The 144,179-nt window shown below is 40.8% G+C and overlaps 9 protein-coding genes across 10 annotated transcripts; all 9 read left to right on the plus strand.

Annotated features, from left to right (window-relative positions):
* The first annotated feature begins 11,311 nt into the window (after positions 1-11,311).
* Positions 11,312-12,362, plus strand: LOC119744689 (collagen alpha-1(X) chain-like). The gene has a single exon (XM_038220756.1). The coding sequence runs from the start codon at positions 11,312-11,314 to the stop codon at positions 12,137-12,139; it is 828 nt and encodes a 275-aa protein (XP_038076684.1). The 3' UTR covers positions 12,140-12,362.
* A 5,269-nt stretch (positions 12,363-17,631) lies between these two features.
* LOC119744648 (collagen alpha-1(X) chain-like) lies at positions 17,632-22,966 on the plus strand (the record flags this gene model as incomplete). Its single annotated transcript, XM_038220705.1, has 2 exons — positions 17,632-17,689; positions 22,148-22,966. A coding segment is annotated over exon 2 (819 nt), but the record flags the coding sequence as incomplete, so codon positions are not given.
* Positions 22,967-30,420: 7,454 nt separating this feature from the next.
* LOC119745548 (collagen alpha-1(X) chain-like) lies at positions 30,421-31,248 on the plus strand. Its single transcript, XM_038221942.1, has one exon. The coding sequence runs from the start codon at positions 30,421-30,423 to the stop codon at positions 31,246-31,248; it is 828 nt and encodes a 275-aa protein (XP_038077870.1).
* An 11,864-nt stretch (positions 31,249-43,112) lies between these two features.
* LOC119744735 (collagen alpha-1(X) chain-like) lies at positions 43,113-44,031 on the plus strand. Its single transcript, XM_038220820.1, has one exon. It carries the CDS (start codon positions 43,113-43,115, stop codon positions 43,956-43,958), a length of 846 nt encoding a protein of 281 aa, XP_038076748.1. The 3' UTR covers positions 43,959-44,031.
* A 20,281-nt stretch (positions 44,032-64,312) lies between these two features.
* Positions 64,313-69,348, plus strand: LOC119745086 (collagen alpha-2(I) chain-like). Its single transcript, XM_038221309.1, has 4 exons — positions 64,313-64,379; positions 67,995-68,329; positions 68,564-68,754; positions 69,278-69,348. The coding sequence occupies exons 2-4, from the start codon at positions 67,995-67,997 to the stop codon at positions 69,346-69,348; spliced, it is 597 nt and encodes a 198-aa protein (XP_038077237.1). The 5' UTR covers positions 64,313-64,379.
* A 9,308-nt stretch (positions 69,349-78,656) lies between these two features.
* LOC119746178 (collagen alpha-1(X) chain-like) lies at positions 78,657-80,234 on the plus strand. The gene is made up of 2 exons (XM_038222985.1): positions 78,657-78,704; positions 79,407-80,234. Exon 2 carries the CDS (start codon positions 79,407-79,409, stop codon positions 80,232-80,234), a length of 828 nt encoding a protein of 275 aa, XP_038078913.1. The 5' UTR covers positions 78,657-78,704.
* Positions 80,235-87,679: 7,445 nt separating this feature from the next.
* Positions 87,680-92,154, plus strand: LOC119744386 (collagen alpha-1(VIII) chain-like). Of its 2 annotated transcripts, XM_038220294.1 has the most exons (3): positions 87,680-87,745; positions 90,926-90,993; positions 91,327-92,154. In XM_038220294.1, exon 3 carries the CDS (start codon positions 91,327-91,329, stop codon positions 92,152-92,154), a length of 828 nt encoding a protein of 275 aa, XP_038076222.1. In that variant the 5' UTR covers positions 87,680-87,745; positions 90,926-90,993. The 2 variants fall into 2 exon arrangements, with proteins under 2 accessions (XP_038076222.1, XP_038076223.1); XM_038220295.1 differs by lacking the exon at positions 90,926-90,993 and having other exon boundaries at positions 87,704-87,745.
* Positions 92,155-103,522: 11,368 nt separating this feature from the next.
* LOC119745358 (complement C1q subcomponent subunit B-like) lies at positions 103,523-104,299 on the plus strand (the record flags this gene model as incomplete). Its single annotated transcript, XM_038221664.1, has 1 exon — positions 103,523-104,299. A coding segment is annotated over one exon (777 nt), but the record flags the coding sequence as incomplete, so codon positions are not given.
* Positions 104,300-134,225: 29,926 nt separating this feature from the next.
* On the plus strand, positions 134,226-134,897 carry LOC119718842 (complement C1q tumor necrosis factor-related protein 2-like; the record flags this gene model as incomplete). The annotated part of the gene is made up of 1 exon (XM_038188262.1): positions 134,226-134,897. A coding segment is annotated over one exon (672 nt), but the record flags the coding sequence as incomplete, so codon positions are not given.
* Positions 134,898-144,179: the final 9,282 nt, after the last annotated feature.

The raw sequence follows: 144,179 nt of genomic DNA on the forward strand, positions 1-144,179 counted from the left end.
GGCCGTTTGTGTGCATAATCGTTTGTTTTACACAGCGCCCCCATCGACAGATGGTACCAGCCCCCCCCCCCCCGCCGCCCCCCCCCCCCCCCCCCCCCCCCCTCACGCTTTTCGATTTTACGGGGGCCAAGCGTCCGGAGAAAAAACCTGTCTACATTTCACCACGGATGTGCAAGTGCTCTTTCAACAAAAATTAACCCCCCCCCCCCAATTAAAAAGACCGTGCTACGCCCCTGGAGATGGTTAGAATGAGAGAGAGAGCATTGGTGATAAAGGCTCAATAGGGGGAAAGCTGTACGATTTCCTCACACGCTCATCTTACAAATGCCGGGTAGGTTAGGGCCAATTTATATTTTCTTCTCACGAGTTTAGAAAAGTAGATTCCAAAACGCCCACCGTACACCAATTATGCGGATGACGTTTGGGAGAAAAAAAATGGCGCCCATGCAGGATTGTAAAGGGTGCACACCGGTAAATAGGCCTAAACCCATCCGCCAAGTGAATGAGAGAAAGCTATACCCTCAAAAGTTTCTTTATTAGAGAGTTCTGAGAGCCATAAAATTGGGGATTTGAAGAGATAAGGCAATGGACCCTCTGGCCCAGACTTGGGGATTCCAATTCTGAATATTTTCGATGCGATTGGGCTCCAAAGTGGCGCTATTGTGTCATGGTGTGGAGGGATCGTTTTTCAAGATGGCTACTGTTCCACTTTGGGAAAAAATAGGGGTCGCCTTCTTTGGGTGAGGATATCTCGAAAAGTCAATGGTCAACCCACAAAAAAAGGAAAATAAAATAACAGATGACATGTTAATGACCTTTTTTCTGTACAACTATATACCTGTGAGAGTTCTGAGTATTTTTACAAGAATTTTAAAGTATGGGCATTTAACACTGGTGTCTATGGAATTTTAATACAGGGCTGCACCCCAAGACCTGTTGTAAATCGACTCCTAAGGACATAAGTGATAACTACACGTACTTCCCGATTTTTTTTATTTTTATTTTTTTTTTTTAGCAATACTTCTAACTGTAGATCTCAAACACATGGTGTTTGAAATTTTAATTGTTTACTTGTAGTATTTCTTGAGTTGTTGCCCCCCAAACGAGTTAATTCTGTATTTCAAAATTAGAATTTCATCCAGTGATTTGTCATGATGACTGGGTACTATTATGAGATTTTATATTATGGGGATATTGTCACACTATAAAAAAGTAAATACATGTCTGACCGAAACAATTATAGTATCTTAACGCGAAAAATACGAACCGAATGAAAACAGAAAGTCAACGTCCAAGAAATATGACACACTCGTTTTTTTAGGGCCAGGCATTAACCCTAGCCTACCAGGCCCAGATGTTTTATTAAGTTGTAAGTTCGGCCAGTAATCGGTCTTGATGTATTTCTCATAAGGAGATTCTATTTCGCGAGCAACCGTCAAACAAAAAATGAAGTTTCTTTCGAGAAGGGTCGCGCTAATTAAACCTATAGTGTTAAGTTTCCATCAATAGAGGGCGCCTTATAAATAGTGGTCTCCACAAAGCGAGCGACTGCCAAGCCCCCATTGGCAAATAATATCTTCAATTGCGTGTTTTCTTGCGGTGTGTGCCCGCGCCCCTCCCCCCAGCCGGTAATGTGGCCCCTCCACCTCCAAAAACCCGGAGCTATCAATGGTGCTGCTCCTTAGACACTCCGGTTAATACTGATTCCCGATAAATTTCTCTCATCCAAACTTCATTGAAGAAAATAAAGGCTTGTTTCCGCTGTCATATGACAATCAGACTCCTGTGAAAACTTATAACACCTTTACCCTAGTATTAGTTGAAATGTCTTACTTTGGTAAACGTATTTACCAGATTGAATTCAATGTACAAGTGACCTAGATTGCACACTTGTTATGCGGGTGATGAAGATACCCTGAAACATTTTTATATTTTCGCTAAACTCAACCGGGTGCGAAAACGCTTGCCCGTGTTTAAATGCATCTGAAAGAAAGTTTTGCATTTTTGAATGACGAGGGTGAAAAATTGGACTAAAATTTAAATGAAGACTTTGCTGCTTAAGACCTTATATAATTATGTCTTCTACAAACATTAATGTGATTAAATCACTGGCACCCTCTTTTTGGTTGAACTCTCTCGCGTGAGCGGTCACTCTACTAATTATCACCACCTATACACGCAACATACTATATCAATGAGTCTGTATTTCACGCTAAATTCACGCTACCCCGGAAAAAGAGACACCCCGGCGGAGACACGCCCAATGCAGTATCATTTATTAATCATCGGAAGGATTTGTTTTCTTTCTGAATAAACCCAAACAACCAAAGAAATGAGTTTGAATTTTACCAATGACTCTTAAATGTCATTATTGTTTTGTCTTTCTTGTGTGCCAAATTATTTTCATTGGATTTTTAACGTGTTAAAAGTTTGGTCTTAGAGTTTAATTCTGATGAAACGATTGTTTACGATTTAATGCCTTTTTTCGGTGTTAATGTGACACTATCAGAGCATTGTTAAACGTAGTTATAATTCTATTGCAAATGATTATTTTATTGAACAAAAAGTGTTTTTTTTTATTTTCAAGTGCATTTACATTTCATAATATCTCTTTGTTTAAAAGCTTAACTAATTTAGTAATGTCATGTGATAAGATATAGAATATAAATTCTAAAAAAACAAGGTCTTGAAAACGCTAGTTTTTGATAATGTGGGACATACATGCCCCTTGTAATACACTCTGGAAGAATGAAATCGAATTCTCCAGCAAGTGAATTAAACTGTATTGCTGTATAGTTATTTTGCTGTTTTGTCGTCTTGAATTTAGGGTTCGTGTTCAAGGCCCGGTACAGATGTGTGTCGAGGGGGTTAGGGGTTGAAAATGGGAGGGCGCAACAGCGCCGGCGGAACGGGTTTGAAACTGGGGGGAGGCATCACCAAAAAGGGGCACTTGCAAACCCGTGCTCAAATGTCGACACGTTTTTTTCACCGGACACTTGGACTCCATAAAATCAAATAGTGGGGGGCTGGTACCATCTTCCATCATAGGGGGTGCTCTTAAAAACCAATGATTATATGCTTAATATACATTATGTGCCCTTTTTCAGGCCGTATTGTATGGGTTTTGGGACTTGATTTTCATATTCCTTGTTTATATCAAAAATATCTATACCATTATTGGGATATGGTTATTTCTAAGAAATAGTAAGATACTTTAAGGACATTTTTGTTGTATCCTGAGGGGGCACTCTACTGTTCGAGGGGGCACATTTATGGCCGCAAAAGGGGCACTTGGGAAATCTGCCCCCCCCCCCCAAGCCCCCCCCCCCCCCGTTCCGCCGCCCCTGGGGCGCAACAAAACCGATACCAATAGTTATTTATCTTTCAATAATTGAACAAGACCAGTAAATATTACTAAGACGATGGTGTAGTCCACTCGTTTCATTTCCCCCGCGGTTTTTGGAAATATAATAATTAATAATTAGGGAGGCTAATCATCCTTACTTGCAGCTGGGATGCTGAATGGCGAAGGACGCGGCTACAACGTGGTCGGGCCGCTGGCACGTAAAGGCGCCTATGGCTGCTGGCCACATCGACCCATATATGACCACGTAGCACAGCCTGAGATCGAAAGTGTTTGATTTTGCCGGAGGGAGGAAAACCGGAGGGCCCGGAGAAAAAACCTTTTTGTACAGGAGAGGAGCAACGCACAACTCTACTCACATGTGATCCGCGGCCAGGATTCGAACCGTGGTCACCTTGGTGAGAGGCGAGCGCTTTATGCACAAGCCACCCACGCCACCCAAAATGCTAGTATAATGTAGTCAGGAAAAATAATGAAGGAAAAATGAAACGCACCCCCACGCCTTTTGATTATGTAACGGCCAGCTTGCCGGGTATCAGGCCTTTTCACCTGCACCCCTCCCCTTCCCCTCCCCACTCATAGCCTAACACAACGGAAGCACATCGACAATTTGGTTCTGTATCCGCCGTTGAGGGGCAGGGTGTTCAGGTTGGGTTGGGTCTGAAGGTTGTAAGACATTATTTAGGTGGTTGCGTCTCGCAGATTGATGGGGGATGGGTGAGATGGGGGGGGGGGGGGGGGTGGCAAAGCCTTGGCGAGAGAGGCTGGATTGGGTGAAAGTTGAACATACGTCAGCTTACGGGCATGTATGTTAGGGGCAGGGTCTGTGCCAAGTGCAGTGGTGAGGTCTGAGTACCCGATTTCATTTGGTAGATGGATAATTTGGTAGATGGATCAGCGAACATGATTGGCTAGAAGTCACCAATAAAAGTGACGTCAACCTACAATGTACCGAATTCTACAATACCTTGCATATAGCTATAAATACGCATTTCCCTCTCCGAGTAACTAAGGTACATTCTTCTGAGAAGCCCTGGATAACTCCCGAAATTTAACTTCTTATCCGCAGCCGTCAAAAGCGTACTATAATAAACAGACTGATGAATGGATACGGCTCCGAGATGCAGTCATCGTAACTATCAAAAAGGCAAGAACGGAATATTACTCAAAGCGGATTCAGAGGCTCAAGAAAAACAATCCGTCATCCTGGTATCGTGAAATCCGCGTGCTCTCTGACACCAATAAAGACCACTCGCCCATCACTATCCCAGGGGTAAATCATGCAATCAATGAACACTTCGTATCTATTGCGGGTGATTTAGAACCACTAAACCTTGCAAAACTCCCGGCCTACCTCCCTTCTTCAACACCATGTCCTGAGGTTGATCCTTGGGATGTACAGAGGCACTGGGGAAAATCAAACGCACGACAGCTGGAGGTCCAGAAGACATTTCCGCGAGGATTGTGAGAACATTCTCTTATGAACTTGCGACACCCGTAACACATATTATTAATTCATCTTTCAAACAATGCATTGTGCCCGATCAATGGAAACGAGCTATCGTTATCCCGGTACCCAAAACAAATCCCCCTACACTGGATAAACTCCGCCCAATCTCTCTCACAGACCATTTCGCGAAGGTGACTAGAGGCCTCATAGCCAAATGGATATTCAGTGATATCCAGCCCAAGCTGGACCCAAACCAATTTGGGAATCGAAAATTCCTGTCAACTACCCACTGCTTAATTAACATTTTACACCAAGTCTACGCTAACGCTGAAATTCCAAAAGCTTCGTCTGCAATTGTTGTGACAGACTTTACAAAAGCATTCGACGGTATTGACCACACTATAGCAATTGTTAAGTTATTGGACCTCGGTGTTCGTCCGTCGCTCATCCCATGGGTCGCAGACTTCCTCACATCACGTCAACAAAGAGTACGGTACAAAACCTCCGAGTCTGATTGGTCCACTCTTCACTCTGGTATACCGCAGGGCACACGTCTAGGGCCAATCATCTTTCTGGCAATGATCAACGATATGTCCCCACCGAATGTTATAAACGCCTACACATATGTCGCCGACATGACTCTTGTCGAATGCCGAACTCAAAACCAATTGTCGGGCATGCAGTCAGCTGTCTCCTCTTTGGTACAGTGGTCGAAGGATAACAAAATGAAACTAAACCCAAAGAAATGTACCTAAACCCCCCAGCACCACCTTCGCTCATGCTGCATGATCATCAATTAGAAACAGTGCCATCAATTAAACTTCTTGGCATACTTATTCAGAGCAATTTGAAATGGGACGCACATATTACCGACCTCATTAAACGTGCAGGTAGAAAACTTTACATGCTCCGTCTGCTTAAAGGCCACTGTTTGCCTGTCCAGGATCTACTTATTATCTACAACAGCTACATCAGACTGCTTCTTGAATATGGAGCACCAGTATGGGATGGGGGATTAACCACTGCCCAGTCTGACCACATCGAAAGCATCCAAAAAAGAGCTCTACGAATAATCATCGGACGCGGTGGTTATAACAGTTATTCCGAGATGCTATGTGAGCTCGGGATTTCCCCCTTGAAACAAAGAAGAGAATCTCTATGTACATCATTCATCGAAAGAACATTGAAACAAACTGAACAATTTAAGGATTTATCCCTTCTCGTCCAAAAATGTAACGTACACTAAGAAATTCGAATAAAGTCCCACAACGTAAGTGTAAAATAAATAGAATGCAAAATAGTGCCATTCCTCATCTGGTACATCTGTATAACTCTAATCCCAAATAATATGAATTGATTTCTACCTGCAAGCTTTTATGGTATTTTACAAGTTTTAACGTTATTTTAATACTAACTTTCATTTAAATAAGATAATTTGACTGCCAGACATCTTGCACAATTTTTAAACTCATACCCCACTGGCTCATTTTTATAATTCTAATCCTAAATGAAACTATAATTTTATTACCTGCAACCTTTTTGAATGTCTTTTATAAGTTTTAACGCAATTTGAATGCCCCCTTTTTAAAGTAAGATAAATTGATTGCAACACAGTCTGTAACAATAATATGTATTTCTCTATATAGACAAGTTTCTTTAGTCAGATCTGTATGCACAATGTTGAAACTTTTTCTAATATTAGTATTTAATGTCATATTTTGTTTTTTTTGTAACTCGGTAAGGCCTTTAACTTGTTTAAAAATGTATTTTTTTTTTAATGTAAATAACGTGCAATTCAGCTGTGGCTGCTATTCGTGATTTGTTAATAAAACATGTTGAATTGAATTGAATTTAGTAAAAAAAATGGTCTGTGCATTAAACAGGCGGCCAGCTCCTCATGCCAGACGGCGTAGTACGGACGTCTTGTCCTCTTTGCCCCTGGTTGTAGCTGTCCCAACACCCCCGCGTGAATTTCAAATATCCGATGACAGATTTATTTCAGTTAAAATAGTATTGCTGTGCGTTCCCATCGTGGTCAAACTCATGGTCCCGGCCGGATGATGAGAAACGATACGTCACTTCAAACTCAGTGGCGTAACCCGGAAAGCTAGGGAGGGCGTGCCTCACTACTCAGCCTGCCTGGGATTCGGGGGAGGCGCTTAACTCTTTGAAAGCTTCCTCCAGAAAATGAGGAGTCTTAATTAAGGTCCCTTTAATGGACCCCGCCAATGTGTAATACTTTGCGGCGTAACATATCTCAAAAATACTAGGTTTAAAAACGACAAAACCTAGATAGGTATAAGAATAAGTACTGTTATGGAATTGTGGGCAGTATTGTTCCGCTAGATATCAGGCACACTCAGGGGCACACTTTTATTTTGGACTTTCGGTAGAATAAGGGCCACCGTCTTTTCAAATTCTCTCAGTAGGTATTCTTATAGGCCGGCCTATTTTAGCGGGGAAAACTGTTGGTTGTCATAAGTAGAAAATTGATGAGTGAATTATTAAAAAGAGTGGCACTCGATAGGTAATACCCAACGAAAAACAAATGTCACTACACGACTGTTTATGTTGTAAAAATAGATTTACTCTTCCTCTTCCTTTCGACGAAACTATTAATAGAAAGGGGAACAGCAGCACTCTAGCATTAAATAAGCACCCCTTTCTCCACCTCAGTATATTGGTTAGGGATCCGCCATTGGCTGCCCAGCATGGCAAGGAGAGGGAGGGATGGTGGGGGGCAGGGGTTCAATATGGGGATTCGTGCTTGGCTTGGAGATCAGGCTATTGAAGGTTAGTGTTTTCTAAGAAAGAAGTTTGTTGCAAATGGTAGGATCCTAGCAGTTGGGGTGAGTTTGGTGGATTAGGTTTGATTAGGCGAGGGTAAAGATCGGGATTGGCCTATTATGTGTTTGGCTTTTGGTATAGGTTTGGCTCAATAAGCGGAGGTTGGAGGGCCTCAATTAGGGGGAGGGGGTCTGCAGGTGCAAGGTCGATTGCATGCCAAGAAGTTGCCGAGCCGAGCGCACGTTTGATTAGTGGATGGGGATAGATGAATGGTTGTAATTAAGTTGTCTTTTGGGAACGGCTGGGTTCTGCAAAATAAGTACACTTCACCGTAAGGGGGCGGAAACTGTACATGGACTGGATATTATGCACACAATAAATTAAAGTTCTTATTACCTTTTCTTTTCAAGCTAAATTATTTCGCCTTCGTCTTTCAATCAAAAATGTAGACTGCATAACCTGACTACAACATACTAGCCACCAAATGCGTGGCTCCATTAAATAACACGAAGCGCAAAACAAACACTGATTGAATCACGTATGGGCGATGTACTCCATTATTCTATCCACCAATCGGAGTTAGTCAACCAACAAGTCGGTGACCACCAGTGAGTGGTCTGTGATTGACAGGTGCCAATCACATTCCACGTGTTTGACTGTGTCACCGACATCCATACAATCATTCCACCAATTAGATGCGGCTGTTTGAGTGTCGGTGATACAAGCTTCGGGTGTAACGTGTGGCAATGTAACAGTAACATCTCATCAATATGAAGCGAGTCAGTGATGTGTGATTGACAGCGCGCTGGGGGCCAATCACAAACCGGGCTTTCAAGTTCCTCAGTCACTGCTCGGGAAATCGACGTCAATATTTAAGTCACAAGCTGCCGGCTCACTCCTCACAACGACCGCAGCTCATGTTCACGTTCAGACGACAACCCAAGAGAACTGTTTGCAAGATCGAACAAGAATTGCACGGTGAGTGTTTGAAACAATCTTTACGATAATTCTGATAGTTTTTGGATTGATTTTTTTTGTATATATGATATTGACACAATTTGCTTATAGCCAAAATGGCGAGATATAAATATTTCAGACCTTGATGATCCCGTTTCCATACGGTAATTCGATAACTTATCAATGGGTGCTTGAATAATCACCAGGTATTATGTTGTATAGACTATAGGTGAATTAGCTCTTAGTCTGAACGGTTGATGCGGATTCAACCCAACTTGTTGTGAGGCCAAATGTTCAGGCAATAAAAGCTTAGAACAAAAATCTGTTGTTTTTTTAAATTTGTTCTTAATAAGGAATTCATGTCGGACAATATTTTTGCTATTACTTCCACGGTGCACTCTCGACGCACAGTAATTGCCCAAATACTGAAAAGTAAAAAAAAAACTCTATAGGTTCATGGAAGTTTTATAGTTTTAATTGCCATTCAGGTTCGCCAGTTTTTCCAGTAAAACCTGGCTGTATAGGTTTTTCAAGAGTGTATTACATCAAGTTCCCTATTTTTAGTGAAGTTCAAGCACTAATGCAGTTTTTTAGATGATCAATTGAAACTTTTTGTCTTTAACGAAAGAAATCTTGCGAAAGCTCGACACTTGACCCATAATATCAGTATATGACCATTCACCACCTTTATTATCTTGCTATTTTTCCCTGTTTGTTGAATTAAACATATAATCCCGATGCGATGCGGTCAACTTTTTTTCCCGGCAATCACTCTAACTAATTCAGGATAAAAGGTTATGCGGAAGTTGGCCACGGAAGAACGTATAAAGAAAATTGGGACATCTCTAACATCCTGTCCTATGTTGTGTTATTGAAAACTGAGAACACTATACACGTATAGGCCTGAGCGTTACTTTTTAGCATTGCGTGATAAAAGTGTCACTGATCAGAATAGACTAGAGGGCGCACATACGAACGGACCGGATCATGATCAAACTTTATTCAAGTTCAAATTGCTTTACCTAGCTGGATTCATTTCTAGGAATTATGTAAATAGTTGATTTTTGTACAAATTATTCGGGCGTCAGTTCTGCTGTCCAACTTCGACGTTTGAAGCAACAGCTTTAAGAATAATTCACTTTGCATTTAGGGTTCCACTGATTCTGTTGAATATCTTTTTGAAAAAGCAATATTGTTAGTGTTTAGGGTGTGCAATAATAGTACTGATTTCGTAAACCCCAAAGATTTTCCGAGACACAGTCATGGTTGACAAACAAATGGTGGCTGATGCTAATAGCCAAACCGGTGCGCTTATTTCCCACCATCGGGGAAATAATTCTTTTTTGCAACGTTTGAAGCACCAGCTTTCAGATGAATTCAGCCATGTTTGCATGCAGTTTCCACAGAGAATGTCACGTAGATTCTGTAAAATATCTTTTTGAAAAAGCAACATTTTCAGTGTTTAAGGTTTGCAATAATAGTATTTTTTTTAACCTTGAAGATTTTCCAAGACACATTCATGGTTGGCAAACAGATGGACGCTGATGCTAATAGCCAAACAGGTGCGCTGATTTCCCACCACCGGGGAAACAATTCTTTTTGTAACGAATGTAGCTTAACTGCGGTGGTCCACGTGTAATATTTCCGCCACTATACTTCACTGGTTTGATATTGGTTTCTCATATCAATGCAGAAAATAACTCAATAACTCATTTAAAAAAAAATGGTATTATTTTCCGCCAGCAATCTGCTCACGTGTTGACGATTTCTTTCCTGATAAAATTCAAGAACATTACATCGAGTTGAGTTGTTCTCATTTTACATTTTCTCTCAATTAAGCTTGACAATATCATAGTATTTTGTGGCAGACTGTGTTTGTGTATGTACCGTTAACGTTTTGGTCACCACTATAAACAGAAAACGTCATTCAATTCAAAACAAAGATGCGAAAGTGATATTTAAAGAAGTGAGGGATCCCCTCCCCTACAACCAGCCGTATCGTATTGTCGAAAAGAAATTTGATTGATTTTCAGGTTTTTTTTTTTTCATCAAGGCCTATATGTTTTATTTTCAAATGGTGATTTAAAAAAAATAACTGTTCAATATAAAAATCTGTCTTTCTTCGTAAGAGGCCGATTTTGGGCGAGTGCTAAAAAGTTCATTCTTTCTGTCACTTGATAGACACTTAACAATACATGGTTAAGTTCTGATATGCACGTTTTATGATTCCTTCCATGACATTTGAAAAAAAATATGGTACATTCCTTTATTCAACTTTTCCAAACATCATGTCATTTTATACCTTGTTTTGACACTGCCACATTATCTTCAAAGAGAGTTTATTGCCGGGGGCGAAGTTTGTGCCGGGATCAGGGTGAGGTTGGTAGGGCTCTCTCAATCGAAACTTGCCCTTTTTTTAGAAATGTTCGGTCACTGCCGGGGGAGGGCGCCTCCTCCACACCCCTGGATTCGCCACTGATCTTGCTAAACTGCTGGATTTTATTCTACTTTTGTAAACGTATGCATGAATGTGAATTCCCGAGCAGGACTGAAAACAAAAGCACAACAGATTTAAAAAGAACCCATCTTTTCATTTACATGTTATCCCCTTGCCCCCGGATAGGCCACTGCCATATCACGCCGACACATTCTCTGAATAATGATTCCTCCAAATTATGTCTCGTATACAAATTTTTCAGTTTATGTAGTGATTTTGTTTGTAATTTTAGGCCCTGATTTTTTTTTTTTTACAGATGAATATCTGCGTGGCCACCATTCTGTCAATCGCCCTCCTTCTGGGGAATTCTGTCAAGCTCCGAGCTTCTGTTATTGGGCCGGTTCCCTCGGACGGTGATGGTCCTGCGTCTCAGGTGTGTCAGCAGTGCTGCCAGGGACCTGCTGCAATACCCGGCATACCAGGTCTGCCTGGGCCAGTAGGACCGATGGGGCCGTACGGTCAGCCGGGGTCAAAGGGCGATGCAGGTCAGCAAGGTGAAATTGGCCCTATTGGACCTATGGGTGAGCGAGGAGCACCTGGGAACACTGGGTCTAAAGGTGATAATGGTATTGGTCTGCCCGGCAAGATAGGTCCGAGAGGGCTACCTGGTTTGGTTGGAGGAACTGGGAAAACTGGTGTCAAAGGTCAGAAGGGTGAACCAGGGGAGACACCAGACGACTCCAACCAGCGGGTGGCATTCACCGTGGTGAGGACGAGCCACTCGGATACCTCTACGAGTAACGACTACCGTTTGCCCTTCCAGCAGGCCGAGACCATTCTGCCGGGTACCAGCTTCGATCTCGAGACCGGCACGTTCACCTGTAGTGTGCCGGGCACCTACGTATTTACGTTCTCTGTTCTTAAGTATACCAACAGTGGCTACCTAAACATCCATCTTGTTAAAAACAACCACAAGGTGATTACTACCTATGGTACAACAAATCAACAAGGTCAGTTGTCTGGTAGCGCGGTAATGGTCCTGCAGCGAGGAGACACGGTGTATCTTACCATGCACGGTAGGGCGCAGGGTACTTCGAACTATCACTACACCTCATTCAGTGGCTTCCTCCTTTTCTCCGAATAAATGTATAATTAAATAAATAGAATCAAATCACAACGCATAAATATACAGGAGCAGTGCTGCATTTTTTTGGTTTCGCTTTCCATTTTGCCACAACAGTATAAACCAATGAATTAAAAGAAAAATATTCAATGTCATGATAATAAGAAAGATACTTGATTCTTAATACAAAGCATTTTACTTTCAAGTATCAAAACGCTTTACAAGACATCAAAACTGCGTAAAAAAAAACAGTCATAATTAAAAAGAAGTTAAATATATGACTTTTGAAAAAGAAAGTTTTAGCTGTGATTAAAAAAACCCTTCAAATTCATTATTTTTTGCTGAAAAAATGCGGAAGTCTGCACGGTCACTATATGCCTTGCCAGGCTTTGGACGAACATTAGGAAGGTTAAACTGAACCCCATCACAGCTTTTAGTACGAATGTTAAACAGGTGAACTGATAGTTACTCTGTGGAGTACCGTAGCGCTGCCTCACCATGGCGGATAAGTTGGAAAAGTACCGAAGAATCTTGAATTCATTCCACACCGTAACCGAGAGCCAACGTAGTTCCTGAAGTATGGGCGTACGACCCTTCCTTCTGCATATATGTTGTTATTTCTTAAACTGGTAATCGTATGAAAAAAAAAACCATAAACCGTTACAATAGTCTGTCTGGAAAGTAACAAATGCATGTATTAAACAAATAATGCTGTTGTTTTTTTTCATTTACATTTCGCATTCCGTATACAGCCAGAGATTAAATAAAGTCTGGTGATATCATTTATTTATCCTCGGAAACTTTTTTTCTTGAAAAAAACCAAGAGTTTCAAATTGCGCCACAGAGAACCAAGAACTTTAAACTTTTGTTAAACACTTTATTTTGTATCCCATGTTATACATGTAATGTGTAATTGAGTTTATGTTTCATGTTAAAAGTTGAGTTTGAGAGCTTTCACTTTGATGAAATTGTTTACGATTTAATGTAATTTCAGTTGATAATGTGATGCTAAATCAGTAGATTACACAATTATGATTCTGTAGTACATATTTGATTGTACGAAAATTTCCAAGTATACATTTGAGGATGTGCTCTGTTAAGCAGCTAAACCAATTTAAGCACATTAATTAATCATATAACATGTAATCAGTATCGAATATAAATACTCGAAAACTGTATTTTGAACATGACTTTAATTGAACATTTAACTTTTAACAATGTGGAAAACCTTGTCCCACTCGTAATCCATTCCATCGAATTCCTCTCAAGAAAGTAAAATTACAGAGAAATATTGTCGTTGAAATGAACGAGCAAATCACAGTCTGACTTTTACGAACAAAATAATTTCTTATTAAGTACTTACATCTGTGATTACAGATAACAATTTTAATCCCTTTGATACTACAAATTATTGCAAACAGAATCAGTTAATTACCTGTATTTTTTCCATTTTTGTTTGTTTTGACTTCTAGATTTTGGGATCGTGTTAATGAAAGGCCGGGTTAACATTGGATGAGGATGGATGGGGTGGATGATGAATGATTAGTGGTGTCGAGGGGGTTAGGGATTGAAGATGAGAGGCGGGGAGCAAAATATGATGCCGATTGTTACTTCCTCAAGAACAATGAATTGCACTAAGACGATGGTGTAGTCTACTTATCCCATTTACCCCACGGATTTTTAAAATGCTAAAACATGTAGACAGAACAAAATGAAAAATGCTGGATGTCAGGCCCATGCATCTTTTTTTCTCCGGACACTGGGCCGCCAAAAGGCAGACATTATTATTGTTACCAGTAAAACAGGATCTTCAGCAATTTTTAAATATCCGTGGTCACCTTGGTTAGAGGCGAGCGCTTTACGCACAAGCCACCAAAAATGCTAGTATAATGTAGTCAGGAAAAATAATGAAGGAAAAATGAAACGCATCCCCACGCTTTTCGATTCTGTAACGGCCAGCTTGAAGGGTATCAGGCCCTTTTACCTGCCCCTCCCCTAACCCACTCATAGCCTAACATAACTGGAAACACATCGACAATTTGGGTCTGTATCCGCCGTTGAGGGGCAAGGTGTTTAGGCCGTTTGGGTCTGAAGGTTGTAAAACATTAATTAGGTGGTTGCGTCCTGCAGATTGATGGTAGATGGGTGAGATGGGGGGGGGGTGGCAAAGCCTTGGTGAGAGAGACTGGATAGGGTGAAAGTTGAACCCACGTCAGCTTACGGGCAGGTATGTTAGGGGCAGGGTGGTTGCCAAGTGCAGCAGTGAAGTCTGTGTACCCGATTTAGTAAAAATGGTATGCGCATTAAACACGCGGCCAGCTCCTAAGGCTAGACGGCGTAGTACGGACGTCCTGTCCTCTTTGCCACTGGTTATAGCTGTCCCAACACCCCCCCCCCCCGTGAATTTCAAATATCCAATGGCAGATTTAGTTCAATAAAAATATTATTGCTATACGTTCCCATCTTGGTCAAACTCATGGTCCCGGCCGGATGTTGAGATACGATACGTCACTTCAAACTCAGTGGCGTAACCCGGAGAGCTAGAGAGGGCGTGCCTCACCACTCAGCCTGCCTGGGATTCAGGGGAGGCGCTTAACTCTTTGAATACTTCCTCCAGAAAATGAGGAGTCTAAATTAAGGTCCGTTTAATGAACCACGCCAATGTGTAAAACTTTGCAGCGTAATATCTCTCGAAAATACTTTAAAAACGACACACCCTAGATAGGTAAAAGAACAGGTACTCTCTGGAATTGTGGGAAGTATTGTTCCGCTGGAAATCAGGGGCACACTTAGTGATTATTTTGGACTTTCGGTAGAATATGGGCCACCGTCTTTTCAAATTTTCTCAGTAGGTATTGTTATAGGCCGGCCTATTTTAGCGGGGAAAACTGTTAGTTGTCATCAGCAGAAAATTGATGAGTTAATGACTAAAAACAGTGGCACTCGATTGGTTACCAAACGAAAAACAAATTTTATGACCCGACTGTTAATGCTGTATGTCACTCTCAAATCTAACTAATAGTATTTGGTGACCCCGGACTATATCTCACACCAAAATAATCAAAACTTTGGAACTTCAGTTTACCAGAAACTTATTTACAATTTATTTACAAACGAACTTGATGTCGAGAATAAAGTCTTACAGTACTTCTTCACCCTATCTTGGGTTTTGACAATTCTTTAAATAGTATCCAATGGCTTTTGTACAATGATTTGTTTCCGTTAATTTCTTGATAAACACAATACAATAATTACCAATCAAACTCACTGACCAATATGTCTTCTTCCACTTCTTTTAGATTTGAATTACAATTTTGTATATTAATTCCCCAAACAGTTCTTATTTACTAAGGTGTTCAATGGAACTCCTTTGAGTTACTTGTAACTCGCCGTTCAGCGACCCGACGGTTGATCTGGTGCTCACTGCTACTGCTATGCTCAATGGTCCTCTGTCAGTGAAAATCCCTCAGATCATGCAAAGCGGGTCAAGCAAAAGTCTGGTCGAAGGGGTCGGCCATCTATAACAGGAAATATTATCCAAAACCCATGCAATATTTTGTGGTTTTCATAAGTCTCTTAAAACCTTTATGATTCCTTTAAACACAACATGTCTCCACTCAATAATAAACTCATCTTTAAACCATACTCATTCTTCATCATAATTCTTGGTTTGCTTTTAACACCGAATTTCCACAAGTTCATTTGTAGTTCACAATCAATCATTTCAATTGGCTTACGCATGTTTCCATTTTATCAACATCTAATATTTCCTTGTCACTAAATTCAACAATTTGTCCCCAGTTAAATTCGACTTAAACTTTGGATCTCTCTGAACTCTTAATTCTTTATAAACATATTTTAATTATGTAACACTTACGGTTATTGTTGGTTGCATAAACTTGAGCGGAGAGTCTGCGCCCATAGGTTGAATGTTGCTACAGTACACCGACAATTCTGACCTGACGATTGGGTAGATGATGGATTTTGGCACTGAATTTTGCCAAACTGGACGAAGGGTTCGATCCTAACTGAAATTTTAGGAATCGACCACGGGCCTGTCTCATACCAGGCCGTACCCCTAGGTCGTAAGCTGTCGGTCGGTTCACTCTCACACTGTCAAGCTCACTCTATCATAGCTCAAACAACACTAACTGATCATCCTTAACTCAATCACACGGACCACCATACAGACAAGTACCTAATCAGGACAATAACAAAGGATGGACGAACACGACAATTACCATGGCCGGTTTTAACGTAACATTACATAACACGAGCACTGCATTTCGCGAATGCGGGTCAGCACCGTATAAATTATAGTATTGTTCAACACCCTTTCGTGCGCGGGACTTGGGAGAGTGCTGATTGGCTACAAGTTATATACATATGTACATGCGTAGAGGCGCGTAGCAGGATTGATCGTGACACTGTAAAAATAGATTTAATGTTCCTCTCCCTTTCGACGAAACTATTAATAGAAAGGGGAACAACAGCACTCTAGCATTTAATAAGCACCCCTTTCTCCGCCTCAGCATATTGGTTCGGGATCCGCCGTTGGCTGCCCAGGGTGGTTAGGAGGGGGAAGGGATGGTGGGTGCAGCAGTTCAATATGGGGATTCGTGCTTGGCTTGGAGATCAGGGTATTGAAGGCTGGTGTTTCCTAAGGAAAGAAGTTTGTTGCATATGGTTTGATCAAAGCAGTTGGGTAAGTTTGGGATTAGGTTTGATTAGGCGAGGGTCAAGATCGGAGTTGGCATAATTATGTGTTTGGTTTTAGGTATAGGTTGGGCTCAATGAGCGGAGGTGGGAGGGCCTCAATTAGCGAGGAGGGGGTTCTGCAGGTGCAAGGTCGATTGCATGCCGAGAAGTTGGCCGGGCCGACAAGTTTGACAAGTGGATGGGGATAGATGAATGGTTATAATTAAGTTGCCTTTGGGAACGGCTGCAATCTGCAAAATATGTATACTTCATCGTAATAGGGCGGCAACTGTACATGCACCTGATAAATTACTACGCTTTCGTTTTTCCATCAAAAAAGTAGACTGCATAACTTGACTACAAAATACTAGCCACCAAATGCGTGGCTCCATTAAATAACACGATGCGCAAAACAAACACTGATTGAATCACGTATGACCGGTGTACGTCATTATTCTATCCACCAATCATAGTTAGTCACCCAACAAGTTGGTGACCACAAGTGAGTGGTCTGTGATTGACAGGTGCCAATCACAATCCACGCGTTTGAATGTGTCACTGACATCCCTACGCGCATTCCACTAATCAGATGCGGCTTTATCAGTGTCGGTGATACAAGCTTCACATGTGACGATGCAATATTAACATCAATTCCGTCTGATTAATATGAAGCGAGTCAGTGATGTGTGATTGGCAGCGCGCAGGGGCCAATCACAAACCGGGCTTGCAAGTTCCTCAGTCACTGTTCGGGAAATCGACGTCAATATTTAAGTCACAAGCTGCCGGCTCACTCCTCACAACGACCGCAGCTCATGTTCACGTCCAGACAACAACCCGAGAGAACTGTTTGCAAGATCGAACAAGAATTGCACGGTGAGTGTTGGAAACAATCTTTAAGATAATTCTGCTAACTTTGGGATTGATCTTTTGTGATATATGACATTGACACAAATTTGCTTATAGCCAAAACGGCGAGATATAAATATTTCCGACCATGATGATACCGTTTCCTTACGTTAACTCGATAACTTATCGATAGGTGCTTTAATAATCATCAGATATTATAATGTATACAATATAGCTGAACAAGCTCTTAGTCTAAACAGTTGATGCAGATTCATACCAACATTTTGTGAGGCCAAAGTTTCAGACAAATAAATGTTTAGAGCAAATAATCAGGGTTTTCATTTTATTTGTTCTGAAAAAGGAATTCCTGTATGATAATATTATCGCTGCTACTTCCATGGTGCACTCTCAACAAACAATTGTCCAAAATTCTGACTGATTTCTCTAGCTCTTGAAAATTCACTTGAATTGTTGTCACTACCGATAGCACACTATAAATCTATGCAAGTTGTATAGTTTTTATTGCCATTCAGGTTCGACAGATTTCTAGTTATACCTGGCTGAAGGTTTTCAAGAGCGTATTACATGAAATTGCATATTGTTCACGCACTTACACAATATTTCAGATGATAAATTAAAACTAGTTTGGTTAAAAGAAAGAAATATTGCGAGAGCTCGACACTTGACCCATAATATCGGTTTGACCATTCACCCCCTTTATTTTCTTGCCAGTTTTCCCTGTTAATTGTATCAAACATACAATCCCGATGCGATGCGCTCACCTTTTTTTCGGCAATCACTCTAACTAATTCAGGATTAAAGGTTATGCGGAAGTTGGCCACGGAAGAACGTATAAAGGAAATCGGGACATCTCAAACATCCTGTCCAAGGTTGTGTTATTTAAAATTGGGATAATCTCATTACCCTCTGTGCTTTGTTTTTAAACTGTGTCATTCCACTAGTTCACAGTGCGCCATTCCGGTTTGATCACTATACACGTATAGGCCTGAGCGTTACTTTTAAGCATTGCGTGATAAAAGTGTCACTGGTCAGAATAAACTAGAGGGGGCACATACGAACGGACCGGACCATGATCACACTTTATTCAAGTTCAAATTGCTTTATGTAGCTGGATTCATTTCTAGGAATCATGTTCATAGTTGATGTTTTTACAAATCATTCGCTTTGCTTTGCTGTCCGACTTCAACGTTTAAAGCACCAGCTTTCAGATGAATTGAGCTATGTTTGCATGCAGGGTTCCACTGAGAATGTCACGTAGACTCTGTTAAATATCTTTTTGAAAAAAGCAATATTTTCAGTGTTTAAGGTTTCCCATTATGGAACAGATTTTCTTAAACCTTAAAGATTTTCCTAGACACATTCGTGGTTGACAAACAGATGGTGGCTGATGCTAATAGCCAAACAGGTGCGCTGATTTCCCACCATCGGGGAAATAATTCTTCTTGTAAAGACTGTAGCTTAACTGCGGTGGTCCACCTGTAATATATTATCGCCACTCTACTTCACTGGTATGATATCGGTTCCCTAATTTATTCGGAAAATAACTCAATTACTCATTTTCATAAATTGGTATTTTTTCCGCCAGCAATCTGCACACGTGTTGAGGATTTCTTCCTGGTAAAATTCAAGAATTTTACATCAAAGTGAGTGGTTTATATTTTACATTTTCTCGCAATTAAGCATCAGAATAGCATAGTTATTTTGTGGAAAACTGTGTTTGTTGATGCATTTAAATCATTTTGGTCAACATTAACACGTCATTCGATTAAAAATAAAGGTGCTAGAGTGATATTTAAAGAAGTTAGGGATCCCCCTCCACTACGCCCACCGTCGAACTGGGACAATTTGGCCAATCTTTACTTAGAAATCCTGTTTGAACTTTAGCATAAAGAGTATGTAAGTAGTAGTAGGCATCCGTCCGTCAATACTGACGATGGACTGCGCCCGGGGGTTGTCGTTTTTTTGCAGCGGCGGCTGTCGCTGAGTAGTCCAATTCTTGCATGAAAGTCTTTGGCGCAGTTAGCGCAGACGAAGGGAGAGGAGCCTGACACAGGGGTGGGGGTGCTGCTAGCAATTTCCTCCTCAGCCTCTTCTCCTGCAGCAAGGAGGTGTGCCTCTCCTCATCGCGGTGGACCCCTGCGGCAATTGTCTGCCTCCATGCACTGCGATCCTGGGCAGCTTCCTCCCAACTGTTTGGGTCTATGCAAGTCTGCCTCATGTTGCGTTTACACACGTCCTTGAAGCGTAGGCTCGGACGACCAATTGGCCTGGAGCCTGTCGAAAGCTCGCCATACAGGATGGCCCTTGGAAGACGACTGGAGCCCATCCTGTGGACGTGACCGAGCCATCTGAGGCGGTGCTGGCTCAACATGGCGAACATGCTGGTGGAGTGGGCACGTTCCAGGACTTCTGTGTTGGGGACTTTCTCCTGCCATGTGATGCGGCATCCTGCCATGTGATGCGGCGTAGGCAGCGAAGGTGGAGCTGTTCAGCCGGTTTTTTTTGTCTGGTGTAGGTGGTCCAGGCCTCACTGCTGTATAGCAGAGTGCTGGTGACGCATGCTTGGTAGACCTGGGGTTTTGTGCACACAGTTAGGTTCTTGTTAGACCACACTCTCTTTGCCAGCCTGGCCATAACTGCGGCGGCCCTGGCAAGACGTGTGCTCAGTTCTGCGTCAAGTGACAGGTTGTTGGAGACTGTTGATCCGAGGTACGTGAACGTGCTCACACAGTCTAGAGTCTAGAGTCTTGTTGTCTATAGAGATGGACGGTGAGGTTTCGACTTCATTGCCCATGACATGTGTCTTCTTATTGCTGATGTTGAGAGCGAACTCCTTGCGAACCAACTGCTGGAGCCCTGTCTCTGTGTGTGATGCTTGAGCTGCATCATCTGCAAGTACCATTTCTCTCAGTAGTACACTTGTCAATTTGGTCTTGGCCCTCAGGCGGGCAAGGTTGAAGAGTTTGCCATCAGCTCTTGAGTGTAGGTAGACGCCTTCAGGGGATGAGCGCAATGTAAGTTTTACTACATCACGAGAAAGAAGAAAATTCCGAAGAGGGTCGGTGTGAGATCACATCCTTGTTTCACTCCCCTGCAGATTGGGAAGGTCTCTGAAGTTTCTCCATCACAACAGACTGAGCCCTGACTCAGGGGAGAGCAGAGGTTTGGGGCGTAAACGCTCAACAGATTGGCTGGTCCACTGCTGGTGGATATACGGATGACAAGGATGCGTTCGGAGCCTCCCGTCGGTGTTACAGTTGTGGCAATCAGGGTGTTTTTCACTGCAAAGACAACGCCGTATTATCGGGTCTCTTCTGCGCACTTGCCAGAATAAAGTGTATTTTGTTCTCGTTTAGGAAACCACAGTCAGCAAGCCGTGTCTCTTATATTGCTAAATAAATTGTTAACTTCTGATATGCACGTTTCATGTTTCCTTCTTCTGACATTTTATATTTTCTTGGTACGTTCCTTTATACAATTTTATCAAAACCTTATGTAATTTTATACTTTGTTTTAACAGTGCCACATAATATCTTCAAGGGCGGATCCAGAGAGTTTATTGCCGGGGCGAAGTTACCTTAATACCTAAATTACCTACTCCTTTACGCGTAAAGTGAAGATACACTTAAATATTTTGATCGTTCGTCAAATTCAACTGGGTTTGAAAATGCTTGCGCGTTTATATTCGCATTTGAATGAACGTGTTCGAATATTGAACGGGCAAGTTGTGCAATTGGACGGGAAAAAAGCAATTGGTATGAAGAATTTGCTGTTTTAAAAACTCACATTATGCTTAAAAAAACTCTTCAATCGCTTGATAGTTCCTAAAAATGCATACATTTGGGGGAGGATTGAATTTTAATTTTAATGAATGTGTTGAAATAAATTAAATGGTGATTTCAGGCAGCATTTAGTTACCTCAGAAATTTCACATAGCCACATTAAAACATGTTGTTTTTCCGGAGGTATTCGGCCAGGACTGGTCAAATAATAATTTGTCCATTATTTACAAGTGTGTAATTGTTCCTGTTTTCGAATGATGATTCATAAAAATGAAAAAAAAAACCTCACAATATAATTCAAACCAATAATAACATAAGTTCATTCCTTACTCAAGTATAAACGTAACCGGTTTTCTTTGTTCATTTTTTTTCAGCCTAGACTGAACTCCTTGTGATCTCTTCTCGGACCTGATCTTGAAGATTTCAAGAGCAAACCATCGAGGTCGGTGTGATGATGTTTAATTGATTCTATCATGACCGTGAAAAGGGCGTGCCGTCACATAAGAAAAATAATGTAATTCGGTCTCCTTACCAAACTTTTATCGGCGGGCAAAACAATAATACCAACAAGTGTGGATTGACCGTAGTTGCCATGGCAACAGATTTTAAAAAGAACCCACCTTTTTATTTACATGTTATCCCCTTGCTCTTGGATAGGCCACTGACGACACATTCTCTGAAGATGAAGATCTGCGTGGCCACCATTCTGTCAATCGCCCTCCTTCTGGGTAACTCTGTCAAGCTCCGAGCTTTCGTTACTGGGCCGGTTCCCTCGGATGGCGATGGTCCTGCGTCTCAGGTGTGTCAGCAGTGCTGCCAGGGACCTGCTGCAATACCCGGCATACCAGGTCTGCCTGGGCCAGTAGGACCGATGGGGCCGTACGGTCAGCCGGGGTCAAAGGGCGATGCAGGTCAGCAAGGTGAGATTGGCCCTATTGGACCTATGGGTGAGCAGGGAGCACCTGGGAACACTGGGTCTAAAGGTAACGATGGGATTGGTCTGCCCGGAAAGATAGGTCCGAGAGGGCTACCTGGTTTTGTTGGAGGAACTGGGGAAACTGGTGTCAAAGGTCAGAAGGGTGAGCCAGGGGAGACACCAGCCGACTCCAACCAGCGGGTAGCATTCACCGTGGTGAGGACGAGCCACTCGGATACCTCTACGAGTCACGACACCCGTTTGCCCTTCCAGCAGGCCGAGACCCTTCTGCCGGGTACCAGCTTTGATCTCGAGACCGGTTCGTTCACCTGTAGTGTGCCGGGCACCTACGTATTTACGTTTTCTGTTCTTAAGTATAGCAACAGCGGTAGCCTTACCATCCATCTTGTTAAAAACGACTACACGGTGATCAGTACCCATGGTACATCAAATCAACTTGGTCAGTTGTCTGGAAGCGCGGTGCTGGTTCTGCAACGAGGAGACACGGTGTATGTTTCCATGTATGGTAGGGCGCAAAGTGGTTCCATCTCTCACTACACCTCATTCAGTGGCTTCCTCCTTTACCCGGAGTCAATCAATTAATTAATAAATAATCACCATGCATAAATATACAGGAGCTGTGTTCCCCCCCCCCTCTCAACCAAATGTTTTTTTATTTTTTATTTTGTCGAAACAATGACAAATTATTTAACAGAAATACTGTTCAGTGTAATAATAATAAACAAAAGGTCTGCTATTGGTACCATTAACAGGCATAATAAGAATTATTAATTTTAAATATATGTTTAGCGTTGATATATCAAAACAGTTTACAAAACATCAACACTCCTTTTTTTAAAAATCATTAAAAATAAGATAAACATAAAACTCTCATTTTTAGAAAGAAATATTTTAAGCTGTTATTGAAAAAAATCCAAATTCATAACTATTTCTCAATTAAGCTGGAAGTCTGTTCCCCAGATGTATACATGGTAAAAGCACAATCCCTGTGTCTTGGTAGGCTTTGGACCAACTTTAGGGTGGCTGAACTTAACCCCGTCGCAGCTTTTAGTGCGAATGTTAAACTCATGAACTGATCTCAACTCGACGGATAAGTCTGAAAACTAACAAAAGATCTTGAATTCAACCCTTACCGTATTTTTAACTGGGAGCCAATGTAGTTCCTGAAGTATAAATGCATGTCTGCTTAACAATCTATCCTTCTTGGGATAACCAGTCGGACAGCAGCATTCTAGATATGTTGTCATTTCTTAAGCTGGTAATCATATGAACCAATACATAAGAAGTATAAATCTGTTCCTATAATCTAATCGGGAATTTAGATGCATGGTTGAATAAATTATGTACTTATTTACATTTGCACTGCACAGTTCCGTATAGGCAATACATTTACAAGTTTGAGTGCTCGTTATAATTAGCTTTTCGTAGAAAGGTTTGAGAAATATTAAACAAGTATGCATTAAAATTGTTGACAAAAATTATATTTGTATCCACTGTGGCATGAAATATTGTTAATAGAGTTTTAATAACAATGTGAACAAATAAAATATTTAAGAAAATATGTTATTTGTTCACTTTGTATGTGAACATGCATAATAAGTAATGACGATTGAAAAACGTACATCTTTCTGCACCGGTTGGGTTATTCTTAGGTGGGTGGAGACTCGCCCCGAGTCATTATTTAGATCTCGGAACGATTTTGTTTATTGCTAGAAAATGTATTAATTTGAATTTCACCGCAGAAGCGAATGTATTGTATATAAATGAGTGACGTTACGTACCTTTTTCATATTACAAACCACGGCCTATATCAAAGTGTAGCCCTTTTTAATATAAAATGCTTTGTTTCTGAAAAACTGTATACATCCACTTTTTTTTAAATTAGAGTTTAGTTTAAGCTCGAACAAGCTTTGTGTTTGAGCTGTTTTGTGGTTATATTAATAGTTTTTGGAGTGGTTCATAATTAGATGTCACTTTGTAGAGAAATTTGGCTGTTTCCGACTCTGTTTTTTAGTGCACCCAATTTTCACAATCAGAATACGCAATTATTAAAGTAATGTTATGAATGTATTGTATTTTTTAAAAAGGTTTTACAGATGTTTGGAAAGTTTAAAAAGAGTACCGTTGTGTTTATGGGTCCTTTCAAACCAGTAAATAATGGAACGAACTCACCGAGTTTTCACACGAACTTGTGGCATGGGCGCCGCCATTTTAATACACACTGTAACTCATGGAACGTGTAGTTGGTGTTTCTCATCATAAATGCATGGACATACGACAAGTACGCGACAAAAATTCATTTAGTTTTAATTTTTTGCAATGTGCACAAAATAACAGTTTCATAAATAGCTCAAATTTGCATTGTACTGAAGCATTTTTGCTGTATTTTTTGAAAGACCTCTTTGATAATTTGATCTAAAACAGGAACCGGTCTACCAGCAGCAGTGTAGCCAGACTTCCCACCATTGGGGATTGGTGGAGGTACAAGATGTTATTCCAGTGGGAGGGAAGGAAAATTCTGTTATACCTTATAACCGCATGGTCATTTATGGGAATTAATTATTTCCGAGGGGGGGGGGGGACTGCGGGACATAATGTTCTACTGGCGCGTGTAAGCCCAAGCCCCCTACACCACCCCACCCCACCTGGCTACGCCGCTGTCTACCAGCAGGCCAGTTTGATACATCTTTTAAGCAAATTAAAATCGATTTACTCATCCTCTTCCTCTTGATGGAAATATTAATGAAAAGAAGAACAACAGCACCCCCCCCCCCGATCTCGAAGCCGCCTTACCGTAAATTTGGGGTATAGGGGATCCACCGTAGGCTGCCCGGGGTGGTCAGGAGGGATGCACAGGCGTAGGCAGCGGTGGGGGGGGGATTTACTCCCCCCCCCCAATATGCTGTAAATAGTGCCCTTTTCCATTCAAATGCCCTTATTTCACCACCGCTTACCACCCAATAATCTGTAAATAGTGCCTTCTTTGTTCAATGCCCTTTTAAAAAAAAAGTGGCGCCCTTTTCGCGCGATATACCGTTTCGGATGCCTCTTTTTTTTTCAATTGCACGCCTGTATCGCCCTGAAAAGCACCATTTTATTGTCGGTTATAATGTTCATAATTGTCGGTAGTAAACAGCACCCCCATGGACAGATGGTACCAGCCTACCCCCCCCCCCCCCCCCCCCCCCCCCGCTTTTTGATTTTACGGAGGCCAAATTTCCGGTAAAAAAATGTGTCTACATTTCACCACGGATGTTCGAAAATTCTTAACACCCCCAATAAATATGACCGTGCTACGCCACTGGGATGATGGGGGCGGGCCCGGGGTTCCTAGGGGGATTCGTGCTACGGCTATTGAAGGTTGGGGGTTTGTTGAGGAAAGAAGTCAGTTGTATACGGTTGGATCCAAACAGTTTGGTGAGTTTGGGATTGGGTGTTGGCTGGGCAAGGGTCGAGATTGGGGTTGGCATATTGCTGTGTTTGGTTTTGGTATACAGGTTGTGTTCAATAAGCAGCGGGGGGGGGGGAGGAGTCTGCAGGTGCAAGGTCGAATGCATGCCGAGAAGTTGGACGGGCCGAGCGCACGTTTGACTAGTTGATGGGGATAGATGAATGGTTATAATTAAGTTGCCTTTGGGAACGGCTAGGATGCACAATATAAGTATACTTTCACACACACACACCCACACACACACTATATTTACATTCTTAGTGCGTTTTTCTATCTAAATTCATTTCACCTTCGTTTTTCTATTACATATGTAAACTGCATGACCTTGACTACACATTACTTGCCAACAAATGCGTGGCTCCATTAAATAACACGAAGCGCAAAACAAACACTGATTGAATCAAGTATGGCCGGTGTACGTCATTATTCTATCCACCAATCAGAGTTAGTCACCCAACAAGTCGGTGACCACAAGTGAGTGGTCTGTGATTGACAAGTGCTAATCACTGTCCACGTGTTTGAGTGCGTCACCGACATCCCTACGCTCATTCCACCAATCAGGTGCGTCTATATCAGTGTCGGTGATACAAGTTTCTGGATTTAACGCCTGGCAATGTAACATTAACATAGTTTCCGTCTCATTAATATGAAGCGAGTCGGTGATATGTGATTGACAGCGCGCAGGGGCCAATCACAAACTGGGCTTGCAAGTTCCTCAGTCACTGCTTGGCAAATCGACGTCAATATTTAAGCCACAAGCTGCCGGCTCACTCCTCACAACGACCGCAGCTCATGTCCACGTTCAGACTACAACCCGAGAGAACTTTTTGCAAGATCGAACAAGAGTTGCACGGTGAGTGTTTGAAACAGTCTTTTACGATAATTCTGCATATTTTGGGATTGATCTTTTTTGATATATGATATTGACTTAAACTTGCTTATAGCCAAAATGACGAGATATAAATATTTCAGACCATGAAGATCCCGTTTCCATACCGTTACTCGATAACTTATCGATAGGTGCTTGAAAAATCACCAGTTATTATGTAGTATAGACTATAGGTGAATTAGCCCTTAGTCTGAACAGTTGATGCGGATTCAATCCGACTTGTTGTGAGGCCAAATGTTCAGGCAATATAAGCTAAGAACAAAAATCTGGGTTTTTTTAATTTGTTCTTAATAAGGAATTCATGTCGGACAATATTTCTGCTATTACTTCCACGGTGCACTCTCGACGCACAGTAATTGCCCAAATACTGAAAAATGAAAAAGAACTCTATAAGTTCAAGGAAGTTTTATAGTTTTTATTGCCATTCAGGTTCGCCAGTTTTCCAGTAAAACCTGGCTGTATAAGTTTTTCAAGAGTGCATTACATCAAGTTTCCTATTTCAGTGAAGTTCAAGCACTTACGCAATTTTTGGATAATAAATTAAAACCTTTTTGTCTTTCACGAAAGAAATCTTGCGAAAGCTCGACACTTGACCCATAATATCAGTATATGACCATTCACCCCCTGTATTATCGTGCTATTTGTCCCTGTTTATTGTATTAAACATATAATCCCGATGCGATGCGCTCACCTTTTTTCCGGCAATCACTCCAACTAATTCAGGATAAAAAGTTGTGCGGAAGTTGGCAACGGAAGAACGTATAAAGGAATTCAGGACATCTCTAACATCCTGTCCTATGTTGTGTTATTGAAAATTGGGATTATCTCAATACCTTTCAATCTGTGTCATTTTCACTAGTTCACAGTGCGCCATTCCGGTTTGATCACTATATAGGCCTTAGCATTACTTTCAAGCATTTAACGATCAAAGTGTCACTGGTCAGAATAGACTAGAGGGCGCACATACGAACGGACCGGATCATGATCACACAATTTTTTTAAGTTCAAATTGCTTTATTTATCTGGATTTATTTCTAGGAATCATGTAAAAAGTTGATTTTTGTACAAAATTGGGTCCGTCTGTTCTGCTGTTCGACTTCAACGTTTCAAGCACCAGCTTTCAGATGAATTCAGCAATGTTTGCATGCAGGGCTCCACTGAGAATGTCACGTAGATTATGTTAAATATCTTTTTGAAAAAGCACTATTTTCAATGTTTAAGGTTTGCAATAATAGTACAGATTTTCTTAAACACTAAAGATTTTCCAAGACACAGTCATGGTTTACAAACAGATGGTGGCTGATGCTAATAGCAAAACAGGTGCGCTGATTTCCCACCACCGGGGAAATAATTATTTTTGTAACAACTGTAACTTAACTGCGGTGGTCCGCGTGTAATATTTCCGCCACTTACTTCACTGGTATCAGATCTGTTTCCCATATCAATGCCGAAAATAACTCAATAACTCATATTTAAAAGCCAGCAATCTGCTCACGTGTTGATGATTTCTTTCGTGATAAAATTCAAGAACATTACATCAAGTGAGTAGTTCTTATTGTACACTTTCTCTCAATTTAGCGTTACAATAGCATAGTATTTTGGCGGAATAATGTGTTTGTTTATGCACCAATAACGTTTTGGTCACCACTATAAACAGAAAACGTCATTCGATTCAAAACAAAGAGGCGAAAGTGATATTTAAAGAAGTGAGGGATCCCCCTCCCCTACAACCACCGTCAAACCGTAACAAATGGCCAATCGTTGCTTATAAATCCTATTTTGAAGCATAAAGATTATTAAAAGACCATCATTAATGTAGGATTTCCGGCTGAATACGTTGAATTCAAATTTAATTGTGTGCTTTTCAATAAAAACATTTTTGCTAATTCCTAAATCACTCAAAGTCGTTCTCAGACATGCAATTTTGTATATGAATCCTGTCAATTTAGATTTTGCATCTTTCTTTTTAGAAAGGCAGATTACTCGTCATATCGTCACCAGGTTCTCCGGAAAACAAATAGTTTTATTTTTGTGTATGCCTACATACAATTTACAAACTAAAAAAAAAATCAAAAAAAAATCAGAGAACTATAAGAAATAAAAGAAAGATACAGATAAAAAGATTGAAGACTGCATTAACAGTCAATCGTATTGGCAAAAAGAAATTGGATTGACTTTCAGTATTTTTTTCCATTATCTTTTTATTTCCACATGGTGATTGCAAAAATTAACTGGTCAATATAAAAACATTTTTTTTTTCGTGAGAGGCCGATTTTTGGGCGAGCGCTAAAAAGTTCATTCTTTCTGTCACTTAATACACACTACATACACAACAATACATTGTTACTGATATGCACGTTTCATGATTCCTTCCCTGACATTTAAAAAAAAAACGTTTTAAAACAGCAGGTCATTTTATAACTTGTTTTAACACTGCCACATAATTTCTTCAAGGGCGGATCCAGAGAGTTTATTGCCGGGCGAAGTTTGTGCTGGGAGAATGGGTGTGGAAGGGCTCCCTCAATTGAAATTTGGCTTTTAAGATACATTTTCGGTCACTGCCGGGGGAGGGCGCCCCCTCCGCACCCCTGGATTTGCCACTGATCTTGCTAAACTGCCGGATTTTCTTAAACATGTTCTACTTTGGTAAACGTATGCATGAATGTGAATTCCCGGGCAGGACTGAAATCAAAAGCACAATAAATCCAATGCAAATACCTAAATTGAATACTTTTTTTACGCGTGAAGTGAAGATACCCTTAGGCTACATATTTTGATCGTTTGCTAAATTCAACTGGGTTTGAAAATGCTTGCGTGTTTATATTCGAATTTGAAAGAAAGTGTTCGAATATTGAACGGGCAAGTTGTGAAATTGGACGGCACAAAAAGCTATTGGAATGAAGAATTTGCTTTTTTAAAAACTCACATTATGCTTTCAAAAACTCTTCAATGGCTTGATAGTGACTGAAAAAAATGCATTTGGGGGAGGAAGGAATTTTAATAATTTTAATGAATGTGTGTGAATAAATTGAACGGTGATTTCAGGCAGAATTTAGTTTCCGAGAAATTTCACATAGCCACATTAAAACATGTTGTTTTTCTGGAGGTGTTCGGCCAGGAAAATCTGGTCAAATAATAATTTGTCTATTATTTACAAGTGTGTAATTGTTCCTGTTTTCGAATGATGATTTATAAAAATGAAAAAAAAACCCTACATTAGTTCATTCCTTACTCAAGTATAAACGTTACCGGTTTTCTTTGTTCATTTTTTTTCAGCTTACACTGAACCTCTTGTGATCTCTTCTTGGACCTGATCTTTAAGTCTTCAAGAGCAAACCATCGAGGTCGGTGTGATGATGTTTAATTGATTCTATCATGACCGGGGAAAGGGCGTGCCGTCCCCATAAAAAAAAATAATGTAATTCGGTCTCCTTTCAAAACTTTTATCTGCGGGCAAAACAATGATACTAAGAAGTGTGGATTGCCTGTAGTTACCATGGCAACAGATTTAAAAATAGCCCACCTTTTTATTACATGTTATCCCCTTGCTCTCGGATAGGCCACTGCCGACACATTCTCTGAATAATGATTCCTCCAAATTATGTCTCGTATACAAATTCTTCAGTTTATGTAGTGATTTTGTTTGTAATTTTAGGCCCTGTATTGTTTTCCTTTCAGATGAAGATCTGCGTGGCCACCATTCTGTCAATCGCCCTCCTTCTGGGTAACTCTGTCAAGCTCCGAGCTTCCGTTACTGGGCCGGTTCCCTCGGACGGCGATGGTCCTGCGTCTCAGGTGTGTCAGCAGTGCTGCCAGGGACCTGCTGCACTACCCGGCATACCAGGTCTGCCTGGGCCAGTAGGACCGATGGGGCCGTACAGTCAGCCGGGGTCAAAGGGCGATGCAGGTCAGCAAGGTGAGATTGGCCCTATTGGACCTATGGGTGAGCGGGGAGCACCTGGGAACACTGGGTCTAAAGGTGATGATGGGATTGGTCTGCCCGGCAAGATAGGTCCGAGAGGGCTACCTGGTTTTGTTGGAGGAACTGGGGAAACTGGTGTCAAAGGTCAGAAGGGTGAGCCAGGGGTGACACCAGACGACTCCAACCAGCGGGTGGCATTCACCGTGGTGAGGACGAGCCCCTCGGATACCTCTACGAGTCACGACACCCGTTTGCCCTTCCAGCAGGCCGAGACCCTTCTGCCGGGTACCAGCTTCGACCTCGAGACCGGCACTTTCACCTGTAGTGTGCCGGGCACCTACGTATTTACGTTCTCTGCTCTGAAGTATAGCAACAGCGGTTACCTTTACATCCATCTTGTTAAAAACGACTACAAGGTGATTACTACATTTGGTGAACAAAACCAACGTGGTCAGTTGTCTGGTAGCGCGGTGATGGTCCTGCAGCGAGGAGACTCGGTGTATGTTACCATGTCCGGTAGGGTGACTGGTACTTCGACCTATCACTACACCTCATTCAGTGGCTTCCTCCTTTTCTCCGAATAAATGTATCATTAAATAAATAAAATCAAATCACAACGCATAAATATACAGGAATAGTGCTGCATTTTTTTGGTTTCGCTTTCCATTTTGCCCAAACAGTATAAACCAATGAATTAAAAGAAAAGTGTTCAATGTCATGATAATAAGAAAGATAATTGATTCCTAATACAAAGCATTTTACATTCAAGTATCAAAATGCTTTACAAGACATCAAAACTGCATAAAAACAGTTAATTAAAAAGAAGTTAAATATATGACTTTTGAAAAAGAAGGTTTTAGCTGCGATTAAAAAAAACCTTCAAATTCATTATTTTTTGCTCAAATAACGCGGAAGTCTGCACGGTCACTGTATGCCTTGCCAGGCTTTGGACAAACTTTAGGAAGGTTAAACTGAACCCCATCACAGCTTTTAGAGCGAATGTTAAACGCATGAACTAATATTTACTCTGTGAAGTACCGTAGCGCTGCCACACCATGGCGGATACGTTTGAAAAGTACCGAAGAATCTTGAATTCATTCCGCACAGTAACCAAGAGCCAACGTAGTTCCTGAAGTATGGGCGTACGACCCTTCCTTCTGCATATATATGTTGTTATTTCTTAAACTGGTCATCGTATGAAAAAAACATAAACCGTTACAATAGTCTGTCTGGGAAGTAACAAATGCATGTATTAAAATATATTGTTGTTGTTAAAATATATTGGTTTTTTTTTCATTCATTTGCATTTCGCATACCGTATACAGCCAGAGATAAAATGAAGTCTGGTGATATCATTTATTTATCCTCGGAAACTTTTTTTCTTAACAAAAACCAAGAGTTTCAAATTGCGCCACAGTGAACCAAGAAATCTAAACTTTTGTTAAACACTTTATTTATATCCCATGTTATACATGTGTAATTGAGTTTTTGTTTCATGTTAAAAGTTGTGTTTGAGAGCTTTTACTTTGATGAAATTGTTGACTATTTAATGTAATTTGAGTTGATAATGTGACACTATATCAGCAGATTACGCAATTATGATTCTATAGTATATATTTGATTCTAAGAAACATTTATTTTCCAAGTATACATTTGAGGATGTGCTCTGTTTAACAGCATAACTATTTTTAGCACAGAAATGAATCATATAACATGTAATCAGTATCGAATATAAATACTCGAAAACTGTATTTTAACAATGTGGGAAATCTTGTCCCTTTCGTAATACATTCCATCGAATTCCTCTAAGGAAAGTAAAATTACAGAGAAATTTTGACCGTTTACTGAAGACAGTCAATAAAATCGTTGAAATGAACGAGCAAATCCCAGTCTGACTCTTATGAACAAAATAATTTCTTATTAAGTACTTAAATCTGTGATTATAGTTAACATTTCTTATCCCTTTAATATTACAAATTATTGCAAACAGAGTCAGTTAATTACCTTTATTTTTGTCCATTTTTGTTTGTTTTGACTTCTAGATTTGGGGATCGGTGTTAATAAAAGGCCGGGTTAACATTGGTTGAGGATGGATGGGGTGAAGGATGAATGATTAGTGGTGTCGAGGGGGTTAGGGATTGAAGATGAGGGGCGGGGAGCAAAATATGATGCTGATTGTTACTTACATTTCAATAATTCATCAAGAACAATGAATGGCACTAAGACGATGGTGTAGTCTACTTATCCCATTTACCCACGGATTCTTAAAATGCTAAAAAAATGTAGACATTACAAAATGAGCAAGGAAAAATGCTGGATGTCAGGCCCATGAATCTTTGCCCCTTCCCATTCCCACAACACAACCGGAAGCCCACCGACAGTGTTGTTCTGCATCCGCCTGTGAAGGGCAGGGTGTTCAGGTTGGCTTGGGTTTGAAGGGAATAGAGATAAAGTGGTTGCGTTTCGCAGATTAATGAGAGATGGGTGAGAATGAGAGGGAGAGCATTGGTGAGAGAGGCTGAATAGGGTGAAAGCTGTACGATTTCCTCACACGCTCATCTTACAAACGCCGGGTATGTTAGGGCCAGGGCCATCGCCACGTGCATGGGGGAGATGGGTGTGTGCAGGGGGGGGGGGGATCCAGGAGTTTCGCAGGGGGAAGGGTTCATCGGCAAAACAAATCTGACATGCAGACAGGTTTTTTTCTCCGGAGACTTGACCGCCAAAAGGTGGACATTATAATTATTACCAGTAAAACATGTTCTTCCGCATTTTTTAAATATCCGTTGGCAGATTTATTTCAGTAAAATTAGCTTTGCTGTGCGTTCCCATCGTAATTAACCATGACCCCGGATGCGAATTTTCTTTTCCTAAACTACACCCACATACATGGTTGTTTAGCGCCCTCTACGATACAATTATGATACGTACGCAGGTATATAATTATAATTCCCCCATATTTTGGCGAGCAGTGCGATAGCTCAGTCGATAGGGTTGTGATTTTGCATTGCGAGGTTGCAGGTTCGATTCACCGTTGTTTTGTCCCCGATTTGTTTTTCTTATCTAACCTAACGCTTCAGAGGATATTTTGTTAAAGGGAAATAAAGTCCGAATTTCATTACGTTCGAATTCATTGCTTTTTTTTCTAATTTATATTTCTTCTCACTATTTAGAAAAGTAATTTCCAAAACGCCATAGCGTACACCCATTATGCGAATGACGTTTGGGAGAAAAACAAAATCGCGCCCATGCAGGATGGTAAAGGGTGCACACCGGTAAATAGGCCTAAGCCCATCCGCCGAGTGCATGAAAGAAAGTTAAACCCCTAAAATATTCTATATTAGAGAGTTTTGAGAGCCATACAATTGGGGATTTGAAGAGATAAGGCAATAAACCCTCTGGCCCGGACTTGGAGCATTTTGGATGCAATTGGGTTCGAAAATGGCGCTATTGTGTCATGTAGTGGAGGGATCGTTTTTGAAGATGGCTACTGTTCCACTTTGGGAAAAAATAGGGGTTCCCTTCTTTGGGTGAGAATATTTCGAAAAATCAATGGTCAACCCACAAAAAAAAAGGAAAATAAAATAAAAGATGACATGTTGATTATCTGTTTTTTTTTTTTTTTTGTGTGCAGCTATACCCGTGAGAGTTCTGAGTATTTTTACAAGAATTTTGAAGTATGGGCATTTAACACTGGTGTCTATGGGAATTTCAATACAGGGCTGCACCCCAATACCTGTAAATCGACTCCCAAAGACATAAGTGATAACTACACGTACATCCCGATTTTTGTTAGTAATACTCATGATTGTAGATCTCCAACGCATGGTGTTGAAAATCTAATTGAATACATGTAGTATTTCTAGAGTTGTTGCCCCCCCCAAAACGAGTTAATTCTGTATTTAAAAATTGAAATTTCGTCCTGTGATTTGTCATGACTGCGTTACATTATGAGATTTAATGTCATGGGGATACTGTCAAACAATGAAAACAATAACACATGTATAACCGAAATCAATACAAACCGAGTGAAATCAGAAAGTCAACGTCCAAGAAATATGACACATTCGTTTTTGTTTTTTTTTGTTTTTTTTTTTTTGGGGGGGGGGAGGGGAGGCGGGCAATAACCCGAGCTTACCAGGCCCAGATGTTTCAAGCTGTAAGTTCGGCCAGTAATCTGTCTAGATGTATTAAGCTTAAGGAGATTCTTTTCCGAGAGAAACCGTCAAACAACTATGAAAGTTTATTTCGAGAAAAAAAAAATAGTGTTAAGTTTCCATCGATAGAGGGGGCGCCTCATAAATAGTTGTCTCCACAAAGCAAGCAACTGCCAAGCCCCCATTGGCAAAAACCATAAGCGTAAAAACATTATCTTCAATTGTGTGTTTTCTGGTAGTGTGCCCCCCAGCTGGTAATGTGGCCCTTCCCCCCTCCCTCATGTCCGGAGCTGGCAATGGTGCTGCTCATCGGACACTCAGGTTAATACTGATTCCCGATAAATTTCTCTCATCCAAACTTCATTTAAGAAAAAACAGGCTTGTTTCCGCTGTCATATGAAAATCAGACCTCTGTGAAAACTGATAAGTTCACCTTCACCCTAGTATTGGTTGAAAATGTCTTACTTTGGTAAACGCATTTTCCAAATTGAATTCAATGTACAAGTAACCAAGATTGCACACTTGTAACGCGGGTAATGAGGATACCCTGAAACATTTTTATATTTTCGCTAAACTCAACCGGGTGCGAAAACGCTTGCCCGTGTTTAAGTGCATTTGAAAGAAAGTTTTGCAATTTTGAATGAGCGAGGGTGAGAAATTGGACTAAAATTTGAATGAAGACTTTGCTGCTTTAGACATTACAAAATTATGTCTTCTACAAACATTAATGTGATTGACTTACTAGCACCCTATTATTGGTTGAACTACCTCGCATGAGTGGTCACTCTACTAATTATCACCAGCTAGACACACACAATACTATATCAATAAGTCTGTATTTCATAGGGTCCTCAATTCACGCAACCACGGATAAGAGACACGTACCCGGCGGCGACACGCCCGATGCAGTATCATTTATTAATCCTCGGAAGGATTTGTTTTCTTTCTTAAAAAAAAAACAAAACAAACAAAGAAATGATAAGATACAGAATATAAATTCTAAGAAAACAAGGTCTTGAAAACACTAGTTTTTGGTGAAAAGAACATGAAAAGGAAGAGTGAAATCGAATTCTACGGAAAGTATAATTGCAAAGACATTTTGGATATTTACCAAAATAAATTAAAGAAATCGTTTGTCGTCGAAATGATCGAGCACATACCAATCTGGCTCTTGTGAACAAATGTATTATTAAGTACTTAAATCAGTGATTATTATTAACAATTGTAGTCAATTTGATATTGAAAATATTTGCACCAATTCAGTGAATTACTTTGTATTTCTGTAAACTGTTATTTTGCTGTTTTGTCGTCTTGGATTTTGGGTTCGTATTCAAGGCCCGATACAGATGTGTGTCGAGGGGGTTAGGGGTTGGAATGTGAAGGGGCAACAAAAAATTGAACAAGAGCAGCAGTACTCGTACTCGGTACTCGTACTCAAGTACTAAGCGAGTACTTTTTAGAGTACTCGTACTCGAATGTCAAAGTACTCATACTCGATACGAGGGTACTTGTACTCGAGCAACAAAGTACTCGTTTTCGCACATGTTGAAATTGTACTTGATCATCAAAGTACTCGTACTTGAATAACAACACTCGATAAAATAAAGTACTCGTACTCGAATAGCAGTACTCCATAAACAAAAATGGCAAAGCACATACGTTACCACGGCATTATTTTATCGATACTTTGAGTTTCAAAATGATCGATTGCGGAGAAATCGAAATGTTCTCTACTCTACGCACGTCAATCCGTACAAACACAATTAACAGCTAGCCGTGACTTGGTCTTTATATAGGTCTGACAGGGCCTGGGCCAATTACCCACAATGACCCATTTGCCCTATGTGGGCACAATGGCCGATGGTTGTACACACTGTACGCCAAGGTGTTCCTCAAGATTGGCGTACGATTAACTTGGGTGATTGGAGCAAAGCCGTTTTCTGAACCCCGGTTTCGGTCCTTTAATACGGGTCAAGCCCCATTGCCATTGTGCATGAATGGAAAAAGAAGTCGAAGCCGAGGTTTGAAAAACGGCACCTAGTTTGGTAACGGCAGCAGGTCAACAACGGCCTAGCCTTAAACAGAGGTTCATGAATGGGAAGCAGACTAAATGCGTACTGAGACACCTGCAAAGAAAACCACGCGAATCTGCCGGGGGGTTTGCATGCACGTTGCATGTACTTTTGTACGTGTACGCTTACGCTTGCCTGTGTGGCACTTCAGTCATTTTTTTGGTACCCAATGTGTATGTTGTTCGTGCAAAGAACCCCAAAATACATGTGTCACGTCGTGTGTTTCCTCTGTTGTGAAGTTCGTGTTCAAGGCCTGGTACAGATGTGTGTCGAGAGGGTTAGGTGTTGAAAATGGGAGGGGCAACAAAACTGATACCAATAGTTATTTATCTTTCAATAATTGAACAAAAGCAGTAAATATTACTAAGACGGTGGTGTAGTCCACTCGTTTCATTTCCCCAACGGATTCTTGACATATAGGCTAATGATTAATAATTTACTTGCAGCTGGGATGCTGAATTGCGAAGAACGCGGCCACAACGTGGTCGGGCCGCTGGCACGTAAAGGTGCCTATGGCTGCCGGCCACATCGACCCATATATGACCACGGAGCACAGCTTGAGATCGAAAGTGTTTGATTTTGCCGGAGGGAAGAAAACCGGAGGGCAGAGAGAAAACCCCCATTGCACAGGAGAGAACCAACGCACAACTCTACTCACATGTGATCCGCGGCCAGGATTCGAACCGTGGTCACCTTGGTTAGAGGCGAGCGCTTTACGCACAAGCCACCACGCCACCCAAAATGCTAGTATAAAGTAGTCAGGAAAAATAATGAAGGAAACATGAAACGCATCCCCACGCTTTTCGATTCTGTAACGGCCAGCTTGCCGGGTATCAGGCCCTTTTACCTGCCCCTTCCCATCCACTCACCGCCTAACATAACTGGAAGCACATGGACAATTTGGTTCTGTATCCACCGTGAAGGGGCAGGGTGTTTAGGCCGTTTGGGTCTGAAGGTTGTAAGACATTAATTAGGTGGTTGCGTCCCACAGATTGATGGGAGAGGGGTGAGATACGGGGGTGGGGTGGCAAAGCCTTGGTGAGAGAGGCTGGATAGGGAGAAAGTTGAACCGACGTCAGCTTACGGGCAGGTATGTTAGGGGCAGGGTCGTTGAAAAGTGTAGCGGTGAGGTCTGAGTACCCGATTTAGTAAAAATGGTCTGCGCATTAAACACGCGGCCAGCTCCTAATGCCGGACGGCGTGGTACGTATCCGAGTATATCCGATGGCAGATTTATTTCAGTTACAATGTTGGTGCTGCACGTTCCCATCGTGGTGAAAATCATGGTCCCTGCCGGATGTTGAGATGGATACGATGCGTCTCTTCAAACTCAGTGGCGTAACCCGGAAAGCTAGAGAGGGCGTGCCTCACCACTCAGCCTGTCTGGGATTCGGGGGAGGCGTTTAACTCTTTGAATGCTTCATCCAGAAAATGAGGAGTCTTAATTAAAGTCCCTTTAATGAACCACGCCAATGAGTAATACTTCACGGCGAAATATCTCTCGGAATACTAGGTTTGAAAACGACACACCCTGGATAGGTATAAGAATAGGTACTGTTTGGAATTGTGGGCAGTATTGTTCCGCTAGAAATCAGGCACACTCAGGGGCACAGTGATTATTTTGGACTTTCGGTAGAATATGGGCCACCGTCTTTTCAAATTGTCTCAGTAGGTATTCTTATAGGCCGGCCTAGTGTAGAGGGAAAAAGTGTTGGTTGTCATAAGCAGAAAGTTGATGAGTGAATTACTAAAAACGGTGGCACTCGATAGGATTTACTCTTCCTCTTCCTGTCGACGAAACTATTAATAGAAAGGGGAACAACAGCACTCTAGTATTAAATAAGCATAGCACTCCCCTTCTCCACCTCAGCATATTGGTTCGGGATCCGCCGTTGGCTGCCCAGGGTAGTTAGGAGGGGAATGGGATGTTGGGGGCAGGGGTATAATATGGATATTCGTGCTTGGCTGCGAGATCAGGCAATTGAAGGCTAGTGTTTCCTAAGGAAAGAAGTTTGTTGCACATGGTAGGATCCAAACAGTTGGGGTAAGTTTGGGATTAGGTTTGATTAGGCGAGGGTCAAGATAGGGGTTGGCCTAATTATTTGTTTGGTTTTTGGTATAGGTTGGGCTCAATAAGCGGAGGTGGGAGGGCCTCAATTAGCGAGGAGTTGGCCTGGCCAAGCGCACGTTTGATTAGTGGAGTGGGATAGATGAATGGTTATAATTAAAGTTACCTGCTGGGTTCTGCAAATTAAGTATACTTCACCGTAAGAGTGCGGCAACTGTACCTGTACAGGATATTATGAACACAATATATTGAAGTTCTCATTACTTTTTCTTCTCAAGCTAAATTATTACGCCTTCGTTTTTCTATCAAAAAGATAGACTGCATACCCTGACTACAAAATACTAGCCACCAAATGCGTGGCTGCATTAAATAACACGAAGCGCAAAACTAACACTGATTGAATCACGTATGGCCGATGTACGTCATTATTCTATCCACCAATCAGAGTAAGTCACCCAACAAGTCGGTGACCACAAGTGAGTGGTCTGTGATTGACAGGTGCCAATCACAATCCACGTGTGAATAGGTCACCGACGTCCATACAATCGTTCCACCAATTAGATGCGTCCATTTGAGTGTTGGTGATACAAGCTTCGGGTTTAACGTGTGGCAATGTAACAGTAACATCATTTCCCTCTCATCAATATGAAGCGAGTCAGTGATGTGTGATTGACAGCGAGCAGGGGCCAATCGCAAACCGGGCATGCAAGTTCCTCAGTCACTGCTCGGGAAATCGACGTCAATATTTAAGTCACAAGCTGCCGGCTCACTCCTCACAACGACCGCAGCTCATGTCCACGTTCAGACGACAACCCGAGAGAACTGTTTGCAAGATCGAACAAGAATTGCACGGTGAGTGTTTAAAACAATCTTTGACGATAATTCTGCAAATTTTGGGATTGACCTTTGGTGATATGTGACATTGACACAAATTTGCTCATAGGCAAAACGGCGAGATATAAATATTTCCGACCATGATGATCCCGTTTCCACACGGTGACTCGATAACTTATCGATATTGGTGCTTGTGAATCATAACCAGGTATTATGTTGTATAGACTATAGCTGAATTAGCTCTTAGTCTGAACAGTTGATGCGGATTCAAGCCAACATTTTGCGAGGCCAAATTTTCAGGCAATAAAAGCTATAGAACAAAAATAGTTTTTTTTTTTCTATTTTGTTCGGAATAAGGAATTCCTGTCCGACAATACTTCCGCTACTACTTACATGGTGCACTCTCGACGCACAGTAATTCCCCAAATACTGAATTTTGAAAAACAACACTATGAATTCATGGAAGTTTGATAGTTTTTATTGTAATTCAGATTCGCCAGTTTTCCAGTCAAACCTGGAGTGTATTACATCAAGTTCCTGTTTGTTATTGAAGTTCACGCACTTACACAATATTATTCAGATGAAAAATTTAAACCTGTTTGTGTTCAAAGAAAGAAATCTTGTGGAAGCTCGGCACTTTACCCATAATATCAGTATGATCAATCACCTCCTTTATTTTCTCGCTAGTTTCCCTGTTTATTGTATTAACCATATAATCCCGATGCGATGCGCTCACCTTTTTTCCGGCAATCACTCTAACTAATTCAGGATAGAAGGTTATGCGGAAGTTGGCCACGGAAGAACGTATAAAGGAAATCGGGACATCTCAAACATCCTGTCCTATGTTGTGTTATTTAAAATTGGGATAATCTCAATACCTTTTGGACTTTGTTTTTAAACTGTGTCATTTCACTAGATCACAGTGCGCCATTCCGGTTTGATCACTCTATAGGCCTGAAACGTTCATACTTTCAAGCATTGCACGATAAAAGTGTCACTGGTTAGAAGAGACTAGAGGGCGCAAATACGAACGGACTGGATTATGATCACACACACACAGTTTTATTCAAGTTCAAATTGCTTTATCTAGCCGGATTCATTTCTGGTAATTATGTTGAGGGTTGATGTTTGTACCAATTATTCGTGCCGTCTGCTCTGCTGTCCGACTTCTTGAGGAGTGCCGTGGCTTCGTGGTTAAGGGCATAGAATTCGTGGTCTGCGGGTAATTCTGCGGGTTGGTTGTGGGTTCGAGTCCAGCTAGGGGTTATGGTGCGTGTGTCCTTTGACAAGGCACTTTGTCACTCATTGCTTCTCTCTACCCTGGAGTAAATGGGTACCTGTGAGGGCAGAGATGGTTATGTGATTGATTTAGCTTGCTTGCGCCCAACAGGCGTCATCGAGCTGTATACTCCCTGGGGAGCTGAGATGGTATTTGGAATGTTTAATTGGCCCAATGATCGGGGAAATAATAATACTGTTAGCGCCGTGATTTAGTTTACTAAAAGGGGCGTTCTTAAATGCCGATTATTATTATTACTTCAACGTTTAAAGCACCAACTTTCCGATGAATTCAGCAATGTTTGCATGTAGGATTCCACTCAGCATTCTGTTAAATATCTTTTTTTCAAAAAGCAATATGTTCAGTGTTTTAGGTTGTGCAATTGGTACAAATTTTTATTTTCTTGAACCCAAAAATTTTCCTAGACACATTCATGGTTGACAAACAAAATGGTGGCTGATGCTAATAGCCAAACCGGTGCGCTGGTGTCCCACCATCGGGGAAGTAATTCTTTTTGTAACGACTGTAACTTAACTGCGGTGGTCCACCTGTAATATTCCCACTACTATACTGGTATGAGGTCGTTTTCCCCTATTTATGCAGAAAATAACTCAATAACTCATTTTTATCAATTGGTATTATTTTCCGCCAGTATTCTGTTTATGTGTTGAAGATTTCTTCCTTGAAACATGTGTTCATTCCTTTATACAAAATTATTAAAAATCAAGTCATTTTATACTTTATAATTATCAGACAGTACCTTCAAGGGCGGATCCAGAGAGTTACTGCCGGGGATGCAGGTTGTGCGGGGAAAGCGTGTGTGTGTAAGGGCTCTCTCAAGTAAAATTTGGCCTTATTTCATAACATTAAGGTCACTGCCTCCACACCCCTGGATCCGCCACTGATCTTGCTAAACTGCCGAATTTTAGTGAACATGTGCTACTTTTGTAAACGTATGCATGAATGTAAATTCCCGAGCAGGACTCAAATCAAAAGCACAATAAATCCAATGCAAAAATTACGTAAATTGCTTACTTTTTACGCGTATAGCGAAGATACCATTAAATATTTTGATCATTCGCTAAATTCAACTGGATTTGAAAAAGTTGCTAATAGAAAGAAAGTGTTCAAATATTGAATAAGCAAGGTGTGAAATTGGACGGGAGGAAAAGCTATTGTAATGAATTATTTGCTGTTTTAAAAACTCACATAATTGTGCTTTCAAAATCATTTTACTGACTTACTAGTGCCTAAAAAATACACACCATTTTTGGTAACATGAATTTGAATAAAGGTTTTACTGATTGCGTTTCAATAAATGCTGATTTCATGGAGCATTCAGTTTCCCAAGAATCTTCACAAAGCGACATTAAAACAGGTTGCTTTTTTTTCTGGACGTATTCGGCCAGAAAAATACCAATCAAACAATCATTTTGACCGTTATTAATTAGTGAATAATTGTCCCCGTTTTCGAATGATGATTTATCAAAATGAAAAAAAAACCTCACAATTGCATTAAATCGATGATAAAATTATTTAATTTCTTAATCAAGTATAAATGTTACAGGTTTTCTTCTTGTTTTTGTTTCAGCCCACACCGAATTCCTTCTCATCTCTTTTTGGACCTGCTCTTCAAGTTTTCAAGAGCGAACCATTGAGGTCAGTGAGGTGATGTCTAATTGATTCTATCATGACTGTGACAAGGGCGGGCCGTCCCCACAAAAAAATAAAACCTGATGTAATTCAGTCTCTTTTCCTGACTTATATCGGCGAGCAAAAGTAATAACCAGCCCAATTATGTGGATTGTCCATCATTGCCATGGCAACCCATTTGAAAAGAATCCACCTTTTCCTTATGAAAATGAAACTGCCATATCACTCCGAACACATTCTCTGAATAACGATTCTTCAGAAATATTATGAAGACATGCATGTCCCTAAGACAAATTCTTCAGTTTATGTTACATCATTATTTATTTAGTCATTAATTCTTTTGTTTTCAGTTTTATGTATCGGTCTTATGTTGTTTTCTTTACAGATGAAGATCTGCGTTGCCATCATTCTGTCAATAGCCCTCCTTCTAGGTAACTCTGTCAAGCTCCGAGCTTCCGTTACTGGGCCGGTTCCCTCGGACGGTGATGGTCCTGCGTCTCAGGTGTGTCAGCAGTGCTGCCAGGGACCTGCTGCCATACCCGGCATACCTGGTCTGCCCGGACCGTTAGGACAGATGGGGCCGTACGGTCAGCCGGGGTCAAAGGGCGGCAAGGGTGAGCCTGGACACAAAGGTGAGATTGGACAGATTGGACCTATGGGTGATCAGGGATCACCTGGGAACACTGGGTCTAAAGGTGATGATGGGATTGGTCTGCCTGGCAAGATAGGTCCGAGAGGGCTACCTGGTTTTGTTGGAGGAACTGGGGAACCTGGTGTCAAAGGTCAGAAGGGTGAGACAGGGGGGACACCAGACGACTCCAACCAGCGGGTGGCATTCACTGTGGTGAGGACGAGCAGCTCGGATACCTCTACGAGTCACGACACCCGTTTGCCCTTCCAGCAGGCCGAGACCCTTCTGCCGGGTACCAGTTTCGATCTCGAGACCGGTACGTTCACCTGTAGTGTGCCAGGCACCTACGTATTTACGTTTTCTGTTCTTAAATATAGCAACAGCAATAGCCTTTTTATCTATCTGGTTAAAAACAACCACAGGGTGATTACCACCCTTGGTCAATCAAATCAACGAGGTCAGTTGTCTGGAAGCGCGGTGCTGGTTCTGCAGCGTGGAGATACGGTGTATCTCACCATGTACGGTAGGGCGTACAGTGAATCCACAAGCCACTACACCTCATTCAGCGGCGTCCTCCTTTACCCGGAGTCAATGAATTAATTAATAAAAAATCACCTCGCATAAATATACAGGAGCAGTGCTGCCCCCCCAAAAAAACTTCGCTTTCCATTTTGCCGAAACAATAACCAACGAATTAACAAAAATAATGCTCAATGACATAATACAAACAATAAATGACGACAAAATGTTCCCTATTGGTACCATCAGCAGCTATGATAAAAATGAGTAATGTTTAATACATCTTTAGCATTAAAATATCAAAACGGTTAAGAAGACATCAAAACTACTAAAAAAAATCATTAAAAATCAGATAAATTAATACTTGTTTTTGGAAGGAAATATTTTAAGCTGTGATTGAAAAATTCCAAATTCATCAATATTTCTCATTTCGGCGGAAAGTCTGTTCCACAGATGCATACATGGTAAAAACACAGTCCCCGTATGCCTTGCCAGGCTTTGGACACATTTTAGGGTGGTCGAACTTAACCCCGTCACAGTTTTTCTCAAAATAAAATTAAATCACAACTCATAAATATACAGGAGCAGTTCTGCTCTTGTTTGTTTCGCTTTCCATTTTGCCAAAACAGTAACCAATGAATTAAAAGAAAAAATGTCAATGTTATGACAGTTAGAAAGATAATTGGTTCTAAATGCAAAGCATTTTACATGAAAGTATCAAAACGCTCTACAAGACATCAAAACTGCATAAAAAAAACAGTTAATTAAAAAGATGTTAAATATATGACTTTTGAGGTTTTAGCTGCGATTAAAAAAACACCTTTCAAATTCATTATTTTTTGCTCACATAACGTGGAAGTATGCACGGTCACCGTATGCCTTGCCAGGCTTTGGACGAACTTTAGGAAGGTTGAACTGAACCCTTTTACAGCTTTTAGTGCCAATGTTAAACGCATGAACTTATATTTACTCTGTGAGGTACAGTAGCGCTGCCTCACTATGGCGGATAAGTTTGAAAAGTACCGAAGAATCTTGAATTCATTCCGCGCCGTAACCGAGAGCCAACGTAGTTCCTGAAGTATGGGCGTACGACCCTTCCTTCTGCATATATGTTGTTATTTCTTAAACTGGTAATCGTGTGGAAAAAAAACATAAACTGTTACAATAGTCGGTCTGGGAAGTAACAAAAGCATGTATTAAAATATATTGTTGTTGTTAATATATATATATTTTTTTGCATTTGCATTTCGCATACCGTATACAGCCAGAGATTAAATAAAGGCTGGTGATATCATTTATTTATCCTCGGAAACTTTTCTTCTTGAAAAAAACCAAGAGTTTTAAATTGCGCCACAGTGAACCAAGAACTCTAAACTTTTGTTAAACACTTTATTTTGTATCCCATGTTATACATGTGTAATTGAATTTTTGTTTCATGTTAAAAGTTGAGTTTTAGAGCTTTCACTTTGATGAAATTGTTTACGATTTAATGTTATTTCAGTTGATAATGTGATGCTATATCAGTAGATTACACAATTATGATTCTATAGTATATATTTGATTGTACGAAAACAAAATCCAAGTATACATTTGGGGATGTGCTCTGTTAAGCAGCTAAACCAATTTAAGCACAGAAATTAATCGTATAACATGTAATCAGTATCGAATATAAATACTCGAAAACTGTATTTTGAACATTACTTTAATTGAACATTTAGCTTTTAACAATGTGGGAAACCTTGTCCCAATCCTAATACATTCCATCGAATTCCTCTCAAGAAAGTAAAATTACATAGAAATATTGTCGTTGAAATGAACGAGCAAATCACAGTCTGACTTTTACGAACAAAATAATTTCTTATTAAGTACTTAAATCTGTGATTATAGATAACAATTTTAATCCCTTTGATATTACAAATTATTGCAAACAGAGTCAGTTAATTACCTGTTTTTTTGTCCATTTTTGTTTGTTTTGACTTCTAGATTTGGGGATCGGTGTTAATGAAAGGCCGGGTTAACATTGAATGAGGATGGATGGGGTGGAGGATGAATGATTAGTGGTGTCGAGGCGGCTAGGGATTGAAGATGAGGGGCGGCAGCAAAATATGATGCCTATTACTACTTATCTTTCAATAATTCATCAAGAACAATGAATTGCACTAAGACGATTGTGTAGTCTACTTATCCCATTAACCCCACGGATTCTCAAAATGCTAAAACATGTAGACAGAACAAAATGAGAAATAAAAAATGCTGGATGTCAGGCCCAAGTGTCCGGAGAAAAAAAAACCTGTCTACATTTCACCACGGGTGTGCAAGTGCCCTTTTCAAAAAAAGATGGGTGAGAATGAGAGAGAGCAGTGAGAGAGGCTGAGTAGGGTGATAGCTGTTCGATTTCCTCACTCGCTCATCTTACAAACGCCGGGTATGTTAGGGCCAGGGTCATCGCCATGTGTATGGGGAGGGGGGGGGGGTTGGATGTGTGCAGGGGCGGAATTTTTCGGAGGGGTTCATCGGCAAACAAAACTGAAGGCAAATAAGGTCCGTATGTCATTACGTTCGAATTCATTTCTGTTTTTTTCTAATTTATATTTTCTTCTCACGTTTTTAGAAAAGTAAATTCCAAAACGCCATATCGTACACCCATTATGCGGATGACGTTTGGAAGAAAAAAGTCCCGCCCATGCAGGATGGTAAAGGGTGCACACCGGTATATAGGTTTAAACCCATCCGCCAAGTGTATGAAAGAAAGTTAAAAACTCAAAATGTCAATAATGATTGACTTACTAGCACCCTATTATTGGTTAAACTCTCTCGCGTGAGCGGTCACTCTACTAATTATCACCAGCTAGACACGCACTATAATATTAATGAGTCTACATTTCATAGTGTCCTAAATTCACGCTACCCCAGATAAGAGACACCCCGGCGGAGATACGTCCAATGCAGTATCATTTATTAATCCTCGGAAGGATTTGTTTTCTTTCTAAAAAACAAACAAACAAACAAACAAACAAACAAACAAACAAACAAACAAACAAAGACATGAGTTTGAATTGCACCATAGTGGACCAATGACTCTTAAATGTCATTATTGTTTTTTTTTTCTTTCATGTGTGCCAAATTATTTTCATTGGATTTGAACATGTTAAAAGTTTGGTCTTAGAATTTAATTCTGATGAATTGTTAAAATGCAGTGATAATTCTATTGCAAACGATTATTTTATTGTACAAAAGGTGTTGTTTATTTTCAAGTGCGTTTACAGTTCGTAATATCTGTTTGTTTAATAGCTTAACTAATTTAGTAATATCATGTGATAATATATAGAATATAAATTCTAAAAAATAATGTTTTGAAAACACTAGTTTTTGATAAGGTGGAACATACATGCTCCTTGTGATACACTCTGGAAGAATGAAATCGAATTCTCTGGAAAAATAGAATTGCAAAGACATTTTGAAGATGTACTAAAACAAGTTAAAGAAATTGGTTGTCGTCGAAATGAACGAGCAAATACCAATTTGGCTCTTGTGAACAAAATCTTATTGCGAACTCAAATACGTGATTAGTATTTACAGTTCTAGTCAATTTAATATTAAAATATATTTGCAACGATTCAGTGAATTAATTTGTATTTCTGTAGAGTTATGTTGCTGCTTTGTCGTCTTGAATTTGGGGTTCGTGTTTAAGGCCCGGTACAGATGTGTGTCGAGGGGGTTAGGGGTTGAAAATGGGAGGGGGCAACAAAACTGATACCAATAGTTATTTATCTTTCAATAATTGAACAAGAACAGTAAATGTTACTAAGACGATGGTGTAGTCCACTCGTTTTATTTCCCCCACGGAGTCTTGAAGTATAACAATAAATAATTTGGGAGGCTAATCATCCTTAGTTGCAGCTGGGATGCTGAATTGCGAAGGGTGCGGCTACAACGTGGTCGGGCCGCTGGCACGTAAAGGCGCCTATGGCTGCCGGCCACATCGACCCATATTATCACCACAGAGCACAGACTGAGATCGAAAGTGTTTGATTTTGCCGGAGGGAGGAAAACCGGAGGGCACGGAGAAAAACCCTCGTGGCACAGGAGAGAACCAACACACAACTCTACTCACACGTGATCCGCGGCCAGGATTCGAACTGCGGTCACCTTGGTGAGAGGCGAGCATTTTACACAAAAGCCACCCAGGCCACCCAAAATGCTAGTATAATGTAGTCAGGAAAAATAATGAAGGATAAATTACAGGCATCCCCACGGCTTTCGTTTCTGTAACGGCCAGCTTGCCGGGTATCAGGCCCTTTTACTTGCCCCCTTCCCCTCCACTCACCGCCTAACATAACGAAGCCAGCACATGGACAATTTGGTTCTGTATCCGCCATGAAGGGGCAGGGTGTTTAGGCCGTTTGGGTCTGAAGGTTGTAAAACATTAATTAGGTGGTTGCGTCCGCAGATTGATGGTAGATGGGTGAGATTGGGGTGGGGTGGCAATGCCTTGGTGAGAGAGGCTGGATAGGTTGAAAGTTGAACCCACGTCAGCTTACGGGCAGGTATGTTAGGGGCAGGGTCGTTGCCAAGTGCAGCGGTGAGGTCTGAGTACCCGATTTAGTAAAACTGTTCTGCGCATTAAACACGCGGCCAGCTCCTAAGGCCAGACGGCGTAGTACGGACGTCCTGTCCTCTTTGCCCCTGGTTATAGCTGTCCCAACACCCCCCGAGATTTGTTAATTTATTTCAGTAAAAATATTATTGCTGTACGTTGCCATCGTGGTCAAACTCATGGTTCCGGCCGGATGTTGAGATACAATACGTCACTTCAAACTCAATGTCGTACTGACCCGGAAAGCTAGGGAGGGCGTGCCTCACCACTCAGCCTGCCTGGGATTCGGGGGAGGCGTTTAACTCTTTGAATGCTTCCTCCAGAAAATGAGGAGTCTTAATTAAGGTCCCTTTAATGAACCACGCCAATGAGTAATATTTCACGGCGTAATATCACTCGAAATACTAGGTTTGAAAACGACACACCCTGGATAGGTATACGAATAGGTACTGTTTGGAATTGTTGGCAGTATTGTTCCGCAAGAAATCAGGCACACTCAGGGGCACACTTGGTGATTATTTTGGACTTTCGGTAGAATATGGGCCACCGTCTTTTCAAATTTTCACAGTAGGTATTCTTATAGGCCGGGCTACTTTAGGGGGGAAATGAACTGTTAGTTGGCATCAGCAGAAAATTGATGAGTGAATTACTAAAAAGAGTGCCACTCGATAGGTTACCCAACGAAAAACAAATGTCACAACACGACTGTTAATGTTGTAAAAATAAATTTACTCTTCCTCTTCCTGTCGACGAAATTATTGATAGAACGGGGAACAACATCACTTTAGCATTAAATAAGCACCCTCTTCTCCGCCTCAGCATATTGGATCGGGATCCGTCTTTGGCTGCCCAGGGTGGTAAGGAAGGGGAAGGGATTGGTGGGGGCAGGGGTTCCATATGGGGATTCATGCTTGGCTTGGAGATCAGGCTATTACAAGCTAGCTTTTCTTAAGGAAAGAAGCTTGTTGCACATGGTAGGATCCAAACAGTTGGGGTAAGTTTGGGATTAGGTTAGATCAGGCGAGGGTCAAGATTGGGGTTGGCCTAATGATGTGTTTGGTTTTAGTATAGGTTGGGCTCAATAAGCGGAGGTGGGGGGCCTCAATTAGCGGGGAGGGGGTTCTGCATGTTCCAGGTGGATTGCATGCTGAGAAGTTGGCATGGCCGAGCGCACGTTTGACTAGTGGATGGGGATAGATGAAGGGTGCATACCTGCAAATAAACTCCCATAGACACTAGTGCTAAATGCCCGTACTTCAAAATTCTTTTAAAAATACTCAAAACTCTCACAGGTAATCAAGCTGCACAGAAAAATGATGACCAATGTGTCATCTTTCATTTTCTTTTCAATTTATGGTGGGTTGACCATTGACTTTTCGAGATATTTTGACGCAAAGAAGACGACCCCTATTTTCCCCAAAGCGGAAAAGTAGCCATCTTGAAAAACGATCCCTCCACAACATGGCAAAATAGCGCCACTTTCGAGCCCAATAGCATCCAAAATGCTCAGAATTGGAAGCCCCAAGTCCGGGCCAGAGGTTCACTACCATATCTCTTCAATTCCCCAATTTTACGGCGCTCAGAACTCTCTAATATAGAATATTTTGAGGGTATAACTTTTATTCATGAGCTTGGCGGATCGATTTACCGGTGTGTACCCTGAACGGTTATAATTTAGTTGCCTTTTGGAATGGCTGGGCTCTGCAAAATAAATATATTTCACCGTAAGAGGGCGGCAACTGTACATGGACCGGATATTATGAACACAATATATTCAAGTTCTTATTAATCTTTCTTTTCTAGCTAAATTATTACGCCTTCGTTTTTCTATCAAAAATGTAGACTGCATAACCTGACTACAAAATACTAGCCACCAAATGCGTGGCTCCATTAAATAATACAAAGCGCACAACAAACACTGATTGAATCATATATGGCCGGTGTACGTCATAATTCTATCCAGCAATCAGAGTTAGTTACCCAGCAAGTCGGTGACCACAAGTGAGTGGTCTGTGATTGACAGGTGCCAATCACAATCCACGCGTTTGAATGTGTCACTGACATCCATACGATCATTCCACCAATTAGATGCGTCTATTTGAGTTTCGGTAATACAAGTTTCGGGTTTAACGTGTGGCAATGTAACATTAACATCATTTCCGTCTCATTAATAAGAAGCGAGTCGGTGATATGTGATTGACAGCGCGCAGGGGCCAATCACAAACCGGGCATGCAAGTTCCTCAGTCACTGCTCGGGAAATCGACGTCAGTATTTAAGTCACAAGCTGCCGGCTCACTCCTCACAACGACCGCAGATTATGTCCACGTTCAGACGACAACCCGAAAGAATTGCTTGCGAGATCGAACAAGAATTGCACGGTGAGTGTTTGAAACAGTCTTTTGCCCTTGATATTAAGCTAAACTTTGGGATTGATCTTTTGCGATATGCATGTATGATATTGACACAAAGTTGCTTATAGCCAAAACAGCGTGCTGTCAATATTTCAGACACTGGTATTTGCATTCTCATACAGTAACTCGATTACTTGGTGGTTGAATAATAACCAGCTTATTATGTTGTATACAATATAGCTGAATTAACTCTTAGTCTCAACAGCTGATGCAGATTTGGACCAACATTTTGTGAGGCCAAATTTTCAGGTAATAAATGCTAAGAGCAAATGAGGCCAAAAAAAGTCTCCGGTTTCTGGTCTGCGCCGGCGCCACCGTACGCGTAGTCATGCACGTCGGCAACAAGTTATTTTTTTCAGTCCAAGATTGGATTTGAATCCTGCTGCTTCTCAATTTAAACGTGTTTTTAGATGGGGTTACAATCGAGTGTGAGCTTTCTGTGGCCTCACTGCGCTTCCATATATTTTGCACTGATTTTTGTCGGGCAGCAGCTCCATTTACAGATTTTGCAATTTTGTAATTGTGTGTCTGGAAGCCAGACTAAGGGTGCGATGGTCGTGTATCTATAACCTTTGAATGTTTAGAACCACAATATGTAACGGAGCAGACTTATGACCAGCCTGGCAGCTCATGCACGATGTTGATGTCGCTGTATGGTGTGACGTCACCGTTTTTTCATATTTTTGTCTTGATTATCCAAATCCCCCCCCCCCAAAAAAAAAAACATGTTCGTATCGATCGATATATTAAGTGGGTGCAAAATTATCAAGCCTTGTGGCCTTCCTGAGGTCTACTCAAGCTCAACTCTGAAGGATATATTTTAAGAGAGTTTCAAGGGATCGATTCTTCATCTGCAACATCAGCCGCATCAGCCGACATTTTGAAGATAAAAACAGTTGGGGCAAAAAAAACAAAAAACAACGAAACCGCGTCCCCGCACCACTTTCGGGGCAAGCTCCATACCAGATTTGTTTGGGGGCCTAATCAGGTTTTTTTTATTTGTTCAGATTTAGGAATTCCTGTCTGACAATATTTCCGCTTCTACTTCCATGGTGCACTCTCAACGCACAATAGTTATTGTCAAATATACTGACTGATTTCTCTCGTTTTTTGAAAACTTACTTGAATTGTTGTCGCTACAGGTAGCACACTCTAAATTCATGGACGTTTTGTAGTTTTTTTTATTGTTCGCCAGTCAGGTTCGCCAATTTTCTAGTCAAATCTAGTGTAGGTTTGTCAAAAGTGTATTACATCAAGTTCCCTAATGTTATGGAAAATCACGCACTTACACAATAATTCCGATGATAAATTACTCTCTTTTTTGTTGAGAAAAAAATCTTGCGAAAGCTGACACTTGACCCATAATATCAGTATGATCAATCACCCCCTGTATTTTCTTGCTAGTTTTTCCTGTTTATTGTATCAAACATAAAATCCCCTGCGATTCGATCACAATTTCCGGCAATAACTGTAACCCATTCAGGATAAAAGGTTATGCGGAAGTTGGCCACGGAAGAACTTATAAAGGAAATCGGGACATCTCAAACATCCTGTCCTATGCTGTGTTATTTAAAATTGGGATAATCTCAATACCTTTTGCACTTTGTTTTGAAACTGTGTCATTTCGCTAGTTGATAGTGCGCCATTCCTGTTTGATCATTATATATCCGCTCCGTTTACAAGTACCCCCCTCACTGGCAAAGAAGGAACAGTTGGGGGTGACCGACCGACGCCATCTTGCCTGACTGCAATTTTGCCACGACGCGCTGCCGTACCACTGCGTGTACACAGAACAAATCCCCTGGTGTACGTGCGTCACACACAAGGGACGGTGCACATCAACCAGCTAAATGTCCCGCCCACTGGACGTCGTTGCTAAGTAAAAGGGCGCCCTCTTTGTTGGCACACGGAGCCCATAGGCCTAAGCGTTACTTTAAGTATAAGCCGATAAAACTGTCACTGGTCAGAACAGACTAGAGGGCGTACATACGGATCATGATCACACACTTTATTCAAGTTCAAATTGCTTTGTCTAGCTGGATTCATTCATAGGAATCATGTAAAGAGTTGATGTTCGTACAAATTATTCGGGCCGTCTGCTCTGCTGTCCGACTTCAACGTTTGAAGCACCAGCTTTCAGTGAATTCAGTCATGTTTGCATGCAGGGTTCCACTCAGCATGCAACTGAGATCCTTCTAAATGTATTTTTTGAAAAGCAATATTTTCATTGTTTTTGGTTGTGAAATTGGTACAGATTTTTTAAAACCCTTAAGACTTTCAGAGACACAGTCATGGTTGACAAACAAATGGTGGCTGATGCTAATAGCAAAACCGGTGCGCTGATTTCCCACCATCGGGGAAATAATTCTTTTTGTAACGACTGTAATTTAACCGCGGTGGTCCACCTGTAATAATTCCGCCACTATACTTCACTGGAATGAGATCGGTTTCCCATATCAATGCAGAAAATAACTCAATAACTCATTTTTATAAATTGGTATTATTTTCCGCTAGCAATCTGCTCACCTGTTGATGATTTCTTTCTTGATAAAATTCAAGAACATTACATCAAGTGAGTAATTCTTGTTTTACATTTTCTCTCAATTTAGCGTTACAATAGCATGGTATTTTGGCGGAAGACTATGTTTGTTTATGCACCGATAACGTTTTGGTCACCATTATAAACAGAAAACGTCATTCGATTCAAAACAAAGGTGCGACAGTGATATTAAAAGAAGTGAGGGATCCCCCTCCCCTACAACCACCGTCAAACCGTGACAAATGGCCAATCGTTGCTTAGAAATCCTGTTTGAAGCATAAATATTATTTAAAGACTATCATTAATGTAGGATTTCCGGCTGAATTCGTTCAATTCAAATTTAATTGTGTGCTTTTAAATAATAACAGTTTTGCTAATTCCTAAATCACTCAAAGTCGTTCTCAGACATGCAGTTTTGTATATGAAGCCTGTCAATTTAGATTTTGCATCTTTTTATTTAGAAAAGCAAATTACTCGTCATATCGTCACCTGGTTCTCCGGAAAAAAAATAGTTTAATTTTTGTGTATGCCTACGTACAATTTACAAACTTACAAAAAATAAAAATCAGAGAACGAGAAGAAATAAAAGAGAGATACAGATACCAAAGATTGAAGACTGACCGTCAATTGTATTGGCAAAACCTGAAGAAATTGGATTGATTTTCAGTATTTGTTTTTCCATTATCTTTTTATTTCCACATGGTGATTATAAAAATTAACAGGTCAATATAAAAAAAAAAAATCTGTTTTTTTTTTCGTAAGAGGCCGATTTTTGGGCGAGGACTTAATATACACTTAACAATAATTGTTAAGTTCTGATATGCACGTTTCATGATTCCTTCCCTGACATTAAAAAAAAATGAACATTCCTTTATTCAACTTTTCAAAACCTCATGTCATTTTATGCCTTGTTTTAACACTGCCACAATATCTTCAAGGGCGGATCCAGAGAGTTTATTGCCGGGGACGAAGTTTGTGCCGGTAGAAAGGGCACCCCTAGAGCCACCGCTGATCTGGCTAAACTGCCAAATGTTATTAAACATGTATGACTTTTATGAACGTAAGCATGAAATTGAATTCCCGAACTGGACTGAAATCCAAAGCACAATAAATTCAATGCAAATACATCAATTGCCTACTTTGTATGCGTATAGTGGAGATACCCTTAAATAATTTGATCGTACGCTAAATTCAACTGGGTTTGAGAATGCTAACGCGTTTGTATGCGAATTTGAAAGAAAGTGTTCACACATTGAATGAGCAAGGTGTGAAATTAGACGGGAAAAACATATTTAAATGAAGAATATGCTGTTTTAAAAACTCAGATAATTATGCTTTCAAAATGATTCAATGACTTACTAGTGCCTCAAATATACACAGTTTTTTTTTGTATAATGAATTTGAATAAATAGTATAATGAATTTGAATAAAGGCTTTCACGAAAGCGTTTGAATCAATTTAATGTTGATTTCAGGGAGCATTCAGGTTCCAGAGAAAAATGTCACAAAGCGTCATTAACACATGTTGCTTTGTCTGGGCGTATTCGGTCACGAAAATGCAAATTATATTTGACCATTGTTTTTATTTGTGAATAACTGTTCCTGGTTTCGCATGATTATTGATCAAAGTGAAAAAAAAAACCTCAAATTGTATTAAAATCAATGATTAAAGTATTTTGTTGCTTTACTCAAGCATAAACGTTACCAGTTTTCTTTGTTTATTATTTTTTCAGCCTACCGTGAACTCCTTGTGATCTCTTCTTGGACCTGATCTTCAAGACTTCAAGACCGAACCATCGAGGTCGGTGTGATGATGTTTAATTGATTCTATCATGACCTTGGAAAGGGCGTGCCGTCACATAAGAAAAATAATGTAATTCGGTCTCCTTTCCAAACTTTTTTTCGGCGGGCAAAACAATAATACTAACAAGTGTGGATTGCCCGTAGTTGCCATGGCAACATATTTAAAAAGAACCCACCTTTTTATTTACATGTTATCCCCTTGCTCTCGGATAGGCCACTGCCGACACATTCTCTGAATAATGATTCCCCCACATTATATCTCGTATACAAATTCTTTATTTTATGTAGTGATTTTGTTTGTTATTTTAGGCCCTGTATTGTTTTTCTTTCAGATGAAGATCTGCGTGGCCACCATTCTGTCAATCGCCCTCCTTCTTGGTAACTCTGTCAAGCTCCGAGCTTCCGTTACTGGGCCGGTTCCCTCGGATGGCGAAGGTCCTGCGTCTCAGGTGAGTCAGCAGTGCTGCCAGGGACCTGCTGCAAATACCCGGCATACCAGGTCTGCCTGGGCCAGAAGGACCGATGGGGCCGTACGGTCAGCCGGGGTCAAAGGGCGATGCAGGTCAGCAAAGTGAGATTGGCCCTATTGGACCTATGGGTGAGCGAGGAGCACCTGGGAACACTGGGTCTAAAGGTGATGATGGGATTGGTCTGCCCGGAAAGATAGGTCCGAGAGGGCTACCTGGTTCTGTTGGAGGAACTGGAGAAACTGGTGTCAAAGGTCAGAAGGGTGAGCCAGGGGAGACACCAGACGACTCCAACCAGCGGGTGGCATTCACCGTGGTGAGGACGAGCCACTCGGATACCTCTACGAGTCACGACACCCGTTTGCCATTCCAGCAGGCCGAGACCCTTCTGCCGGGTACCAGCTTCGATCTCGAGACCGGTACGTTCACCTGTAGTGTGCTAGGCACCTACGTATTTACGTTCACTGTTCTTAAGTATAGCACCAGCGGTTACCTTAACATCCATCTTGTTAAAAATAACTACAAGGTGATCACTACCTATGATCACTCAAATCAACAAGGACAGTTGTCTGGTAGCGCGGTAATGGTCCTGCAGCGAGGAGACTCGGTGTATCTTACCATGTACGGTAGGGTGCAGGGTTCTTCGACCCAACACTACACGTCATTCAGTGGCTTCCTTTTTTCCGAATAAATAAATAATTAAATAAATATAACGAAATCACAACGCATAAATATACAGGAGCAGTGCTACACTACGCTTTCCATTTTGCCAACACAGTAACCAATGAATTAAAAGAAAAATGTTCAATATCATGATAATAAGAAAGATAATTTATTCTTAATACAAAGCATTTTACATTCAAGTATCAAAACTACGTAAAAACAGTTAATTTAAAAGAAGTTAAATATATGACTTTTGAAAAAGAAGGTTTTAGATGCGATTGAAAAACACTTCATATGCATTATTTTTCGCTCAAATAACGTGGAAGTCTGCACGGTCACTATATTCCTTGACAGGCTTTGGACAAACTTTAGGAAGGTTGAACTGAACCCCATCACAGCTTTTAGTGCGAATGTTAAACGCATGAACTGATATTTACTCTGTGAAGTACCGTAACGCTGCCTCACCATGGCGGATAAGTTTGAAAAGTACCGACAAATCTTGAATTCATTCCGCACCGTAAACAAGAGCCAACGTAGTTCCTGAAGTATGGGCATACGACCCTTCCTTCTCCATATATGTTGTCATTTCTTAAACTGGTAATCGTATGAAAAAACATAAACCGTTACAATAGTCTGTCTGGGAAGTAACAAATGCATTTTTTTTTTCGTTTGCATTTCGCATACCGTATACAGCCAGAGATTAAATGAAGCCTGGTGATATCATTTATTTATCCTCGGAAACTGTTTCTCTTGAAAAAACCAACAGTTTCAAATTGAGCCACAGTAAACCAAGAACTGTCAACTTTTGAGTTTTGTTTCATGTTAAAAGTCAAAATTTAGAGATTTCACTATGATGAAATTGTTTACGATTTAATGCAATTTGAGTTGATAATGTGACACTATATCAGCAGATTACGCAATTATGATTCTGTAGTATATATTTGATTCTAAGAAACATTTTTTTCCAAGTATACATTTGAGGATGTGCTCTGTTTAACAGCTTAGCTAATTTAAGCACAGAAATTAATCATATAACATGTAATCAGTATCGAATATAGATACTCAAAAACTATATTTTGAACATTACTTTAATTGAACATGTAGCTCTTAACAATGTGGAAAACCTTGTCCCACTCGTAATACATTCCATCGAATTCCTCTCAGGAAAGTAAAATTACAGATAAATGTTGACCGTTTACTGAAGACAGTCAATAAAATCGTTTGTCGTTTGTTTCTTATTAAGTACTTAAATCTGTGATTATAGTGAACAATTCTGATCTCTTTTATATTACAAATTATTGCAAACAAAGTCAGTTAATTACCTGTATTTTTGTCCAGTTTTTTTGTTTTGACTTCTAGATTTGGGGATCGTGTGAATGAAAGGCCGGATTAACATCGGTTGAGGACGGATGGGGTGGAGGATGAATGATTAGTGGTGTCGAGGGGGGTTAGGGATTGAAGATGAGGGGCGGGGAGCAAAATATGATGCCGATTGTTACTTACTATCTTTCAATAATTCATCAAGAACAATGAATGGCACAAAGACGATGGTGTAGTCTAATTATCAAATTTACCCCACGGATTCTTAAAATGCTAAAACATGAAGACAGAACAACATGAGCAACCAACAATGCTGGATGTCAGGCCCATGAATCTTTGCCCCCCTCCCTCCTCCCCCAACACAAACGGAAGTCCACCGACAGTGTTGTTCTGCATCCGCCTGTGAAGGGCAGGGTGTTCAGGTTGGCTTGGGTTTGAAGGGTGATAGAGATAAGGTGGTTGCGTTTCGCAGATTAATGGGAGATGGGTGAGAATGAGATGGAGAGCATTGGTGAGAGAGGCTGAATAGGGTGAAAGCTGTACGATTTCCTCATACGCTCATCTTACAAACGCCGGGTATGCTAGGACCAGGGTCATCGCCACGTGCATGGGGGAGGTGGGTGTGTGCAGGGGCGGATCCAGGAATTTTCCCAGGGGAAGGGGTTCATCGCCAAAACAAATCTGACATACAGACAGGTTTTTTTCTCCGGAACACTTGACCGCCAAAAGGCGGACATTATTATTATTACCAGTAAAACATGTTCTTCCGCAATTTTTAAATATCCGTTTGCAGATTTATTTCAGTAAAAACAGCTTTGCTGTACGTTCCCATCGGGGTAAACCATGGCCCCGGATGCAAATTTTCTTTTCCTAAACTACACAGACATACATGGTTGTTTAGCGCCCTCTACGATACTTTTATGATACGTACGCAGGTATATAATTATATTTCCCACCACATTTTGGCGAGCGGTGCGATAGCTTAGTCGATAGGGTTGTGATTTTGCATTGCGAGGTTGCAGGTTTGATTCACCGTTGTTTTGTCCCCGATTTTTTTTTTCTAACCTTAGCCTTCAGAGGATATTTTGTTAAATGAAAATAAAGTCCGAATTTCATCACGTTCGAATTCATTTCTTTTTTTCTAATTTATATTTTCTTCTCACGTTTTTAGAAAAGTAAACTCCAAAACGTCATAGCGTACACCTATTATGCGAATGACGTTTGGGAGAAAAACAATATCGCGCCCATGCAGGATGGTGAAGGGTGCACACCGGTAAATAGGCCTAAACCCATCTGCCGAGTGCATGAAAGAAAGTTAAACCCTCAAAATATTCTATAGTAGAGAGTTCTGAGAGCCATACAATTGGGGATTTGAAGAGATAATGCAATGAACCCTCTGGCCCGGACTTGGGGCTTCCAATTCTGAGCATCTTGGATGCAATTAGGCTAGAAAGTGGCGCTATTGTGTCATGTTGTGGAGGGATCGTTTTTGAAGATGGCTACTGTTCCACTTTTGGAAAAAAATAGGGGTCGCCTTCTTTGGGTGAGAATATCTCGAAAGGTCAATGGTCAACCCACAAAAAAAATGAAAATAAAATAAAAGATGACATGTTGATTACCTTATTTTCTGTGCAGCTATACCTGTGAGAGTTCTGAGTATTTTTACAAGAATTTTGAAGTGTGGGCATTTAGCACTGGTGTCTATGGGAATTTTAATACAGGGCTGCACCCCAAGACCTGTAAATCGACTCCCAAAGACATAAGTGATAACTACACGTACTTCCCGGTTTTTTTTGTTAGTAATACTCATGACTGTAGATCTCCAACGCATGGTGTGTGACATTTTAATTGAATACATGAAGTATTTCTTGAGTTGTTGCCCCCAAAACGAGTTAATACTATATTTCAAAATTAGAATTTCGTCCAGTGATTCGTCATGAGGACTGCGTAACATTATGATATTTAATTTTATGGGGAAACTGTCAAACAATGAAATAATAATACATGTTTGACCGAAACAAATATAGTATCTTAAACGCGAAAAATACAAACCGAATGAAAACAGAAAGTCAACGTCCAAGAAATATTACACATGCAATAACCCGAGCCTACCAGGCCCAGATGTTTTAAGTTGTAAGTTCGGCCAGTAATCGGTCTTGATGTATTACTCATGGGGAGATTCTATTTCGCGAGAAACCGTCAAACAACTAATGAAAGTTTATTTCGAGAAAGGGCGCGCTAAATAAAACTAGTGTTAAGTTTTCATCAATAGAGGGGGCGCCTCATAAATAGTGGTCTCCACAAGGCGAGAAACTGCCAAGCCTCCATTGGCAAAAACCATAAGCGTAAAAACATTATCTCCTATTGTGTGTTTTCTGGTGGTGTGCCCCCCAGCTGGTAATGTGGCCACTCCCCCTCCCCCATGCCCGGAGCTGGCAATGGTGCTTCTCCTCAGACACTTAGGTTAATACTGATTCCCGATAAATTTCTCTCATCCAAACTCCATTTAAGAAAAAAAAGCTTGTTTCCGCTGTCATATGAAATCAGACTCCTTTGAAAACTTATAACACCTTTACCCTAGTATTAGTTGAAATGTCTTACTTTGGTAAACGTATTTACGGAATTGAATTCAATGTACAAGTTACCTAGATTGCACACTTGTTATGCGGGTAATGAAGATACCCTGAAACATTTTTATATTTTCGCTAAATTCAACCGGGTGCGAAAACGCTTGCCCGTGTTCAAGTGCATTTGGAAGAAAGTTTTGCATTTTTGAATGAGCGAGGGTGAGAAATTATTTGAACAATAATATGAATGAAGACTTTGCTGCTTTAAAACTCACATAAGTATGTCTTCTACAAACATTTTTGTGATTGACTTACTAGCACCCTGTTATTGGTTAAACTCTCTCGCGTGAGCGGTCACTCTACTAATTATCACCAGCTAGACACGCACTATAATATTAATGAGTCTGTATTTCATAGGGTCCTAAATTCACGCTGCTCCGGATAAGAGACACCCCGGCGGAGACACGCCCAATGCAGTATAATTTATTAATCCTCGAAAGGATTTGTTTTCTATCTAAACAAACAAAAACAAAGAAATGAGTTTGAATTGCACCATAGTGGACTATTGACTCTTAAATGTCATTATTGTTTTTGTTTTGTTCTTGTGTGCCAAATTATTATTATTGGATTTTTAACGTGTTAAAAATTTGGTCTTAGAGTTTAATTCTGATGAAATAAATGTTTACGCATTGATGAAATTTTAATTGTTAATGTGACACTATCAGAGCATTGATAAAATGCAGTTATAATTCTATTGCAAATGATTATTTTATTGTAAAAAATTTTGTCTATTTTCAAGTGCATTTACATTTCATAATATCTCTTTGTTTAACTGCTTAACTAATTTAGTAATATCATGTGACAAGATATAGAATATCAATTCTGAAAATAATGTTTTGAAAACTCTAGTTTTTGATAATGCGCGACATACATGCCCCTTGTAATACACTCTGGAGGTATGAAATCGAATTCTCCGGAAAGTAGAATTGCAAAGACATTTTGTATATTTACTAAAAAATATTAAAGAAATCGTTTGTCGTCGAAATTAGTGATTATTATTAACAATTCTAATCAATTTGATATTAAAAATATTTGCACCAATTCAGTGAATTACTTTGTATTCTGTATAGTTATTTTGTTGTTTTGTCGTCTTGAATTTCGGGTTTGTGTTCAAGGCACGGTACAGATGTGTATCGAGGGGGTTAGGGGCTGAAAATGGGAGGGGGCAACAAAACTGATACCAATAGTTATTCATCTTTCAATAATTGAACAAGAGCAGTAAATATTACTAAGACGATGGTGTAGTCCACTCGTTTCATTTCCCTCACGGATTCTTGAAATATAATAATTAATAATTTGGGGGCTAATCATCCTTACTCGCAGCTGGGATGCTGAATTGCGAAGGACGCGGCTACAACGTGGTCGGGGCGCTGGCACGTAAAGGCGCCTATGGATGCCGACCACATCGACCCATATATGACCACGGAGCACAGCCTGAGATCGAAAGTGTTTGATTTTTCCGAAGGGAGGAAAACCGGAGGCCACGGAGAAAAACCCTCGTGGTACAGGAGAGAGCCAACGCACAACTCTACTCACACGTGATCCGTGGCCAGGATTCGAACCGTTGTCACCTTGGTGAGAGGCGAGCACTTTACGTACAAGCCACCCACGCCACCCAAAAATGTTAGTATAATGTAGTCAAAAAAAAAAAATGAAGGAAAAATGAAATGCATCCCCACGCCTTTCGATTCTGTAACGGGCAGCTTGCCGGGTATCAGGCCCTTTTACCAGCCCCTTCCCCTCCACTCACCGCCTAACATAACTGGAAGCACATGGACAATTTGGTTCTGTATCCGTCGTGAAGGGGCAGGGTGTTTAGGCCGTTTGGGTCTGAAGGTTGTAAAACATTAATTAGGTGGTTGCGTCCGCAGATTGATGGTAGATGGGTGAGATGGGGGGGGGGGGTGGGGGGGTGGGGGGGTGGCAAGGCCTTGGTGAGAGAGGCTGGATAGAGTGAAAGTTGAACCCACGTCAGCTTACGGGCAGGTACGTTAGGCGCAGGGTCGTTGCCAAGTGTAGCGGTGAGGTCTAAGTGCCCGATTTAGTAAAAAAAAAAAAATCGTCTGCGCATTAAACAGGCGGCCAGCTCCTCATGCCAGACGGCGTAGTACGGACGTCCTGTCCTCTTTGCCCCTGGTTATAGCTGTCCCAGCACCCCCCCCCCCCCCGTGATTTTCAAATATCCTATGGCAGATTTAATTCAGTAAAAATATTATTGCTGTACGTTCCCGTCGTCGTCAAAATCATGGTCCCGGCCGGATGATGAGAAACGATACGTCACTTCAAACTCAGTGGCGTAACCCGGAAAGCTAGGGAGGGCGTGCCTCACCACTCAGCCTTCCTGGGATTCGGGAGAGTCTCAATTAAGGTCCCTTTAATGAACCACGTCAATGTGTAATACTTCGCAGCGTAATATCTCTCGAAAGTACTTGGTTTAAAAACGACACACCCTAGATAGGTATAAGAATAGGTACTGTTTGGAATTGTGGGCAGTATTGTTCCGCTAGAAATCAGGCACACTCAGGGGCACACTTAGTGATTATTTTGGACTTTCGGTAGAATATTGTCCACAGTCTTTTCAAATTCTCTCAGTAGGTATTATTATAGGCCGGCCTATTTTAGCGGGGAAAACTGTTGGTTGTCATAAGCAGAAAATTGATGAGTGAATTTCTAAAAACAGTGGCGCTCGATAGGTAATACCTAACGAAAAACAAAAGTCACTACACGACTGTTTATGCTGTAAAAATAGATTTACTCTTCCTCTTCCTGTCGACGAAACTATTAATAGAAAGGGGAACAACAGCACTCTAGCATTACATATGAGCCTATGAGAAAATCGTACAGCTTTCACCCTTCTCCGCCTCAGCATATTGGTTAGGGATCCACCGTTGGCTGCCCAGGGTGGTTAGGAGGGGGAAATGATGGTGGGGGCAGGGGCTCATTATGGGGATTCGAGCTTGACTTTGAGATCAGGTTATTGAAGGCCTGCGTTTCCTAAGAAAAGAAGTTTGTGGCACATGGTAGGATCCAAACAGTTGGGGTAAGTTTGGGATAAGGTTTGATCAGGCGAGGGTCAAGATCAGAATTGGCATAATTGTGTGATTGGTTTTAGGTATAGGTTGGGCTCAATAAGCGGAGATGGGAGTGCCTCAATAAGCGGGGAGGGGGTTCTGCAGGCGCAAGTCGATTGTATGTCGAGAACTTGGCCGGGCCGAGCGCGCGTTTGACTAGTGGATGGGGATAGACATGGTTATAATTAAATTGCCTTTCGGAACGGCTGGGTTCTGCAAAATAAGTATATTTCATCGTAAGAGGGCGGCAACTGTACATGGACCTGATATTATGCACACAATATATTGAAGTTCTTATTACTTTTTCTTTTCAAGCTTAATTATTACGCCTTCGTTTTTCTATCAAAAATGTAGACTGCATAACCTGACTACAAAATACTAGCCACCAAATGCGTGGCTCCATTAAATAACACGAAGCGCAAAACAAACACTGATTGAATCACGTATGGCCAGTGTACGTCATTATTCCATCCACCAATCATAGTTAGTCACCCAACAAGTCGGTGACCACAAGTGAGTGGTCTGTGATTGACATGTGCCAAATGATTAAATCACGTATGGCCAGTGTACGTCATTATTCCATCCACCAATCATAGTTAGTCACCCAACAAGTCGGTGACCACAAGTGAGTGGTCTGTGATTGACAGGTGCCAATCACAATTCACGTGTTTGAATGTGTCACCGACATTCCACCATCATTCCACCAATTAGATGCGGCTATTTCAGTGTCGGTAATACAAGTTTCTGGATTTAATACGTGGCAATGTAACATTGACATCATTTTTTTCTCATCAATATGAAGCGAGTCGGTGATATATAATTGACAGCGCACAAGGGGCCAATCACAAACCGGGCTCGCAAGTTCCTCAGTCACTGCTCGGGAAATCGACGTCAATATTTAAGTCACAAGCTGCTGGCTCACTCCACACAACGACCGCAGCTCATGTTCACGTTCAGACGACAACCCGAGAGAACTGTTTGCAAGATCGAACAAGAATTGCACGGTGAGTGTTTCAAACAGTCTTTTACGATAATTCTGTTAACTTTGGGATAGATCTTTTGTGATATATGATATTGACACAATGTGCTTATAGCCAAAACAGTGCGCTGTAAATATTTCCGACCATGATGATCCCATTCCCTTACTTATTTAGTTATTAGTTATTCGATAACTTATCATGCGATATTGGTGCTTGAATCATACCCAGGTATTATGATGCATAGACTACAGCTGGATTAGCTCTAGTCTGAAAAGTTGATGCGGATTCAGACCAAAATGCTGTGACGCCAAAATCAGGCAGTAATATAGCTAAGAGCAAATACATGTATATAGTCACGACTTTTTTTTTATTTGTTCGGGATTTCTGTCTGACAATATTTCAGCTCCTACTTCCATAGTGAACTCTCGACGCATTTTAATTGCCCTAAATACTGAATAGTGAAAAAAAACATTATGAATTCATGGAAGTTTTATAGTTTTTATTGCCATTCAGATTCGCCGGTTTTCTAGTCAAACCTGGCTGTAGCTTTTTCAGGAGTGTATTACATCAAGTTCCTTATTGTCATTGAAGTTCATGCACTTTCACAATTGTGTCAGATGATAAATTTAAACCTTTTCGTGTTTAACGAAAGAAATCTTGCAAAAGCTCGACCGCCCATAATATCAGTATGATCAATCACCTCCTTTATTTTTCTCGCTAGTTTTCCCTGTTTATTGTCAAACCTAAAATCCCAATGCGGTGGGCTCACCTTTTTCCCCCGGAAATCACTCTAGCTAATAGGATAAAAGGTTCTGCGGAAGTTGGCACGGAAAAACGTTTAAAGGAAATCGTGACATCTGACACATCCTGTCCTATGTTGTGTTATTGAAAATTCGGATAATCTCAATACCTTTTGCGTAATGTGTTTTTTTAAACTGTGTCTTTAAACCATTTCTGTTTATGGGTGCAGGCCAGCAAATCAGTCCGAAATTTCCTTCGCCGGCAAAATCACGAACTGCATGCCTTCAAATTCTTCAGAATTAGAGCATTTTGAAGGCCGTGAACTTGATTTTTTTTTAACAAGGTTTGAAGCCGTGCAGAGGACTGCGAGCTCGTATTTCTGTGAAATGTGGATAATGATTCGGCCCTAATGGCTCTATTTTGCAATGGAGCGTAGGCGTCCATTTTCAAAATGGCGATGGGCTTCAGGACTGCTTTTAGGGGTGATCATCTTTGATCACCTAGATGATTGAACCCCAGAAAATTAGACAGAAAATTAAAGATCATGAAATAATCTTTAATTTGATGAAATAATCTTTAATTTGATGTGTGTTTTACCTGAATTCCTGAATGGGGGGACATAAAACTTGTATTGGGGTCTATTGAAATGCATTACTGGTCTGCAACGATAGGTCTAAGCGTTACTTTCAAGCGTTGCAGGATAAAAGTGTCAATTGTCAGAATAGACTTTAGGGTGCAACGAAAAAATTGGATCATGATCACACACATGTTATTCATGTTTAAATTGCCCCTCGGACAAGCGAACAACACAAAAACAGGAGAAACAAAGGGATTAAACGAAAATGAAGAAAGAGGTGCGAATATCATATTGTTGTTACTTTAATTGGTTGGGGTGCAAATGTCCCTGGACACCCTCAAAAAATTATCAATCGGGAAAATGATATGGGGGAATGTGATTTGTCCTCCTCTACCCAAAAAAAATCCTGGCGATGCTCATGGCTGGATACATTTGTAGAATCATGTTAAGAGTTGAGGTTTGCACAAATTTTTCGAGCGTCAATTTAGATCTTGCATCTTCCCTTTAAAAAAGAAGCAGATTTCTTGTCCTAATTTTACCCGGTTCTTCATATTGGTTAATGACGAAACACGCACGAGATTTTTTCTTTCATGTTTACGTACTACATACAATCAGTTTCGTAAAACAAACCACCAAAAATAAGAGAACTAAAATAACTAAAAAAGAGATATGCATGCAAACTATAGAAAAAGATTGAAGACTGCATTAACCGTTTATCGTGTTAGCGATAACAAAATAAATTTGATTGATTTTGAGTATCCTTTTAACTATCTTTTTGTTTACACAGAGTGATTACAACAATTAACAAACTGGTTAATATAGTCTAAATATGAAAAAAAAGTATTTTTTGTTTTTGCACAATAGACCTCATTTTGGGCGAGTGCTCAAAATGTCATTCTTTCTATAATCTAGCCACCTAACAATGTTCCTGTCATGTTCCCTTCCCTGACAATTAAAACAAAAGTGTGTAAATTTCTTCATGAAATTGTATCAAAAGTCATGTCATTTTATCATTTGTTTTGACACTGCTAAATAATATTTTCAAGGGCGGATCAAGAGAGTTTATTGCCGGGCGAAGTTTGTGCCGGGGGAATAGGTGAGGGTGGAAGGGCTCTCTCAATCGAAATTTGCCTTTTTTGATAAATATTCGGTCACTGCCGGGGGAGGGCACCCCCTCCGCACCCCTAGAGCCACCACTGATCTGGCTAAACTGCCGAATTGTATTAAACATGTATGACTTTTGTGAACGTAAGCATGAAGTTGGATTCCCGAGCTGGACTGAAATCCAAAGCAAAATAAATTCAATGCAAATACGTCAATTGCCTACTTTTTATGCGTATAGTGGAGATACCCTTAAATAATTTGTTCTTTCACTAAATTCAACTGGGTTGGAGAAGGCTTACGCGTTTGTATGCGAATTTGAAAGAAAGTGTTTACACATTGAATGAGCAAGGTGTGAAATTGGACGGGAAAAACATATATAAATGAAGAATATGCTGTTTTAAAAACTCACATAATTATACTTTCAAAAATGATTCAATGACTTACTAGTGCCTCAAAAATACACAGGTTTTTTTGTATAATGAATTTGAATAAATTGTATAATGAATTTGAATAAAGGCTTTCATGAAAGCGTTTGAATCAATTTAATGTTGATTTCAGGGAGTATTCAGGTTCCTGAGAAAATTATCACAAAGCGTCATTAACACATATTGCCTTTTCTGGGCGTATTCGGTCACGAAAATGAAAATTATCTTTGACCATTGTTTTTATTTGTGAATAATTGTTCCTGGTTTCGAATGATTATTGATCAAAGTTTAAAAAAAAACCCTCAAAATTGTATTAAAATCAATGATTAAAGTATTTCTTTCTTTACTCAAGCATAAAGGTTTCCAATTTGCTTTGTTCATTATTTTTCAGCCTAGTGTGAACTCCTTTTGATCTCTTCTTGGACCTGATCTTCAAGACTTCAAGACCGAACGATCGAGGTCGGTGTGATGATGTTTAATTGATTCTATAATGATCGTGGAAAGGGCGCGCCGTCCCCATTAAAAACTGATTTAATTCGGACTCCTTTCCAAACTTTTTTTGGCGGGCAAAACAATAATACTAACAAGTGTGGATTGCCCGTAGTTGTCATGGCAACAGATTTAAAAAGAACCCATCTTTTTATTTACATGTTATCCCCTTGCTCTCGGATAGGCCACTGCCGACATATTCTCTGAATAATGATTCCTCCAAATTATGCCTCGTATACAAATTCTTCATTTTATGTAGTGATTTTGTTTGTAATTTTAGAACCTGTATTGTTTTCCTTTCAGATGAAGATCTGCGTGGCCACCATTCTGTCAATCGCCCTCCTTCTGGGTAACTCTGTCAAGCTCCGAGCTTCCGTTACTGGGCCGGTTCCCTCGGACGGTGATGGTCCTGCGTCTCAGGTGTGTCAGCAGTGCTGCCAGGGACCTGCTGCAATACCCGGCATACCAGGTCTTCCTGGACCAGGAGGACCGATGGGGCCGTACGGTCAGCCGGGGTCAAAGGGCGATGCAGGTCAGCAAGGTGAGATTGGCCCTATTGGACCTATAGGTGAGCAGGGAGCACCTGGGAACACTGGGTCTAAAGGTAATGGTGGGATTGGTCTGCCCGGCAAGATAGGTCCGAGAGGGCTACCTGGTTTTGTTGGAGGAACTGGGGAAACTGGTGTCAAAGGTCAGAAGGGTGAGCCAGGGGAGACACCAGACGATTCAAACCAGCGGGTAGCATTCAACGTGGTGAGGACGAGCGACTCGGATGAATCTACGAGTCACGACACCCGTTTGCCCTTCCAGCAGACCGAGACGCTTCTGCCAGGTACAAGTTTTGATCTCGAAACCGGTACGTTCACCTGTAGTGTGCCGGGCATCTACGTATTTACTTTTTCTGTTCTTAAGCATAGTAACAGCGGTCACCTTGTCATCCATCTTGTTAAAAACAACCACAAGGTGATTACCACCTATGGTGAATCAAATCAACGAGGTCAGTTGTCTGGTAGCGCGGTGCTGGTCCTGCAGCGAGGAGACACGGTGTATCTTACCGTGTACGGTAAGGCGCGTAGTTCTTCGACCTATCACTGGACCTCATTCAGTGGCTTCCTCCTTTTTCTCCGAATAAATAAATAATTAAATAAATATAATTAAACACAACGCATAAATATACAGGAGTAGTGCTGCATTGTTTTGGTTTCGCTTTCCATTTTGCCAAAACAGTAACCGATGAATTAAAAGAAAAATGTTCAATTTCATGATATTAAGAAAGATAATTGATTCTTAATACAAAGCATTTTACATCCAAGTATCAAAACTGCGTTAAAACAGTAAATTAAAAAGAAGTAAAATATATGACTTTTTAAAAAGAAGGTTTTAGATGCGATTGAAAAAAACCTTCAAATTTATTATTTTTTGCTTAAATAACGTGGAAGCCTGCACGGTCACTATATGCCTTGCCAGGCTTTGGACGAACTTTAGGAAGGTTAAACTGAACCCCATCACAGCTTTTAGTGGGAATGTTAAATGCATGAACTGATATTTACTCTGTGAAGCACCGTAACGCTGCCTCACCATGGCAGATAACTTTGAAAAGTACCAAGGAATCTTGAATTCATTCCGCACCGTAACCGAGAGCCAACGTAGTTCCTGAAGTATGGGCGTACGACCCTTCCTTCTGCATATATGTTGTTATTTCTTAAACTGGTAATCGTATGAAAAAAAAAAACATAAACCGTTACAATAGTCTGTCTGGGAAGTAACAAATGCATGTATTACACAAATATTTTATTTTTTTTCCATTTGCATTTCGCATACCGTATACAGCCAGAGATTAAATGAAGTCTGGTGATATCCTTTATTTATCCTCGGTAACTTTTTTCTTGAAAAAAACAAGAGTTTCAAATTGCGCCACAGTGAACCAAGAACTCTCAACTTTTGTTTGTATCCCATGTTATACATGAATAATTGAGTTTTTGTTTCATGTGAAAAGTTGAGTTTTAGAGCTTTCACTATGATGAAATTGTTTACGAATTAATGTAATTTGAGTTGATAATGTGACACTATATCAGCAGATTACGCAATTATTATTCTATAGTATATATTTGATTCTAAGAAACATTTCTTTCCAAGTATACATTTGAGGATGTGCTCTGTTTAACAGCTTAATTAATTTAAGCAGAGAAATTAATCATATAACATGTAATCAGTATCGAATATAAAATTATACTCAAAAACTGTAATTTGAACATTACTTTAATTGAACATTTAGCTTTTAACAATGTGGAAAACCTTGTCCCACTCGTAATACATTCCATCGAATTCCTCTCAAGAAAGTACAATTACAGATACTTTTTGTCGTTTAAATAAACGAGCAAATCGTAGTCTGACTTTTGTGTAAAAAATAATGTCTGATTAGGTACTTACATCTGTGATTATAGTTAAAATTTCTTATCCCTTTGGTGTTACAAATTATTGCAAACAAAGTCAGTTAATTACCTGTATTTTTGTCCTTTTTTGTTTGTTTTGAGTTCTAGATTTGGGTATCGTGTTAATGAAAGGCCGAGTTTACATTGGTTGAGGATGGATGGGGTGGAGGATGAATAATTAGTGGTGTCGAGGGGGTTCGGGATTGAAGATGAGGGGTGGGGAGCAAAATATGATGCCTATTGTTACTTATCTTTCAATAATTCATCAAGAACAATGAATGGCACTATGACGATGGTGTAGTCTCATTATCCCATTTACCCCACGGATTCTTAAAATGCTAAAACATGTAGACAGAACAAAATGAGAAATGAAAAATGCTGGATGTCAGGCCCATGTATCATTCGTTTTCACGCAAATCATGCCATAAAATCGGGGATTTGAAGAAATAAGGTAATGAACCCTCTGGCCCGGACTTGGGGCTTCCAATTCTGAGCATTTTGGATGCAATTGTGCTCGAAAGTGGCCCTATTGTGTCATGTTGTGGAGGGATCGTTTTTGAAAATGGCTACTGTTCCACTTTGGGGGAAAAACGGGGTCGCCTTCTTTGGGTGAGAATATCTCGAAAATACAATAAACAACCCACAAAAAAAATGAAAATACAATAAAAGATGACATGTTGATTACCTTTTTTTTCTGTGCAGCTATACCCGTGAGAGTTCTGAGTATTTTTACCAGAATTTTGAAGCATTGACATTTAACACTGATGTCTATGGGAATTTTAATACAGGGCTGCACCCCAAGACCTGTAAATCGACTCCCAAAGACATAACTGATAACTAGACGCACTTCCCAATTACTTTTTTTTAGTAAAACTCATGACTGTAGATCTCCAACGCACGGTGTTTGAAATTTAATTGAATACATGTAGTATTTCTTGAGTTGTTGTCCCCAAAACGAGTTAATTCTGTATTTCAAAATTAGAATTTCGTCCTGTGATTTGTCATGATGACTGCGTAACATTATGAGATTTAAAATTATGGGGGAACTGTCAAACAATGAAACAATAATACATGTTTGACCGAAACAAAAAGAGTATCTTAAACGCGAAAAAATACAAACCGAATGAAAACAGAAAATCAACGTCCAGGAAATATGACACACTCGTTTGTTGGGGTCCAGGCAATAACCCGAGCCTACCAGGCCCAGATATTTTAAGTTGTAAGTTCGGCCAGTAATCGGTCTTGAGGTATTACTCATAAGGAGATTCTATTTCGCGAGAAACCGTCAAACAACTAATGAAAGTTTATTTCGAGAAAGGGCGCGCTAAATAAAGCTTGTGTTAAGTTTCCATCAATAGAGGGGGCGCCTCATTAAAAGGGGTCTCCACAAAGCGAGCAGCTGCCAAGCCCCCTTTGGCAAAACCATAGGCGTAAAAACATTATCTGCAATTGTGTGTTTTCTTGTGGTGTCCCCCCCCCCCCCAGCTGGTAATGTGACCCCTCCCCCTCCCCCATGTCCGGAGCTGGCCATGGTGCTGCTCCTCAGACACTCAGGTAAATACTGATTCCCGATAAATTTCTCTCATCCAAACTTCATTTCAGAAAAAAAGGCTTGTTTCCGCTGTCATATGAAAATCAGACTCCTGTGAAAACTTATAACACCTTTTCCCTAGTATTGGTTGAAAATGTCTTACTTTGGTAAACGTATTGTTACACACTTGTTATGCGGGTAATGAAGATACCCTGAAACATTTTTTTTTTAAATAATTTTCGCTAAACCCAACCGGGTGCGAAAATGCTGGCCCGTATTTAAGTGCATTTGAAAGAAAGTTTTGCAATTTTGAATGAGCAAGGGTGAGAAGTTGGACTAAAATTTGAGTGAAGATGCTGCTTGAAAACTCACATAATTATGTCTTCTACAAACATTAATGTGATTGACTTACTAGCACCCTATTATTGGTTAAACTCTCTCGCGTGAGCGGTCACTTTACTAATTATCACCAGCTAGACATGCACTATAATATTAATGAGTCTGTATTTCATAGGGTCCTAAATTCACGCTACCCCGGATAAGAGACACCCCGGCGGAGACACGCCCAATGCAGTATCATTTATTAATCCTCGGAATGATTTGTTTTCTTCCTAAAAAAACAAACAAAGAAATGAGTTTGAATTGCACCATAGTGGACCAATGACTCTTAAATGTCATTATTGTTTTTTTTCTATGTGATGTTCCAAATTATTTTTATTGGATTTTTAACGTGTTAAAAGTTTGGTCTTAGAGTTTAATTCTTATGAAATGATTGTTTACGATTTAATGCAATTTTAGTTGTTAATGTGACACTATCAGAGCATTGTTAAAACGTAGTTATAATTCTATTGCAAATGACTGTTTTATTGAACAAAAGGTGTTGTTTATTTTCAAGTGCATTTACATTTCATAATATCTCTTTGTTTAATAGCTTAACTAATTTAGTAAAATCATGTGATTTGATATAGAATATAAATTCTAAAAAACAAGATTTTGAAAACACTAGTTTTGGATAATATGGAACCTTCATGCCCCTTGTAATACACTCTTGATGAATGAAATCGAATTTTCTGGAAAGTAGAATTGCAGAGACAATTTGAATATTTACTTATTTTTTTTTTTTTTTAAATCGTTTGTCGTCGAAATGAACGAGCAAATACCAATCTGGCTCTTGCGAACAAATGTCTTATTAAGTACTTAAATCAGTGATTATTATTAACAATTCTAGTCAATTTGATATTAAAAATATTTGCACCAATTCATTGAATTACTTGGTATTCCTGTATAGTTATTTTGCTGTTTTGTCGTCTTGAATTTAGGGTTCGTGTTCAAGGCCCGGTACAGATGTGTGTGTCGAGGGGGCTAGGGATTGAAAATGGGAGGGGACAACAAAACTGATACCAATAGTTATTTAACTTTTAATAATTTAACAAGAGCAGTAAATATTACTAAGACGATGGCGTGGTCCCCTCGTTTCATTTCCCCACGGATTCTTGAAATATAATAATTAATCATTTGGGAGGCTAATCATCCTTACTCGCAGCTGGGATGCTGAATTGGGAAGGACGCGGCTGCAACGTGGTCGGGCCGCTGGCACGTGAAGGCGCCTATGGCTGCCGACCACATCGACCCATATATGACCACGGAGCACAGCCTGAGATCGAAAGTATTTGATTTTGCCGGATTGAGGAAAACCGGAGTGCCCGGAGAAAAATCCTCGTGGCACAGGAGAGAACCAACGCACAACTCTACTCACACGTGATCCGCGGCCAGGATTCAAACCGTGGTCACCTTGGTGAGAGGCGAGCGCTTTACGCACAAGCCACCCACGCCACCCAAAATGCTAGTATAATGTAGTCAGGAAAAATAATGAAGGAAAAATGAAAGGCATCCCCCGCCTATCGATTCTGTAACGGCCAGCTTGCCGGGTATCAGGCCCTTTTACCTGTCCCCCTTCCCCTCCACTCACCGCCTAACATAACCGGAAGCACATGGACAATTTGGTTCTGTATCCGCCGTGAAGGGTCTCGGTGTTTAGGACGTTTGGGTCTGAAGGTTGTAAAACATTAATTAGGTGGTTGCGTCTCGCAGATTGATGGGAGATGGGTGAGATGGGGGGGGGGGTGGGGCTGGCAAAATCTTGGTGAGAGAGGCTGGATAGGGTGAAAGTTGAACCCACGTCAGCTTACGGGCAGGTATGTTAGGGGCAGGGTCGTTGCCAAGTGCCGCGGTGAGGTCTGAGTACCTGATTTAGTAAAAATGGTCTGCGCATTAAACACGCGGCCAGCTCCTCAGGCCAGACGGCATAGTACGGACGTCTTGTCCTCTTTGCCACTAGTTATAGCTGTCCCAACAACCCCCTGTGATTTTCAAATATCCGATGGCAGATTTATTTCAGTAAAAATGTTATTGTTTTATGTTCCCATCGTATTCAAAATCATGGTCCCGGCCGGATATTGAGATACGATACGTCACTTCAAACTCAGTGGCGTAACCCGGAAAGCTAGGGAGGGCGTGCCTCACCACTCAGCCTGCCTGGGCTTCGGGAGAGGCGCTTAACTCTTTGAATGCTTCCTCCAGAAAGTGAGGAGTCTAAATTTAGGTCCTTTTAATGAACCACGCCAATGAGTAATACTTCGCAGCATAATATTTCTGGAAATACTAGGTTTGAAACGACACACACTGGACAGGTATAAGCATAGGTACTGTTTGGAATTGTGGGCAGTATTGTTCCGCTAGAAATCAGGCACACTCAGGGGCACACTAAGTGATTATTTTGGACTTTCGGTAGAATATGGGCCACTGTCTTTTAAAATTTTCTCAGTAGGTATTCTTATAGGCCGGCCTATTTTAGCGGGGAAAATTGATAGTTGTCATCAACAGAAAATTGATGAGTGAATTACTAAAAACAGTGGCACTCGATAGGTTACCCAACGAAAAACAAATGTCGAGACACGACTGTTAATGTTGTAAAAATAGATTTACTCTTCCTCTTCCTGTCGACGAAACTATTAATAGAAAGGGGAACAACAACACTCAAGCATTAAATATGCACCCCCTTCTCTGCCTCATCATATTGGTTCGGGATCCGCCGTTGGCTGCCCAGGGTGATTAGGAGGGGGAAGGGATGGTGGGGGCAGGGGTTCAATATGGGGAATCGTGTTTGGCTTGGAGATCAGGCTAATGAAGGCTAGTGTTTCCTAAGGAAAGAAGTGTGTTGCACATGGTAGGATCCAAACAGGTGGGGTAAGTTTGGGATTAGGTTGATTAGGCAAGGGTCAAGATCGGGGTTGGGCTAATTATTTGTTTGGGTTTTGGGATAGGTTGGGCTCAAGAAGCGAAGGTGGGAGGGCCTCAATTAATGGGGGGGGGGGGTGAGGGGGTCTGTAGGTGCAAGATCGATTGCAAGCCGAGAAGTTGCCGAGCCGAGCTCACGTTCGACTAGTGGATGGGGATAGATGAATGGTTATAATTAAGTTGCCTTTGGGAATGGCTGGGTTCTGCAAAATAGGTAAACTTCAGCATAGAGGGTGGCAACTGTATATGGACCTGATATTATGCACACAATATATTGAAGTTCTTATTACTTTTTCTTCTCAAGCTGAACTATTACGCCTTCGTTTTTCTAAAAAAAATGTAGACTGCATAACCTGACTACATTACACGAAGCGCAAAACAAACACTGATTGAATCACGTATGGCCGGTGTCCGTCATTATTCTATCCACCAATCAGAGTTAGTCACCCAACAAGTCGGTGACCACAAGTGAGTGGTCTGTGATTGACAGGTGCCAATCACAATCCACGTGTTTGAATGTGTCACCGACATCCATACAACCATTCCACAAATTAGATGCGTCTATTTGAGTGTCGGTGATACAAGCCTCGGCTTTAACGTGTGGCTATATGACATGAACATCATTTCCGTCTGATTAATATGGAGCGAGTCGGCGATATGTGATTGACAGCGCGCATGGGGCCAATCGCAAACCGGGCTTGCAAGTTCCTCAGTCACTGCTCAGGAAATCGACCTCAATATTTAAGTCACAAGCTGCCGGCTCACTCCTCACAACGACCACAGCTCACGTTCAGGTTGAGACGACAACGCGAGAGAACTGTTTGCAAGATCGAACAAGAGTCGCACGGTGAGTGTTAAAAACAATCTTTTCCGATTTATGTTCTGCTAAACTTTGGGATTGATATTTTGTGATGTATAATATTGACACAAATTTGCTTATGGCCAAATCAACGAGATATAAATATTTCTGACTTTGATGATGACTCGATAAATTTTCGATATTGTTGCTTGAATTATATAGGTATTATATATTATATATAGGTATTATGTTGTATGTACTGTAGCTGAATTAGCTCTTAGTCTGAAAAGTTAATGCTGATTCAGACCAATATTTTGTGATGCCAAATTTTCAGGTAATAAAAGCTCAGAGCAAATATTCTTTTTTTTATATGTTCGGAATAAGGAATTCCTGTCTGACAATATTTCTGCTACTACTGATATGGTGCACTTTCGACGCACAATAATTGCCCAAATACCGAATAGTGAAAAACAACACTATAAATTCATGGAAGTGTTATAGTTTTATTGTCATTCAGATTCGCCAGTTTTCCAGTCAAACCTGGCTCTAGGTTTTTCAAGAGTGTATTACATCAAGTTCCTTATTGTTATTGAAGTTCACGCACATACACAATTATTCAGATGAAAATGATTAACCTCTTGTGTTCAAAGAAAGAAATCTTGCGGAAGCTCGACACTTGACCCATAATATCAGTATGAGCAATCACCCGCGTTGTTTTCTTGCTAGTTTTTCTTGTTTATTGTATCGGACATAAAATCCTGATGCGATGCGATCACAATTTCCGGCAATCACTGTAACCAATTCAGGATAAAAGGTTATGCCGAAGTTGGCCACGGAAGAACGTATAAAGGAAATCGGGACATCTCAAACATCCTGTCCTATGCTCTGTTACTGAAAATTGGGATAATCTCAATACCTTTTGCACTTTGTTTTTAAACTGTGTCATTCACTAGCTCATAGTGCGTCGTTCCGGTTTGATCACTGTATTGACCTGAATGTCTATACTTTCAAGCATTGCACGATAAAAGTGTCACTGGCTAGAATAGACTAGAGGGCGCAAATACAAAAGGACCGGATCATTATTACACACAGTTTTATTCAAGTTCAAATTGCTTTATCTGGCTGGATTCAATTCTAGAAATCCTGTATAGAGTTGATGTTTGTACACATTATTTGGGCCGCCTGCTGAGCTGCATGACTTCCAAGTTTGAAGCATCAGCTTTCATGGGCGTCGCGCAAGGGCCATGGCGAGGGCGGGGCAAGGGTGGGGGTCGCTTGCTGCCCCCTTCCCCGGACAAGCAAACCGAAAAGGAGAAAAACGGGGGGGGGGGGATAAAAAGAGGCGTGAAATCATACTGTTGTTCAGTGGCGTAGCCAGGAATTTTTCAGTGTGTGTGTGTGTGGGGGGGGGGGGGGGGCGCTGGAACATTTCATGGGGGGGGGCGTCATGTAGATCAATGATAATTTGTTTAGAAACCCAAAATCTCAGTGGGGGGGGGGGCGACTGGGGGGCGGCAAGGTTTTATGGGGGCTACCCCGTCACTACGCCACTGCGTAGTGTTGTTAATTTAATGTGAGTGGGGGCATAAAAAAAAGATCATTCGGGAAAGTGCTGCAAAATATTAAAGGAATTTTGGGGGAAAATGTGCTTTGGTCACTGCCGGAGGGGAGGGCGCCCCTCCGCACCCCTGGATCCGCCACTGATCTTGCTACACTGCCCGATTTTATTGAAAATGTGTAACATTTTGTAGTTGAATTCCCGAGCGGGGCTGAAATCCAAAGCACAATAAATTCAATGCAAAGTAACGTCAATTGCCTACTTTTTTTACACGTATATTGAAGATACCCTTAAATATTTTGACTCGTTCGCTTAATTAAACTGACTTTGAAAATGCTTGCCCGTTTTATGCGTATTTGAAAGAAAGTGTTCAAATATTGAATGAGCAAAGATGTGCAATTGGACGGAAAAGAGCTAATCGAATGAAGAATTTGCTATTTTAAAACTCACATAATTCTGCTTCCAAAAACATTTCAATGACTTACTAGTACCTCAGATAAAATGAGTTCATTTTTCATTTGTAAAACGAATTTGAATAAAGGTTTTAATGAAAGCGTTTGAATACATTGAATGCTAATTTCAGGCAGCATTTACTTTCCCGGGAAATTTCATATAGCCACATTAAAACATGTTGCTATTTCTGGATGCATTCGACCAGGAAAATGCCCGTCCAGTAATAATGTGTCCACTATTAATTAGTATCATTTTTCCTGTTTTCGAAAGATGGTTTATCAATGTGAAAGAAGTCTTTTTTTCGCAGTAGGCCTTATTTTGGCCGAGTGCTCAAAACTTCATTCATTCTATCATTTAGCCACTTAACACTAAAAGGGCCAGGGCCGAAATCCGCCCCCCCCCCTCAACTTTTTCAGCGATAGCCTTTAAATTCTTTTTTATTTTCGCGACCCGATCTGTTGTGACTTTTTAGCCTTGAGCCTTGCGCATCTTTTGATACGCGCGGGGAGAAAAAATAATGTTCTCATATACGTAGTGTACACAGAGCAGAATTACCATTCGTGCATATGAATAATTAATTAGCCATAATTCCAAAGCCCTTTGACCTTTAATCATAAAATGTCTTGGGTATGTGCATGATAGGTTGATCTATTAATGAACTGTCACTCAATGGCTGATATCTTAGGAGGGGCTGATTTTGCCCCCCCCCTCCCCGGCTAAGAGATGGTCAAAATAACCCGGCCCTTTTAGGGTTAGCATCGTTAAGGTCTGATATGCATGGTTGTTTTTGTACATTCCTTTATCGAAAGTCATGTCATGTTATACTTTGTTTCTTTTCTTACTTAAGTGTAAACATTACCTGATTTTTTTTTCAGCCTACACTGAACTTCTTGTGATCTCTTCTTGGACCTGATCTTCAAGTCTTCAAGAGCGAACCATCGAGGTCGGTGTGGTGATGTTTAATTGATTCTATCATGACCGTGGATAGGGCGGCCGTCCCCCCCCCCACACACACACACACCGATGTTTGTTTTACATACGCTATGTGGACATTCCTTTGTTTTCGTGTAGTTAAGAAAACTCGGTACAAAAAATAACTTTACTTAAACTGTGAAAACTCTTTCAACCCAAATTGTTTTTTTTTTTATGATTCCCTATAGTGTTTCGCTTCATTCTGCTACAGATAAACCTAACCCCAAAATGCCTCTAGACCTGTTTTCCAGAAAGGGCAAAACGTTATGTGGACACGGCTTAGTCCACATAACGTCAACACAACATGCATTATGTCGACATCTTTTGTTCACAAGTCAACATAGTGAATGTAAGACAAACTCACACACAAACAAACACAAAAACCTGATGTAATTTGGCCTCCTTTCCTAACCTTTATCGACGGGCAAAAAAAATATCAAGCACAATAATGTCGATTGTCCGTAGTTGCCATGGCACCCGATTTCAAAAGAACCCACCTTTTGTTAATATTACGCAGAACATATTCTCTGAATAATGATTCTTCAAAAATATTATGAAGACATACATGTCACTTAGACAAATTCTTCAGTTTATGTAACATCATTATTTATTTATATTTATTGATTTTGTTTGCAGTTATATATATATACGCCCTATTTTGTTTTCTTCACAGATGAAGATCTGCGTGGCCACCATTCTGTCAATCGCCCTCCTTCTGGATAACTATGTCAAGCTCCGAGCTTCCGTTACTGGGCCGGTTCCCTCGGATGGCGATGGTCCTGCGTCTCAGGTGTGTCAGCAGTGCTGCCAGGGACCTGCTGCCATTCCCGGCATACCAGGTCTGCCTGGACCAGTAGGATCGATGGGGCCGTACGGTCAGCCGGGGTCAAAGGGCGATGCAGGTCAGCAAGGTGAGATTGGCCCTATTGGACCTATGGGTGAGCGGGGAGCACCTGGGAACACTGGGTCGAAGGGTGACGATGGGATTGGTCTGCCTGGCAAGATAGGTCCCAGAGGTATACCGGGTTTTGTGGGAAGAATCGGTGAAATTGGTGTCAAAGGTCAGAAGGGTGAGCCGGGGGAGACACCAGACGACTCCAACCAGCGGGTAGCATTCACGGTGACAAGGACGAGCAGCTCGGATACCTCTTCGAGTCAAGACACCCGTTTGCCCTTCCAGCAGACCGAGACGCTTCTGCCGGGTACCAGCTTCGATCTCGAGACCGGCACGTTCACATGTAGTGTGCCGGGTACCTACGTATTTACGTTTTCCGTTCTTAAGTATAGCAACGGCGGTAGCCTTTACATCCATCTTGTTAAAAACAACTCCAAGGTGATTAGTACCTATGGTACATCAAATCAACGTGGTCAGTTGTCTGGTAGCGCGGTGCTGGTCCTGCAGCGAGGAGACACGGTGTATGTTACCATGTACGGTAAGGCGCAAGGTGATCCCACCTATCACTACACCTCATTCAGTGGCTTCCTCCTTTTCTCCGAATAAATAAATAATTATATAAATAAAATTCAATCACAATGCATAAATATACAGGAGCATTGCTGCATTGTATTTATTTCGCTTTCCATTTTGCCAAAACAGTAACCAATGAATTAAAAGAAAAATTGTCAATGTTATGATAATAAGAAAGATAATTGGTTCTCAATACATAGCATTTTACATTAAAGTAACAAAACGCTTTACAAGACATCAAAACTGCACAAAAAAAAAACATTTAATTGAACAGAAGTTAAATATTTGACTTTTGAAAAAGAAGGTTTTAGCTGCGATTAAATAAAACCTTCATATTCATTATTTTTTGCTCAAATAACGTGTAAGTCTGCACGGTCACCGTATGCCTTGCCAGGCTTTGGTGAACTTTAGGAAGGTTAAACTGAACCCCACCACAGCTTTTAGTGCGGATGTTAAACGCATGAACTGATATTTACTCTGTGAAGTACCGTAGCGCTGCCTCACCATTGCGGATAAGTTTGAAAAGTACCGAAGAATCTTGAATTCAACCCGCACCGTAACCGAGAGCCAACGTAGTTCCTGAAGTATGGGCGTACGACCCTTCCTTCTGCATATATGGTGTTATTTTTTAAACTGGTCATCGTATGAACAAAAACAAACAGTTACAATAGTCTGTCTGGGAAGTAACAAATGCATGTATTAAAACAATAAGGTTGTTGTTTTTTCTTTTGCATTTCCCATAACCTATACAGCCAGAGATTAAATGAAGTCTGGTGATATCATTTATTTATCCTCGGAAACTTTTTTTATTGAAAAAACAAGAGTTTCAAATTGCGCCACAGTGAACCAAGAACTTTCAACTTTTGTTAAACACTTTATTTTGTATCCCATGTTATACATGTATAACTGAGTTTTGTTTCATGTTAAAAGTTGAGTTTTAGAGCTTTCATAAACTATGATGAAATTGTTTACGATTTAATGTAATTTGAGTTGATAATGTGACACTATATCAGCAGATTACGCAATTATGATTCTATGAATATATTTGATTTAGAGAAACGTGTTTTTTTTCTTCGAGTATACATTTGATTCTAAGAAACATTTTTTTCCAAGTATGCATTTGAGGATGCGCTCTGTTTCACAGCTTAATTAATTTAAGCACAGAAATTAATCATACAACATGTAATCAGTATCGAATATAAATACTCAAAAACTGTATTTTGAACATTACTTTAATTGAACATTTAGATTTTAACAATGTGGAAAACCTTGTCCCACTCGTAATACATTCCATCGAATTCCTCTCAAGAAAGTAAAATTACAGAGAAATATTGTCGTTGAAATGAACGAGCAAATCATAGTCTGACTTTTACGAATAAAATAATTTCTTATATAGTACTTAAATCTGTGATTATAGATTTTAATCCCTTTGATATTACAAATTATTGCAAACAGAGTCAGTTAATTACCTGTATTTCTTGTCCATTTTTGTTTGTTTTGACTTCTAGATGTGGGGATCGTGTTAATGAAAGATTGGTTGAGGATGGATGGGGTGGAGGATGAATGATTAGTGGTGTCGAGGGGGTTAGGGATTGAAGATGAGGGGCGGGGAGCAAAATATGATGCCGACTTTTACTTCATCGAAAAACAATGAATGGCACTAAGACGATGGTGTAGTCTACTTATCTCATTTACCCCACGGATTCTTAAAATGATAAAACATGTAGACAGAAAAAAATGAGAAATGAAAAATGCTGGATGTCAGGCCCATGTATCTTCGCCCCCCCCCCCCTCCCTCCTCCCAAACACAACCAGAAGCTCACCGACAGTGTTGTTCTGCATCCGCCTGTGAAGGGCAGGGTGTTCAGGTTGGCTTGGGTTTAAAAGGTGATAGAGATAAGGTGGTTGCGTTTCGCAGATTAATGGGAGATGGGTGAGAATGAGATGGAGAACATTGGTGAGAAAGGCTGAATAGGGTGAAAGCTGTACGATTTCCTCACACGCTCATCTTCAAACGCCGGGTATGTTAGGGCCAGCGTCATCGCCACGTGCATATGGGGGGGGGGATGGATGTGTGCAGGGTCGGAATTTTCGCAAAGTGGTTCATCGGCAAAACAAATCTGAAGGGAAATAGTACAAAAATCCGAATTTCATTACGTCCGAATTCATCTATATTTTTTCTCACGTTTTTAGAAAAGTAAATTCCAAAACGCTTACCCGTACACCAATTATGCGGATGACGTTTGGGAGAAAAAAAAAATCGCGCCCATGCAGGATGGTAAAGGGTGCACACCGGTAAATAGGCCTAAACCCATCTGCCGAGTGCATGAAAGAAAGTTAAACCCTCAAAATATTCTACATTAGAGTGTTCTGAGAGCCATAAAATTGGGGATTTTAAGAGATAACGCAATGAACCCTCTGGCCCGGACTTGAGGCTTTCAATTCTGAGCATTTTGGATGCAATTGGGCTCGAAAGTGGCGCTATTGTGTCATGTTGTGGAGGGATCGTTTTTGAAGATGGCTATTGTTCCACTTTGGAAAAAAACAGGGGTCGCCTTCTTTGGTTGAGAATATATCGAAAAGTCAATGGTCAACCCACAAAAAAATGAAAATAAAATAAAAGATGACATGTTGATTACCTTTTTTTTCTGTGCAGCTATACCCGTGAGAGTTCTGAGCATTTTTACAAGAATTTTGAAGTATGGGCATTTAGCACTGGTGTCTATGGGAATTTTAATACAGGGCTGCACCCCAAGACCTGTAAATCGACTCCCAAAGACATTAGTGATAACTACACTTCCTGATTGTTTTTACTAATACTCTTGACTGTAGATCTCCAACGCGTTTGTTTGAAACTTTCATTGAATACATGTAGTATTTCTTGAGTTGTTGCCCCCAAAATGAGTTAATTATGTATTTCAAAATTAGAATTTCGTCCAGTGATTTGTCATGATGACTGCGTAACATTATGAGATTTAATATTATTGGGAAACTGTCAAACAATGAAATAATCATACATGTTTGACCGAAACAAATATAGTATCTTAAACGCGAAAAATACAAACCGAATGAAAACAGAAAGTCAACGTCCAAGAAATATGACACACTCGTTTTTTGGGGGCCGGGCAATAACCCGAGCCTATACCAGGCCCAGATGTGTTAAGTTGTAAGTTCGGCCAGTAATCGGTCTTGATGTATTACTCATGAGGAGATTCTATTTCCCGAGAAACCGTCAAACAACTAATGAAAGTTTATTTCGATAAAGGGCGCGCTAAATAAAACTAGTGTTAAGTTTCCATCAATAGAGGGGGCGCCTCGTAAATAGTGGTCTCCACAAAGAGAGCAACTGCCAAGCCCCCATTGGCAAAAACCATAAACGTAAAAACACTATCTGCAATTGTGTGTTTTCTTGTGGTGTCCACCCCCCCCCAGCTTGTAATGTGGCCCCTCCCTCCCCCCTCCCACATGTCCGGAGCTGGCCATGGTGCTGCTCCTCAGACACTCAGGTTAATACTGATTCCCGATAAATTTCTCTCATCCAAACTTCATTGAAGAACAAAAAAGGCTTGTTTCCGGTGTCATATGAAAATCAGACTCCTGTGAAAACTTATAACACCTTCACCCTAGTATTGGTTCCGAATGTCTAACTTTGGTAAAGTAACGTATTTACCAAATTGAATTCAATGTACAAGTTAGGCCTACCTAGATTGCACACTTGTTATGCGGGTAATGAAGATACCCTGAAACATTTTTATATTTTCGCTCAACTCAACCGGGTGCGAAAACGCTTGCCCGTGTTTCAGTGCATTTGCAAAAAAAGGTTTTGTAGTTTTGAATGAGCGAGGGTGAAAAATTTGACTAAAATTTGAATGAAGACTTTGCTGCTTTAAAACTCACATAATTATGTCTTCTACAAACATTACTACATGTGATTGACTTACTAGCACCCTATTATCGGTTAAACTCTCTCGTATGAGCGGTCACTCTACTAATTATCACCAGCTAGACACGCACTATAATATTAATGAGTCTGTATTTCATAGGGTCCTAAATTCACGCTACCCCGGATAAGAGACATCCCGGCGGAGACACGCCCAATGCAGTATCATTTATTAATCCTCGGAAGGATTTCTTTTCTTTCTAAAAAAACAAACAAAGAAATGAGTTTGAATTGCACCATAGTGGACCAATGACATCTTAAATGTCATTATTGTTTTTGTTTTGTTCTTGTGTGCCAAATTATTTTCATTGGATTTTTAACGTGTTAAAAGTTTGGTCTTAGAGTTTAATTCCGATGAAATGATTGTTTACGATTTAATGAAATTTTAATTGTTAATGTGACACTATCACAGCATTGTTAAAATGCAGTTTTAATTCTATTGCAAATGATTATTTTATTGTACAAAACGTGTTGTTTATTTTCAAGTGCATTTACATTTCATAATATCATAATATCTAAAACTCTACTTTTTGATAATATGGGACTCTTCATGCCCCTTGTAATACACTCTGGACGAATGAAATCAAATTCTCCGGAAAGTAGAATTGAAAAGACATTTTGAATATTTACTTAAAAAAAAGGTAAAAAAAATCGTTTGTCGTCGAAATGAACGAGCAAATACCAATCTGATTCTTGTGAACAAATGTTTTATTAAATACTTATATCAGGGATTATTATTAACAATTCTAGTCAATTTGATATTGAAAATATTTGCACTAATTCAGTGAATTACTTTGTATTTCTGTATAGTTATTTTGTTGTTTTGTCGTCTTGAATTTGGGGTTCGTGTTCAAGGCCCGGTACAGATGTGTGTCGAGGGGGTAAGGGGTTGCAAATGGGAGGGGGCAACAAAACTGATATCAATAATTGAACAAGAGCAGTAAATATTACTAAGACGATGGTGTAGTCCACTCGTTTCATTCCCCCCATGGATTCTTGAAATATAATAATTAATAATTTGGGAGGCTAATCATCCTTACTCGCAGCTGGGATGCTGAATTGCAAAAGACGCGGCTACAATGTGGTCGGGCCGCTGGCACGTAAAGGCGCCTATGGCTGCCTACCACATCGACCCATATATGACCACGGAGCACAGACTGAGATCGAAAGTGTTTGATTTTGCCGGAGGGAGGAAAACCGGAGGGCACGGAGAAAAACCCTCGTGGCACAGGAGAGAACCAACGCACAACTCTACTCACACGTGATCCGCGGCCAGGATTCGAACTGCGGTCACCTTGGTGAGAGGCGAGCATTTTACGGAAAAGCCACCCAGGCCACCAAAATGCTAGTATAATGTAGTCAGGAAAAATAATGAAGGAAAAATGAAAGGCTTTCGCTTTCGTTTCTGTAACGGCCCGCTTGCCGGGTATCAGGCCCTTTTACCTGCCCCCTTCCCCTCCACTCCCCACCTAACATAACTGGAAGCACATGAACAATTTGGTTCTGTATCCGCCGTGATGGGGCAGGGTGTTTAGGCCGTTTGGGTCCGAAGGTTGTAACGCATTAATTAGGTGGTTGCGTCCGCAGATTGATGGTAGATGGCTGAGATGGGGGGTTGGGGTTGGCAAAGCCTTGGTGAGAGAGGCTGGATAGGGTAAAAGTTGAACCCACGTCAGCTTATGGGCAGGTATGTTAGGGGCAGGGTCGTTGCCAAGTGCAGCAGTGAGGTCTGAGTACCCGATTTAGTAAACATGGTATGCGCATTGAACAGGCGGCCAATTCCTGAGGCTAGACGGCGTACTACGAAAGTCCTTTCCTCTTTGCCACTGGGTATAGCTGTCCCAACACTCCCCTCCCCCCGTGATTTTCAAATATCCGATGGCAGATTTATTTCAGTAAAAATATTATTACTGTACGTTCCCATCGTCGTCAAAATCATGGTCCCGGCCGGATGATGAGAAACGATAAGTCACTTCAAACTCAGTGGCGTAACCCGGAAAGCCAGGGAGGGCGTGCCTCACCACTCAGCCTGCCTGGGATTCGGGTGAGGCGCTTAACTCTTTGAATGCTTCCTCCAGAAAATGAGGAGTCTTAATTAATTCCCTTTAATAAACCACGCCAATGTGTAATACTTCGCGGCGTATCTCGAGAAAATACTAGGTTTAAAAACGACACACCAAAGAAAGGTATAAGAATAGGTACTGTTTGGAATTGTGGGCAGTATTGTTCCGCTAGAAATCAGGCACACTCAGGGGCACACTTAGTGATAATTTTGGACTTTCGGTAGAATATGGGCCACCGTCTTCTCAAATTTTCTTAGTAGGTATTCTTATAGGCCGGTCTATTTTAGTGGTGAACTGTTAGTTGTCATCAGCAGAAAATTGATGTGTGAATAACTAAAAACAGTGGCACTCGATAGGTTACCCAACGAAAAACAAATTTCACTACACGACTGTTAATGCTGTAAAAAATAGATGTACTCTTCCTCTTCCTGTCGACGAAAGTATTAATAGAAAGGGGGAACAACAGCACTCTAGCATTAAATAAGCACCCCTTTCAATGCCTCAGCATATTGGTTCGGGATCCGTCGTTGGCTTCCCAGGGTGGTTAGTAGTGGGAAGGGATGATGGGGGCAGGGGTTCAATATGGAGATTCGTGCTTGTCTTGGAGATCAGGGTATTGAAGGCTAGTGTTTCCTAAGGAAAGAAGTCTGTTGCACATGGTTGAATCAAAGCAGTTGGGTTAATTTGGGATTAGGTTTGATTAGGCGAGGGTCAAGGTCAGAGTTGTGTGTTTAGTTTTAGGTATAGGTTGGGCTCAATAAGCAGAGGTGGAAGGGCCTCAATTAACGAGGAGGGGGTTCTGCAGTTGCAAGGTCGATTGCATGCCGAGAAGTTGGCCGGGCCGACAAGTTTGACAAGAGGATGGGGATAGATGAATGGTTATAATTAAGTTGCCTTTGGGAACGGCTGCAATCTGCAAAATAAGTATACTTCATAGTAAGAGGGCGGCAACTATACATGCACCTAATAAATTACTACGCTTTCGTTGTTCCATCAAAAAAAGTAGATTGCATAACCTGACTACAAAATACCAGCCACCAAATGCGTGGCTCCATTAAATAACACGAAGCGCAAAACAAACACTGATTGAAACACGTATGGCCGATGTACGTCATTATTCTATCCACCAATCAGAGTTAGTCAGCCAACAAGTCGGTGACCACAAGTGGTGGTCTGTGATTGACGGGTGCCAATCACATTCCACATGTTTGAAGGTGTCACCGACATCCATATAGTCATTCCACCAATCAGATGCGTCTATTTGAGTGTCGGTGATACAAACTTCGGGTTTAACGTGTGGCAATGTAACATTAACAGTATTTCCCTCTCATCAATATGAAGCGGTCAGTGATGTGTGATTGACAGCGCGCAGGGGCCAATCACAAACCGTGTATGCAAGTTCCTCAATCACTGCTCAGGAAATCGACGTCAATATTTAAGTCACAAGCTGCCGGCTCACTCCTCACAACGACCGCAACTCACGTTCACGTTCAGACAACAACCCGAGAGAACTGTTTGCAAGATCGAACAAGAATTGCACGGTGAGTGTTTAAAACAGTCTTTACGATAATTCTGCTGACTTCTGGATTGTTTTTTATATATATATGATATTGACACAAATGTGCTCAGTATATCCAGAACAGTACGCTGCAAATATTTCCGAAAATGATGATTCCATTCCCATTCTGTTATTCGATAACTTATCATGCGATATTGGTGCTTGAATCATAACCAGGTATTATGATGCATAGACTACAGCTGAATTAACTCTAGTCTGAACAGTTGATGCGGAATCAGACCAACATTTTGTGAGGCCAAATCAGGCAATAATAATAACTAAAAGCAAATAGTCACGAGTTTTGTATTTGTTCGGAATAAGGGATTCCTGTCTGACAATATTTCAGCTCCTACTTACATAGTGAACTCTCGACGCATTTTAATTGCCCTAAATACTGAATAGTGAAAAACAACACTATAAATTCCTGGAAGTTTTATAGTTTTTATTGCCATTCAGATTGGCCGGTTTTCCAGTCAAACATGGCTGTAGCTTTTTAAAGAGTGTATTACATCAAGTTCCATATTGTTATTGAAGTTCATGCACTTGCACAATTTTGTCAGACGATACATTTAAACTTTTTCGTGTTCAAAGAAAGAAATCTTGCGAAAACTCGACACTTGAACCATAATATCAGTATGACCATTCACCCCTTTATTTTCTCGCTAGTTTTCCCTGTTTACTGTTTCAAACATATAATCCCGATGCAATGCGCTCACCTTTTTTTCCCCCGGCAATCACTCTAACTAGTTCAGGATAAAAGGTTATGCGGAAGTTGGCAACGGAAGAACGTATCAAGGAAATCGGGACATTTCAAACATCCTGTCCTTTTTTGTGTTATTGCAAAATGGGATAATCTCAATACCTTTTGCAAAATGTGTTTTTAAAGTGTGTCATTTCGCTTGTTCACAGTACGCCATTCCGGTTTGATTACTACATGGGTGCAGGCCAGCAAATTAGTCCGAAATTGCCTATGCCGGCCATATAACGATTTGCATGTCCTCAAATTCTTCATTTTCAAAGCATTTTGAAGGCCGTGAACTTGATGATTTGTAAAAAAAAGTTTAAAGCCGTGCAGAGGACTGCCAGCTCTTAATTCTGTAAAATGTGGATGATGATTCGGCCCTAAAATGCCTCTATTTTGCAGTGGAGCGTAGGCGTCCATTTTCAAAATGGCGATTGGCTTCAGGCCTGCTTTTAGGGATGATCTTCTTTGATCACCTAGATGATTGAACCCAGGAAATTGAACAGAAAATGAAGGATAATGAAATAATCTTTAATTTGATGAACGTCTTGAACAGTCCTCAAAGAGATATGTGTATTTTACCTGAATTTCTGAAGTGGGGACATACAACTTTTAACATTAGGGTATATTCAAATGTATTACTGGTCTGCAACGATAGGTCTAAGCGTTACTTTCAAGCGTTGCGGGATAAAAAGTTTCAATTGTCAGAATATACTTTAGGGCGCAACGAACAAATCGGATTATGATCACACACATGTTATTCATGTTAAAATTGCCCCTCGGACAAGCGAACAACACAAAAACAGGAGAAACAAAGGGATTAAACGAAAAAGAAGAAAGAGGTGCGAATATCATATTGTTGTTACTTTAATTGGTTGGGGTGCAAATGTCCCTGGACACCCTCAAAAAATTATCAATCGGGAAAATGATATGGGGGGAATGTGCTTTGTCCTCCTCTACACCAAAAAAATCCTGGCGATGCCCATGGCTGGATACATTTGTAGAATCATGTTAAGAGTTGAGGTTTGCACAAATTATTCCAGCGTCAATTTAGATCTTGCATCTTCCCTTTAAAAAAGAAGCAGATTTCTTGTCCTAATTTTACCCGGTTCTTCATATTGGTTAATGACGAAACACGCACGAGATTTTTTCTTTCATGTTTACGTACATTCATTCAGTTTCGTAATACAAACCTCCCCCCCCCAAAAAAAAAGAGAACTAAAAGAACTAAAAGAGAGATATGCATGCAAACTATAGAAACAAGATTGAAGACTGCATTAACCGTTTATCGTGATGGCGATAACAAAATAAATTTGATTGATTTTGAGTATCTTTTTAATTATCTCCTTATTTCCACAGAGTGATTACAAGTAACAAACTGGTTCATATGGTCTAAATATGAAAAAAAAAGTATAGTTTGGCGCAATAAACCTCATTTTGGACGTGTGCTCAAAATGTCATTCTTTCTATAATCTAGCCACCTAACAGCGTTCCTGTCATGTTTCCTTCCCTGACAATTAAAACAAAAGTGTGTAAATTGCTTCATGAAATTAATATTTTCAAGGGCGAATCCTGAGAGTTTATTGCCGGGCGAAGTTTGAGCCGGGAGAAAGGGTGAGGGTGGAAGGGCTCTCTCAATCGAAATTTGCCTTTTTTGATAAATATTCGGTCACTGCCGGGGGAGGGCGCCCCCTCCGCACCCCTAGAGCCGCCACTGATCTGGCTAAACTACCGAATTTTATTAAACATGTATGACTTTATTGAACGTAAGCATGAGGTTGAATTCCCGAGCTGGACTGAAATCCAAAGCAAAATATATTCAATGCAAATACGTCAATTGCCTACTTTTTTAAGCGTATAGTGGAGATACCCTTAAATAATTTGATCGTTCGCTAAATTCAACTGGGTTTGAGAAGGCTTACACGTTTGTATGCGAATTAGATGGAAAATGTTCACACATATAAAGTAAGGTGTGAAATTGGACGGGAAAAACATATTTAAATGAAGAATATCCGGTTTTAAAAACTCAGATAATTATGCTTTCAAAAAGATTCAATGACTTACTTGTGCCTCAAAAATACACAGATTTTTTTTTTTTTTGGTATAATGAATTTGAACAAAGGCTTTCATGAAAGCGTTTGAATCAATTTAATGTTGATTTCCGGGAGCATTCAGGTTCCAGAGAAAAATGTCACGAAGCGTCATTAAAACATGTTGCTTTTTCTGGGCGTATTCGGTCACGAAAATGCAATTAATCTTTCACCATTGTTTTTTTTTTGTGAATAATTGTTCCTGGTTTCGAATGATTATTGATCAAAGTGAAAAAAAAACCTCAAAGTTGTATTAATATCAATGATTAAAGTGTTTCTTTCTTTACTCAAGCATAAACGTTACCGGTTTTCTTTGTTTATTATTTTTCAGCCTACAGTGAACTCCTTTTGATCTCTTCTTGGACCTGATCTTAAAGACTTCAAGACCGAACCATCGAGGTCGGTGTGATGATGTTTAATTGATTCTATCATGAACGTGGAAAGGGCGTGCCGTCACATAAGACAAATAATGTAATTCGGTCTCCTTTACAAACTTTTATCGGCGGGCAAAACAATAATACTAACAAGTTTGGATTGCCCGTAGTTGCCATGGCAACAGATTGAAAAAGAACCCTTCATTTTATCTACATGTTATCCCCTTGCTCTCGGATAGGCCACTGCCGACACATTCTCTGAATAATGATTCTTCCAAATTATGTCTCGTATACAAATTCTTCAGTTTATGTAGTGATTTTGTTTGTAATTTTAGGCCCTGTATTGTTTTCCTTTCAGATGAAGATCTGCGTGGCCACCATTCTGTCAATCGCCCTCCTTCTGGATAACTCTGTCAAGCTCCGAGCTTCCGTTACTGGGCCGGTTCCCTCGGATGGCGATGGTCCTGCATCTCAGGTGTGTCAGCAGTGCTGCCAGGGACCAGCTGCAATACCCGGCATACCAGGTCTGCCTGGCCCAGTAGGGCCGATGGGGCCGTACGGTCAGCCGGGGTCAAAGGGCGATGCAGGTCAGCAAGGTGAGATTGGCCCTATTGGACCTATGGGTGATCGGGGAGCACCTGGGAACACTGGGTTTAAAGGTGATGATGGGATTGGTCTGCCCGGCAAGATAGGTCCGAGAGGGCTACCTGGTGTTGTCGGAGGAACCGGGGAAACTGGTGTCAAAGGTCAGAAGGGTGAGCTAGGGGAGACAGCAGACGACTCCAACAAGCGGGTGGCATTCACCGTGGTGAGGACGAGCAACTCGGATACCTCTACGAGTCAAGACACCCGTTTGCCCTTCCAGCAGACTGAGACGCTTCTGCCAGGTACCAGCTTCGATCTCGAGACCGGCACGTTCACATGTAGTGTGCCGGGGACCTACGTATTTACGTTCTCTGTTCTTAAGTATAGCAACGGCGGTTACCTTTACATCCATCTTGTTAAAAATAACTACAAAGTGATCAGTACCTATGGTACATCAAATCAACTTGGTCAGTTGTCTGGTAGCGCGGTGCTGGTCCTGCAGCGAGGAGACTCGGTGTATGTTACCATGTCCGGTAGGGCGCAAAGTGGTTCCAACTATCACTACACCTCATTCAGTGGCTTCCTCCTTTTCTCCGAATAGATAAATATTTCACTTAATAAAATTAAATAAATATAATGAGATCACAACCCATAAATATACAGGAGCAATGCTACACTACGCTTTCCATTTTGCCAACACGGTGACCAATGAATTAAAAGAAAAAATGTTCAATGTCATAATAATAAGAAAGATAATTGATTCTTAATACAAAGCATTTTACATTCAAGTATCAAAACTACGTAAAAACAGTTAATTTAAAAGAAGTTAAATATATGACTTTTGAAAAAGAAGGTTTTAGATGCGATTGAAAAACACTTCAAATGCATTATTTTTCGTTAAAATAACGTGGAAGTCTGCACGGTCACTATATGCCTTGCCAGGCTTTGGACGAACTTTAGGAAGGTTAAACTGAACCCATCACAGCTTTTAGTGCGAATGTTAAACGCATGAACTGATATTTACTCTGTGAGGTACCGTAACGCTGCCTCACCATGGCGGATAAGTTTGAAAAGTAACGAAAAATCTTGAATTCATTCCGCACCGTAACCAAGAGCCAACGTAGTTCCTGAAGTACGGGCGTACGACCCTTCCTTCTGCATATATGTTGTCATTTCTTAAACTGGTAATCGTATGAAAAAAAAAACATAAACCGTTACAATAGTCTGTCTTGGAAGTAACAAATGCATGTATTAATTTTTTTTTTTTTTTTTTTTTTTCATTTGCATAACGCATACCGTATACAGCCAGAGATTAAATGAAGCCTGGTGATATCATTTATTTATCCTCGGAAACTGTTTTTCTTGAAAAAACCAACAGTTTCAAATTGAGCCACAGTGAACCAAGAACTCTCAACTTTTGTTAAACACTTTATTTTGTATCCCATGTTATACATGTATAATTGAGTTTTGTTTCATGTTAAAAGTCGAGTTTTAGAGCGTTCACTATGATGAAATTGTTTACGATTTAATGTAATTTGAGTTGATAATGTGACACTATATCAGCAGATTACGCGATTATGATTATATAGTATATATTTGATTCTAAGAAACATTTTTTTCCAAGTATACATTTGAGGATGTGCTCTGTTTAACAGCTTAACTAATTTAAGCACAGAAATTAATCATATAACATGTAATCAGTATCGAATATAGATACTCAAAAACTGTATTTTGAACATTACTTTAATTGAACATTTAGTTTTTAACAATGTGGAAAACCTTGTCCCACTCGTAATACAATCCATCGAATTCCTCTCAAGAAAGTGAAATTACAGAGAAAAAATTACCGTTTACTGAAGAGAGTCAATAAAATCGTTTGTCGTTGAAATGAACGAGCAAATCCAAATCTGAATCTTACGAACAAAATAATTTCTTATTAAGTACTTAAATCTGTGATTATAGTTAACAATTCTAATCCTTTGATAATACAAATTATTGCAAACAAAGTCAGTTAATTACCTGTATTTTTTGTCCATTTTTGTTTGTTTTGACTTCTAGATTTGGGGATCGTGTTAATGAAAGGCCGGGTTAACATTGGTTGAGGATGGATGGGGTGGAGGATGAATGATTAGTGGTGTCGAGGGGGTTAGGGATTGAAGATGAGGGGCGGTGAGCAAAATGTGATGCCGATTGTTACTTACTATCTTTCAATAATTCATCAAGAACAATGAATGGCACTAAGACGATGGTGTAGTCTACTTATCCCATTTACCCCACGGATTCTTAAAATGCTAAAACATGTAGACAGAACAAAATGAGAAATGAAAAATGCTGGATGTCAGGCCCATGTATCTTTGCCCCCCCCCCCCTTCCCCAACACAACCAGAAGCCCACCGACAGTGTTGTTCTGCATCCGCCTGGGAAGGGCAGGGTGTTCAGGTTGGCTTGGGTTTGAAGGGTGATAGAGATAAGGTGGTTGCGTTTCGCAGATTAATGGGAGATGGGTGAGAATGAGAGGGAGAGCATTGGTGAGAGAGGCTAAATAGGGGTAAAGCTGTACGATTTCCTCATACGCTCATCTTACAAACGCCGGGTATGTTAGGGCCAGGGTTATCGCCACGTGCATGGGGGAGGTGGGTGTGTGCAGAGGCGGATACAGGAATTTTAGCAGGAGGGAGGGGTTCATCGGCAAAACAAATCTGAAATGCAGACAGGTTTCTTTCTCGGACACTTGGCCGCCAAATTAAAGGTGGACATTATTATTGTTACCAGTAAAACATGTTCTTCCGCAATGTTTAAATATCTGTTGGCAGATTTATTTCAGTAAGAATAGCTTTGCTGTACGTTCCCATCGTGGTAAACCATGGCCCCGGATGCGAATGTTCTTTTCCTAAACCACACCCACATACATGGTTGCTTAGCGCCCTCTACGATACTTTTATGATACGTACGCAGGTATATATTTATATTTCCCCCCAAATTTTGGCGAGCAGTGTGAGAGCTGAGTCGATAGGGTTGTGATTTTGCATTGCGAGGTTGCAGGTTCGATTCAACGCTGTTTTGTTCCCAATTGTTTTTTCTAACCTTAGACTTCGGGGAAATTTTGTTAAAGGGAAATAAAGTCCGAATTTCATTACGTTCGAATTCATTTCTTTTTTTCTAATTCATATTTTCTTCTCACTTTTTTAGAAAAGTAAATTCCAAAACGCCGTAGCGTACACCCATTATGCGAATGACGTTTTGGAGAAAAATCAAATTCGCGCCCATGCAGGACGGTAAAGGGTGCACACCGGTAAATAGGCCTAAACCCATCCGCTGAGTGCATGAAAGAAAGTAAAACCCTCAAAATATTCTATATTAGAGAGTTCTGCAATTGTGTGTTTTCTGGTGGTGTACCCCCTCCCCCAGCTGGTAATGTGGCCCCTCCCTCTCCCCCATGCCCGGAACTGCCAATGGCGCTGTTCCTCAGAAACTCCGTTTGAGACTGATTCCCGAAAAAAATTATCTAATCCAAAATTTCATTTAAGAAAAAAAAGCTTGTTGCCGGTGTCATATGAACATCAGACTCCAGTGAAAACTTATAACACCTTTACCCTAATATTGGTTGAAAATGTCTTACTTTGGTAAACGTATTTACCAAATTGAATTCAATGTACAAGTTACCTAGATTGCACACTTGTTATCCGGGTAATGAAGACACCCTGAAACATTTTTATATTTTCGCTAAACTCAACCGAAGGCGAAAAAGCTTGCCCGTGTTTAAGTGGATTTGAAAGAAAGTTTTGCATTTTTGAATGAGCGAGGGTGAGAAATTTGACTAAATTTGAATGAAGATGCTACTTTAGAACTCACATAATTATGTCTTCTACAAACATTAATGTGATTGACTTACTAGCACCCTATTATTGGTTAAATTCTCTCGCGTGTCAATTCTCACCACCTAGACACGCACTATAATATTAATGAGTCTGTATTTCATAGGGTCCTAAATTCACGCTACCCCTGATAAGAGACACCCCGGCGGAGACACGCCCAATGCAGTATCATTTATTAATCCTCGGAAGGATTTGTTTTCTTTCTAAAAAAGAAAGAAAAAAAATGAGTTTAAATTGCACCACAGTGGACCAATGACTCTTAAATGTCATTATTGTTTTTTTTCCTTGTGTGCCGAATTATTTTCATTGGATTTTTGACGTGTTAAAAGTTTGGTCTTAGAGTTTAATTCTGATGAAATAATTGTTTACGATTTAATGAAATGTTAATTGTTAATGTGACACTATCAGAGCATTGTTAAAATGCAGTTATAATTCTATTGCAAATGGTTATTTTATTGTACGAAAGGTATTGTTTATTTTCAAGTGCATTTATATTTCATAATATCTCTTTGTTTAAATGCTTAACTAATTTAGTAATATCATGTGATAAGATAAAGAATATCAATTCTAAAAAGCAAGGTTTGTGGGACATACATGTCCCTTGTAATAAACTCTGGAAGAATGAAATTGAATTCTCCGGAAAGTAGAATTGCAAAGACATTTTGAATATTAAATAAACAATAATAAAGAAATCGTTTCTCGTCGAAATGAACGAGCAAATACCAATCTGACTCTTGTGAACAAATGTCTTATTAAGCACTTAAATCAGTGATAATTATTAACAATTCTAGTCAATTTGCCGGAGGGAGGAAAACCGGAGGGCACGGAGAAAAAAATCCTCGTGACACAGGAAAGAACCAACGCACAACTCTACTCACATGTGATCCGCGGCCAGGATTCGAACCGTGGTCACCTTGGTGAGAGGTGAGCAAAGTCAGGCACAAGCCGCCCAAAATGCTAGTATACTGTAGTCGGGAAATATAATGAAGGAAAAATGAAACGCATCCCCACGCCTATCGATTCTGTAACGGCCGGCTTGCCGGGTATCAGGCCCTTTTACCTGCCCCCTTCCCCTCCACTCACAGCCTAACATAACTGGAAGCACATCGAGACTTTGGTTCTGTCCGCCGTTGAGGGGGGGGGGTGTTCAGGTCGGGTTGAAGGTTGTTAGACATTAATTGGGTGGTTGCGTCCTGCAGATTGATGGGAGATGGGTGTGATGGGGGGGGGAGTGGCAAAGCCTTGGTGAGAGAGGCTGGATAGGGTGAAAGTTGAACCCACGTCAGCTTACGGGCAAGTATGTTAGGGGCAGGGTCGTTGCCAAGTGCAGCGGTGAGGTCTGAGTACCCGATTTGGTAAAAATGGTCTGCGCATTAAACAGGCGGCCAGCTCCTACGGCCAGACGGCGTAGTACCGGAGTCCTGTCCTCTTTGCCCTTGGTTATAGCTGTCTCAACAATCCCCCCCCCCCCGTGATTTTCAAATATCCGATGGCAGATTTATTTCAGTTAAAATATTAGTGCTGTTCGTTCCCATCGTGGTCAAACTCATGGCCCAAGCCAAGGGCGGATCCAGAACACAATTTTTTTTTTTGGGGGGGGCCAACATTTTCTTTGGACCCCCCAAAAAGTGGGTCAAAAAAATTAAGGCGTGGGGTTCGGGGCCCGCTTAAGGGCCCCAAAAATATTTTGGATTCTAGATGCTCTGTGGTGCGATCTGAGGCAATTTCTGACCACTTTAACCAATGTTTTTTGAGGAAAAGATGGTGGTGTACTCTTTGCCTGCCTTTATTGCGATGTCACATAAAAAGAAAAGAAATGGTCTCGTTTTTTTTTTTTTTTTTTTGGGGGGGGGGATGGGGCATGGCCCCCTTTGCCCTCCCCCCCCCCCCGGATCCGCCGTTGGTCCAAGCCGGATGTTGAGATACGATACGTCACTTCAAACTCAGTGGCGTCAGCCGGAAAGCTAGGGAGGGCGTGCCTCGACCACTCAGGCCTTCCTGGGATTTGGGGGAGGCGCTTAACTCTTTGAATGCTTCCTCCAGAAAATGAGTAGTCTAAATGAAGGTCCCTTTAATGAACCACGCCAATGAGTAATACTTCGCAGCGTAATATTTCTCGAAAATACTAGGTTTGAAAACGACACAACCTAGATAGTATAAAAATAGGTACTGTTTGGAATTATTGGCAGTATTGTTCCGCTAGAAATAAGGCACACTCAGGGGCACACTTAGTGATTATTTTGGGCTCTCGGTAGAATATGGGCCACCGTCTTTTCAAATTTTCTCAGTAGGTATTCTTATAGGCCGGCCTATTTTAGCGGGGAAAACTGTTAATTGTCATCAGCAGAAAATTGATGAGTGAATTACTAAAAACAGTGGCACTCGGTAGGTTATCCAATGAAAAACAGATGTCACGACACGACTGTTCATGTTGTAAAAATGGATTTACTCTCTCTCTCTTTTTCTTCCTGTCGACGAAACTATTAATAGAAAGGGGAGCAACAGCACTCTAGTATTAAATAAGCAACCCCGCCCCTTCTCCGCCTCAGCATATTGGTTAGGGATCCGTCGTTGGCTGCCCTGGATGGTTAGGAGGGGTAAGGGATGGTGGGGCAGGGGCTTCAATATGGGGATTCGTGCTTGGCTTGGAGATCAGGCTTTTGGAGGCTAGTGTTTCCTAAGGAAAGAAGTTTGTTGCACATGGTAGGATCCAAACAGTTGGGGTAAGTTTGGGATTAGGTTAGATAAGGCGAGGGTCAAGATCGGAGTCGGCCTAATTATGTGTTAGTATAGGTTGGGCTCAATAAGCGGAGGTGGGAAGGCCTCAATTAAGGGGGAGGGGGTTCTGCATGTTCCAGGTGGATTCAATGCCGAGAAGTTGGCATGGCTGAGCGCACGTTTGACTAGCTGATGAGGATAGATGAATGGTTATAATTAAGTTGCCTTTTGAAAAGGTTGGGCTCTGCAAAATAAGTGTACTTCACCGTAAAAGGGCGGCAACTATACATGGACCGGATATTATGAACTTCAATATATTGAAGTTCTTGTTACTTTTCTTTTCAAGCTAAATTATTACGCCTTCGTTTTTCTATCAAAAATGTAGACTGCATAACCTGACTACAAAATACTAGCCACCAAATGCGTGGCTCCATTAAATAGCACAAAGCGCACAACAAACACTGATTGAATCATGTATAGCCGGTGTACGTCATTATTCTATCCACCAATCAAAGTTAGTCACCCAACAAGTCGGTGACCACAAGTGAGTGGTCTGTGATTGACAGGTACCAATCACAATCCACGTGTTTGAATGTGTCACCGACATCCATACGATCATTCCACCAATTAGATGCGGCTATTTGAGTGTCGGCGATACAAGCTTCGGGTTTAACGTGTGGCAATGTAACATTAACATCATTTCCGTCTCACAAATATGGAGCGAGTCGGTGATGTGTGATTGACAGCGCGCAGGGGCCAATCACAAACCGGGCTTGCAAGTTCCTCAGTCACTGCTTGGGAAATCGACGTCAATATTTAAGTCACAAGCTGCCGGCTCACTCCTCACAACAACCGCAGCTCATGTCCACGTCCAGACAACAACCCGAGAGAACTGTTTGCAAGATCGAACAAGAATTGCACGGTAAGTGTTTGATACAATCTCTTACGATAATTCCTCCAACTTTGAATGCTCTTTTGATTTATGATATTGACAAAAAAAAATGTGCTTATAGCCAAAACAGTGCGCTGTAAATATTTCCCACCATGACGATCCCTTTTTCATACGTTAACTCGATAACTTATCGATAGGTGCTTGAATAATCACCAGATATTATAATGTATATAAGGCCCAAAAAAAGTATCCGGTTTCTGGTCTGGAACTTGCCCAAAAAGTAGTGCGGCGACGCGTTTTTTTTTGTTGTTGTTTTACCTTTTTTTTTTGCTACAAATGTCGGCTGATGACTGCAAATGGTGCCCGACTAAACTGAGTGCAAATATTATGGGAGACTAGAGAGGCCACATAATGCTTATTCTCGATCATAACCCCATCTAAAAACACGTTTAAATTGTGCACCAGCAAGATTCCAGTCAAACCAGTGAGTTTGGCGGTTTTGACACATCATCTTTCATTGAAAAAAAAAAACTTTTTCATTTTGCCGACGCGCATGGCTACGGCGACGCGAGCGCATACCAGAAATCGGAGACTTTTTTGGCCTAATACAGCTGAATTAGCTCTTAGTCTGAACAGTTGCTGCAGGTTTCATACCAACATTTTGTGAGGCCAAACTTTCAGGCAATAAAAGCTAAGGGCAAAGTAATCAGGGTTTTTATTTTGTTTGTTCGGAATAAGGAATTCCTGTCTTACAATATTATCGCTGCTACTTCCATGGTGCACTCTCAACAAACAATTGTCCAAAATTCTGACTGATTTCTCTGGCTCTTCAAAACTTACTTGAATTCTTGTCGCTACCGATAGCACACTATAAATTCATGGAAGTTTTATAGTTTGTATTGCCATTCAGGTTCGCCAGTTTTCCAGTCATACCTGGCTGAAGGTTTTCAAGAGCGTATTACATGAAATTGCATATTGTTCACGCACTTACACAATATTTCAGATGATAAATTAAAACTTTTTTGGTTAAAAGAAAGAAATATTGCGAGAGCTTGACACTTGACCCATAATATCGGTTTGACCATTCACCCCCTTTATTTTCTTGCTAGTTTTCCCTGTTAATTGTATCAAACATAAAATTCCGATGCGATGCGCTCACCTTTTTCCCGGCAATCACTCTAACTAATTCAGGATTAAAGGTTATGCGGAAGTTGGCCACGGAAGAACGTAAAAAAGGAAATCGGGACATCTCAAACATCCTGTCCTATGCTGTGGTATTTAAAATTGGGATAATCTTAATACCCTCTGTGCTTCGTTTTTAAACTGTGCCATTTCACTAGTTCACATGTAGTTCGCCATTCCGGTTTGATCTCTATACACGTATACGCCTGTCACTGGTCAGAATAGACTAGAGGGCGCACATACGAACGGACCAGACCATGATCACACTTTATTCAAGTTCAAATTGCTTTATGTAGCTGGATTCATTTCTAGGAATCATGTAAAGCGTTGATGTTTGTACAAATTATTCAGGCCGTCTGTTCTGCTGTCCGACTTCAGCGATTGAAGCACCAGCTTTCAGATGAATTCAGCCATGTTTGCATGCAGGGTTCTACTGAGAATGTCACGTAGATTCTGTTAAACATCTTTTTGAAAAAAGCAATATTTTCAGTGTTCAAGGTTTCCAATAATGGAACAGATTTTCTTAAACCTTAAAGATTTTCCTAGACACATTCGTGGTTGACAAACAGATGGTGGCTGATGCTAATAGCCAGACAGGTGCGCTGATTTCCCACCATCGGGGAAATAATTCTACTTGTTAAGACTTTAGCTTAACTGCGGTGGTCCACCTGTAATATATTATCGCCACTATACTTTCGTGGTATGAGATGGGTTGGCCATATTAATTCAGAAAATAACTCAATTACTCATTGTTATAAATTGGTATTTTTTTTCGCCAGCAATCTGCACACGTGTTGAGGATTTCTTCCTGATAAATTCAGAATTCAGAATAGGGTCTGCAATGATAGGTCTAAACGTACTTTCAAGCGTTGCAGGAGAAAAGTGTCAATTGTCAGAATAGACTTTAGGGCGCAACGAACAATTCGGATCATGATCACACACATTTTATTCATGTTTAAATTGCCCCCGGACAAGCAACCCAAAAAAAACCAGGACAAAAAACGGGATAAAAAGAAAAAGACGAAATAGGTGCGATCATATTGTTGTTAATTTAATTGGTTGGGGTGCAAATGTCCCTGGACACCCTCAAAAAATTATCAATCAGGAAAATGATATGGGGGGGGGGGAGGGATGAGCTCTGTCCTCCTCTACACAAACAAAATCCTGTCGACGCCCATGGCTGGATAGATAGAATCATGTTAAGAGTTCAGGTATGCACAAATTATTCCAGCGTCAATTTAGATTTTGCATCTTCCCTTAAAAAAAAAAGCAGATTTCTTGTCCTAATTTTACCCGGTTCTTCATATTGGTTAATGACGAAGCACGCACGAGATTGTTTCTTTCATGTTTACGTACATACAATCAGTTTTGTAAAACAAACCCCCAAAAATAAGAGAACTAAAAGAACTAAAAGAGAGATATGCATGCAAACTATAGAAAAAGATTAAAGACTGCATTAACCGTTTATCGTTTTAGCGATTACAAAAGAAATGTGATTGATTTTGAGTATCCTTTTAAAATTCAAAATTCTTTCTATGATCTAGCCACCTAACAATGTTTCTGTCATGTTTCCTTCCCTGACAATTAAAACAAAAGTGTGTAAATTGCTTCATGAAATTGTATCAAAAGTCATGTCATTTTATCATTTGTTTTAAACTGCCAAATAATATTTTTAAGGGCGGATCCAGAGTGTTTATTGCCGGGCGAAGTTTGTGCCGGGAGAATGGGTGAGGATGGAAGGGCTCTCTCAATCGAAATTTGCCTTTTTTGATAAATATTCGGTCACTGCCGGGGGAGGGCACCCCCTCCGCACCCCTAGAGCCACCACTGATCTGGCTAAACTGCCGAAATTTATTAAACATGTATGAATTTTGTGAACGTAAGCATGAAGTTGAGTTCCCGAGCTGGACTGAAATCCAAAGCAAAATAAATTCAATGGAAATACGTCAATTGCCTACTTTTTTATGCTTATAGTGGAGATACCCTTAAATAATGTGATCGTTCGCTAAATTCAACTGGGTTGGAAAATGCTTACGCGTTTGTATGCGAATTTGAAAAAAAGTGTTCACACATTGAATGAGCAAGGTGTGAAATTGGACGGGAAAAACATATTTAAATAAAGAATATGCTGTTTTAAAAACTTAGATAATAATATTATGCTTTCAAAAATGATTCAATGACTTACTAGTGCCTCAAAAATACACAGATTTTTTTTGTATAATGAATTTCAATAAATTGTATAATGAATTTGAATAAAGGCTTTCATTAACGCGTTTGAATAAATTTACTGTTGATTTCAGGGAGCATTTAAGTTCCTTAGAAAATTATCACAAAGCGTCATTAACACATGTTGCCTTTTCTGGGCGTATTCGGTCACGAAAATACAAATAATCTTTGACGGTTGTTTTTATTAGTGAATAATTGTTCCTTGTTTCGAATGATTATTGATCACAGTGAAAAAACACCTCAAAATTGTATTAAAATCAATGAATAAAGTATAAACGTTACCGGGTTTCTTTGTTTATTATTTTTCAGCCTACAGTGAACCCATTTTGATCTCTTCTTGGACCTGATCTTCAAGACTTCAAGAGCGAACCATCGAGGTCGGTGTGGTGATGTTTATTAATTGACTCTGTCATGACAGTGGAAAGGGCGTGCCGTCCCCATAAAAAAATCTAATATAATTCGGTCTCCTTTCCTAACTCATTTCGGCGGGCAAAAATAATGACAAACCTGTTCATATAATGTTATAGCCCCTTGCCCCCGTATAAGCCACTGTCATCACGCCGAACACATTCTCTAAATAATGATTCCACAAAATAATTATGAAGTCACACGTGTCTCTAAGACAAACTCTTCAGTGTATGTAACATCATTATGCCTATTTCTTATTGCTTATTGTTTTTGTTTTTAGTTTTACATATAGGCCCTGTATTGTTTTTTATTTACAGATGAGGATATGCGTGGCCACCATTCTGTCAATCGCCCTCCTTCTGGGTAACTCTGTCAAGCTCCGAGCTTCCGTTACTAACAAGTCCAATAATGAGAATTGCCCGTAGTTGCAATGTCAACCGATTGAAAAAGAACCCATCTTTCCATTTACATGTTATCCCCTTTCCCCCGGATAGGCCACTGCCATATCACGCCGACACATTCTCTGAATAATGATTCCTCCAAATTATGCCTCGTATACAAATTCTTCAGTTTATGCAGTGATTTTGTTTGTAATTTTAGGCCCTGTATTGTTTTCCTTTCAGATGAAGATCTGCATGGCCACCATTCTGTCAATCGCCCTCCTTCTGGGTAACTCTGTCAAGCTCCGAGCTTCCGTTACTGGGCCGGTTCCCTCGGACGGTGATGGTCCTGCGTCTCAGGTGTGTCAGCAGTGCTGCCTGGGACCTGCTGCAATACCCGGCATACCAGGTCTGCCTGGGCCAGCAGGACCGATGGGGCCGTACGGTCAGCCGGGGTCAAAGGGCGATGCAGGTCAGCAAGGTGAGATTGGCCCTATTGGCCCTATTGAACCTGGTGAGCGGGGAGCACCTGGGAACAGTGGGTCTAAAGGAAATAATGGGATTGGTCTACCCGGCAAGATAGGTCCGAGAGGGCTACCTGGTTTTGTTGGAGGAACTGGGGAAACTGGTGTCAAAGGTCAGAAGGGTGAGCCAGGGGAGACACCAGACGACTCTAAACAGCGGGTAGCATTCACCGTGGTGAGGACGAGCAACTCGGATACCTCTAGGAGTCACGACACCCGTTTGCCCTTCCAGCAGACCGAGACGCTTCTGCCGGGTACCACCTTTGATCTCGAGACCGGCACGTTCACCTGTAGTGTGGCGGGCACCTACGTATTTACGTTTTCTAGCCTTGAGTATAGCCACAGCGATTCTTTTAGCATCCATCTTGTTAAAAACGACTACAAGGTTATCAGTACCTATGGTCACTCGAATCAACGAGGTCAGTTGTCTGGTAGCGCGGTTATGGTCCTGCAGCGAGGAGACTCGGTGTATCTTACCATGTACGGTAGGGCGCAGGGTTCTTCGACCTATCACTACACCTCATTCAGTGGCTTCCTCCTTTTCTCCGAATAAATAAATAATTAAATAAATAGAGTAAATCACAATGCATAAATATACAGGAGCAGTGCTGCATTTTTGGTTTCGCTTTCCATTTTTCCAAAACAGTAACCAATGAATTAAAAGAAAAATGTTCAGTGTAATGATAATAAGAAAGATAATTACAAAGCATTTTATATTCAAGTATCAAAACTGCGTAAAAACAGTTATTTAAAAAGAAGTAAAATATATGACTTTTTAAATTGAAGGTTTTAGATGAGATTGAAAAAACCCTTCAAATTCATTATTTTTTGCTCAAATAACGTGGAAGTCTGCACGGTCACTATATGCCTTGCCAGGCTTTGGACGAACTTTAGGAAGGTTAAACTGAACCCCATCACAGCTTTTAGTGCGAATGCTAAACGCATGAACTGATATTTACTCTGTGAAGTACCGTAGCGCTGTCTCACCATTGCAGATAAGTTTGAAAAGTACCAAGGAATCTTGAATTCATTCCGCACCGTAACCGAGAGCCAAAGTAGTTCCTGAAGTATGGGCGTACGACCCTTCCTTCTGCATATATGTTGTTATTTCTTAAACTGGTAATCGTATGAAAAGAAAAACATAAACCGTTACAATAGTCTGTCTAGGAAGTAACAAATGCATGTATTAACAAAATAGTGTGTTTTTTTTTTTTCATTTGCATTTCGCTTACCGTATACAGCCAGAGATTAAATGAAGCCTGGTGATATCATTTAAATAGTTTCAAATTGCGCCACAGTGAACCAAGAACTCTCAACTTTTGTTAAACACTTTATTGTATCCCATGTTATACATGTATAATTGAGTTTTTGTTTATGTTAAAAGTTGAGTTTTAGAGCTTTCACTATGATGAAATTGTTTACGATTTAATGTAATTTGAGTTAATAATGTGACACTTTATCAGCAGATTACAAAATTATGATTCTATAGTTTATATTTGATTCTAAGAAACTTTTTTTTTCCAAGTATACATTTGAGGATGTGCTCTGTATATCAGCTTAACTAATTTAACCACAGAAATCAATCATATAACATGTAATCAGTATCGAATATAAATACTCAAAAACTGTATTTTGAACATTACTTTAATTGAACATTTAGCTTTTAACAATGTGGAAAACCTTGTCCCTCTCGTAATACATTCCATCGAATTCCTCTCAAGAAAGTAAAATTACAGAGAAATATTGTCGTTGAAATGAACGAGCAAATCACAGTCTGACTCTTGCGAACACAATAATTTCTTATTAAGTACTTAAATCTGTGATTATAGATAACAATTTTAATCCCTTTGATATTACAAATTATTGCAAACAGAGTCAGTTAATTACCTGTATTTTTGTCCATTTTTGTTTGTTTTGACTTCTAGATTTGGGGATCGTGTTAATGAAGGCCGGGTTAACATTGGTTGAGGATGGATGGGGTGGAGAATGAATGATTAGTGGTGTCGAGGGGGTTAGGGATTGAAGATGAGGGGCGGGGGAGCAAAATATGATGCCGATTGTTACTTATCTTTCAATAATTCATCAAGAACAATAAATGGCACTAAGACGATTGTGTGCTCCACTTATCCTATTTATCTCACGGATTCTTAAAAAGCTAAAACATGTAAACAACAAAATGAGAAATGAAAAATGCTGGATGTCAGGCCCATCTTTGCCCCCTCCCCCTCCCCCAACACAACCGGAATCCCAACGACAGTGTTGTTCTGCATCCGTCTGTGAAGGGCAGGGTGTTCAGATTGGCTTGGGTTTGAAGGGGACAGGTTGCGTTTCGCAGATTAATGGGAGATCATAGTCTTAGCCAGTGTGTGTGTGGGTGTGTGTGTGTGTGTGTGTGGGGGGGGGGGGTGGGTAAGGGGGTATTTCCCCCAGCCAATATTTTGTAAAGACTGCCCTTTTCCATTCAAATGCCCTTTTTTCAACGGGCTTACCCCCAAATAATTTGCAAAGAGTGCCCTTTTTTTGAAGAAGTGCCTTTTTTTCTGATCAAGTGCCCTTTTTAAAAAAGAAGTGTTGCCCTATTTGTGGGACATGCCGTTTTGGCTGCCTTTTTCAGAATTTGGCACATGTATCGCGTAAAAATAAGGGAATAACAGTGTGAGGAGCCGGTCTTCACTGCGTGATAATGACCGGGTGTGGAGGTGACCGCTGTTAATGGACCGAGACGAAAAAATCCCATTAATAAATACCTTTATAACGAAATAAACAGTTAAAATGCTCCAATTTTGTGACTTTCTTTCTGCGATATTTCCAGACTTTGTTGTGTTCATGTTCATGGGCCATATTTTAGCTTAACAGCTATAACGACGTAAACTCAACAGAAACTGCTGCCGTAGCGAAACAAATTACAACAATGTTTTCATATCTTTACCTGATGGAGGAAGCTGAAATCTCGTTTACACATTCCTTGTGTCCGGAATTACAAAGATGCTTGGTTTAGGAAAGGTAAATATGTCGGTGGGTGAAGTGTTCAAAGAAAATAAATCGTAGATCTATTCTTTCGTCGTAAACATCCTCAGTATATACTGCACTGCTGTACGATGTCGTTTCAAAACTTCCTTACGCGCGCGCACGCGCGCACGCATCCCTAGCTACTGTGTTGCGCACGCCCGCGTCAGTCTCACGCGATGGGGGTTGAGCGCATGTGCAGTGCTCAATTGTTAAAAGCTACCGCAGGACTGTACTACACCTTTCCCACTTAATCCTCCTTTTGTGTTTCTTCTTTCAGCCCTGCATGTTTGTGTGCACCCCCATGTTAATGTATGTACCTCTGTCATTTCTGTTTTAGCCTCTGAAGAAGAACTTGCTAAGTTCGCAACGTCAGGCCACATTAATTTTAAGATTTATATATTTCAGGTCCATCCAGTCAGTAAGCAGTTTGCAGCAGTTTTACTTTTTTACATGTTTCAACTTCTCTGTTGCAGTATCCCTTCGTGGTGATCCTCCTTGCTGACATGTAAGTTTCATTGTGTTTTGTTTTGTTCCTTCTTTTGATCGTTTTATACCATGTACTAATCAAACTGTTCTCTCCACACTACAGGTACCTACAATTTTGTTTTGCTCTGCCCCCAATTGTATTACCCATTTATTCTCTCCCTTTCTACAGATATGAGTGACACCATTTGCACTTTCCAACAGCTCAGAAAGGCAAAGGAAAAGGCCTTACGCTTTTCCTACCATCAGGATAACTACAGTTTTTACTCCCTCTCTCGATTTATCCCAAAGGTTTGCAACTGTCTCACACTCCCTGCTTAGGAAACCTCCCACCACACCTTCAAAGGAGATGGAATCAAGTTATGCATGGTGCCTCTATTAAACTCATCAATATTCTCTCTCAGCAGTGTCAATTTACACGTGAGGACCTCCATCAGAATATTTCCCACCTTGACTCCCAACTCAAATCAAGTTGTTCTGACTCCACGTACAGGAATTTCCATGATGAGATTGAAAGGGGTTTGTCTAACCTTGACTCTGTCCTACTCAACAGGAGAAACAAGAAGATTGGTGGCTTGCTTGCCAAGCAACAGCAACGCAGACACAGACGTTTCAGACGTCCTAGGTCCCCATCTACCACGCCTACGCCAGAACCCCCTGTCAACACTGTAGTTAATCTTTCTTCCTCATCAATATCTGACGCAGAGCACAAACTTCTCTCCAAGGGTCTCAATTTTTGTCCCGCTCCCCGTTCTGTGAACCAGGTTCAGCTCAGCCAAGATCTCACGGAATACTACCGTAGAATCCGTCTGCGTGAGTTTTTCCTGGACAGTGAACCGTGTGAGCCAGAGCCTTTTCGAGTCAAGAGTTCATGGGTACCCCCCAAGAATCGTGTGCCAGCCATAGAGACATACGTTCAAGTTATCAATTCCCAAGTCACTAACCCGGACAACTTCCCCCACAGGACTCATGATAATCTCCACAGAGAGGAGCGCCTGGCTCTCAACTCCTTGCGCTCTCGCACCGACATCATCATCAAGCCAGCAGATAAAGGTTCAGCTGTGGTCATCATGGATCGTCAGCAGAACATTGATGAGGCCCACCGCCAGTTGGATAATCGTACTAACTATACCCGCCTTGACTCTGACCCCACAGGTACTTTCTGTCGAGATATACAACAGGTACTTGACGATATGCGATCACATGACCAGTTGTCCAAGAAAGCTCACAAATTTCTTTCTCCCTGTGATTGTAGGACTGCCAGATTTTACCTTCTACCCAAGATTCACAAGGCTGGCAACCCCGGTAGACCCATCATCTCCGGTAATGGCTCACCCACGGAACGCATCTCCCTGTTCATTGACAGTTTTCTCAAACCCCTTGTCCCACAGATTTCGTCATACATTCACGACACCCCAGACTTCCTACGCAAGCTTGAAGGAATCAAGGACCAGATTCCCAGCACAGCCATCATTGGGACTTTCGACGTCTCATCTCTGTACACCAACATCCCACATGAGGAGGGTGTTCGTGCTTGCTCCTTGGCTCTGGCCAAGGCAGGACACACGACTCCTCCCATCAGTGATGTTGGCACCCTCATGAGACTTATACTAACGAAGAACAATTTTTCCTTCCTTGGTGAACACTGTCTACAGGTACACGGCACTGCAATGGACACTCGCATGGCTCCGTCGATGGCTTGCCTCTTCATGGGTGACCTCGAAGAACGCATTCTTGCCTCGGCCCCATGTCGCCCTTGGATCTGGTGGAGATATATTGATTGATGATGTTTTTTTCATCTGGACCAGTGATAAGGACAGTCTCTTGACCTTCACTAACCACATCAATTCCTTCCACAGAACCATCAAATTCACATCGGAGTTCTCGGCTCACCAAACCCACTTTCTGGATGTCACCGTCCGCAAGCAAGGCAACTCACTAACCACTGACCTGTATTCCAAACCCACAGACACCCACCAGTACCTCCACTCCTCCAGCTGTCACCCCAGGCACTGCAAAACTGGCATAGCGTTTAGCCAGGCACTCAGACTCAGAAGAATTTGTTCTAATGATTCCGATTTCTCCCGCCATACACAGATACTGAGGAACAACTTGGTGGCCAGGGGTCACAGCTCTCGCCAAGTTCATTGTGCCATTGCCAGAGCTAAAGCTATCCCCAGAAATCTAGCTCTCACGGGAAAGGCCCCTGATGCCATGGCCAAACCCATGATTCCCTTGGTTACCACGTTTCACCCCAATCTCCCTCCCCTTCGCAAAATCACTAATGACAATCATCATATCCTCCATACTTCAGATCGCCTTGCCCGCGCCATCCCCAACGGCCCCACATTGGCTTACAGGCGTCCTCGAAATCTACGGGACTTGATTGTTCGAGCTGAAGTCCCATCCTTAGATGCATCCCCTCCCACCCAGCATGGTACTTTCAAGTGCAGTTCCAGATGTGTTGTCTGCCAGATTCATATCCAGGAGTCTGACTCCTTTTCTGGCCACTCTTCTGTCACTACCCACAGAACCATTGGTAACATCACTTGTAACACCTCTAATGTCATATATCTCATTTCTTGCAGGGTCTGTGGAGTGCAGTATGTAGGTGAGACTAAGAATACGCTCAAGAAGCGTTTCTATGCCCACCGGTCAACGGTCAACACCAAGAAACTAGACACCCCTGTTGGTCATCACTTCAGCCTGCCTAACCACTCCATTTCTGATATGATTTTGCAGGGCATTGAATCTCTTGGCCATCGCAAGGACTCAGTTCGCCTCAGCAGAGAGAAAGTGTGGATGAATCGTCTTCGAACTATTCAACCACATGGTCTCAACAACCAACTTGGAAATGATTAATCCTTTTTTTCCTCCATTGTCTTCTCTTACAGATAATCCATCTGGTCTTCCTTGTTTGTGTTTACCCATCTTCCCCCATCTTTCATCCCTTTCCACCTCCATACTGCCCCCCCCCGCATCATCCCTTCACTCTCACACTATTTTGTCCGTTCCCACTCCCTGTGACCTTTGATCCTTCCCCTTTCTGGTCCCTCCCCTGTTCACACCAGACCCCTTGTGGTTTGCCATCTCCCTTTGTTTCTTTGTTCTCTCATCCACCCTCCCCTGCATCTTTCTACACCTTTCCCACTTAATCCTCCTTTTGTGTTTCTTCTTTCAGCCCTGCATGTTTGTGTGCACCCCCATGTTAATGTATGTACCTCTGTCATTTCTGTTTTAGCCTCTGAAGAAGAACTTGCTAAGTTCGCAACGTCAGGCCACATTAATTTTAAGATTTATATGTTGACCAATCATTGGCTTGCATGGGGCTGAACGGGGCTGGATCAATGCTGGTTCAGGGGCCATTTATTCGCTTGATCTTTGAAGCCGGTCCATTATCACCGTTAATGACCGGCCACGTGATCGAGTCTCGACCAATCAGAAACCATCAACTCTCCAAGGTATTTATTAATACCATATATTGGCCGTTTGTGTGCAAAATCGTTTGTTTTACAGCGCGCCCCCAGCGGCAGATGGTACCAGCCCCCCCCCCCCCCCCCCACACCCACGCTTTTCGATTTTACGGAGGCTAAGCGTCCGGAGAAAGAAACTGTTTATATTTCACCACGGATGTACAAGTGCTCTTTTCAAAAAAAGTTACCCCTCCCCCCCTAATAAAAATGACCGTGCTACGTTGACTTGGGTTTGAAGGTAGCCTTGGTCAATGCTCTCCCCGTTATTCGTCCCGTACGCGGTCAATCGTCGGCATATATCCTCACGCGCTATGCACATGCATGTAAAAATACACATGTTTACATACATGTTTTTCTTTACTTTGCGCTAGATTTCCAGCGCACGACCTCGTATGCGAATACAGATAAGTATAGGCGGGGCTAATATGTGGAGTGTCCAATCACATCTTGGTAAATCCGGACGTCATCAAATTATTTGCAGCTATTCCACCTTTTGCGGACGTGACATGAACCACAGTTTTTGTGCATTGGTGCCGTGTGCAGAGACACAAAATGTGTACGTGTATGGATTATGTACGGTGCCACGTTTCACTATGCAAGTTTCCACGCAACGATCGACCAATAAGAAAACGAGATTTAAAGTCAGCTAAGGCTATTAACATAATGAGCACCACCCCCAAAACCTCACATGGACGATTGAACCAAGGCTCGACTTCGTCTTCAACTGATTTGCATAAAAATAGTGGCCGCGTGAGGTCGCTGTTCGCGCTGTATTTTTACATGCATGTGCATAGCGCGTGAGGATATATGCCGACGATTGACCGCGTACGGGACGAATAACGAGGAGAGCATTGACCAAGGCTAGTTTGAAGGGTGATAGAGATAAGGTGGTTGCGTTTCGCAGATTAATGGGAGATGGGTGAGAATGAGAGAGAGGATGAATAGGGGGGGGGGGGAGCTGTACGATTTCCTCAATCGCTCATCTTTCAAACGCCGGGTATGTTAGGGCCAGGGTCATCGCCACGTGCATGGGGGGGAGGGGGGTGGATGTGTGCAGGTGCGGAATTCTCGCGGAGGGGTTCATCGGCAAAATAAAGCTGAAGGGAAATAAGGTCCGAATTTCAATACGTTCGAATTCAATTTTTTTTTTTTTCTAATTTATACATTCTTCTCACGTTTTGAGAAAAGTAAATTCCAAAACGCCCACCGTACACCAATTATGCGGATGACGTTTGGGAGAGAAAAAAATCCCGCACATGCAGGATGGTAAAGGGTGCACACCGGTAATGAGCCTTAACCCATCCGCCAAGTGCATGAAAGAAAGGTATACCATCAACATAATATTAGAGAGTTCTGAGAGCCATACAATTGGGGATTTGAAAAGATATTGTAATGAAATCTTTGGCCCGGACTTGGGGCTTCCAATTCTGAACATTTGGATGTAATTGGGCTCGAAAGTGGCGCTATTTTGCGATGTTGTGGAGGGATCGTTTTTGAAGATGGCTACTATTAGGAAATATAGGGGTCGCCTTCTTTGGATGAGAATATCTCGAAAAGTCAATGGTCAACCCACACAAACATGAAAACAGATGACATGTTGATTACCTTTTTTTCAGTGCAATTGTACCTGTGAGAGTTCTGAGTGTTTTTAAAAGAATTTTGAAGTATGGGCATTTAACACTAGTGTCTATGGGAATTTTAATACAGGGCTGCACCCCAAGACCTGTAAATCGACTCCTACATACATAAGTGATAAGTACACGTACTTCCCGATTTTTGTTTTAGTAATACTTATGACTGTAGATCTACAACGCATGGTGTTTGAAATTTTAATTGAATACAGGTAGTATTTCTTGAGTTGTTATTAAATTCCCGCTACCCCGGATAAGAGACACCCCGGCGGAGACACGCCCAATGCAGTATCATTTATTAATCCTCGGAAGGATTTCTTTTCTTTCTAAAAAAAGAAAAACAAAGAAATGAGTTTGAATTGCACCATAGTGGACCAATGACTCTTAAATGTCATTATTGTTTTTGTTTTGTTCTTGTGTGCCAAATTATTTTCATTGGATTTTTGACGTGTTAAAAGTTTGGTTTTAGAGTTTAATTCTGATGAAATGATTGGTTACAATTTAATGCAATTTTAGTTGTTAATGTGACACTATCCGAGCATTGTTAAAATGCAGTTATAATTCTATTGCAAATGATTATTTTATTCTACAGAAGGTGTTGTTTATTTTCAAGTGCATTTACATTTCATAATATCTCTTTGTTTAATAGCCTAACTAATTTAGTAATATCATGTGATAAGATATAGAATATAAATTCTAAAAAACAATGTTTAGAAAACTCTAGTTTTTGATAATGTGGGACATACATGCCCCTTGTGAAATCGAATTCTCCGGAAAGTAGAATTGCAAAGACATTTTGAATGTTTACAAACAAAAAAAGTTTTTAAAAAATCGTTTGTCGTCGAAATGAACGAGCAAATACCAATTTTACTCTTGTGAACAAATGTCTTATTAAGTACTTAAATCAGTGATTATTATTAACAATTCTAGTCAATTTGATATTAAAAAATATTTGCACTAATTCAGAGAATTACTTTGTATTTCTGTATAGTTATTTTGCTGTTTTGTCGTCTTGAATTTGGGGTTTCTTGATCAAGGCCTGGTACAGATGTGTGTCGAGGGGATTAGGGGTTGAAAATGGGAGGGGCAACAAAACTGATACCAATAGTTATTTATCTTTCAATAATTGAACAAGAGCAGTAAATATTACTAAGACGATGGCGTGGTCCACTCGTTTAATTTCCCCCACGGTTTCTTGGAATATATAATAATAAATAATTTGGGAGGCTCGTCATCCTTACTCGCAGCTGGGATGCTGAATTGCGAAGGACGCGGCTACAACGTGGTCGGGCCGCCTGCACGTGAAGGCGCCTATGGCTGCCGACCATATCGACCAATATATCACCACGGAGCACAGCCTGAGATCGAAAGTGTTTGATTTTACCGGAGGGGGGAAAACCGGAGGGCACGGAGAAAAACCCTCATGGCACAGGAGAGAACCAACGCACAACTCTACTCACACGTGATCCGCGGCCAGGATTCGAACTGTAGTCACCTTGGTGAGAGGCGAGCACTTTACGCACAAGCCACCCACGCCACCCAAAATGCAAGTATAATGTAGTCAGGAAAAATAATGAAGGAAAAATGAAACGCATCCCCCCACGCCTATCGATTCTGTAACGGCCAGTCAGACCCTTTTACCTGCCCCCTTCTCCCCCACTCATAGCCTAACGTAACCGGAAGCACATAATTTGGTTCTGTCCGCCGTTGAGGGGCAGGGTGTTCAGGTCGGGTTGGGTCTGAAGGTTGTAAGACATTAATTAGGTGGTTGCGTCCCGCAGATTGATAGCAGATGGGTGAGATGGGGTGGGGTGGGGGTAGGAGGTGGCAATGCCTTGGTGAGTGAGGCTGGATAGGGTGAAAGTTGAACCCACGTCAGCTTACGGGCAGGTATATTAGGGGCAGGGTCGTTGCCAAGTGCAGCGTTGAGGTCTGAGTACCCGATTTAGAAAAAGTGGTCTGCGCATTAAACAGGCGGCCAGCTCCTGAGGCCAGACGGTGTAGTTCGGACGTCCTGTCGTCTTTGCCCCTGGTTATAGTTTCCCAACACCTCCCGTGATTTTTAAATTTCCGATGGCAGATTTATTTCACTAAAAATAGTATTGCTGTACGTTCCCATAGTTGTCAAACTCATGGTCCCGGCCGGATGATGAGAAACGATACGTCACTTCAAACTCAGTGGCGTTACCCGGAAGCTAAGGAGGGCGTGCCTCACCACTCAGCCTGCCTGGGATTCGGGGAGGCGCTTAACTCTTTTGAATTCTTCCTCCAGAAAATGAGGCGTCTTAATTAAGGTCCCTATAATGAACCACGCCAATGAGTAATACTTCGCAGCGTAATATCTCTCAAAATACAAGGTTTGAAACGACACATCCTTGATAGTATAAGAATAGGTACTGTTTGGAATTGTGGGCAGTATTGTTCCGCTAAAAATCAGGCACACTCAGGGGCACACTTAGTGATTGTTTTGGACTTTAGGTAGGATATGAGCCACCGTCTTTTCAAATTTTCTCAGTAGGTATTCGTATAGCCCGTCCTATCGTAGCGGGGAAATCTGTTGGTTGTCATGAATGATGTGTGAATTACTAAAATTAAAACGGTGGCACTCGATAGGCTACCCAACGAAAAACAAATGTCAAGACACGACTCTTAATGTTGTAAAAAAAATAGATTTACTCTTCCTCTTCCTGTCTACGAAACTATTGATAGAAAGGGGAACAACAGCACTCTAGCATTAAATAAGCACCCTCTTCTCCGCCTCAGCATATTAGTTCGCGATCCGCCATTGGCTGCCCAGGGTGGTTAGGTGGGAAAAGGGGTGGTGGGGCAGGGGTTCGATATGGGGATTCGTGCTTGGCTTGCAGATCAGGCTATTGAATTCTAAGAAGGTTGAATCAAAGCAGTTGGGGTAAGTTTGGCATTAGGTTTGATTAGGCGAGGGTCAAGATCGGGGTTGGCCTAGTTATGTGTTTGGCAGGGCCTCAATTAGCGAGGAGGGAGTTCTGCAGATGCAAGGTCGATTGCATGCCGAGAAGTTTGACGGGCCGAGCGCACGTATGACTAGTAAATGGGGATAGGTGAATGGTTATAATTAAGTTGCCTTTCGGAACAGCTGGGTTCTGCAAAATAAGTATACTTCATCGAATGAGGGCGTCAACTGTACATGGACCGGATATTATGCACACAATATATTGAAGTTCTTATTACTTTTTCTTTTCAAACTTAACTATTACGCCTTCGTTTTTCAAAAAAAAAAAAATTGTAGACTGCATAACCTGACTACGAAAAACTAGCCACCAAATGCATGGCTCAATTAAATAACACGAAACGCAAAACAAACACTGATTAAATCACGTATGGCCAATGTACGTCATTATTCTATTCACCAATCATAGTTAGTCAGCCAACAAGTCGGTGACCACAAGTGAGTGGTCTGTGATTGACAGGTGCCAATCACAATCCACGTGTTTGAATGTGTCATCGACATCCATAAAGTCATTCCACCAATTAGATGTGTCTATTTGAGTGTCAGTGATACAAGCTTCGGTTTTAACGTTTGGCAATGTAACATAAACATCATTTCCGTCTCACAAATATGAAGCGAGTCAGTGATGTGTGATTGACAGCGCGCATGGGCCAATCACAAACCGGGCATGCAAGTTCCTCAGTCACTGTTCGGGAAATCGACGTCAATATTTAAGTCACAAGCTGCCGGCTCACTCGTCAGAACGACGGCAGCTCATGTCCACGTTCAGACTACAACCCGAGAGAACTGTTTACAAGATCGAACAAGAATTGCACGGTGAGTGTTTGAAATAATATTTTATGATAATTTTTCCAAATTTGGGATTGATCTATTTGATACATGATATTGACACAAATAATTATGCTTATAGCAATTACAGTGCGCTGTAAATTTTTCCGACCATGATGATCCCATTTCCATATGGTAATTCGATAATTTATCATGCGATATGTGTGCTTGAATCATAAGCAGGTATTATGATGCATAGACTACAGCTAAATAAGCTCTAGTCTGAAAAGTTGATGCGGATTCAGACCACCATTTTCTGAGGGCCAAACACAGGCAATTATAGCTCAGAGCCAATAATCTCGGTTTTATTTTTGTTCGTGATCTCGACGCACAGTAATTGCCCAAATACTGACTGGTTTATGTAGTTCTTGAAAAAAACCTATAAATTCATGGACGTTTTATAGTTTTTATTGCCAATCAGATTCGCCGGTTTTCCAGTCAAACCCGGCTGTAGGTTTTTCAAGAGTGCATCAAGTTCTTTATTCTGATTGAAGTTCACGCACTTACACAATTTTGTCAGATGAAAAATTTAAACCTTTTTGTGTTTAACGAAAGAAATCTTGCGAAAGCTCGACCGCCCATAATATCAGTATGATCAATCACCTCCTTTATTTTCTCGCTAGTTTTCCCTGTTTATTGTCAAACCTAAGATCTCGATGCGATGCGCTAACCTTTTTCCCCCGGAAATCACTCTAGCTAATACAGTATAAAAGGTTATGCGGAAGTTGGCCACGGAAAAACGTTTAAAGGAAATCGTGACACCTGAAACATCCTGTCCTATGTTGTGTTATTGAAATTTCGGATAATCTCAATACCTTTTGCGTAATGTGTTTTTTTAAACTGTGTCTTAAAACCATTTCTGTTTATGGGTGCAGGCCAGTAAATCAGTCCGAAATTGCCTCCGCCGGCAAAATCACGATCTGCATGCCCTCAAATTCTTCAGAATTAGAGCATTTTGAAGGCCGTGAACTTGATTTTTTTTCAAAGAAGGTTTAAAGCCGTGTAGAGGACTATGAGCTCGTATTTCTATGAAATGTGGATGATGATTCGGCCCTAAATGCCTCTATTTTGCAGTGGAGCGTAGGCGTCCATTTTAAAAATGGCGATTGGCTTCAGGACTGTTTTCAGGGGTGATCATCTTTGATCACCTAGATGATTGAACCCCAGGAAATTGAACAGAAAATGAAGGATGATGAAATAATCTTTAATTTGATGTACGTCTTGTACAGTCCTCAAAGAGTTATGTGTATTTTACCTGAATTTCTGAAGTGGGGACATACAACTTTTAACATTGGGGTCTATTGAAATGTATTACTGGTCTGCAACGATAGGTCTAAGCGTTACTTTCAAGCGTTGCAGGATAAAATTGTCAATTGTCAGAATAGACTTTAGGGCGCAACGAACAAATCGGATCAAGATCACACACATTTCATTCATGTTTAAATTGCCCCTCGGACAAGCAAACAACACAAAAACAGGTAAAACTAAGGGATAAAAAGAAAAAGAAGAAAGAGGTGCGAATATCAAATTGTTGTTAATTTAATTGGTTGAGGTGCAAATGTCCCTGGACACCCTAAAAAAAAATTATCAATCGGGAAAATGATATAGGGGGGGGGGGAATGTGCTTTGTCCTCCTCTACACACACAAAATCCTGGCGACGCCTATGGCTGGATACATTTGTAGAATCATGTTAAGAGTTGAGGTTTGCACAAATTATTCGAGCGTCAATTTAGATTGTACATCTGCCCTTAAAAAAAAACAGATTCCTTGTCCTAATTTTACCCGGTTCTTCATATTGGGTAATGACGAAACACGCACGAGATTTGTTCTTTCATGTTTATGTACATACAATCAGTTTCGTAAAACAAACCACCAAATACTTACTGTATAAATGGAAAATCAAAGATAGCCCACTATGCAGCCTGTGTAATACCGTAGATGATTATGAACACGTATTTATTTCTTGTGCACACACAGTTAAATTTTGGAATCAATTTATTAAGTATTATCAATCAGTAACAAAGCATTGTTATAACTTTCCATCAATGTCAGATTTAATACTAAACCCGGACTTTGACCTTGAAACAAATTTGATTACTACAATACCGATGTTTTCTATATTAAAAGTTAGACTGACAGCATACCAAAACAATACATGGAATAGCACTTTTTATATTTTTTTACGCGAACTCGTTTTTAGAGCTAAATTACAAAAGACAAATAAGAAGTTTTGGAATTGTTTCTTGTAAAATTCAACACTCCGCCAAACACTTAAATGAAATTGTACCCTGGTCAGGCTTCCCCAACAACCTGGACATCGACCGCGGAGTGCAACCAGAGCGTAAAATATCTAACTACACATGTATTATTTTGTTAAAAGTTATGTTAATTGCGTTTTCCTGTTGGATACATTTTAAAGCCACTTTTGGAATGGAATGTACGTGTCGTTATATGAAGGTTTAGTTAAATGTCATTTTTATTATAGAATAATACAGGTTTGATTATCGCAAAGAAAAAAAAAAAAAAAAAAAAAAAAACAAACCACCAAAAATAAGAGAACTCAAAGAGCTAAAAGAGAGATAGGCCTATGCATGCAAAACTATAGAAACAGATTGGAGACTGCATTAAACGTTTATCGTATTATCGATAACAAAATAAATTTGATTGATTTTGAGTATCTTTTTAATTATCTTTTTATTTCCACGGAGTGGTTACAACAATTAACAAACTGGTTAATATGATCTAAATATGAAAAAAAGTATATTTTTTCGCAATAAACCTCATTTTGTGCGAGTGCTAAAAATGTCATTCTTTCTATAATCTAGCCACCTTACAATGTTCCTGTCATGTTTCCTTCCCTGACAATTAAAACAAAAGTGTGTAAATTGCTTCATGAAATGTTATCAAAAGTCATGTCATTTTATCATTTGTTTTAACACTGCCAAATAAAATGTTCAAGGGCGGATCCAGAGAGTTTATTGCCGGACGAAGTTTGTGCCGGGAGAAAGGGTGAGGGTGGAAGGGCTCTCTTAATCGAAATTTGCCTTTTTTGATAAATATTCGGTCACTGCTGGGAGAGGGCGCCCACTCTGCACCCCTAGAGCCGCCACTGATCTGGCTAAACTGCCGAATTTTATTAAACATGAATGACTTTTGTGAACGTATGCATGAAGTTCAATTCCCGAGCTGGACTGAATCTAAAGCACAATAAATTCAATGCAAATACGTCAATTGCCTACTTTTTTAAGCGTAGAGTGGAGATACTCTTAAATAATTTGATCGTTCGCTAAATTCAACTGGGTTTGATAATGCTAACGGTTTTGTATGCGAATTTGAAAGAAAGTGTTCGAACATTGAATGAGCAAGGTGTGAAATTGGACGGGAAAAACATATTTAAATGAAAAATATGCTGTTTTAAAAACTCAGATAATTATGCCTTCAAAAATGATTCAATGACTTACTAGTGCATCAAAAATACACAGATTTTTTTGTATAATGAATTTGAGTAAATTGTATAATGAATTTGAATAAAGGCTTTAACGAAAGCGTTTGAATCAATTTAATGTTGATTTCAGGGAGCATTCAGGTTCCAGAGAAAAATGTCACAAAGCGTCATTAAAACATGTTGCTCTTTCTGCGCGTATTCGGTCACGAAAATGCAAATAATCTTTGTTTTCAATAACCATTGTTTTTAATTGGGAATAATTGTTCCTGGTTTCGAATGATTATTGATCAAAGTGAAAAAAAAACATTTTTCTTTCTTTACTCAAGCATAAACGTTTCCAGTTTTCTTTGTTTATTATTTTTCAGGCTACAGTGACCTCCTTTTGATCTCTTCTTGGACCTGATCTTCAAGACTTCAAGACCTAACCATCGAGGTCGGTGTGGTGATGTTTAATTGATTCTATCATGACCGTGGAAAGGGCGCGCCGTCCCCATTAAAAACCTGATTTAATTCGGTCTCCTTTCCAAACTTTTATCGGCGGGCAAAACAATAATACTAACAAGTGTGGATTGCCCGTAGTTGCCATGGCAACAGATTTAAAAAGAACCCACCTTTTTATTTACATGTTATCCCCTTGCTCTCGGATAGGCCACTGCCGACACATTCTCTGAATAATGATTCCTCCAAATTATGTCTCGTATACAAATTCTTCATTTTATCTAGTGATTTTGTTTGTAATTTAGGCCCTGTATTGTTTTCCTTTCAGATGAAGATCTGCGTGGCCACCATTCTGTCAATCGCCCTCCTTCTGGGGAACTCTGTCAAGATCCGAGCTTCCGTTACTGGGCGGGTTCCCTCGAATGGCGATGGTCCTGCGTCTCAGGTGTGTCGGCAGTGCTGCCAGGGACCTGCTGCAATACCCGGCATACCAGGTCTGCCTGGACCAGTAGGACCGATGGGGCCGTACGGTCAGCCGGGGTCAAAGGGCGATGCAGGTCAGCAAGGTGAGATTGGCCATATTGGACCTATGGGTGAGCGAGGAGCACCTGGGAACAATGGGTCTAAAGGTAATGATGGGCTTGGTCTGCCCGGAAAGATAGGTCCGAGAGGGCTACCTGGTTTTCTTGGAAGAACTGGGGAAACTGGTGTCAAAGGTCAAAAGGGTGAGCCAGGGGAGACACCAGACGACTCCAACCAGCTTGTGGCATTCACCGTGGTGAGGACGAGCGGCTCGGATACCTCCACGAGTCACGACACCCGTTTGCCCTTCCAGCAGACCGAGACGCTTCTGCCAGGTACCATCTTCGATCTGGAGACCGGTACGTTCACCTGTAGTGTGCCGGGCACCTACGTATTTACGTTTTCTGTTCTCCGGCATAGCAACAGCGGTAGCCTTGACATCAATCTTGTTAAAAACAACCACAAGGTGATTTCCACCTATTGTGCAGCAAATCAACGAGTTCAGTTGTCTGGAAGCGCGGTGCTGGTTCTACAGCGTGGAGACACGGTGTATCTTACCATGTACGGTAGGGCGTATAGTCATCACATCTATCACTACACCTCATTCAGTGGCTTCCTCCTTTACCTTTACAATTAATTAATTAACTAATCATCACCTCGCATAAATATACAAGAGCAGTGCACCCCCCAAAAAAAAACATGTTCGCTTTTCATTTTGCCGAAACAATAACCAATATAATAAATATGAATTTAATACGCATGATAAAAATGATTAATTTTTAATACAATGTATAGCATTAAAATATCGAAACGGTTTGCACGACATGAAAACTACTTTAAAAAAAAAATAGAAATACGATAAAAATAATATATTTTTAGAAGGAAATATTTTTAGCTGAGATTGAAAATTTCCAAATCCATAAATCTGTCTCATTTCGGCTGAACGTCTGCTCCACATGGTAATAGCACGATCCCGTGTGCTTTGTTAGGCTTTGGCCACACTTTAGGATTGTTGAACTTAACCCCACCACAGCTTTTAGTTAGAATTATGAACTGAACTCAACTCGACGGATAAGTCTGAAAACTAACAAAGAATCTATTCGCACCGTATAGCCGAGAGCAAATGTAGTTCCTGAGGTATGGATGCATGTCTGCTTTGCGATCTATACTTCTCGAGATAATCAGTCGGGCAGCTGCAGCATTCTGAATATGGTGTAATTGTTTTAAGCTGGTAATCGTATGAATCAAAATATAAGAAATAAACTGTTCAAATAATCTAATCGGGAGTTATCAGATGTATCTATTAAACAATAATGTATGTGTTAATAATGCACTGCACTGTTCCGTTTACGCAACATATTTACAATTGCGAATGCTTGTAATTTAGCTTTTCGAGTATTGAGAGATATATTACGAAAATTTGCTTTAAAATATTTGACAATAATTATATTTATTAATCCTCGGAAAGATTTTGTTTCTTGCTGGAAAAAAAATCTAAGCATTTGAATTGCAGCATAACATCGAATGTATTATATTGTGGCGGGGATCTCCCCGGGCCAAACCTAAGTTCGTTGGGACCAAGTCTGACACCTATTAGAGTGTAGCTGATCTTCTCGAACGCAAGCTTTCCCAAGACGAGAGACCACTCAGAGCGACCTCAAGGCCTAGGGAGCAGGTCCGTTTTGGAGGAAATATACCGCCGATTATGATGATTGTGATTACCCACTGTTAATTGCACAATAAACCAACAACAAATACACCTGGACAACAGGATTGTCGGCACAACAAATATGAACGTAATTTATTATACAATAATCAAGAAATAGGCAGTAGTGATTGAGTCTTAATGAGGTGGTTAATTATCAGGGTCCCTTAAATACAAATGCAAGTCAGCTAACAGCTCACCTAAACAGCAATTAATGCGCACAGCTTGAGCAATGCGCCCAATGTAAACAATGCACTGGTAAGTCAACAAGGTGCACTAATGTAAACAATGCACTGGTAAGTCAACAAGGTGCACTAATGTAAACAATGCACTGGTAAGTCAACAATATACACTAAGTAAACAATGTACACTAAGTAAACAATGTACACCAAGTCAACAACGTACACTAAGTAAACAAAACACACCAATGTAAGTAACGTACGCCACTGTAAATAACACAAGCCAATGTAAGTAGTGCACGCCAATGTAAATAACACACGCAAGTGTAAGTAATGCACGCCAATGTAAGTAATACACGCTGGCAGCCTTAACCTGATTTACGCTTTACCCATGCAAGCTAGCGTCAGTATCGTACAGTACATTCACTAGTACGGCTGCGCGTCAGCCTCACACAGCGCAACTTCAGCACCGTAAGGACCAGCGCAATTTACACAGTGCGCGTCAGCATTACCCAAACACAGAGCGCGAGCAATATACGACCTTACCGTCCGCTGTCCACAGCAAAACTCCTCCGCGCGATTACGTGAATAGCCCTCACGTGAACATGCAGTCCGTACAAACACATATGCATGTACTTAACCTATGGGCCTTAGGCAACCAATAGCGTACGCGCATTCAGCCACTGGGCTCTTATGCTCCGCCCAGTCACCAACACACAGTGAATTTACGTTAGTGCAATAGGGATGACGTTGTAAATAAACTAGCTATAAGTCCCTACACTTTCCGCTACAATATAAAGCATGGGTGACTTACGTACCTTTTTCGTAAAATGAACCACGGCCTGTGTCGAAGTGTGATATAATGCGTTGGTTTTGAAGAAAAAAATATGCATAATTTCTTTTTAATTAGAGAATAGTTCAAACTCAAACAAGTTTGAGTTTGAACTGTATATTGTTGTTACATTGAATATTTTTTTGGGAGTGGATCATGATTTGATGTTACCTTGCAGAGATATTTGGCTATTTCCCACTACTTTTTTATTCAATTATTGAAGAAAAGTTATGAATGTATTGTGGTTTTTTTTTTAAATGGTTAACAGATGTTTGGAAAGTTAAAAAAAATCGATGCGAAGAAGTATCAGAACGAAAAACTCCTTTATGTTTTAAATGTTTGCACTGTTCACAAAATAGCAGCTATATAAATAGCTCAAATTTGTACTGCATTTTAAGCTATTATTGCGGTAAGTTTTATAAAGACCTCTTTGATAATTTGACGTTATCAGTATTAAAAAAAAATATAAAAGAGATCAATGTGAGCCTTCTGAAAGTAGTAAAAATATTGAGATGAACAATGCTGAACCTAAAATAGCCAAGATTGTTGAATTAAGTGTCTTGATATGGTATGTTTTAATATAGAGCGAGTCAAAAAGAAAGCAGAATCCAAACCCCCCAAAATATATGTTATATTTAAATAAATGTGTAGCATCAAAAGTAATAATGACTGGAAAGACAATCGCATAACCTACTTTTGGATACAAAATATTAATGAAATTGCTCAGTCCATTCAAAGAATATCACCACTTAAACGCAATGACCCTAAAACCTGTTTCGTCCAAAGTTTATTCTGTATTCTGACTGTTTGGAACAAAAACAAGAATGACACTGAATACTTGTTTCAAAACTGTCAACAACTGTAGTACATAATATCTTTATTGACAACCATGGTTAAGCAAACAATATGATTTATAAATTCCACTTTTTTTCAAAAGACGGGCCTTCAAAAGGACTTTGTTGAATATTTTTAACTTTTATACTAAGGTTTTATCGCTGGTGCATGTTTGAAGACAATTTTGACGACGATTCTTGAAATCGCATTTTTGGACGAAGAGGTTTTAGGGTCATTGGCATTGTGTTTAAATGGTGATATTGTTTGAACGGATTGAGCAATTTCACATTACCAGCACGTTGTCGTAAAAGTTCGTACCTTGATCCGGTCTTAACTTTTTCTTTCAAATGGAGCTTGCGGTCGCTGCCACAGTTAATTGAACGTAAAGGGGAGAAATAGATAACCGTCTGATATTTTCTACACAAACTCCCGGTGTAGGGGGTTTTGCATAGACATTTTCTGGCTGACTTGTTCACGAAAGAATCTGAACAGACCGCCATCGCAACTGCAGATCACTAACCCAAGGTTTGGCTCCGGTACGTGGACGACACCTTTGTCATCTGGCAACACGGGCAAGATAACCTCCAGCTCTTCTTGGAACACCTCAACAAGCTTCACAGCAGCATTCAGTTCTCTATGGAACAAGAAAGAGATGGCAACATCGCCTTTCTTGACGTTGAGGTGTCCAGAAAGCCAGACGGAAGTCTTGCTCGCAGTGTCTACCGCAAGCCCAATCACACGGACAGATACCTGCACTGCAACTCTTTCCACCACCCAAGAATCAAGTCCTCCGTCAACCGAGCCCTCGTCTGCAGAGCGTACAACGTCTGCGACGATGAACACCTACCTCAAGAACTCCATCACATCACCACAGCACTGCAGCGCAACGGATACCAGCCCAGCCAAGTCAAGACGCAAGACCCAAGAACCATTCCCGGCCGTAGGGTCTCCTATACCCCAAGCCAACTAGTTAGGGCCCCTAGTTCCATCACCCTCCCCTACTTAGGCACCACTTGTCATCACATCCAGCGCATCCTCTAAAAGCATGGAATTCATCAAGTCTTCCACACAGCCCCTCTGAGGATGCAGAACCTGCTGACTTCACACAAGGATCGGTGTGACCCAGAATGCAGACCAGAGGTGTACAAGATTCCATGTCAATGTGGCAAAGTGTATATCGGCGAGACTGGTAGGGACTTCCCCACCAGACTCAATAAACACAAAGCCCATGGCAGGAGTGAGACTTCGAGAAATCTTCCATCGTCAAACACTCCCACACCGAGGACCACCCGATCAACTGGAGCCAAGCAGAACTACTCACTAGCATCGACCGCTGGTACCCCCGACGCATCAGAGAAGCCATCGAGATCATCAAGCATAACACTGTTCCCCAAGACATCGGTTTCCACATCAGCGCCATCTGGCGCCCCATCCTCAAGTCCAAGTCCGATGGGTCTCCTATGCCCTAGGACAACTAAGGTTCAGTTCTCGCCTATGGGTCACCTATACCCGAGCTCCTTCCCCGTTGCCACCTCACTGTGTACTGACACGCTCCAGTGATCATCCAGCATCCTTCAGTCAACTGGCATCCTGTCTAAACTTCACCGGTTTCGAGCTTCACTAGTTTGCATCCTTCTCACGCCTCACCGCACCCATCCTTATGATATCGCATCACCGTTGGAATCCCTCATTCTCCTGACGACGGGCAGGGCATACTGTTCGAAACGATGAGTCCCTCGGGTACTTTTCAGACCACATATTCTCAGAAAAGAGATTTATTCACATGGTGCTACAGTAAACTAATCTTGATTTCTGGAGTTGTTGCCCCCCAAACGAGTTTGGTGGTGGATAATTATCGACAGACCACTATTTATGTGGCGCGCTCTCTATTAAATAAAAGAATATTGGTGCGGATGCTGCACTATTGAACAAAAATAACAACTCGTTTTCCGAACAACAACATAAGAAATACAAGATGTATCAAACTGAAATTTCATGCAATTAATTTCCACGATGTGTAACAGAGGGGTATTGAAAATCATGAGAAACAGTCCAACGATCAAAATAATATGATCGTAATAATATAGTGTTTTACACGCGAAAAATACACATTGATTTTCATTCGGATTGCACATTACCAGCACGTTGTCGTAAAAGTTGGTACCTTGATCCGGTCTTAACTTTTTCTTTCAAACGGGGCTTGCGGTCGCTGCTGAAGTTAATTGAACGTGATTGGGATTAATAAATAACCGTCTGTTATTTTCTACACAAACCCCCGGTGTAGGGGTTTTGCATAGAAATTTTCAGTTGCCAACCTTTACGACAATGTGTTAGTATGTTTTTCACCTAAAAATAGCTTATGAAATTGGCTTTCGTGTCATTATTATGTTTGGTGCCACATATTTTTTTAAAATATGAATTATAATTTTTGGGGTTTGGGTCCCGCTTTTTTTGACGCACCCCGTACAACCCTAATTTTGGTATATTGATCGATGGAGCTACACCGCTTTCGAATATATTACCGATTTTTTTGCAAGTTTTCAACTTACCTCCTAACTGAATTAAAAAGATGGTAACGTGCAGAAAAAAATAATCGTGATGGATTGTCAAACATTTAGGCCATCCCATTATTTTTGAAAGCTTGAAATGGCCAGTTGTTATACAGCTAATTATTCATGCCTTTTCCCATTTTTTTGGCTTGATTGGTAACGAATACAAACCTCAATATTTATATTAATAATCAGGATATTTTGTCGAAACGTGCCCTGTCATTAAAAAAAAATAAAAGCCAAATACAACGACTACAAAGGAGAAAAAAAAAGGCGTGGTTGGTTGTCATGATTTCATAAGACAATAAAACAGCCCCTTCTCACTTTAGCAAACAATGGGTAATTTTTTTAAAAATAAAATCGACCTAGGAAACCAACCGAAAACACGTTAACCTAGTACATATATTAGTTTATTACAGCCACATCTTTTTTTCTCGAGTTTTGTCCCGAGCAATAGAATGTTTTGTTTCTATAGAGCTACAAAGGTTATTCACTTTTGAATGAGACGCCGACCAAAACAATCGGCCCACGTTTAGTCTTTTGTTTGTAAAATAGGCTTCATAACCCGGTACTGCAGACATTTCTAGTTTATATTTATTTAATTTGTGACCTGGCATTTCTTCGTTTCTTGCGGTGTACAATGCAAGGGTCCCCACCTCAGTATTTAGACTTGATAATATATTAGGAAACTGGAACCGGTCTACCAGCAGCAGTGAAGCCAGACTTCCCACCATGGGGGACTGGTGGAGTTACAATATGTTATTCCAGTGGGAGGGAAGGGGAGGGGGGCAATTTCTGTTATACCTTATAACCGCATGGTCATTTATGGGAATTAATTATTTCCGGGGGTGACTGCGGGACATTATTTTCTACTGGTAAGTGTAAGCCCAAGCCCCCTACACCCCATCCCTCCCCCACTCCACCCCATTGGCTACGCCGCTGTCTACCAGCAGGGCTGATTTGATACATCGTTTAAGCAAATTAAAGCGTCCACCTCAATTGGAAAAAAAAAATATCGGTTATTTTACAAGAGCTACAATAGACGACACAACTGTTGTAAAATCGACTAACTCATCCTCTTCCTCTTGATGGGAATATTAATGAAAAGGAGAACAACAGCACCCTGGCATTAAATAAACGCCCCCCCCCCCGATCTCGTATATTTGGGGTATAGGGGATCCACCGTAGGCTGCCCGGGGTGGTCAGGAGGTAAAGAGATGCATTGGCGTAGGCAGCGGTGGGTTGGGGGGGGGGTTGATTTACTCCCGCTCCGAATATTTTGTAAAGAGTGCCCTTTTCCATTCAAATGCCCTTATTTCACCACCGCTTACCACCCAATAATTTTTAAAGAGTGCCCACTTTGTTCAATGCCCTTTTTTTTTTTTTAAGTGGCGCCCTTTTTTGTGTGATATACCGTTTCGGATGCCTCTTTTTTTAATAGCACGCCTGTATCGCCCTGAAAAACACCCTTTTATTGTCGGTTATAGTGTTCATAATTGTGGGTTGTAAACAGCGCCCCCATCGACAGATGTTACTAGCCTAACTACCACCACCCCCTGCTTTTTGATTTTACAGAGGCTAAATGTCCGTTGCATAAATGTGTCTACATTCCACCACGGATGTTCGAAAATGTTTAGCCACCGACTCAATAAATATGACCGCGCTACGCCACTTTTAGCTTTGGCTATTGAAGGTTGGGATTTTGTTAAGGAAAGACGTCTGTTGTATACGGTTGGATCCAAACAGTTTGGTGAGTTTGGAATTGGGTGTTGGTTGGGCAAGTGTCAAGATTGGGTTGGGCATATTTCTGTGTTTAGTTTTGGTATACAGGTTGTGTTCAATAAACAGAGAGGGGATTTTGCAGGTGCAAGGTCGATTGCATGCCAAGAACGTGGTCTGTCCGAGCGCGCGTGTGGATGGGGGTTGATCAATGATTATAATAAAGTTGCCTTTGGGATCGGATGGGATGCGCAAAATAAGTATATTTTCACCGTTAGAGGGCGGCAACTGTACATGAACCGGATATTATGCACACACAGTATATTCACGTTCTTAGGTTTTTTTCTATCATAAACAAAGACTGCATAACCTGACTACAAAATATATACTTGCCACCAAATGCGTGGTCCCATTAAAATCACGAAGCGCAAAACAAACACTGGTTAAATCACTTGGTGGTACGTCATTGTTCTATCCACCAAACAGAGTTAGTCACCCACCAAGTCGGTGACCACAAGTGAGTGGTCTGTGATTGACAGGTGCCAATCACAATCCATATATTAGAATGTGTCACCGACATTCATACGATCATTCCACCAATTAGATGCGTCGATTTGAGTGTAGGTTATACAAGCTTCGGGTTTAACGTGTGGCAATGTAACTTCATTTCCCTCTCATCAATATGAAGCGAGTCAGTGATGTGTGATTGACAGCGCGCAGGGGGCCAATCACAAACCGGGCTTGCAAGTTCTTCAGTCACTGCTCGGGAAATCGACGTCAATATTTAAGTCACAAGCTGCCGGCTCACTCCTCACAACGACCGCAGCTCATGTTTACGTTCAGACGACAACCCGAGAGAACTGTTTGAATGATCGAACAAGAATTGCACGGTGAGTGTTTGAAACAATCTTTACGATAATTCTGCTAACTTTTGGATTGATTTTTTTTATATATGATATTGACACAAATTTGCTTATTGCCTAAACAGCGTGCTAAACATATTTCCGACCATGAAGATCCCATTCCCATACGGTAATTCGATAACTTATCATGCGATATTGGTGCTTGAATCGTAACAAGGTATAATGTTGTATAGAATAACACTGAATTAGCTCTTAGTCTGAACAGTTGAACTATAAATTCATGGAAGTTTTATAGTTTTTATTGCCATTCAGGTTCGCCAGTTTTCCAGTCAAACCTGGCTGTAGGTTTTTCAAGAGTGTATTACATCAAGTTCCTTATTGTTATTGAAGTTCACGCTCTTACACAATATTTTCAGGTGATCAATTTCAACCTTTTTGCGTTCAAAGAAAGAAATCTTGCGAAAGCTGACACTTGACCCATAATATCAGTACGATCAATCACCCGCGTTGTTTTCTTGCTAGTTTTTCCTGTTTATTGTATCAGACATAAAATCCCGATGCGATGCGATCACACTTTCCGGCAATCACTCTAACCAACTCAGGATAAAAGGTGATGCGGAAGTTGGCCAAGGAAGAACGTATAAAGGAAATCGGGACATCTCAAACATCCGGTCCTTTGCTGTGTTATTGAAAATTGGGATAATCTCAATACCTTTTGCACTTTGTTTTCAAACTGTGTCATTTCACTAGTTCACAGTGCGCCATTCCGGTTTGATCACTATATAGGCCTGAACGGTCATACTTTCAAGCATTGCACGATAAAAGTGCGATTGGTTAGAATAGACTAGAGGGCGCAAATACAAACGGACCGGGAATTATTACTCACACAGTTTTACTCATGTTCAAATTGCTTTACTTCGCTGGATTCGTTTCGAGAAATCCTGTAAAGAGTTGATATTTGTACACATTATTCGGGCCGCCTGCTGAGTTGTCCGACTTCCAAGTTTGAAGCACAAGCTTTCCTGGGCATCGCGAGTGCCGAGGCAATGGGGTGGTGGGGGGGGGGGAGGGGGATGCCCCCGGTCAAGCAAAACAAACAGGAGAAAAAAAGGAAATAAAAGAGAGGTGTGAACACATACTATTGTTAATTTAAAGGGAGTGGGTGCAAACAATGATCAATCGGGAAAATGCTGCAAAATAAATTGATTTGGGGGAAATGTGTTTCGATCACTGCCGGAGGGGAGGGCTCCCCTCCGCACCCTAGATCAGCCAATATAAAATAAATCATATAGCCACATTGAAACATGTTTCACTATTTCTGGACGTATTCGAACAGGAAGATACCCGTCAAATAATAATTTGTCCATTAATAATTAGTATAATTTTTCCCGTTTTCGTAAGATGATTTATCAATATGAAACATGTTTTTTTTCGCAGTAGGTCTTATTTTGGGCGAGTGCTCAAAACTTCATTCATTCTATCATCTAGCCACTTAACCCTAAAAGGGCCGCGGGCCGCAATCCCTCCCCCCCCCCCCTTCAACTTTTTTCAGCGATAGCCTTGAAATTCTTTTTTATTTTTGCGACCCGAGCTGTTATGACTTTTTAGCCTCGAGCCTTGCGCATCTTTTGATTGGTGCCGTGAACTTAATTTCATCATATCAGTAGTGTACACAGAGCAGAATTACCATTCGCACATATGAATAATTAATTATCCATAATTCCAAAGCCCTTTGACCTTTAATCATGAAATGTTTTGGGTTTGTTCATGATAGGTTGCTCTATAAATGTACTGTCACTCAATGGCCGATATCTTAGGAGGGGGCGGCATTTGCCCCCCCCCCCCCCCGGCTGAGAGATGGTCAAAATAACCCTGCCCTTTTAGGGTTAGCATTGTTAAGTTCTGATATGCATGTTTTTTTGTTGTTTGGGTACATTCCTTCATCGAAAGTCATGTCATGTTCTACTTTGTTTCAACACTATCACACAGTTTCTTCAAGGGCAAATCCAGAGAGTTTCCTGCCTTTGGTGGATGTTGTGCCGGGAAAAGGGGGTGGAAGGGCTTTTTCAAGTGAAATGTGGCCTGATTTGATAAAACTTCGGTCACTGCTGGGGGGAGGGCGCCCCCTCCACACCCCTGGATCCGCCACTGATCTTGCTAAACCTCCCAATTTCATTGAACATGTGTTACTTTGGCAAACGTATGCATGAAGTCGAATTCTCGAGCGGGACTGAAATCCACAGCACAATAATTCACTGCAAAGTAACGTCAATTTCAATTGCCAGCTTTTTAAGGCGTATAATGAATATTTCCTTAAATATTTTGATTGTTTGCCAAAATCAACTTGGTTTGAAACTGATTGCCCGTTTTTATGCCAATTTGAAAGAAAGTGTTCATCACTGAACAAGCTAGATGTAAAATTGGACGGAAAAAAAGCTATTTGAATGAAGAATTTACTGTTTTAAAATTCACACAATTATGCTTTCAAAAACATTTCAACAACTTAGTAATGGCTTAAATATACATAAGATGTTTTTGGTATAATGAATTTGAAAATAAAGTGTAATGAAAGTGTTTGAAAATATTTAATGTTCATCTCAGGGAACATTCAGTTTCCTTAGAAATTTCACAAAGTGAGATTAAATCATGTTGCTTTTTCTGGACGTATTCCAATCAGGAAACTACAAATAATCGTTTGACCGTTGTTTTTATTAGTGAATAATTGAACCTGGTTTCGAATGACTATTTATCAAATTGGAAAAAAAATCCTCATAATTGAATTAAATCGATGAATTAATTCTGTCTTTCCTTACTTAAGGTTTTGATGCAGTTCAGTCTAACTTAGTGCCATTAATGTTTTGTTCGGAAAACGGAATTCAACAAACGGTTTAAAAATTGGCGGGAATTGCTGAAGAAAAATGAAATATGATTACAGAAAATACGGTGTATTATTCGCCAAAAATTCAGTCCAAACACAAGAAAAGAAATGGGCAAACAGAGCCTCCAATCATACTCTTATGAAACCACTGACCGGAAACACTAACGATTTCAAATGTCCCGCGCTGCGAATTTGTCGACCATCTCCCACAACGCACTGGGCAAAATGAACTCTCCGTGGCAAACTATTGGTGGCGCACTGCATTGTGAATTGCCCGAATTGCACAAAATAATACACTCATTCTGGAGAAGATAACTCAAGAAAAAACACATTGCATTGAATTGAAATTTCGTTCAATAATTGGTTGTGATATAATAGCACTCATACAAATTAAAATCGACGGGAACCGTTGACGAAAGCAATGAATGCAACGAAAACAAATACTGCACTGTGTATAAGGTTTTGGGCACTGATCCCGTACATTTTGCCAAAAGCAATTTCTTCCAAAAGAGGGCGCGCTACACAATTAGCGGTCACTGTGAACACGGAGAGCTGTCCAACCGAAGTCGGCTTTAATTGAACAAAAACAAAACACTGGTTTTGGAGAAAAACATCTACAGAAAAACACATTGCATTGAATTAAAATTTCGTCCGATGATTGGTCGTAATATATGAAACAACTATAGTAAAAGTGGTCTAAGCGTTGAAGAAAAATGAATGATTACAAACATACAGTGTATTATTCGCTAAAAAGAATCTTAACACGAGTCAATTGAAATTGCACACAAATATAACATTCAATGTGGAGAATATAAGTCAAGAGAAAAAAACAAATTTCGTTCGATAATTGGTCGTGATATAATTATAGCACTCACAAAATTGAAATCGTCGGGAACTTAGACGAAAACAATGAATGCAACGAAAACAAATACTGCAGTGTGTAAGGGTGCACACCGGTAAATAGGCCTCAATCCGTGCTCATGAATAAAAATTATACCCTCATAATATTCTATATTAGAGAGTTCTGAGAGCCATAGAATTGGGGAATTGAAGAGATATGGCAATGAACCTCTGGCCCGGACTTGAGGCTTTCAATTCTGAGAATTTTGGATGCAATTTGGCTCAAACGTGGCGCTGTTGCCAATGTTTTGTAGGACGTTTTTCAAGATGGCTACCTTTCCGCTTTGGGGAAAATGGGGGTCGTCTTCCTTGGGTGTGAATTTCTTGAAAAGTCAATGGTCAACCCACCCAAAAATTTAAATAAAATGAAAGATGGCATGTTGGTCATCATTTTTTGAGGATTTTTAAAAGAATGTTGCAGTAAGGGCATGTAGAAATTTTAATGCATGGTTGCAACCATAGAGCCTGAAAGAACGCCATTTTGTCTTTGAGCGTCCCCCCACCCCACTCACACACACCCACCCGCACTCAACAAAGGCACAGAAGTGGGGTACTTCCTTTGTTCTCGTGTACTAAAATTTTGCAACGTCGCACACATGTCAAAATGCTCTTATTTTAACCATAGTTAATTTCCTGGGCTATAATTCGGACTAAATATTCCTTTTCTAAAGCTCTTCCATTTGCGACAAATCAACCCATCTTGGAAATTCCTAGTTTTTGAGTAAAATCCATATATCTATTTCGTGAAAAACTAATGGGGTGCAAAAACGGTACCCCGTAAGTCGGTGGGCATTCCTTGTGGGGTACCTCCCATTGTTCCGGTACCCCATTAGGCAGTGTTTGTACACGCACACACACACACGCGCACACCCGACCTTAATTTCTATGGGCATTTTACATTGGGTTGCCCTTTCTCTTTATTGTTTCTAGTCAAAATGTCTTTTAGACAACTTCCTCAATTTTTTTTTTCAAAACTTTCCTATTCTGTTTTTGTCACTCTCCCTTGATTTGTTTTTAGTTTGAGATATTGGTTTCTTTACAGATGAAGATCTGCGTTGCCACCATTATGTCAATCGCCCTCCTTCTGGGGAACTCTGTCAAGCTCCGAGCTTCCGTTACTGGGCCAGTTCCCTCGGATGGCGATGGTCCTGCGTCTCAGGTGTGTCAGCAGTGCTGCCAGGGACCTGCTGCAATTCCCGGCATACCAGGTCTGCCTGGACCGGTGGGACCGATTGGGCCGTATGGTCAGCCGGGGTCAAAGGGCGATGTAGGTGAGCTAGGTCAAAAAGGTGAGAGTGGCCCAAAAGGACCTATTGGTGAGCGGGGAGCACCTGGGAACACTGGGTCTAAAGGTGATTATGGGATTGGTATGCCTGGCAAGATAGGTCCAAGAGGTATGCCAGGTATCGTCGGAAGAATCGGAGAAACTGGTGCCAAAGGTCGGAAGGGTGAGCCAGGGGAGACACCAGACAACTCCGACCAGCGAGTAGCATTCACGGTGACGAGGACGAGCAGCTCGGGTGAATCTTCGAGTCAAGACACCCGTTTGCCCTTCCAGCAGACCGAGATGCTTCTGCCGGGTACCAGCTTCGATCTGGAGACCGGTACGTTCACCTGTAGTGTGCCGGGCACTTACGTATTTGCATTTTCTGTTCTTAAGAATAGCAAAAACGGTTATTTAAACATCCATCTTTTTAAAAACACTTACCCGGTGATTAGTACCTATAGTACATCAAATCAACGTGGTCAGTTGTCTGGCAGCGCGGTTCTGGTTCTGCAGCGAGGAGACACAGTATATTTGACTATGTACGGTATGGCGCATAGTGAGTCCAAGTATCACTACACCTCATTCAGTGGCTTCCTCCTTTACCCCGAATAAATAAATCAAATTATCACCAAACAAAAAATAAACAGTAGCAATGCTGCAAAAATCAAGTCGCTTTCCATTTTGCCGAAACAATTACTAATGAATCAAAATAAATAATGTTCAATGTCATTTTAATAATGACGACAAAATGTCTCCTATAGGTACCGTTAAACAGGTGTGATAAAACTGGTTGATTATTAATACATGTATAGCATTGTACATTAAAATATAAACACGGTTTACAAGACAGTAAAACTAATTATAAAAAATATCACTAAAAATCAGATAAAAATAATACTTGTTTATTTTCTATGAAATTAATTTAAGCTGTGATTTAAAAAAAAAAAAAAAAATCATCAATCCTTCTCGATTAAGCTGGAAGTCTGTTCTACAGATGCATACATGGTAAAAGCACGAACACCGTATGCCTTGTCAGGCTTTGGACGAACTTCAAGACGGTTGAACTTAACCCTATCACAGCCATTAGTGCGAATGTAACACTCATTAATTGATATCAACTCGACGGATAATTTTAAAAACTAACTAAGGATATTGAATTCAACCCTTACCGTATAACCGAGAGCCAATGTAGTTCCTGAAGTATGGATGCATGTCTACATGACGATTTATCCTTCTCGAGATATTACAAGTCTTGAAGCAATATATGATGTCATTTCTTAAGCTGGTAATCGTTTGAACCAAAACAGGAAGAAATAAACTGTTCCAATAATCTAATCGAAAACTAACAAATGCACGTATGTATAAATAATGTATTTGTTTACATTTGCACCGCACAGTTCCATATAGACAATAGGTTTTTAAAAATGTGACTGCTTGTAATAAACTGAACCCCATCACAGCTTTTAGTGCGACTGTTAAAGAGCCAACGTAGTTCCTGAGGTACGGGCGTACGACCCTTCCTTCTGCATGCTGTTATTTCTTAAACTGGTAATCGTATGAAAAAAAAAACATAAACCGTTACAATAGTCTGTCTGGGAAGTAACAAATGCATGTATTAAAACATTATTATTCTTTTTTTTTTCATTTGCATTTCGCATGTCGTATACAGCCAGAGATTAAATGAAGTCTGGTGATATCATTTATTTATCCTCGGAAACTTCTTTTCTTAAAAAAACAACAAGAGTTTCAAATTGCGCAACAGTGAACCAAGAACTCTCAACTTGTGTTAAACACCTCATTTTGTATCCCATGTTATACATGTATAATTGAGTTTTTGTTTCATGAAAAGTTGAGTTTTTGAGCTTTCACTATGATGAAATTGTTTACGATTTAATGTAGTTTGAGTTGATAATGTGACACTATATAAGCAGATTACGCAATTATGATTATATGGTATATAGTTGATTCTAAGAAACATTTTTTTCCAAGTATACCTTTGAGGATGTGCTCTGTTTATAACAGCCTAACTAATTTCAGCACAGAAAATAATCATATAACATGTAATCAGAATCGAATATAAATACTCGAAAACTGTATTTTGAACAGTACTTTAATTAATCATTTAGCTTTTAACAATGTGGGAAACCTTGTCCAAATCGTAATACCCATCGAATTCCTCTCAGGAAAGTAAAATTACAGAGAAATATTGTCGTTGAAATGAACAAGGAAATCACAGTCTGAATCTTACGAAAACAATACGGTCTTATTAAATACTTAAATCTGTACTCATATTACTGTCAATATTTCAGACACCGATGATTGCATTCCCATACAGTAACTCGATTACTTGGTGGTTGAATAATAACCAGCTTATTATGTTGTATACAATATAGCTGAATTAACTCCTAGTCTCAACAGCTGATGCGGATTTGGACCAACATTTTGTGAGGCCAAATTTTCAGGTAATAAATGCTATTGCTAAGAGCAAATGAGGCCAAAACAAGTCTCCGGTTTCTGGTCTGCGCCCGCGTCACCGTGCGCGTAGTCATGCACGTCGGCAACAAGTTATTTTTTTTTCCATCCAAGATTGGATCGAAATCCTGCTGCTTCACAATTTAACCCTAAAGGGGCCGGGTTATTTTGACCAACTCTCAGCCGGGGGGGGGGGGGGGGGCGGATTCCGCCCCCCCCCTAAGATCTCGGCCATCGAGTGTCGAAAAAATGACACATGCATAGAGCAACTCTTCCTGAACATACCCAAGAAATGTCATGACTATAGGTCAAAGGGTTTTGGAATTATGGCTAATTAATTATTCATATGTACAAATGGCAATTCTGCTCTGTGTACACGACGTATATGCGAAAATTCAGTTTTCACGGCGCGTAGCGCCGGAAAATTTTTCGCTACGCGGCAACCCGTGTTCCGATTTCTATGTTTTTGGTATCAAAAGATGCGCAAAGCTCGAGGCTAAAAAGTCATAACAGCTTGGGTCGCGAAAATTTTTTTTTTAGAAGCTATCACGGAAAATGTTGAGGGGGGGGGGCGGATTCCGCCCCCCGGCCCTTTTAGGGTTAAACATGTTTTTAGATGGGGTAACGATCGAGTGTGAGCTTTATGTGGCCTCTCTGCGCTTCCATACATTTTTCACTGATTTTTGTCGGGCAGCGGCTCCATTTGCAGATTTTGCAATTTCGTAATTGTGTGTCTGGAAGCCAGACTAAGGGTGCGATGATCGTGTATCTATAACCTGTAAATGTTTAGAACCACAATATGTATCGGAGCAGACTAATGAACAGCCAGACAGCTCATGCACGATGTTGATGTCGCTGTATGGTGTGACGTCACCGTTTTCTCTGATTTTTGTCTTGACTATCCAAATGCCCCCCCCCCCAAAAAAAAACCCACATGTTTGTGTCGGTCGAGATAATAGGTGGGTGCAGAATTATCAAGCCTTGTGGCATTCCTGGGGTCACCTCAAGCTCAACTCTGAAGGATATATTTTAAGAGAGTTTCAAGGGATCGAATCTTCATCGGCAACATGATCAGCCGCATCAGCCGAAAAAAACAAAAAAAAACACCCAAACCGCGCCGCACCACTTTCGGGGCAAGCTCCATACCAGATTTGTTTGGGCCTAATCAGGTTTTTATTTATTTCTTCAGATTTAGGAATTCCTGTCTGACAATATTTCCGCTTCTACTTCCATGGTGCACTCTCAACGCACAATAATATTTGTCAAATATACTGACTGATTTCTCTCGTTCTTTTGAAAACTTACTTGAATTCTTGTCGCTACAGGTAGCACACTCTAAATTCATGGAAGTTTTATAGTTTTGTGTTATTGTTCGCCAGTCAGATTCGTCAGTTTTCTAGTCAAATCTAGCTGCAGGTTTGTCAAAAGTGTAATACATCAAGTTCCCTAATGTTATGGAAAATCACGCACTTACACAATATTTCCGATGATAAATTAAACTCTTTTTTGTTGAGAAAAAAATATTGAGAAAGCTCGACACTTAACCCATAATATCAGTTTGACCATTCACCCCCTTTATTTTCTTGCTAGTTTTCCCTGCTTACTGTATCAAACATAAAATCCCGATGCGATGCGCTCACATTTCCCGGCAATCACTGTAACCAATTCAGGATAAAAGGTGATGCGGAAGTTGGCCACGGAAGAACGTATAAAGGAAATTGAGACATCTCAAACATCCTGTCCTATGCTGTGTTATTTAAAATTGGGATAATCTCAATACCTTTTGCACTTCGTTTTGAAACTGTGTCATTTCGCTAGTTGACAGTGCGCCATTCCTGTTTGATCTTTATATATCCGCTCCGTTAAAAAGGTATCCCCTCACTGGCAAAGAAGGAACAGTTGGGGGTGACCGACCGACGCCACCTTGCCTGACTGCAATTTTGCCACGACGCGCTGCCGTACCACTGCTCGTATACAGTACAAATCCCCTGGTGTTCGTGCGTCACACAACCAGCTACCTTAACCAGCTAAATGTCCCGCCCACTGAACTTCGTTGTTAGGTAAAAAGGCCCCCTCCTTGTTGGCGCACGGAGCCCATACGCCTAAGCGTTACTTTTAAGTATTAGGCGATACAAGTGTCACTGGTCAGAATAGACTAGTGGGCGTACATACGAACGGACCGGACCATGAGAACACACTTTATTCAAGTTCAAATTGCTTTATATAGCTGGATTCATTTCTAGGAATCATGTAAAGAGTTGATGTTCGTACAAATTATTCGGGCCGTCTCTCTGCTGTCCGACTTCAACGTTTGAAGCACCAGCTTTCAGTGAATTCAGAATTTAAAGAAGTGAGGGATCCCCCTCCCATACAACCACCGTGAAACAGTGACAAATGGCCAATCACTGCTTTGAAATCCTGTTTGAAGCATACAAATTATTTAAAGACCGTCATTAATGTGGGATTTCCGGCTGAATTCGTTAAATTCAAATGTTATTGTGTTTTTTCAAATAAAAACAGTTTTGCTAACTCCTAAATCACTTAAAGTCATTCTCAGACTTGCAGATTTTGCAGCTTTCTTTTTAGAAAGGCAGATTACTCGTCATACCGTCACCGGGTTCTCCGGGAAAAAAAGTTTCATTTTTGTGTATGCCTACATCCAATTTACAAACTAAAAAAATCAAAACAAAAATCAAAGAACTAAAAGAACTAAAATAGAGATACAGATACCAAAGATTGAAGACTGCATTAACCTTCAATCGTATTGGCAAAAAGAAATTTGATTGATTTTCAGTATTTTGTTTTCCATTAAGGGCTATCTTTTTATTTTCACATAGTGATAACAAAAATTAACTGGTCAATATAAACTGGTCTTTTTTCGTAAGAGGCCGATTTTGGGGCGAGTGCTAAAAAGTTCATTCTTTCTGTCACTTGATAGACACTTAACCCTGAGAGCAGCTTAGCAAAACAAATCACACCGTGGAACCACGTGGATAATTTGATCACCACATGTGTTTCTAGGTCAATAACCCCCGCATGCCTGTACATGCACAGGATATAGGTCATTCACATCGTCAGGCATTATTTACAACCTGCCTGAGCTCTGGGCGGCACGAGGGGTTGACAAAAAGAGATCGGCGGCACAAAAGTCTGGCCACCATTTTCTCCAATTACTGCACAAAGGCATGAGCCGCCATCTTGGCTTCTGTCTTTCAACACTCCTTACTCCGGAGTGGCTAAGGCCGGGCCAGTGGGAGTCTACAGGCTTGTGGTGTATAGTAGGGGTGAGGATTAGATGGAAGCTTGGCCAAGTTGGTCCATTGAAAAAAAAATGCCCACATTTGCAAACTGTGGAGAATTTTACCACCGCTTTGCTGCTCAGAGGGTTAACAATAAATTGTAAACTTCTGATTTGCACGTTTCATGATTCTTTTGCTGGCATTTAAAAAAAATGGTACATTCCTGTATTCAACTTTTCCAAACATCATGTCATTTTATACCTTGTTTTAACACCGCCACATTATTTTCAAGGTCGGATCCAGAGAGTTTATTGCCGGGGGCGAAGTTTGTACTGGGAGAAAGGGTGAGGGTTGAAGGGCTCCCTCAATTGAAATTGGCTTTTAAGATACATTTTCGATCACTGTCGGGGGAGGGCGCCCCCTCCAAGCCCACTGATTCGCCACTAATCTTGCTAAACTGCCGGATTTTATTATACATGTTCTACTTTTGTAAACGTATGCATGAATGTGAATTCCCGAGCAGGACTGAAATCAAAAGCACAATATATCCAATGCAAATGTAGTAGCTGGGAAGCCACATATCAAGGGTCGCCTCGTCGGCAGGCCTCGCCGTTGTTTTATTCAACAGATGACATGACAAATGACAAGCTTCGGATCTATCTCTTATCTAGCTTTATTATCCCGAAGACAAGACTTCTTTCAGTAGAAGTAAAAACCCTGAAAAATTACAATAAGTGAGGTGACAATTAAGTTTCTAACAAAGTAATCGGTCTGATTTATAAACATTATTAAATAATAAATTATACAGATAAACCTACCCCAGTGCCTTTGGCTTCCGTTATTTAAGGATACACAAAAACAGCACAGCTCACAGCTTGGAGAGAAAGCCCTCGAACTGGTCTACACGTCGCAGACTTGGTATGTCTGGCTATGCTAGGCTCAGCCAACAGGAAAGTTATCGTCTAGCACTTCGATAATAGTACGCCAAAACAGCGTTATCTCCCTGCGTCTGCAGCATGCACTGGCTTTTGTGCGATGTGTCATATAGGTCCCAAAGTATACATTTGCCACGCAATGTATACATTTGCATCCAAAAAGTATGGCGTGCTCAAGCACGGGGTGACAAAATACGTTTTGATGATTTTCAAATTAATATGAATCGCCACAATTTCCCTGCTTTAAGGATCAGTCGCCCTCGAACGATCCTTAAGTCAAAAAATCAATTTTTTTTCCGTAGTGATTTTGTACTAAATAAGTCAAAAAGGGTAACTACATATTACTCTTTACATATAATCCTCTTGCATGCATACACGGTTAAAGTATGACTAAAATATGTGAATCTGCCACAATATTCCTGCTTTTGGAATTCCTATTCCAAATCTTATCCAACACAAACTGGTTCCATTCCAGTAACTTTTAAACTACACGTGCAAACAAAGGGACTGAGTGATTTTTCAAGACTCAATATATGACAATAGTCAAGCACAAATAATAGCATATTAAGTTAACGGTTTCCGTACTGAACTACTAATGGTGGGTACGATATAATTCAACATTTTTCCTTTTTGGAAATAAAAGCTTAAATCAGCAGTAACTTTACAATACAAGTTTGGTCACACGCTATTCAACTCAGAATGTGTGTAGCGGTTTTCTGAAAAGGTAATCAATAATGTGAACAAGCTTTACTTAAGCTTCGACTTTGGTTCCCATAAATCATATAGTGTATATGAACCATGGATATAAATGTGTAAGTTAAACAATATAAAATAAAAGTTAAACAGTGCACCGGAATCTCTTCATACACTTGTCAAGAGCAAACACTGCAGATAAACTCTATATAAAGGGTAATCAGTGTGATGATGCCTATGACAACAGGATGATTATCCATATCTAATTATCACATCCCGTATTTGATGAATATATTTGTCCATTCCACTCGCAGTCAGGTGGCATCCATCGGCCAGGTATTTTGGATAGTTAATCCTTCTCTGAGGATAGAGACGTACCTCTGGGTGGTGGTACGCAAGGGCGCGATTGAGCGACCTGTTAAACCTTCGGGCTCGATGGTTGAATGTTTCCACCGTAACTTGGTTGCGTCTGTTAATGTATGACCTTTGGATTACCGAAAAGAAAACCACCTGCTGCGGATGGATGTTATGGTTCTCCAATTCCCGGAGGAATCTAAGAATTTTCTCAACTACAACTGTTGGTGTGGAATCCTTATCACAGAGATCATTCGTACCCATATCTACACAAAGTTAACTGATTCTCTCCATGCTCTGCATTCCACCAAGATAGTGAGCCAGATTGCCAAAGATTCGGGAATAGGTAAGCCCCGGGTGTCCCTCAATCTGAACGGTGTACTGCTCGGTTACTCCGAGTAGAGATGCAATAGACCGACCACGCTGCTGTGCGAGTCGAGTTAGACGTGCGGGGAACGAGTGTCCAAATATATATACATCTCGCATAGCTGTCATCTTCGAAAACTGTAATAAAGCAGGAAATGACGCTATATCGTCTCAGAGACAAAAAAAAAGATACTAGCATAACCTTCCGAAGATGAATAATAAAGTAACCTACAGTTAAACCTAGAGTAGGTCTATAGGGCACGTAAAAACAGTTCTGAAAATAAGCAGCTCTTTCCCGTTCAGTGATGGCACCGAATCCAAATCCTGTTATTTAAGTTTTCTTAACAGGCAATCCGCTGTCAATGAGAATGCAGTTGCTACGTTATGGGGTTAGGCCACCGACCGCGACATTTCTCCTGAAGTCGTTTGGAGCGTCGTAGGTTTTCGCCTAAGGGATCTAGATCAGGAGCTTTTGCTTGCTCTGTTCGTGACTGCGGTGTCTCACGATTATCGGAATCGGAAACACACGGCGGATTATGTGAAGAAGAGTCCTTTTGCCAGGTCTCAGGCTGAATGGTTGGGGAAGGTAGCTTTGGGGCAGTATAGGTCAAGACCAAATCGTCATCATCTGAAATATATAACAGCGGGTTTTCACCATCGGGCTCAGATGGGACTTCAGGTAGGCCCTGGAATGGGTCAGGAGACTCAGGTAAGTCAGGTTCTTTTCTTGGGTCCAAAACTAACAGTTGTCGGTTCACCCATTTAGCCTCACCACCACTAGCTGGTCTAACTAAGTAAAGGTCTTGATGTGAGTTGCGCTGTACAACCACAAATGACCTATCGCTGAACACATCTGCCAACTTATGTCTACCTTTATGAGCTAACTGCTTAATCAATACACGATCCCCAACATTAATCGGGCTGGCCTTGGCACGCATATCATAATTCTGTTTATTTGCTCTGGCAGCTTTAGTTAGTCGGTTCCTCACTATTTCATGCGTTTGTCTGATGATCTCTGCCTGTTTCTGAATGGCATGTTCATTCCAGTTTGTACGCGTATTATTCAGCAGTTGATCTAGCGGAACAACCGGATCTCGGCCGAACATTAGCGTAAAAGGCGGGTACCCCGTTACGCTGTGCGGAGTGGTGTTATAGATATGTACTAGATGGGGCAGAAAATCTGGCCAATTATGACGAATTGTATCATCAAGTGATCTGATAAGGCCACAAAGCGTGCGATTGAACCTTTCGGTTTGCCCGTTGCCTTGCGGGTGGTAAGCAGTGGCTCTCGTTTTCTTTATGCCATATAAATTGCACAGCTCTCTGATCAAATGGCTCTCGAAAATTTTGCCTTAATCTGAATGAATTTGGGCTGGAGTGCCATAATGTGAGAACCACTGATCCCGCAAGACACGAGCTACTGTATGCGCTGTTTGATCCCTACAAGGAATTGCTAGGGAGAATTTAGTGTAGGCATCGGTAAGTACGAGAACATTTTCAATCTTCCCTTTACCGACATCAAGTTTGACAAAATCGATAGCAAGGCGTTCAAGAGGTTGAAACGCCAGCAAATGCCGCATTGGCGAACGAATTGTTGGCGTTGGCACTTTCGTCAACGTGCAACGAAAACACGTCTGAACGTGATTTCGGACACAATTCGTCACTCCCGGCCAATAACAGCGCTGCTGAAGAAACGCCAATGTTCTGTTAATGCCTTTGTGGCCCCAATGGTCGTGGGCTGCTTCCAAAACTAACTTACGGAGTTTTTGCGGAACAAGGAGTTGGAAAACAGTCCCTCTTGCAGGGTCAACAGTTTCCCT

The sequence above is a fragment of the Patiria miniata genome, unplaced genomic scaffold (genome assembly GCF_015706575.1).
Source record: "Patiria miniata isolate m_02_andy unplaced genomic scaffold, ASM1570657v1 HiC_scaffold_7, whole genome shotgun sequence".
In the NCBI taxonomy this organism is placed as follows: Eukaryota; Metazoa; Echinodermata; class Asteroidea; order Valvatida; family Asterinidae; genus Patiria; species Patiria miniata.

What these genes read in the sequence shown, in the direction of transcription:
- LOC119744735 (XM_038220820.1), top strand. Translation starts at nt 43,113, where the DNA reads ATGAAGATCTGCGTTGCCATCATTCTGTCAATAGCCCTCCTTCTAGGT.
- LOC119746178 (XM_038222985.1), top strand. Translation starts at nt 79,407, where the DNA reads ATGAAGATCTGCGTGGCCACCATTCTGTCAATCGCCCTCCTTCTGGAT.
- LOC119744689 (XM_038220756.1), top strand. Translation starts at nt 11,312, where the DNA reads ATGAATATCTGCGTGGCCACCATTCTGTCAATCGCCCTCCTTCTGGGG.
- LOC119745086 (XM_038221309.1), top strand. Translation starts at nt 67,995, where the DNA reads ATGAAGATCTGCGTGGCCACCATTCTGTCAATCGCCCTCCTTCTGGGT. An exon ending in GGTCTGCCCGGCAAGATAGG is followed by an intron (nt 68,330 to 68,563) that starts TCCGAGAGGGCT and finishes GTTCACCTGTAG; the next exon opens with TGTGCCGGGCATCTACGTAT. An exon ending in GGTGTATCTTACCGTGTACG is followed by an intron (nt 68,755 to 69,277) that starts GTAAGGCGCGTA and finishes TCACCATGGCAG; the next exon opens with ATAACTTTGAAAAGTACCAA.
- LOC119745548 (XM_038221942.1), top strand. Translation starts at nt 30,421, where the DNA reads ATGAAGATCTGCGTGGCCACCATTCTGTCAATCGCCCTCCTTCTGGGT.
- LOC119744386 (XM_038220294.1), top strand. Translation starts at nt 91,327, where the DNA reads ATGAAGATCTGCGTGGCCACCATTCTGTCAATCGCCCTCCTTCTGGAT.